This window comes from Aethalodelphis obliquidens, unplaced genomic scaffold (genome assembly GCF_003676395.1).
Source record: "Aethalodelphis obliquidens isolate GAN/ISIS:26980383/991018 unplaced genomic scaffold, ASM367639v1 scaffold4, whole genome shotgun sequence".
Taxonomy (NCBI): domain Eukaryota; kingdom Metazoa; phylum Chordata; class Mammalia; order Artiodactyla; family Delphinidae; genus Aethalodelphis; species Aethalodelphis obliquidens.
Window position 1 is genome coordinate 59,354,848 of NW_020837948.1, and position 144,179 is coordinate 59,499,026.

The 144,179-nt window shown below is 43.4% G+C and overlaps 1 non-coding gene across 1 annotated transcript; it reads right to left on the minus strand.

Moving 5' to 3' along the window:
- Nucleotides 1–16,909: 16,909 nt before the first annotated feature.
- TRNASTOP-UCA (transfer RNA opal suppressor (anticodon UCA)) lies at nt 16,910–16,982 on the minus strand. The gene has a single exon. It is a non-coding gene; the product is annotated as a tRNA-Sec (tRNA).
- Nucleotides 16,983–144,179: the final 127,197 nt, after the last annotated feature.

Here is a 144,179-nt window from a genome sequence, read left to right on the forward strand (position 1 = left end):
TGACAGCATCTGCTGTACCTTCCCTCTTCTGCTAGAAGCCAGGTCCATCAGAGCTCACATGACTGGTCTGGCTTGGGCGCATGACCAGTGCAGGGCCAATGCAAGTCCTTCCCTGATTTCTGTGCATGGAAAGATAGATGCTGCCTTTCCGCTATGGTTGCTGAGTGAGGCTGGGTCAGCCTAGAGTTGCCATTGAGGCCCCTTTTCTGGCCCCCTAGGAAGGCTTATTTGCAGGAGGAAAGAATGAGGCCAATAGACAAGAGGAAGAGATGGAAAACAAGAGAGAGAGAAGTCATATTATTTTCATTTGAACCTTTGGATCCAGCTTGACCTGAAGCTAGCTTCATTTCTGGACATCTTAAATATGAACCAGTACATTCCTTTTGTTTTCTTGCTTTCGCCAGTTTTTATCTGTAACCGAAAGAGTTTGGCCTAATATAGGAATGGCTTTTCTCTGCCATTTCCTCCCCCTGTAACACATGTGCACACAGGGGGTTTGGATATATCCCTGAACCGTATACCTGCTAGAAAGCTGAGCTCGCTGTCTCTGATGCCACCTGAGAGTGGCAAAGCAGTGTAGCCCAGACTGAAGACGGGGGTTGGGGGTGGTGGCACTGTGACAAAGAGTGTCCCAAGCAAGGAAAAGGATGCTCTGGAAAGGAGCCCAGCGCACACAAGCTTTCGTTCCAGCCCTTTTTACAGAGTACACGCTTGAGAGCCAAAGTGGAAAAAAATAATTAATTCCAATTGCCTAATTATGGAGAGAACAGAAGCTACACGGCCGGTTGGAGGGAACTCAGGAAGGGTAGGTGGGGGCCTTGAGTCAGGCAGAAGGGCAGGGCAAGGCAGGGCTGCGGGCGCTAATGTACTTTATCCACGGATGCACATTTGCAGGCTGTGGAGGTTCAGGGCAGAGCCGAGCACAGCCCATTCCCACAGCGTGGAATAGCTGAGAGGCCACCCGGGGCACAGCCCCTGGGCCTGGCTGGGTATTCGAGGGGCACAGCACAGAGCAAGTGCTCAGTCCCTGGGAGCTGGTGCTGTGCTTTTTGGTGGAGGACACCAGAGGGCAAGCAGCGGCAGGGAATACCAAGGGTACGACCAGCCTTTGCATGACCCTAGGCGGAGGCTGCCGGCACAGGTGAGTGTAGGGAGGGGTCAGGGAGCGCTGGTGTGCTGCAGCCAGTCCTTCCCAGCTCCCACGAGTCAAGGGCAACATTTTCAGGAATTTTGTGAGACAATTGTTAAACATGGCAATTATTGAAATGAAATCGTTTCGTTAATTAATGAATTTATTAAAAGCAATAGATACCCCAAACTCGTCATTTCCTAATTATTTTACTGCATCTTATTATTAGCTATGTTCTTGCGGTTATTGAATTCTTTTGTGCCTGCACGCGGGGATACTGTACAGCGGCGTGCCTCCGCTCATCTCTTCTTAACCCTGTGTTTCGTGGCGTCACATGGGTAGCTGAAAATCTGCCGGGATGAGAGTGCAAATTGCAAATGCTACAAATCAGGGCTTAACTTACTGTTTTGTAGACGCTTAGGCTTAAGGATGTGATGAAAAATGCCAACAAGGCAAATTAAACTTAAAAGTGTGTCATGGATGTAGCCACTGCATTGTGAATAGCATCAAACATTGACGGACTATTCTTCCAGCATTGGAAAGCTACAGTCCGATTCAGCAAAGAGATCACTCACGCACTGACCAGACGTGTTGTTTTACTTTCATCATACTCAACAGAAACAAAGATCTCAGTCAGCATTCGTGGAAGAACTATTCTTGTTTGTTCATTGCAAGCATTGAACAAATTGGTGATAATTGTAGGTTGACTACAGATATAAAAGTTCAGCAGAAAACAAAAACCAAAAAGCACTCTGTGAGAATGAACTGATTGCATGAATTTAGAGAACTGGAGTATTGTGTATTTTATTCTTCTTAAATTTTCTGCCACATAGTCTTTATACTGGGAAAATTTAGAATTAACTGATGTGCGTGTGCACATGCATACCTTCTTTCTGGAGAGACAGTTGCTAACTCTTTACCAGCACACCACTGGGGTTGGGACACCCTACCCTTCTCTATCTGGGCTGCCTGGAAAGCCAGAGAAGGAAAGGAGTTTGCTGGAAAAGGAGGCTCCATTTCTGCCCAGCATGAAATGAGCGTCTTTGTAGAATAGGAACATTGAGAGTATTTACAGCACATATGTGAAGACCACGATCGGTGAAAGAGCCCAGCAGATGCAGGACTAACTGCAGGGAAGGTTTGCCGACCATCCCACACACACCTTACATTTGCAGGCTCCCCATCCCCTGCGTTCTTCCTTTGTGCTTTTAATTCAAGTCACGTGTAACTTGAGAACTTACAAATTACAGAAGGTCTTTCAGACAAAGTTAGCATGTAAATATAAAATATAACATTAAATTCCCATCATTAATATTGAAGAGTAAGTCAATATTTGATCAAAATCGCCTTGGGGGATTTTGCCTTTCTGCCTGGTTTTATGCCTCGCAGACGTATTTAATTATTATTTAATTACCCGGTTAAATGCCACAGCTTACAAAGCAGGGATTATATTAATAATAACACGAGGTTTGTTTTAAACCAGCCCATCCATTAGATACAGCTGTTTTTGTTTGACCGTCTCACAGAGCACAGAATTTAGGCTATTCTTCTGCACCTGGTTTTGAATGAATTGATGCTATTTAAGCTCCACCCTCCCCCCCCCGCCCTTTTTAAAAGTCATCCTCCTGTATTTGTCATATTTTTCCAGTCTTTCAGCTATTCTCCACCCCACCTCTTCCCGCCCACACCCCACCCCAGCACCCCGGGAGTCTGATTTCCACGGTAAATCAAATACCTTAACAAAGGGCTGTGCCTGAAACACAGTAACAAAACCGAGATGCTGGGTCACAGCGGACAATCTTGTCTCAAAAGAAGGTGGGGTCCCACGTAGAGCAGTTTCCGAGCCAACCCCTTCCGACTGAATGGTTTGCTCCTTAATTGTCGCTATAAAGTTGCTATAGCAACCGTTCTCTCAGAAGGATTTGTTGGCACGTAGACGGACTTTATTTCTCTGACACTGGGAGAGGAGGAGAAAGACAAAGTCTAATGAGAGGACTGAGTGACATGAGATCACTCCCCTTTCAGCTTTACCACATTGGACTCACATTTGGGGTATTCTGAACATGGCCTTTTGTCAATGTGATGCGGAGTAGAGAAGGCGGGGAGGGAGCAGACCCGGGAGGGCCGTGGGGGGAAGGCTGGAGGAACAGCTGAAACGAGGTGGGCCACGCAAGCCTTTTGTCCTGCCCCATCTGTGTGCTGTGGTTTTGGGATGGAGCCAGAGCAACGCTACCTGTATTGTGCCTCTCGGAGCCAGACGGGTCCTGCCTCAAACACAAGGGCCTCACAGGCAGTGACAGGGCCATAACAGCCTGGCAAATCAACTGCTTGAACATTAGGCTTTATGAATATTGAGCAAAATTCTTCAAATAAATTATGAAAATGAATCTAAGGGAACAGACATCTGAATCCTATTGCAAGCCTAGGGCCACTGATTTGTAATGCTAAGCATGATAATAGTGGTATAAATGAGGGATGCGTTTCAAAATAACTGGTGACCTTGGAAAACTGGTTGCACTAAAAGGAGTCCTAATTAAACGATTGCTTATAAAGCACCCCAGTGCCTGGGATGTCCAGCCACAGAGCTGGACACACGTGAAACGTGTACCCAGGCAGTGACTTTTCAGATACTGAACATAAAAATCAAACTATGCAGCCTTGAAAAATTTTGATTTCCAAAGTATCACAGAGCATTTCAGGAAGTCAGTTGGCAATAAATATCAAAATTCTTGAAATTTTGAATAATTTTGACTCAGCAGTTCCACCTCTAGCACTTTGTCCCAAGGTAATAATTGCAGATACATAACATACAAAGTCTTCACAATGGGAAAGTCAATTGCAGCGTGTATAATCACTTACCCTTCTAAACGTGCAACCACAGGGAACTGGTGAAAATAAATTATGGTATATCCATGTGACAGAGTACCTTGTAGCCATTAAAAATGCTGAAGCATGTTTGATAAAATGGAAACAGCATTGATAATATTCTACTGAAGGAAAAAACAGGTTACAATGGAATACATATGGCCGATTCCATCTTTAAGATCATATATACATTTTAAAAAACTGTTGAGATACAATAAAATGTCGGTGGCTGTTAATTTCATGGAGTAGGATTAGAGGCAATTTTATTATTTTCTTTTTTAGGCTTACTTATATGCTTTGGCTTTCAGCAATGAATACATTTTCCTGCTGTCCTAAAACAAAGAAAATGTACTGTTTTTACATTTCTGTCCATTAATCACATGTATTTCTTAACCAAGTGATTTTAGGAGAGGGGAATTCTGGCCAGATGCTCCAGCCTCATGTGTCCTGATAAGCTCACATCCACTCTGGGAATTAATGGGACACAGATGTCCAGCTTCTCTTGAAAGCAGGGAGATGTGGTAGCAGCCCTCTACACCGGTTAAGTTTTGGTTCTGAGATCTATAGTTCAGGGACTCCCCTGTTTTCTGTGAGAAACAAATTGCTAGATGCAGACCCAAAAGACAGGGGCAGGGAGAAATGGAAATATTTCTACAAACATGGAAGAAAGTGTTATAAATGTAGTGTGATTATAAATAAGAAGATTGGTTTTATAGCTGACTCATAGAAAACATCCTCTTTATTTTATAGTCAAACCTAATATAATATAGAAAGAGCCCACTGAAACCTAGGAGGGCTTGATCTGGGGGCATGAGGACCACCTGAGGACAATCTCCCTTCCCCTCTTTCTGGGCATCCCGAGGAGTCAGGAAAGTTACAAAGGATGCCTGTCCTCTTCTTGCATATCTCTCCCACGCCATCATTGGCAATCAATCAATCAGTCCATCAGTCGGAGTTTGCACTAGCGCTGGGACCCTTTGGCCATTCCTGGCCACACTGAATTTTCCTGAGTCTCGTTACAAAGAACCATATTTTAAACTTGCCAGGCTTGCTCTCCACTGTGACAAATACATAGAATATAGAACACTTTAACAAATCAGATATTTCAGCACACACAAAAGGCAGTGCACGCACTGTATTTATTGTTATTTGAGTAAAAGGTCATATAATAGGTTTATCCTAACTTCCCACAATCCCTGACTAAGGAATATACTACATATTCAGTATTTTTAGTGGTTGCTATCGTTTGTTACATGTGCTTGTATTAACCTTCGCAGCACTTGCCTAAACCTATTACATTAATAGAGTTAAACATGAATTTGATTTCAGAAAAAGTCATCTATCCTTGGAAGGAGAGTATCATCACCTCCATGTAAACAATGTTCTCTGCAAACAATGCCCTTTATTTTGGCAACCTATCTCTCCTGCCATCTGCCTTGCAAAGCACTTGCCAGAGTTGCGATAACAATTGAGTTACAGAGGGAATTAGGTGTAATGGAGGGGAAGGAAATTGATTGCTTAATTTTTATTAACAGAAAGGGAGAAATTTGTGGTGCCCTGCTGTGAACCAAAGTGAAACAAAGAGAAAGATACAGAGAGATGACTCCAGGTGGCAGGAAAGTTCCTGAACAAACATTAACAATTGTATGAGGAGGCTGAGAAGAGGCCAGCAATGCTAGTGGAGCAGAGGAAGTGGTAGGAGAGCAAGGGGGCACAGCCCAGGGCTGAAGAGATATGGCTGGACCTGCCAAAAAAGGACACAGATGCTGAGAGACCACAGCTTCTACTGGAAAGGGTCATTTAATTCTCACTGCATTCTGCTTGTCTGCATGTCAAGATTGCACATCTTACAGCTTGAAGTTAGAGCCTGGGGTGTGTGCAGGTCTGTGTGCAGAATAAGTGACTTCCATTTCTTGCCCTGCCATCATCAAAAAGTCTACCAGTAATAAATGCTGGAGAGGGTGTGGAGAAAAGGGACCCCTCCTACACTATTGGTGGGAATGTAAATTGGTGCAGCCACTATGGAAAGCAGTCTAGAAGTTCCTTAAAAAACTGAAAATAGAGTTACCATATGATCCAGCAATCCCATTCCTGGGCATATATCCAGAAAAAGACGAAAACTCTAATTCCAAAAGATACATACACCCCAGTGTTCAGAGCGGCGCTATTTACAACAGCCAAGACATGGAAGCAACCTAAACATTCATTGACAGATGAATGAATAAGAATATGTGGTACATGTATACAATGGAAAACTATTCAGCCTTAAAAAAGAATGAAATATTGCCATTTGCAGCAACATGGATGACCTAGGGACTATCATACTAAGTAAATCAGACAGAGAAAGAGAAATACTATATGATGTCACTCATATGTGGAATTTAAAAAAATAGTACAAATGAATTTAGTTACAAAACGTTTTCACAGACGTGAAAATCAAACTTATGGCTACCAAAGAGGAAAGGGGAAGGGGAGGGATAAATCAGGAGTGTGGGATTGACAGATACATACCAGTATATGTAAAATAAATCAATAACAGCGATTTACTACATAGCACAGGGAACTATATTCAATATCTTGTAATAACCTATAATGGAAAAGAATCTGAAGCTGTACACCTGAAACATACACAATATTGTAAACCAACTATAGTTAAATCTTTTAAAAAAGAAAAACACACAACACACACACACACACACACACACACACACACACACACACACACACACACTAAAAGAACCCCAATTCTTGCCCTGAAAGCCTATAACACTTTGGACGATTCATGGGGGTCATTCAGACCCCACCAAGTCTAGCCTGCCTCCTCTGAGCAGTTAGGTTGCAGATGGTGGATTAGCACAAAGCTGTCTGAGCTGAGTTGTGTCCCCTTCTCGTCCTAGAGGGAGACCCACTCCACCTACCTGAGAAGTTAGTTTCCCTCCTTTCTTAGGGGCAGCTGCTGGGCCACTAACTTGCCGTACCTTCCTGGAACTAACTCTCCTCTGAGTATCTGTTTCACTTGTTTGGTCTGCGGGCTGTGGGCTGGCTATTGGGGGAGAGGAGTTCGGATGATAATATCATGGCATCATGGTAGGTAATGCATTCATGCACTTTATGCTGTACACACTGTCAGTTGCACACCAGATGCGGCAGCGTTCGGTTTCTCCTGTGAGAGAGGCTCAGGCTGGGGAGTGGAGAGGAGACCCTGGACACTGCATCCACATTGCATCTGGCCTCCAGGACACTCACCCCCCGAACCTCCCTCCTGGCCGGCGTCGTGATTCTGGGTAGCAAGTTCATGGGCTTTTTAACTGAGAACTCTAGTAAATGGATTCTCACAATTGTGAGCAGACAGGTTTGCTAAAGAAAAAGCCACAAGTCATAGTTTTGCATCCCTCAGAGAAAACAGGAAAGAAGGCACACAGCCACATGCTATACTAAGTAATGGGAGTAATTTTCATATGTTTAAATGATCATTTGGGGGGAATCTAACTGATAAAGTGAAACCCAGAATGCAGCAAGGTAGGTTATATTATCAGCCATAATATGGGTAGGAAGAAGGTAAATAAATTTGACACACCCATATGATAGACAAAAATGCTTCCTTTAAGTCTCGTTATAAAATGTGAAGATAATCACAATATAAAATTAAGTTATAAAGAGGATTTAAACTGCTCTTATACAATATGACACACCGTATAATGGACTGCATGAGAGAGAGGAGTGAAAACCAAGATGGCTTTAAGAGAGTTTATCAGGGTGTGAACAGAGACTAGTTGGATGGTGGGGTGGGTGTTTTTTTATTTTCCTCTTTATGCATTTCTCATGATCCAATTTTGTCAAAATGATCATATGTTAATAAGCATCAGAAAACAAATTTCTAATGTCATGAAGTCAAAGGAATTTTATACATTTTACCACTTTTGTGAAAATGTGTGGAGACCAGGGAAGAAAGGAAAAGTTAACTTATGAAATTGCAATAATTTAAAATACATAGGGCTTCTCTGGTGGCGCAGTGGTTGAGAGTCCGCCTGCCGATGCAGGGGACACGGGTTCGTGCTCCGGTCCGGGAGGATCCCACATGCCGAGGAGCGGCTGGGCCCGTGAGCCATGGCCGCTGAGCCTGCGCGTCCGGAGCCTGTGCTCCGCAATGGGAGAGGCCACAACAGTGAGAGGCCCGCGTACCGAAAAATAAATAAATAAATAAATAAAGTAAAATACGTATTTCTGCAGTGGCTGCACTAATTTACATTCCCACCAACAGTGCGCGAGGGTTTCCTGTTCTCCACAGCCACATCCACTGTGGAAACAGTGTGAAGGTTTCCCAAAAAACTAAAAAAAAAAACTAGTGGTTACTAGTTTTTTTACTGGGGACAGGAGGGGGAAGGGCAATTTAGGGGAGGGGAGAGCGGGAGGTGCAAGCTACTGGCTGCAAGATAGGCTACAAGGATGTATTGTCCAACACAGGGACTACAGACAATATTTTGTAATAACTTTAAATGGAGTGTAACCTTTAAAAATTGTATAAAAAATTTTAAAAATAAATTTTTAAAAATCTTACAAAATAAAATACATATTTCTGTTTCCAACAGTTGTGTACATGATTCAGAGAGTTATCGGGCACCCCAGAGCCTCAGTTTACAGTGCCCGTTCCCACACTCTGCTATTATCAGATTCTCTGGCTCCTGTTGGTTTCATCCTGCTTTTCTGAACACAGTCGGGTATGTAACTGGGTATCTTCCAAAGACTAACGACCTTTGGAACATGCTTTGTTTATGCAGTTCTTACTCAGAAGCTATGCCATAACTTCAAATATGTAGTTTAAAATGCTGGCCATTCCAGGTCACTGACAACCAAGCTTTCCCTGAAATGTTGAGTGCAGAGAACCACACTGAATTTGTGGTCACAGAGTTTCAACTCAAAATGTAATCTACAGATCATAAGATCCCCATCTTCCAACTGTGTCGTGACATTTGAGCGATCTGGGCCATTAATTATAATATTCCTAATTGTCTCAAAGAGTTTGGGTTGTAACATGGTCCTCCTGGTTCCCAAGAACCGGCAGGATTCTTGGCCACCAGAAGGCTCCCAGTGATATTTTTGGTAGCATCTCAGGGTATGAACTGACCCCCACATTCCTTCTTACCTAGGCTTGTTAACGCAGTTCTTGTCTGACATAAACTTGGCACTGACTTCACCCGCCAATCCCAAGCATCCAGGGAGCTGAACTGATGACAGGGGTGATCATTCAGGAATCCTAATTACTACTCAGCAACCAAGGGTGAGGCTTCACAGAATAGTTTTTCAAAATTAAGTCATGTAACTACTCATGATAGCCCCCAAATGGAAACCCCCATGTGCATCAGCTGAAGCATGGAGAAATAAACTACTGTATTCACACAATGGAATACTTGATAGCAATGAGGATGAATGATCCCCAATTTCATGCAAGGCTGTGGGCGAATCCCACAAATGTGAAGCTGAGCGGGAGAAATCAAACCTAAAGAAGAACATGCGTGTTAGTCTGCTATGTACTCGGAGCGTTCTTACAAAGTGCAAAAACAACCGAAACTGATCTATGGTGATAGAAGTCAGGAGAGTTGTTATCTTTGTGGATGGGGAGCAGACAGGGGTTTCTGGGATGTTACTGATGTTGTTTTGCAGGCTGGGTGCTGATTAGGACAAGAGTGTTCAGTTCGTTAACAAACAAAAGTCATCAAGCTGCGTACTTAGGATGTGGGCACTTTTGCATATATATATAATACTTTAATAAAAAGCTACTTGGGAAAATTCCCTGGTGGTCAAGTGGTGAGGACTCCGAGCTCTCGCTGCTGAGGGCCCTGGTTGGGAAACTAAGATGCCACAAGCTGTGTGGTGTGCCCTGCCCCACCCCCACCCCCCGCTAAAAACAACATAAAAGACTAGTCATAATGACAAAGCAGGAGGGAAAAAAACCCTAATTAAAAAAAAAAAAAAGAATTGCATTAAAAAAAAAAAAAGAGCTACTTGGAAAAAAAATACAAAGACCTATGGAAAAATCTAAAATTGAGAAAGCAAAGTCTAGACCAGAGGAGTTACAACAAATGCTGGTTAATTCTTTCATAGAGGTTGGTGCACTTGGCCCCAACTCTGCAGGGTTTTTCTTCAGTTCGTTGCAGGGGGGTGGGTGGGCATAGTGGATAATGGGGGACCCCTTTCCACAGAAGAGCAGCAGCTTCATTTGCAGGCTCCTTTTCTTCTCCAGCACTGAGGCAGGGTTTACCACCCCTCAAGTGACATCAAACAGGAGCTGGAGGACACTTCCAGAGGTGAGCGCCCATGTGAACCAACAAACACCACACACCCTGCGTAAAGACAGCGACCGTCCATAAAACAAGACTCTGTGTGGTCTCTCCAGGGCTGCAGGGGTCGACGGCTGGGTAAGAATCAGCCCCTGCCATCGGTACATTCCCTCCTGGTTTTGAGCCAGTTTTGCCACTTACAAGCTTTGTGGTCTTGAGAAAGACATTTCTCCAGTTGTCTAGTTTTCTCTTCTCTAAGATGGCGATAATAATAGGCCTGCTGGACACACAAGGTACTCGACAAACAAGATGCTCAAACAGTAGTATTCCTACTGCTATTACCATCCTTATTCCCTTTTCCCATCAGAAACAGATTTTTCCAGTCCGAATAGCCAAGTACTTGGCCTCACGGGGGAGCTGGCTGTTGGAAGGCCAGGGAAATTGGAGTCCACCCCACTTTGCAGGGGGCCGTGAGGGATAAAGAAATCTCTGCAGAATTACCCAGAGACTTCTCCCTCAGAATCTCAGAGCCCAGGGAAAGCAGCATTTGAGACAATGACCCCAGACTAACAAATCCCTTTCTGGAGCTTCTGCCTTACAGAGATATTCGTGAGCAACGGCAACACATTTCCACGTGCAGCTCCCAGAAACAAACCCTCGCATTGTCGGGGTACAAAAATCTGTGCCGGGGAGGGTAGAAGTGAGCCACTGACACTCTTGGAGAACAGTTGGGTGATTATACCACAGTTAGGTGTTCCCTAAGCCAGCTGTGTGTTTGCCTGAGAGGAAAATGGAGAGACGCCTGTGCTGAAAAGAGCCCTTGGAGCTGAATGCTGGGCCAGGCAGCCATGTCATGAGCTCACTGTCTTTGGCAACCATCAGACACGCAGCTCAAGGGCCGCAGCTGCCAGAAAGCTTTGCAGGAAGTAGCACCACCCACGGCATCTGGATGAAGCCAAGAGGGTCAGAGTGGGCCCAGGATGGGATGCTCAGCCTCGACGCAGCCAAGATACCCTCTGACTGCTCGCCTTGCACTTCCTTTGGGTCTAAAGATGCCCAGAGCAGTACTTGACTGTCACTTGCCGATGGGTCAAATCTGGCATAATGTTACTTAATTACAAAGAAAATACTAAAATTAAATTTTCTTCTAATTTAATAAGATTTTAGGGTCACCACAAGCGGCCATCTCCTCTGTCCAAAAACTTGAACCCTGGAGTGCTTGTGTTGGAAGGGAACATGGAGATTGTTCCGATCTGATCCTGCATGGTACAGACGTGGGAATGAGGGCTGGAAAGGTACCAATTCTTTGTACCCAGTCACAGAGCCGTGAGGGCAGAGGAGGGACTAAAAGCCAAAGCCGATGACTGGTCCAGTTTTTGCTCTCTGATCCCCACTGCTTCTTTCTCACTTAACAAACAAATTGCCTACAATGGAAACATCAGCTCTGAAGATGGCGGTGTGGGAAGACGTGGAGTTCGCATCTCCCCACGACTATGGTGCCTGCCGGACGCTGGTGTGGGACCTTGACTCCCAAGGAGATGGGAGGAACCCCCAAGCGAACTGGTAGGACATGGGGGCACTGAGGCAGGAGGAGAAGTGGAGGCTGGACAGGACTGGCACCCCTGAGGGGTGGCTGAGAAGGGGGAGGGGTTCCCACGCCTGGAGGGACCCTCAGGGGCTCAGATCAGGGTGGAACGTGCCCAGCATTTCCCCTGCCCAATTGGTTGGGGAAGTCTGCCAGGCTCTGGGGCCGGGTCCTACGCCCTCAGAGGCCCCCTCTGGGCCACCTTGGTCCTGGGGGCATAGGAAGGAGGCCAAGGGGAGAATAGGAGGGGCAGGTAGGAGGGGCCCTCCAGGACCAGAGGAGCAGGAGGGAGTGGGGGGGTAGGCCCCGCCCACTCGAGCCCAGAGGTGGGAGGCACCTGCTGGGCTCCCAGGTGGGGTTCCCTGCCTTCTGAGACCAGAGGTGGGAGGCACGCCTGGGCCCCTTCTGTTCTGTTGAGGCTAAGCCCCACCCCCCACACACCCCAGGGCCTTTTCCAGCCCTGTGGGTCCTAAGCATAGGCCCTGCCCACTGCCCAAACCTCACCCCTGCTTAGGCCCTGCCCTCCACAGCCAAGGCCTTTTCCAGCTTTTCCTTCTTTTTTTTTTTCTCCTCCTCTTCTTTACTATTGTGGTTCTGTTTTACCTTCCAGCTGTTGTTTCAGCTATATTTCTATATTCTTTCTAACATATCTGCTAGTTTCCTAGTCTCATTTTATTTCTTACTTTGTTATTGTTCTCCTTGGCTTGTGGGATCTTGGTTCACGAGCTGGGGGTTGGGCCGAAGCTCCTGTGGTGGGAGCTCCGAGTCCAAACCACTGGAATAACAGAGAACCTCAGACTGCAGGGAATATTCATCAGAGTGAGGCCTCCCAGAGGTGCTCATCTTGGCACCAAGATCAAGCTCTACTCAACAGCCTACAAACTCCAGTGTTGTAAGCCTCAGGCCAAAAAACCAGTAAGATAGGAACACAATCCCACTCATCAAAAAAAAAAATGAGGGGCCTCCCTGGTGGCGCAGTGGTTGAGAGTCCGCCTGCCGATGCAGGGGACACGGGTTCGTGCCCCGGTCCGGGAAGATCCCACATGCCGCGGAGCGGCTGGGCCCGTGAGCCGTGGCCGCTGAGCCTGAGCGTCCGGAGCCTGTGCTCCGCATCGGGAGAGGCCACAGCAGTGAGAGGCCCGCGTACCGCAAAAAAAAAAAAAAAAAAAAAAATGAGATGGCAAAAAAATATGTCACAGATGAAGGAGCAAGGTAAAAACCTACAAGACCAAATAAGTGAAGAGGAAATAGGCAACCGACCTGAAAAAGAATTCAGAGTAATGTCAGTAAAGATGATCCAGAATCTTGGAAATAGAATGGAGGCATGGATTGAGAAACTACAAGAAATGTTTAACAAAGATCTAGAAAAACTAAAGAACAAACAAAGAGAAATGAACAACACAATAATTGAAATGAAAAACACACTAGAAGGAACCAGTAACAGAATAACTGAAGCAGAAGAACGAATAAGTGAGCTGGAAGACAAAATGGTGGAAATAACTGCCAAGGAGCAAAATAAAGAAAAAAAGAATGAAAAGAATTGAAGACAATCTCAGAGCCCTCTGGGACAACACTACATGCACCAACATTCAAATTATAGGGGTCCCAGAAGAAGAAAAGAAAAAGAAAGGGTCTGAGAAAGTATTTGAAGAGATTATAGTGGAAAACTTCCCTAACATGAGAAAGGAAATAGTCATCCAAGTCCAGGAAGCACAGAGAGTCTCATACAGGATAAACCCTAGGAGAAACACACCAAGACACATATTAATCAAACTAACAAAAATTAAATTCAAAGAAAAAATATTAAAAGCAGCAAGGGAAAAACAAAAAATAACATACAAAGGAATCCCCATAAGGTTATCAGCTGATTTTTCAGCAGAAACTCTGCAGGCCAGAAGGGAGTGGCAGGGCATACTTAAAGTGATGAAAGAGAAAAACCTACAATCACCAAGATTACTCTACCCAGCAAGGATCTCACTCGGAGTCAACAGAGAAGTCAAAAGCTTTTCAGACAAGCAAATTCTAAGAGAATTCAGCACCACCAAACCAGCTTTACAACAAATGCTAAAGAAACTTCTCGAGGCAGGAAACACAAGAGAAGAAAAAGACCCACAAAAATGAACCGAAAACAATTAAGAAAATGGTAATAGGAACATACATATTGATAATAACCTTGAATGTAAATGGATTAAATGCTCCAACCAAAAGACACAGACTGGCTGAATGGATACAAAAACAAGACCCATATATAGGCTGTCTACAAGAGATCCACTTCAGACCTAGGGACACATACAGAATGAAAGTGAAGGGATGGAAAAAGATATTCCATGTAAATGGAATTCAAAAGAAAGTTGGAGTAGCAACACTCATATCAGATAAAATAGACTTCAAAATAGAGACTGTTTTTGCGGTACACGGGCCTCTCACTGTTGTGGCCTCTCCCGTTGCGGAGCACAGGCTCCGGACACGCAGGCTCAGTGGCCATGGCTCACGGGCCCAGCTGCTCCGCGGCATGTGGGATCTTCCCGGACCGGGGCATGAACCCGTGTCCCCTGCATCGGCAGGCGGACTTTCAACCACTGCGCCACCAGGGAAGCCCACAAAAACAGAAATATAGATCAGTGGTACAGGATAGAAAGCCCAGAGATAAACCCATGCACATATGGTTACCTAATTTATGACAAAGGAGGCAAGAACATACAATGGAGAAAAGACAGTCTCTTCAATAAATGGTGCTGGTGAAACTGGACAGCTACACATAAAAGAATGAAATTAGAACACTTCCTAACACCATACACAAAAATAAACTCAAAATGGATTAAAGACCTAAATGTAAGACCAGACACTATAAAACTCTTAGAGGAAAACATAGGAAAAACACTCTTTGACATAAACCACAGCAAGATCTTTTTTGACCCATCTCCTAGAGTAATGGAAATAAAAACAAAAATAAGCAAATGGGACCTAATGAAACTTAAAAGCTTTTGCGCAGCAAAGGAAACCATAAACAAGAGGAAAAGACAACCCTCAGAATGGGAGAAAATATTTACAAATGAAACAACGGACAGAGGATTAATATCCAAAGTATACAAACAGCTTGTGGAGCTCAATATCAAAAAACAAACAATCCAATAAAAAAATGGGCAGAAGACCTAAACAGACATTTCACCAAAGAAGACCTACAGATGGGCAAGAGGCACATGAAAAGCTGCTCAACATCACTAATTATTAGAGAAATGCAAGTCAAAACTACAATGAGGTATCACCTCACACTGTTCAGAATGGCCATCATCAAAACATCTACAAACAATAAATGCTGGAAAGGGTGTGGTGAAAAGGGGACCCTCGTGCATCGTTGGTGGGAATGTAAATTGATACAACCACTATGGAGAACAGTATGGAGGTTCCCTAAAAAACTAAAAATAGAACTACCATACGACCCAGCAATCCCACTACTGGGAATATACCCTGAGAAAACCATAACTCAAAAAGACACATGCACCCCAATGTTCATTGCAGCACTATTTACAATAGCCAGGACGTGGAAGCAACCTAAATGTCCAGTGACAGATGAATGGATAAAGAAGATGTGGCACATATACACAATGGAATATTAGCCATAAAAAGAAAAGAAATTGAGTTATTTGTAGTGACGTGTATGGACCTAGAGTCTGTCATGCAGAGTGAAGTAAGTCAGAAAGAGAAAAACAAATACCATATGCTAACACATATATATGGAATCTAAAAAAAACACACAAAAAAACGTTACTGATGAATCTAGTGGCAGGGCAGAAATAAAGACATAGACGTAGAGAATGGACTTGAGGACACGGAGGGGGAAAGGTAAGCTAGGACAAAGTGAGAGAGTGGCATGGACATATATACACTACCAAACGTAAAATAGATAGCTAGTGGGAAGCAGCAGCATAGCACAGGGAGGTCAGCTCTGTGCGTTGCGATGACCTAGAGGGGTAGCATAGGAAGGGTGGGAGGGAGGCTCAGGAGGGAGGTGATATGGGGATATACGTATGCATATGGTTGATTCACTTTGTTGTACAACAGAAACTGACACAGTACTGTGAAGCAATTATACTCCAATAAAGATCTATTTTAAAAAAATATTAAAAAGCACTTAGAACAATGCCAGGCCCAGAGAGAAATGCCTGATAGATGTTAGCAATTTATAGGAGCTCATTGACCAGGATGGACAGAAATCAATTACCTGCAGTGATTATTTTCTTCCACGCTACTCTATAATTTTTCGTTTTGTTTTGTTTTAATCTGTCTTAAAGCATACTAAAGTTTTTCATTTTTATACAGTTAAAAAAAAAAAGAAAACACCAGTTCTAGAGAAAAAAATCTTCAGTGTACATGAAGTCTCTAAGTGTGGTGGGCGCAGGAGAAACACAGCTGACTCAGCCACTCCCTTTCGGCCTGGTTGGGGCACATTATTTCACCTCCCGGTGCCTCTGCTGGAAAGCCAATATGCCCTTGAACCATAGAGGAATAACTCGAGGATTAAGAAGCTAGTGTGAAGGCCAATGAGAACCGCAGCGTGGTGTGTGGCTTGGTAAGTGAGCCAAGTCAACATCAGCCGGCACCGCTCGGAACACAAACCCTGATGAGATAACTTCCTTCTTCACCAGGAAGGTCCTCCCACCTGATGAAAAGCTATATATCCGTCTTGGAGACAGCATGGTCTACAAAAACGCTCTAGTACTTAGAACATTTGTAGTGACTCTGGACACATTTACGAAGAACTTTCTTTCTCCACTCCCACCCCACCCCCTTACTCGGAATAGCATGTCATATTTATTAAGCACTATTACGTGTCAGGCACTGCCCTCAGGGATTTACGTGCATTATCTCATCTAATCTGCCCAGCAGCCCTGTTAGGGAGGTAGTATTTTTATTGCCGTTGTACATATCACACAATGGAGGGTCAGAAAAGGATAAGCAACTTCCCAAGGTCATAGAGCTGCTAAGTGGTGGTACCTGAACATGAACTCAGGTTAAACCATGACTTTCTTTTCTTTTAAATCAAAATGAACATAACCACGAAGGGACTCGAACCCTCAATCTTCTGATCTGAAGTCAGACACCTTATCCATTAGGCCACATGGTCACAGCACATTAAGAGTTAGGTGCAGCCTCCTTGAAGGCGATGGTGCTGTTGACTCCAGCCAGAGAGGACAGGGTGCGTCCCAGATCCAACCAGGATTTTCCACTGCCTGCTGTCCTGTTCCCTGCCAGGACCTGCAGTGTGATAGAACAGAAGCACCACTGCATTCAACTCCTCGGCAGGGGGATGGCCACCAGGCAAAGCTTGAGGCCCCAATTCCAACAGCAGGGGGTTGCAAATGGCCTTCAGGCTTTTATATTTTAAAAAAGCTTAATGGGATATCAAGAGTGGAGATCAACTAAATAAAATCATGACAGAACCCGACGAAGTGGGAAGCTCAGGAGTTTTGAAATTCATATCCTGTTTAAAATCAATGTACCTTAAGCATATTTCATGGTATTAAAGTTATAGGACATAAAATTCAATCACTCTTGTGGACAACTGAATAAAATGAATACAAACGCAGCATAGTCCCTGGACAAACATTCCTCACATGGTGTGGTTCCTGTGGAAACAATAAAAATAATCCAGTTTAGTTATGCAGGGTTCACCTTCCCCTGCCTGTAATTAGTGCTGCTGCAATGAGAAAGCAGAGGAAGAAAACCAGATACACTTCCAACGTAGAACTACATCTAGTCCCCAGCGAGGACCAGGTCTCTCTATCTGCAGTTTCCAAATCCCATCTCTTATTACAGATATTTACCCTCCCTACTGAGGTCTCTCACAACTAACCATGCGATTCTTTTACCATTTTCATTCCATAGTCTAGTGCATGAAATAGGTGCTCAAAATATATTTGTTGATTGATCTGACCTGTTTTTGTTTATTTGTTTGTTAATTCATAAGAGAACTCTGTTCAGGAAGAACGGCTGAGGCCCAAAGCTGAAAACAAGAGACTCTAAGAACCCCTACATTCTAGTGAGAGATCTCAGATAGGTGGCCACTCCCTGCAGGTTTTACCCACAGCAAGCAGATGGAGCCCTGCTAACACCAGACAAGAATCCCTCCACAGCCCATATAAAGAGATCAGGAAGAGAGTTGCTGGAAACCTAAATTTGGCGGGGGTGGGGGTGTGAAACCGTGCAACTCAGATTGGGACTGGAACCCGGACAAAACCCAGGTTCTTGATGTCTTGTTGCAGAAAGAATTCAGTGAGAGACAAAGTGATAGGTAAGAAGTGGATTTGTTTAGAGAGAAACAAACTCCATAGACAGAGTGTGGGTCATCTCAGAAGGCGAGAGGCAACAGGGTACGGGGTTGTCAGTTTTTACAGGAGTGGGTAATTTCATAGGCTAATGAGTGGGAGGAGTATTCCAGCTATTTTGGGGAAGGGGTGGAGATTTCCAGGAATTGGGCCACCGCCCACTTTTTAGCCTTTTATGGTCGGCCTCACAACTGTCATGTCACCTGTGGGTGTGTCATTTGGCTGATATATTACAATCAGTGTATAATGAGGCTCAAGGTCTACTGGAAGTAGAATCTTCCGCCATCTCAACCTAGTTGGTTCTAACCAGCTTTTGTCATGTCCTATGTTTATGTCATTCTTTTAAAGGTTGTGCCCTGCCCCCTTCCCTCCTGTTTCAGGTGGGTATTTGACAGGGACATTATTTCCCTTTCTTATCCAAGTGGGGAATGGGGAAGCCCCAAAGGAATTATTTGTAAAGATTTTGGAGTACCTACAAGAAGGGGTGACTGGCATTTCATGTCCCAGATTGGACATGGGCTTAGCCAATGGGTTGAATGCCCTGCCCCTTTGCCATCATGAGCGTGATGGCAAAGTAGAAGCAAGGGGCATTGGTGGAGCTCTCTGCATTCCCACATGTGAAGTTTCTGGGGGTATTATGGACACACAGGAAGGGATTGGTCTCTGGTGGCCTTGGCCTGCAGCAGCTTGAAGCAGGATTTCAGTTCCCGGCCAGAGACTGAGGTCCAGCAGCGGCAGTGAAAGGGCTGAATTTTAGCCACCAGACCACCGGGGACCAATGACCAGTGACAAGGCCCTGGGTTGTCGGCTGTGTAGAAATGAATTTCCACATAGAGATGGAAGTGAAGCAAGTGAAGCAAGTAAAATGTTTATTAGGAGGAAAAAGAGTACGGTACGTGTGGATAGACACATAGGCGGGCTCAGAGAGAGAGAGTCGTGCCCTCGTGGTAGTTTGAATCACTTTTATGGGGCATTTCTTCTGGGATTCCTTTGACCAATCATCTTGCTTTGCCTGGTTCTGAGTCTGTATTTGGTTTATCTCAGGGTCCTCCCGTGTCACATGTGCATCTCTTAGCCGAGATGGATTCTAGTGAAGAGGCCTATGGGTAGTTAACATCACTTACTGTGGGGTGGCGCCCCCTCCCTCTTTGACGTCCAAGGAGCCTTTCTGTGCATGTGTAGTCGGGAAGGTCTCCTTGACTTGGAAAATGAGGAATATGTGGTCTTTTTATCTCTTATCTGGGCAGGGCCCAGCCTCCTCCATCATCCTGCTTTTATGGAGTTTCTACTATTATGGAGTTTCTGTCCGCAGAAGAGAAACTGTTCAGCTTGGGGCCCATCTATCTCCTGCCTCAGGACCTGGACCTGACCTGCGTTGCCAGCTTCTCCCCTAAGAGGGCTGTGTGCTGCCCAAGGTATTCTAGCAGCAACAGGTAGCTGGGCAGGCCGCTGTGTTGAGAGCAGGAGCTAGAGCTAGAGCTAGATGCGGTCAAGCTGGAGCTAGAGCTTTCACGTGATAGGAGGCCCCACAAGCTTCTGCTGAACTGCACGTGCAGCTCCACGACCAAGCGCGCCTCTGGGCACCGGCCATGGAGAGGATTGGTGATGACTCAGTTGTTCTGTTTCCACTTCAGCTGGCGTGTATTGCGATCCAGTTATGATGCTAGCCACCAGACACAGCATCAGACACCTCAGGTTTAAGGCCTTGGTCTCCAACAAGACTGTCCTGACTTCAGATACCAGCTGCATATGGGGTCCCCAAGCCACCTATAATTTTGACCAACTGGCTGCAAACTGGGCGTTTCCACAACCCCCTCAGTTCAGTACTTCACTAGAACGACTCACGGAACTCAAGGAAGGACTATACTTACGACTATAGTTTTACTATAAAGGATACACATAGTGCGAGGTCTGGGAGGAAACGCAGAACTTGTATGCCCTCTCCTCACAGAATCAGGACACATCACCCTACCAGCACATCAATGTGTTCACCAACCAGGAAGCTCCACTGAGCATTGGCGTCCAGAATTTCTACTGGGGCTTCATTGCATAGACATGACTGATTACATCACTGGCCCTGTGATTTAACTCAATGTCCAGCTCCTCTCGCCTCCCCAGAGGTCAGGGCAGCTGAGAGTTCTAACTCCCTAAGCACATTCTTGGTCTTTCTGGGGACCAGCCTCCACCCTGAAGCAATCTAGGAACCCACCAGAGTCGCCTCATTAGCATAACAAAGACATTCCTATCACTCAGGAAATTCCAAGGGGTTTTGTAGCTCTGTGCCAGGAACTAGGGACATTGGATATATTCCCCATTAAACAGTGACAGCCAGAGAAGCAGCCACAACGAAAAGGAGACATTTCATAAAACTCTATCCTCTTCCCTGCCCCCAAACCAGAACCAGAATCTATTCAAGGAAGGAGAGGGTAGTCTGTAAATAGAAGACCACACTCCTCTCTACTCCAAGCCTCTTAAGCCGCAAGGCGCCTAAGTCTGGACTGGCAAAGGGAAAGAGCTCTGAATCAGATAGACACTGAAATTTCACACTGAACCAAACTACATTTTAATAACCGAGAAGGACCTAAAAGTTATGAGATTTTTCTCAAGATACCATTAAGTGATGGGAAAGTAGGGTTTGACAGCATGTTTGAAAGCACGAGCTAGAAAAATAAAATTGCTTCATGTTTAAAGCACACTGAGCTTAACACTCATGTATAGCCCCTAGGAGAGCTAATATAAAAAAAGATGGAGGGCTTCCCTGGTGGCGCAGTGGCTGGGAGTCTGCCTGCCCGTTGCGGGGCGCGTGGATTCGTGCCCCGGTCCGGGAAGATCCCACATGCCGCGGAGCGGCTGGGCCCGTGAGCCGTGGTCGCTGGGCTTGCGCGTCTGGGGCCTGTGCTCCGTGGCGGGGGCGGCCACAGCAGTGGGAGGCCCGCATGCCGCAGGAAAATAAAAAAAGATGGAAAATATCAAGTGTTGGCAAGGCTGTGGAGCCACCAGAACTCTCATATACTTCTGAGGAGTGTAAACGCTTGCAACCACTTTGGAAAAATATTTGGCAACATCTATTAAAGTTAAGTAAAAGCATATGTATGACCCACTCAATGCTACCCGTAAGGATGTACCCAACAGAAATCCATTTGTTTGTTTATTAGAAGACATACTATCATGTTCATAGCAACACTATTCATAATAACCCCAAACTGCAGATTATCCAAATGGCCATCAACAGTAGAATGGATAGAAATAAGCTGTGGAATGTTTACAAATGGAATACTATACAGCAATGAGAATAAATAATCCCAAACTACATGCAACAGTGTGGATGCATCTCACAAACACAATATTGGTATAGAGATCAGTCTTGGAAGATAGAAATAATGCCTCCCTTTGGAGCAAGAGGAAGATTTGTTTGTAGCCCGCTCCAGTGATCCAGATTTCCTAAGCTCAAGATCCTTTTCCTACAAGACAACCCACTGCGTGTGCAGGTGTAGCCTGGCCCTTGGCCTGTCACCCCCATGGGACTTGGGGCTCAGGGAACTGACACAAGAAAATGACGATATTCTAGCTCTAGCTATTGCTGTAAGTAATAAAATGTCCTATGTCTGATCCAGGATTCTCCGTGTCCTCTGCCAGCTTCCATGAAATCAGCTGGCTAGCTTGATAGCTTGTAAATAGGGTACAATCCTCCCAGTTCCTGATCTCCTCATGCTTCCATGTGCACACATTTGAAAGATAATACCCCTGAGGGTACATCTATGAGTTTAATCTATAGACAATACTGGGGGGAGTACCTATGGAGCTGCAAAAACTCCACTTATCAGCCTTCTCTCTTCTGACCTAGGTATACCCATGCATTTTCAATTTTCTTTGTGCATCGATTCCTTAAATATTTTGTAGTGTCATTTGCTTTCATCAGATCACCCCCAGGTGAGGTTTCACAGGCAAGCTACTGTTCACCCCACTGTCCCTGTCACACGGCTGAAATTTACTGGTTTCAGTCTCCTCTAATTTATCAGACTTAAGCTGTATTGAACCTTTCCCTTCCCTGTACAAGTTCCCCTTTTTCTGCTCTCTGCAGAAAGGCTCACTGGGTCCTTTCCCCATTTAGACTTCTTGTTTGGATGACATTTACTGAGCTTTTGTAGGCTGCCACTTAATCCTCCCGTGCAGCTGACCCCACGTCGCTGGTGTCTTCCTGATCAATTTTAACATTCAGTCATGTGTTGGTATTTCCTTATGAAGCTGTCACAAGAACAGAGCCATCATCACGTTTCACATGATAGCTAGTGTGAGATTGTACCAATACAAAGTAGTTGATGTTTTCCCCAAATCCCTGACCCTTATTTTGTTGATGACCCTTTTTTTCTACACTGTTTCCTAACAGCAATGTTTCAGATGATTTTTAAGGTGTCTTGCTGGTTACTGAGGTTTTCTCCATATAATTTTTTCTGTTCCGACTATAATTCTATTCTTGAATTTCCCAGTATGCAAGAAAGGCAACAATAGCAGCATGGTGTCTTCGTTTCCTCTCAATAAAAATGAGTCATTAATTTAATTATATTTCACATAAACCGGCCTAACGCTTCTGAAACAGTTTGCGGTTGAACATTTTCTTTGGCTGAGACAGATAAACACAATTCTTTCCTTTGACAGCATTTTCCAATAAAAGATAAAGACTTAATATAATTGCTGTGTTTTAGACATGAGTTACACCGCGCATGTGCTCAAGAAATATATACTTAAACAAAATTATAAACCATATGAGACTTCTAGAGAAGATAAGACCCTTCCTCTTACCTAACATCTCAGTAGCATCTCACTTATATCCGTTTCACGACCACTACACGTTTGGAATTCTCCCTTTAGGACGTGAGCTTAATTAGCTGGTGGGCTCGAGAGACCTGGCTGTAGTTCATGGTGGGGCTCAGGCAAGCTGAGTCTGAGCTGAACTCTGGAGTCCTGCAGTTGGTGGACTAATTTATACTCAAGGGTAAAAATTAAGTCTAGTTCTTGGTAGCTAGCCAGAGTATTGCACAGAGCTAAAGCTGGGGATGCAGATTGCTGAGCTGAAATACGCTTCATGTGTTCTTCCTCTTCACGCTGTGAGATGGAAGTTGCTTCCGGGGCCTCTCACCTGCATATTTGTCTCTATTGCACTTATCACGTGACTTTTTTGGCAAAATGTACGTTCATGAAAACAAGGATAAGTGATTATTGAGTTTGCAGTCCAAATTAATGGATACTTATTTCTCCGCTCAATCACGTGTCAAAATTCTATCAATATTCTATGCATCTCATTTCTCTATAAGGTTCATCTTTAACCAAAATTGATAGTAATTAGCTTTCACTATAACATCACAGTACATCAGTTCCCATGTCAACACACTGCATCTCAAAGTAACCAAGCATCCATCCTGAGAGAAGAGTAAAAGAATCTTCTCTCATGTTTCTCTTAGTCTTTCTTGTGTCCAAGTTTCTGGTGTCCAACATCTTCTGCAATTTTCTTTTTTCTCCATTTGCACTTGAGTTCCAGGAGGGCCCTGCAAGGTGTCTTTGTTGGAAAGTCCTAAGGACACCAAAGAGCATCATTAAAGTCAGGCTCTGTCCACTATAAAACTCTTAGAGGAAAACATAGGCAGAACACTCTACGACATAAATCACAGCAAGATCCTTTTTGACCCACCTCCTAGAGAAATGGAAATAAAAACAAAAATAAACAAATGGGACCTAATGAAACTTCAAAGCTTTTGCAAAGCAAAGGAAAACATAAACAAGACAAAAAGACAACACTCAGAATGGGAGAAAATATTTGCAAATGAAGCAACTGACAACGGATTAATCTCCAAAATATACAAGCAGCTCATGCAGCTCAATATCAAAGAAACAAACAACCCAATCCAAAAATGGGCAGAAGACCTAAACAGACATTTCTCCAAAGAAGACATACAGATGGCCAAGAAGCACATGAACAGATGCTCAACATCATTAATCATTAGAGAAATGCAAATCAAAACTACAATGAGGTATCGCCTCCCACCGGTCACAATGGCTATCATCAAAAAATCTACAAACAGTAAATGCTGGAGAGGGTGTGGAGAAAAGGGAACCCTCCTACACTGTTGGTAGGAATGTAAATTGATACAGCCACTATGGAGAACAGTATGGAGGTTCCTTAAAAAACTAAAAATAGAACTACCATATGACCCAGCAATCCCACTACTGGGCATATACCCTGAGAAAACCATAATTCAAAAAGAGTCATATACCACAGTGCTCATTGCAGCACTATTTACAATAGCCAGGACATGGAAGCAACCTAAGTGTCCATCAACAGATGAATGGATAAAGATGTGGCACATATATATAATGGAATATTACTCAGCCATAAAAAGAAATGAAATTGAGTTATTTGTAGTGAGGTGGATGGGCCTAGAGACTGTCATACAGAGTGAAGTAAATCAGAAAGAGAAAAACAAATACCGAATGCTAACACATATATATGGAATCTAAAAAAAAAAAAAAAAAGGTTCTGAAGAACCTAGGGGCAGGACAGGAATAAAGACGCAGACGTAGAGAATGGACTTGAGCACATGGGAAGGGGGAAGGGTAAGCTGGGACGAAGTGAGAGAGTGGCATAGACATATATACACTACCAAATGTAAACTAGATAGCTAGCGGAAAGCAGCTGCATAGCACAGGGGGATCAGCTCAGTGCTTTGTGACCACCTAGAGGGGTGGGATAGGGAGGGTAGGAGGGAGATGCAAGAGGGAGGAGATATGGGGATATATGTATATGTATAGCTGATTCACTTTGTTATAAAGCAGAAACTAACACACCATTGTAAAGCAATTTTACTCCAACAAAGATGTTAAAAAAATAAAGTTAAAAAAGAAAAGTCAGGCTCTGTCAGCCTATCATGAGGAAGCAGAGTCACATGCACCAGCATGATGCTATAATGTCCCTGTCATGGTCCCTGACACCATTACAGCTGTGCTTTGTTATCTGACTCCTCAGCTGGTAGTTTAACTGTTGGAACCTCTGTCTTATGTAGATTCTTCTTTAACTCTGGACAACTACAGTAACTACTGAGATAGACTGGAAGAGCTGACATCCCTGAAATATGCCCAGCTCACACATCACAGATTGGTAACAACAAAGAACAAGTTTGCATATCTGGGTGGAACAAAGTGTTTTTAACATAACAAAAGAATTATCTTATTTCTCCATTAGGGGACAAGATACCTACCAAAAATATTCCCACTAAATGGATTTAAATCATTTGAAAGAAAATGAAAGGGCATCCAAATGGTGACTTGAGTGCTACCCATGATATGTTCCTGAAAAGTATTTTCAGGAACAGAAAAAAAAAAGTAAAACAATGAGTATTGTTAAGTCAACAGATATGCTGTGAATAAGTAGGAAAATTTTTGACTAGTCATGAGAAAGTATATCACTAAGTGGAAGATCATGTACTAACAAGGGTTGCAGAGTGAGGGTTTCATTTTCCATCCCCAGAGATATTGAGAAATAGCTGATGAACTAATTTAAATGCCATAGCTCAGGAATTCTATCTGGCCTGGAATACATAGTCAATAAATATTTCTTGAATAAATCTGGAGTGGGGAAGCAAACAGATGTCATCAATTACAATAGCAAATCACAACTACCTATCTCCTTAGGGACTCACTTCTACACCAAATTTCTTGCCCTGCCCCCGGGATTCTCATCAAGAAGGGACAACAGGGCTTTCCTGGTGGTGCAGTGGTTGAGAATCTGCCTGCCAATGCAGGGGATACGGGTTCGAGCCCTGTTCTGGGAAGATCCCACATGCCGCAGAGCCACTGGGCCCGTGAGCCATAACTACTGAGCCTGCACGTCTGGAGCCTGTGCTCCACAACAAGAGAGGCCGCGACAGTGAGAGGCCCGTGCACCGCGATGAAGAGTGGCCCCCTCTTGCCACAACTAGAGAAAGCCCTCGCACAGAAACGAAGACCCAACACAGCCAAAATTAAATAAATTAATTAAAAAAAAAAAAAAAAAAGAAGGGACAACAAGGTCTGCCCCTCAGCTGAGTTTTGCACAATGGAGAGAAGAGGCAATTCCAAAGAATTGTTTGAAGAGCAATAGTGGTAAGATTTGAACACAAAAAAGATCGAGAAGAATCACAAGCAAAGGAGATAACTGTATCCTCTCATGGCAGGGCTGACAGTTAGTCTTGTCTGCATCAGTTTTAGTTGGACAGAAAGGAGTTTGGGACTGAATGCTGACTCTTGTCATGCCAGGAAGGTGAATCTTGGCAAACTCTGGGCATCGACTTTCTGTTTTTACCTCCAGATTCTATTGAAATCAAGTGTCAGCTTGACCTAAGTTCTGTAAGTCATAACCCCGGAGTTGTGTCATCCTTCTATTATGTGGACTGATTCTAGGATGTAATTAGTGGCTGCCTTATGAGTTATAACTGGACATATTGCATAGGTTTAGCCATTTTACTCAAATCAAGGTTATGAAGCAAGTATAAATGACACCTCTCTGCTTACAAGTGTGTTTTTAGTTATTTACTCATAATGATGATGGGTTTGCATAGTGATTCAGGTACACTTTGTAACCACTTCTTTCCTTATAATAAGCAATTTGCTTAGGCAAGGTGGTTGGCTTGATTTACGGACATTGTCTGTGGTCATAATATGTAACTGGTCCATGCCATTCTTGCCCCATTATCTTGCCCTCCTCAGGACAATGTCTAAATCAATTAAAAACTTGGACCAAAAGAATCAATTGTTATCTTGTGTTTACCGTAGATTCCAGGCAATAATTAAATAACCCAGTGGAATATGTAGCTCTTAATTCTCAGTGGCTGAGGCTAGAACTCGGAGAAATAATTGTCATAGTTAATGCCATAGTTCAATTTTGGTTTCAAGGGCCATCTCTTTTATTGGCTGAATCGACCTAAAGTACTGACCAGAGATATGACTCCCTGTGGTTCTCCTGCCCCTTCCATGGAGGGTCTACGAACAGTAAACTGGGAGATCTGGGATTGAGGGTCAGTAAAGGAAAGAACCTGCATTTGAGAATTATTCAAAATAACCTTGAATAAGTTGATATTTAAAGAGCATAGAGCAGAAGTGCTCTGTATCTTTTTAAGAAGGATGCAGTTTTCAGGGGCTGGTGCATTCTACTTCTATTCTTCAGTTTGGTTCACATTCAAAGCCTAGAAGGACCAGGTGATGTGGCTGCTTGAAGCAGCTCAGGAGAGACTGTGGCAAACTGGAGAACTCGCTTTCTGAGGAGGCAGCCTGGCTTCAGCTCCTGACGATGCGGCCAGGGGGCAATCAAGGTCCCTGGCATCAGATTTTCTACTTGTCCAGAGAAACAAGGAATCTTGACTTTTTGATCCCATCAGCAGATTATTTCAATGCTGGCAAATAATTCAAAAACATTTTGAATGCCCTCCGGGCTAAATAATTCATGAGTGCAGAATAGATTCAGCCATGGGCCATGAGCTTGCGACCTCCACCTTGACACATCCTTGGAATTTCTGCTGATGGCCACATTTCAGTCTTTGTTTTTCAGAGTTGCTACAATGTCGCTATTGAGCATGAAAAAAGTGAAATCTATTGTTGCCATGGGAGCCTCAGCATTTTCAATGATGGGTAGAGATGATTTGTATTTAAACACTGCTAGCTAATATGGAATTCTACGAGTTAAAAATGTAACAGATTACTATTTTTTAGGAAAAGCAAGCAATTCTGTTTTAATCTTATCCAGCCCAGGATTGGGCTTAGAAACATTTATGATTTAATAAAGTCAGAAACCCTATCTGTAAGCATTTCCCCTTTAATTTTAAGCCCTGTGTACCTCTAAAGGAAATGCAGTTATATCCATTTCTGGTTCATTTACATTAAATCAGTAAAATGTTGCTTCATATAATCCTTTTGATGTCTAAGATGCTTTTGGAAGTCGTTCAAAGAATGTTCTAATCCTTTTTCCCCTGTAGTCACATTTTTGACCAAAATAAACAAGTTCAAGCACCAGAGGATTCTACTTCTAGGCTAGAACCCAAACCCTGCAGATTCTGTAAATTCTACATGGAGAAAAATGAATGAGTCTCTCCCTAATTATCACTATCGTCACTTATTCCATCCCATAGCAATGATGAAATAAACTCATCAAGCAAAGAATTCCCATTTTACAGTTGCAAGACATAAAACCTATCCATTTTCAGTATGACTCTGAACTGAGGTCAAACCCTTAGATTCTTAAAATAACATGAACTTGGTCATGATGCTCAAAGTTACTGCTTGGTGTTCCTCTGAATGCAGACGTAACAAGGGCTGAAAAGCTGTACCATATGGGAAAGGAATATGCATTTATGAGATGATTCTTTGTGCAGAGAGGACATTGCATTGTTTTACATGCACATTCAAACAGACAGAATTGATCTTCTGTGAAAGACGGAGCTATCCCCACATTACCAAGAGCTGTCACTTAAAATAAATTTTGATTAATATCATTTGCAAATCGAATACTGACTTGGTTTCTTTCCTTCCAACAGGAAATGCAGATCTGTAGGGATACAGGCAGAGAACATATGTAATCTCTTGGGAATGGACCATGATGAAATGACCCAAAACATGATTATTCCTTGCTACTTCCCGAAATCTGTTCCTCAAATCCCCAAACTCACAGTTCCCTGAATTTATGGTTCACAAAAGTGTTCAAGGGTTTTCAGACCACTAGCCCAGCTCCACAGAAAGTGCGGAAGGGAGGGATTTCAAAGATGTGCACGAATGGGTCAGCCAAGGTTCATTCCTTGAAATCTTCCAGATATTTATTAGGAGTTCATGGGAAGGGATGTTCATTTCTATCGACAAAGGATGGATTGCCCAAAATGTAAAGTGCAGGTACTTTTAAGTCTGTAGCCAGACTGAGATAAGCCTGCCTGTTGATGCCGGCTTGTTCAAAAGTACAATGTCTAATTTACCCAGAGGCCACCAAGCAGAGCAGGAGGGGGAGTGGGAGGCCTGCCAGGAGATTTTAAATAAAAGACACTTTCCCAGGCTAGAGCAGCAAGGATCAGTTGAGCCCAGAGTCTCCAACAGGAAAGCTATCCTGACCCACTCGAAGCTAACCTAAGAGTGAGGGGCTACTCTGAGCACAACGCCCAGCTCTGCATCAAAGGGGGAGGTCCACCCAAGGGCATCTTGTGAAATAATCCTGTGTACCTTCACACAACCAGACTTGTTTCTTTGGGTTTTTTTTTTTCCTTCTTCTTCGTCTCTGTTTGTCATTAATTTTTAAAAAAATTTTTTTTCACTTTTTTTTATTGTAGTATAATTGTTTTACAATATTGTGTTAGTTTCTACTGTACATTGAAGTGAATCAGTTATATGTATACATATATCCCCTCCCTCTTGAACCACCACCCCCCATCCTACCCATCTAGGTCATTACAGAGCACCGAGCTGAGCTCCCTGTGCAGGTTCCCACTAATGGTCTATTTTAGACATGATAGTGTATGTCTAATCTCCCAATTCGCCCCACCCTCCCCTTCCCCACCGTGTCCACACATCCATTCTCTACGTCTGCATTTCTATTCCTGCCCTGCAAATAGGTTCATCAGTACCATTTTTCTAGATTCCACATATATGCATTAATATATGATATTTGTTTTTCTCTTTCTGACGTACTTCACTCTGTATGACAGACTCTAGGTCTATCCACCTCATTATAAATAGCTCAATTTCGTAGTAATATTCCATTGTATATATGTGCCACATCTTCTTTATCCATTCATCCGATGATGGGCACTTAGGTTGTCTCCATCACCGGGCTATCGTAAATAGAGCTGCAATGAACATTTTGGTACATGACTCTTTTTGAATTATGGTTTTCTCAAGGTATATGCCAAGTAGTGGGATTGCTGGGTCATAATGGTAGTTCTATTTTTAGTTTTTCAAGGAACCTCCATACTGTTCTCCATAGTGGTTGTATCAGTTTACATTCCCACCAACAGTGCAAGAGGGTTCCCTTTTCTCTGCACCCTCTCCAGCGTTTATTGTTTGTAGATATTTTGATGATGGCCACTCTGAGCTGTCTGAGGTGATACCACATGGTAGTTTTGATTTTCATTTCTCTAATAATTAGTGATGTTGAGCATCTTTTCATGTGCCTCTTGGCCATCTCTATGTCTTCTTTGGTGAAAAGTCTGTTTAGGTCTTCTGCCCATTTTTTGACTGGGTTGTTTGTGTTTTTGTTATTGAGCTGCATGAGCTGTTTGTATATTTTGTCTGCCTAGAAAGACTCAATCAGAAAATTAGCAAATGTTTATTTACTGTTGTGTGTGTACACCATGATGCTGGGTATGAGGGCTCTAGGGGGCAGCCTGACTGGTGGTGCTTTCTTCCTTCTCCCTTCCACCCCCAGTCCTGGAGCATATATGTCTCTCCATAGGTAGCAAAAGGCAAAAGAAAAATGAAACAACAACAAAAACAAATGTGTGCTCTTTTCTTTTCCAGACTCTCTCATTTGTGGCCCTTCCCCAAGTCAGTCAGAGGTATACACATTTCTTGGGGAAGAATTTTAATTGTTCTAAGAAGAAAAAAAGAGACAGAAATATTTGATGTTTATCTTTTAAATTTCCCAAGTAGGATCTTTTCCCCTTCTTATTAAGTTGAGGTATAACATGCCTACAGTAAGTGCACTCATCTCAAGAACACAGTTCAGTGGATTTTTGCAAATGTATATATGCATGTAACCACCACCCAGATCAAGACATAAACATTCCCACACACTCCAGAGGCTCCCTTGGCCCTTTCCTAGTCAGCACCCACCCACTCTCAAGAGTTGACCTCCATACTAACTTCTATCACCATAGAACTGTTTGCCTGTTCCTGAACTTCATATAAATGCAATCTGAGAGAATACACTCTTTTTTGGTGGCTTCTTTCACTCAACATAATGTCTTTGAGATTTGTCTATGTTGTTTAATAGAGCAGTAGTTCATTCTTTTTTATTGCTGAGTTATATATATAGTTCATTTCTTCTTCACTTATATTAACTTATTAAAATGTTGTTTTACATACCCGTTTGATGTCTTGTGATATATATATCATATATAACTATATCATATATATCACATTTACTTATCCATTCTATTGTTGATGATATTTGAGTTATTTCTGGTTTCTGACTATTATGAATAAAACTTCTAAGAACTTTCTTGTGAATGTTTTGCTTGGATGTAAACACCTACTTCTCTTGGGCATATATCTAGGAAAGCAATGTATGGTTAGCTTAACTAGACATTGACAAGGAGTTTCCAAAGTGATTGCATCATTTTATACTCCCAGCAACAATGTATGAGAGTGCCACTTGCTCACAATCTTGTCAACACTTGGTTTTGTCAAGTTTTAAAAAATTTTTATTCCAGTAAGTGTGTAATGGTATTTCACTGTGGTTTTAATTTGTACTATCCTGATGACTAATAATATTGAAGACTTTTCCACATGGCTATTGGCCCTTTATACATTCTCTTTTTCATAGTACCTGCTCAAGTCTCTCTCTCTGTGTATATTTAAATTTAGTTATCTTTCTTTTTCTTATTGATTCATAGGAATTCTTTACATATTATGGATGTCAATCTTTTGTCAGACATATGTATTTCACATATCTTCTTCCAGTCTGTGGCTTACCTTTACACTCTTTTACTGGTGCCTTTTGAAGAACTCTAATTTTTTTAGCTTTTTCTTTCATGGTTAGCCCATTTTGTGTCCTGACTTCTAAGAATTGTGGCCTCTGCCAAGGTCATGAAGATACTCTTCTAAGTTTTCTTTTAGGGTATTTATTAATTTATTTCACACTTAAGGCTATTGTCAATCCTGAATTAATATTTTAGTGTGAGGTAAGGTCAAGGTTAATTTTTTCACATAGATGTCTAATTGTTCCAACATGACTGATGAAAAAGGTCATCTTTTCCTCATTGAATCGTGCCTCTCTCATAAATCAAGTGACTGTATATGTGTGTGTCTGTTTTTGGAAATATTTTTAGAGGGAAGTATTTGATGTGCAGGATTTGACTTCCAAAGTAAGCTCTTGCAGCCCATGCCAGAAACAATTGTCTTGAAAGCCAACATTTTATGTTAGAGCAGGTTTGATCCAGAGAGGAAAAGCCCTTGGGAACTGAAAGGAAATCGGCACTGTGTTAACTTGGAGTTGGAGGGAAGAGAGAGCGAGAGAGAGAGAGACCCTAGCTAATGACCCCTATCCATGAGGCTCACATTGGACCAGGGTTGGGAGGAGGGAGGAGAATGGGATGCGGCACGTGTTCTTGAAGGCTGGGACGTGGACCGAGGCACCTACAAGGGGAGGAAAGAATCGGCATGTAGAAACATCAGCACAAATGGCACAGAGATCAGGTGCTTGTTTCCAGATCGCCATTCCAGGGACTATGACCCACCATCAGGGCTGAGAAGCCACATGAGTGATGCACAGTGTGAGGGCTTTCCCCTGACCTCGGCTTGCGAATCACCCGAAGTATTTATCATCTAACACAAGTGACAACATCCCAAAGCCCAATATCTTCTGAGACTCAGATGGACTTCCTCCTTTATATGGGCCCAATTGTCTAAAAGCAATACCCTCAAAGAGCATCTGTTGGGGTTTTAATGCCATTAAGATGGTGACAAGGAAAAACTTTCAGCTCTTTTATGTGGGTGGGGCTAGACAATGTGACACCTGTCTGCATTAAACATAACTAGTTTCCTCAACCTGAAGAAGAGGATCATCCCCATCATTAGGCATTTTACAAGTCAGTGGGAGGAGTACTGTATAGTATTTATAGATACCCAACAATATCCTTGCCCTTCTAATATTGTTCCCTTATTACAGAGCTGGAAGCCTAGAAACTACACTTCCCAGACTCCTTTGCCAGTAGAGTTCTTCTTCAGATGCAGCCAGTGAAAGGCACTGATATGAGATTTCCATAGCAGAAGAGAATCAGGCACTACTTCCCTCTGGAAGCTGTAGGCAGACTATGGAAAGTGGTGAGTGAGGTTTGCAGCGGCTTCCCAGCGAGTTCTTGTGATTTGCCTGTTTTCTAAAGAGCCTGCTAGAAATTCTCTGTGATCTCCTAAAAGCAGCAGAGGATCTCCGTGACTTTCACACCTTAAGCTCTTCTAATAGTTTTATAAGCACATAGTTCCTACTATTAAATCCCTTCCTGCTAAAATATTTAGAATGATTTTCTGACCAAACCCTGACTGATTCAGGAGGGCACCTTCTTAGAAAAGTTTCTTTAAATAGTAAGTGGATCCAATCCATTATTCAACTTGTAACAAATTTTATACATTTGAGGAGGACAGCTTTTGGGTGAAGGGCTGTACCTCGGTTTGTCTACTTGTCTTTTTCTTGGTGGTCGTTTCTTCATCACACCTAATTTCATTTCACCTGTTCTAGTACCAAGTCCTTACTCAGCAAATATTGATTGAACAGATCAATAAAAATTGAGGTGGCTTGAGGGACTTCCCTGGCGGTCCAGTGGTTAAGACTTTGCCTTCCAATGCAGGGGGTACAGGTTCGATCCCTTGCCAGGGAGCTAAGATCCCACATGCCTCACAGTCAAAAAAACAAAACATAAAACAGAAGCAATATTGTAACAAATTCAATAAAGACTTTAAAAATGGTCCACATCAAAAAAAAAGTCTTAAAAAAAATGAAGCAGCTTGATATAGTAGAAAGAGTATGAAATTTGGAGTCAAATGGCCCTAAATTTAAGTTTCAACCCTGTACTTATAAACTCTGTGATCTTAGACAAGCTATTAAAACTCTCTGAGCTTCCTCTATGAGTATAACAAAAACCTCTGCTTTGTCTGTTTCACAGGATTTAGTGAAATAGTGAATGTCCTGCCTTAAAATTGTAAAGTGTTTAACAAATGTTTGCTACTATTAATAAACACCTCTCTTAGAAATGATAGAATTTCAATCGTGATATGGGTCACTGCTGTGGAGTGAACATCTTTTCAGCAAGCAAATTGCAATAGGTAGCATTTATTATAGGTCAAGTGCTCTCCTAAATTCTTTACATATATTAATTCATTTAATTCCCTTAATCATTCTAAAAGTACCATTGTTATCCCCTTCTAATAGATGAGGAAACTGAGGCATAGAGAGGTTAAGTGATTTGCCCAATTTTCACACAGCTTGTAAAATGGTGGAGACAGGATTTGAACCCAGAAAGCCTGGTGACAGAGTCTGTGCTTTCAGCCACTAAGAGAAATTTGGAAGTTGGGAGAATAATATAAAAAGAAAAGTTAAGATAGTTCAGCTGCCCCCTAATATGTTCCATTCTACAAGAAGACAAAGAGCCAGCCAGTGTCAGCTGTCAGTCCACATTCCCGCTCTTGACACTGGCCTGGAAAGAGACCATGGAAACAGGCTGTAAGCAGTGGCAGCTGCAGCCTCCCCCTTGGGAGTAACTAGGTGGGAGAAGCAAGGCATGGCCTGGAGAAGATCAGGAAGCACAGAATGTGCTCAGACTTCAACAGAATGTGCTCAGGCCCAGTCAGCTACAGTACCAGGCATACGGCAGGCTGTGAGGAAAACCCCAGGGTGGACAGGGCAGCAGCTGTGCTTGTGACATCATCTGCATTCTTAGTGCCCATCTGCACTTGGCCATGCTGGCTGGAAACACTGCATCACATTCAGGAGAGGTACCACACCCACCTCCTGCTCCCCTGGGATGCTGGGAATGTGGGAGCAATGGCTTTAGGCCACTGACCTTATTCTGAAACGGCAGCTGGTGCTGGACTCCTTGCACACTCATCATCTCAGCCAATGGAGATGGTGGCTGCCTTCCTTCATGCTTTCTCCTGCAGCCACCATGCATGTCTGCTGCCCATTCAGCTTGGTTCCTTCCCTCAGAAGAGAAATGAGAGAAATGGAAACACTTCCAGCTCAGGGCTAGGGGAAAAACCAACTTTTTAAAAAAGGCTCCAGTTTTTTGAAAAATATTTAAAGCCTCCCAATCCTTTGAAAAGTTTTCATAGAGTAACTGAACTTACAACATAGAACGATTGACTAAAATGGACAAGTCCGGAAACAGACATAGTTTGGGAAAAAAGAAATGAGTGGATTTGGTTTTAGACCTTGTGTTTTAGATGAAGGGGGAAAGGACTAGGTGTGGCTCTGGAGAGTTGCACATCCAGCGTTCAACAGAGATCAGAGTTGGAGATGGAAATCAAAGCATCATTTTCGTATGGGCGATAGTTGAAACCAAAGGCAAATATAAAATCTGAAGGCCAAGACTGTAGCTTAGCTGGCAAAACCAAAGAATCAAAGACAAAGTCTGGGTAGCTCTTTTCCTGACTCCTTAAGCATTCTAGAAAAGCTCTCTTTAGGGGGAATGAGTGGGACGTAGGTGGTGCTCAAAGACTTCGACCTAAAATGTTTTAGCCTCTCACTATTTATTTTTCCACAGTTCTCTTGGAACTGCTCTCTAAATACAGAGTTGGGAAATCAGAGTAAACTTGGAATTAAGAGCTTTAGAAAAATACACAGAGAAGTATTATATTATTACGTTACATATTGTATTATTCAGTCTCTGGGCTGTGGGATTATTTGTACTAAGTAAATAATCTCACATGCAAGTGCTTGTCATTTCTCATCATTTTCAGCTTCAAAAATTATTATCTCAGTGGAAAATATACACCTTAATTTTTCAAAATTTTATCCCAACACTCTTGGGTTTTTCTATTAGTGCTCCCAGGTTAGAAGTTTATAAGTAGATAAACTTCTGAAGTGCATGACCTCCCTGATATAGACTACTTGAAGAAAATGCTAAAATGAATTCATAAATAACAAGGGTCCTGGCTAGCTAAAATCTGAGATTACTAAATATTTATTCAATTGTGGAATGTGCTAGGTATCGCCCCACCTTCTTTTGCCCTCAGCCTACCCACTCCACCCCCCCAAGTCTATTTGTACCAACTGATTAACATGAGGGTGACTTGCTGCCTGAATGGTGTCTCCCCGGGGATTCGGAAGTGTGTGGACATATTTGGAGGGGTTAGATGGTGGGAGATGGGTGGGGAGCAGAGAGAAAAGCAGATTCCTCAAGGGAGAATTTACTATTTGGAATAAAAGGAGAAATATGGCCCAGCCAGCCGGACCCAACAGCAGGGTCTGCCTGCCGTTTACAGTACTGTTTCTCCTTCCAGAAACAGTAGATGTTTCTGGAACATGCAGCATGGTGTCTGGGTGTGAAATCCTCCCATCCCTGATGTCCCGGTGGCATTTGTCCATTCCCTGAAGAACAGGAGCTGAGTGCGTAAACTGACAGGTGTTGCAATAAACATTGTAATAATCCGAGGCCCAAGCAACCATGCTGTGGGACCCCCATCGGAAGGGGACATACAGAGAGTGAATGTTTTCCTTTCTAATTTACAGGAGAGTGAAGCTGTCACGGTCCAGTGCTGACTGATAGCGCTGGTGGTGGCCGGGGTGAATTAGCTGAACCTTGGCCAGACAGAAGTCCTTTGGAAAGGGTCCAGGTCAAAGGCAGGAATGTGGTTTTGGGAAGCAGGGTCCACAGGTGCCCACAGCTGCAAACAACACAGGCCAAGGCAGGATGCCGGAGGTCAGAGCAGAGGATGGCAGGGGCCCTTGGAGGCCGGGCAAGGAGAGCAGAGGCAGTGAGAGCAGTGTCCCTAAGCTGATTCACAGATGGATGTAAGCACTCTCTGTGAATTCCGTACATACGTGGGGGGACCATGGAAGGTACTATATGAACAATGGGAGTTCAGGGTTTCCAAGACGTGGGCAGTAGCAGTCATATCATTTCATTGGAATCCATAGGCTGGCTGGTACGCTGAGGATGTTTGAGATACAAATGAAATGTGTGGATCCTGGGACAGTGGAAAAGCAGCTGCTTTCTTATTCCAGCTATATATACAAATATATGTAGGTTAGTAAAGCACGGCCTGCTGGAATAGGTATGATGCATGTACAAGTAATTTTAAATTACTTAAGTATTAATGGATGCTTTTAAGATGCTCAAGCACAGTCTGTTCTCAGGCATTTGAACATTTAAACCCACTCCTTGCCTCCCTCTAATCTTATTTACCCTGTTAACTTGCTGAGCAAATATTCTCTAGCTAATGTCATGTTTGGAAGTGCCCCTGGCTTACATAACCGTGGGGACTCCAGCTCTGCTCTAGGGTAAATACCAGACACCTGGAGCCCAGAGGAACAAAGCCATCTGGCCCCATGGAGATCACAGTTTCTTAAAAGGGACAGAATGTCTATGTGACAGAGACTAGCAAGGAACTTGGTTAAATGAGGACACGGCCCATGTTAGGAAGGAATGAGACCATCCTGAACATCCAAGAGACTTTAATCTGTTGGTCTCAACCATGACCACACATCAGACCACACATATGTCTGGTCTCATGACAGGAGCCCTGTGGCAATCCTGCTAGGTCAGCTGCAAAGTTACAATGCTTCCTTCCTCTGCAAGGTGAACATGTAGCCTTAGTAACCTGCCATCAGGTGCACATGGTACTTCAAGCTGGGACAATTCTATGCCCACTAGATGACTTACACATGGTAGAAGAAGGGGAGTGAAAGAAATCATGACTCTATTCATCTTACTCGATGTAATGATAATTCTGCCATGCTGATTACTTTGTAACATCTCTGTTCATTAAAAGAGGAAGTGCCTCTCTGTGCCAAATGGGAAGGGAAGGGCTGTAACTTGGTGTCATCTCTATCAGTCATCCTCGTTATTGGTAATGCCAGCTGGCCATCTTGTAGAGAGAGAAATTGTTCTGAGGTTGTGTCCATGGAGCATGACCTTAGATGACCTATTTCTCTGAGAACCTCAGAGGAGGATCCTTCCAGAGCAACTTGGACCTTTGAAATTTTTCAAGACAAGCTGTCTTACCAGCAGAAGACTGAGTAATTTTACCTAATGATGTCTTGAGGAGACATGCAATTTAAGAGTTTGTTGAAAATCCGTTCAGCCTGATCCCTGTTTCTTAGAATTCTGAATCTTTTCACTTGCTACCTAATAAGAACCTGTTAGTTAATCTGGGGTCTGGCAAGGAGCAGGGTACGCCTCCTGATTTTTGACCAGGGGTTCCTTTATTTTATTTTATTTTTCAATTAGTTTAATTAATTTATTTTTGGCTGCATTGGGTCTTCATTGCTGCGCGCGGGCTTTCTCTAGCTGCGGCGAGCGGGGGTTACTCTTCCTTGTGGTGCGGGGGCTTCTCATTGTGGTGGCTTCTCTTGTTGCAGAGCACGGGCTCTAGAGCGCATGGGCTTCAGTAGCTGTGGCACGCGGGCTTAGTTGCTCCACAGCGTGTGGGATCTTCCCGGACCAGGGCTTGAACCCGTGTCCCTGCCTTGGCAGGCGGATTCTTAACCACTGAGCCACCAGGGAAGTCCCCAGGGGTTCCTTTAAAACAGGGTCCCACCCTTGTTCCAGTAAGTCTGGAATACGTGTTGCCTTAAGATGTGCAGGAGCTGTTAAAGAGTCAATACACTGTGTTTTCGATTTGAAAGTGCCTGAAGGACTTCGTGTTAAATACTATGTTAGTCTGTCACCTGCATATCTAGTTTAACCCCCAAACAACCCCATTTTACCAGCTAAAAAATTGAGACTTAGAGTACTGTGCAACCTGCTCAAGGCCATACAACCGTAAGGCGTTTAGCTGGGAGTCGAACCTAGGAGGCTGTGCCTCTCCCGAGGACAAGCCGTAACCACCTTAACGGCCTTCCTCAGCGGCATCAGCTCACCAGCCCGCCCTCCTCCCGTTGCACCTGCTGTGTACTGAGCGGTGACTGCTGTTTCAAACACGGAGCTGGGCATTCCAAAAACACTCGCCCTTTTCATTCTTAGAGAGATCGTCAGGGGGGAATACTAGTCCCATGTTAAAGGAGAGCAAAGTAAAGCAAAGCTACATCCCACTCCCCAGGTGGGAACAGGGGGCTGCCACAAAAAGCCCTCCCCTGCTAGGAAGAGTGATTTGCCCAAGGCTGTACAGAATCATTGGTCTCCGCAGACCAATCAGAAAAAGGCGTCTGTCTTGGCAGACCAATCAGAAAACGGTCCCTCCTCCTGAGGCGAACACCAGATTGCCCAATCTACTTATAAAGCAGATTGCCCTCTCTAATGTAGGTGGGCCTCACTCAATCAGCTGAAGACCTGAATAGAACAAAAAAACTCCTCCCACCTGACTGCTGAGCTGGAACACTGGTCTTTTCCTGCCTTTGGACTCAATCTGAAAAATCGGTTCTTCTTAAGTCTGGAGACTGCTGGCTTTGGGATGGGAACTTACCCCATTTGTCCTCCTAGTTCATAGGCCTTGGGACTCATACTGGAACGTGTACCATCGGCTCTCCTGGGTCTCCAGTTTGTGGACTGCAGATCTTGGGATTTCTCGGCCTCCATAATCACGTGAACCAATTCCTTGTTTTGTACGTATATTGGTTGTATTTCTCCGAGGAAATCTAATACTATATCTGTAGCTATATCTTTATCTATATCCTCTCCCCTGTCTTCTAAAGAAAATTCTGGCTTTGTTCATAGAGATTCTTATCTATTGTACCCTTCAGGGAGCATGATTCTCATCAAGGCTGGTTCTTTTGGCCTTTTATGACACAGAATTAAGAGTAACTGGGGAGAAATAGAAAAGGCCTGAGAGTTGAGACTGGTGGAGGAGTTGAAGGGCATTTGCATCAAGAAAAGGAGGAAACAGGTATATAAGTTTTGCTTGTTTTCTTTGTTTTTAAATATTATTGTGTTCTATTATTTCTTTCATGGTGTTCAAGAAATTCTTTTACAGAACTTGAGTACTTTTTGGCGGCTGAACTGTGCTTTATAGGCTGCAACTCTGTGTTAAGACTAATACATTGGGGTCATGGCTTTATAAAAAACTCCTATGAATACCCTCCAACTAAATAATCCACGCATTCTCTATTTTTCCAATAAGTTATTTCTTTAGCCCTCAAGGAAGCGTAAAGTGCAAGCAGTAATTTCCAATCCCTCTTTCCATGAAAGGAAAGAAAGAAGGAGAGAGGGAGAAGGGAGAGAGAAAGAGAAATGAAACTGTGAAGTTTTTGACTTCCCTTAATCCCTGAAACAAGATAGCAGCACAGCCAACACAGTAAACCTAGGTTCTGGAAAAGAATTAAGCTGGAACTACCTAAAGCATCCATTGTATGTAATCAATCAGTTTATCTCCTACGTGTAGAGTTTAGTACTAGTCATGTAGCATCCTTGGGAGCATTGAGAAAATGGTCACACAAATCATTTTTTTTGTCTGTGGTTCAGATGAGAAATACTGTTTGAGAAAGGCTAGCTCAGAGTTTCCGGCAGTGGCACAATTAACAACTTGGGCCAAATAATTCTTTATGTGGGGGTGTTCTGTGCATTGTGGGACGTGTTGCAGCATCCCTGGCCTCTGTCCACTAGATGCCAGTAGCATCCCCTGCCCCCTCTCACACACACCCCAGTCATAACAACTAAAAAATGTCTATAGATGTTGCCAAATGTCCCCAGGTGACAAAATCACCCCCAGTTGAGAACTACTGTTTTAGATCCTTGTTACTCAATGTATAGCAACATGGGCATCACTTGGAAGCTTGGTGAAATTGCAGAATCTCAGGGCCCACCTAGACCTTCTGAATGATTCTCTGTGTTTTAAGAAGGTCCCCATGTGATGTATATGCATACCAAGGTCTGAGATGTGCTCTCCACCTTGCTGTGGCCAGCTTCATCAGAGCACTACTGAGCATCTCTTATGAGTGAGACATCATATCTTGCCCTGGGAATAAACTGATCAATAAAGTAGATATAATCCCAGGTCTCATTGACCACCCAGTCTATACCTGTTCAGCTAAGTGTATTATACAATTATTCTCATCTATGTCTACACAATCGAATAATATATAGCCAAAAATCATGATGAAGATCTATTTTTCTTTACATTGACATTCCTAATGTATCCTGCTAAGTAGAAAAGCAAGTTGCAAAGTAGTGTATACTATACAGTATGATCTCAGTTTTGCAGACACAAATTAATTTAAATGACATGCACATAAAGATCCCATTAGAATATATAAGCAAGAAAAATGTCAGCATCTCTTGGGAAAAGAGATTATGGGTGGTTTTTATTTTCCTTCCTTAAAATATTTTCAGCATTTTTTGGAATTTGGGCAGGGAGCACATATTAGTTTTATAATTAGAAAAGACAAGAGTCTTTTTCAGTTTGCACAAGAAGACCGTAACAACTACATCTGCTGAGCCTCACCATCTGTCCTTGCCATCAAAAGGTCCAAGATTCATCAAATGTGTCTACACTACCACTCTTCTGGCTGAAATTCATCCTTTCATTCCCCCAGAGACCGGGATGAGTACAAAGGGTAGACAGGATTCTAATTCCAGTTCCTGTGTTGGAGGCTCTTATCATCTCAAGGGGGTGGGGATGGGAGGTGCTATAAAGCTAAGCCTTAGGGCTAGAGCCGAGGTGGGGCAGGGACCAGCTCACTAATCCCATTTCCTCTTCCTCCTTCGCGGCTCTTCCTGATTCAGTCTGGCCTTATGACTAAACAAACGTGAGCAGAAGTGGTATGTGACACTCCAGGCCTGGCCCTCAAACACCTCCAGATGTGCTTTGCCCTGTTTCTTTCTCTTTGTGCTGGGTTATTACAGATGGGCCACGTGAGACAGATGGCAGAGCCACCCTGGGTCCCTGGGTCCCATATTGAAGCAGACCAGCCTGCTAATGGGGAACATATTTTGAACTTGACATAAGCAAGAAATAATAAACCTTGATCACATTTGAGCCATTAGCATGTGGGGGTTATTTGTTCTAGAATCTTTTGTTTGTTTGTTTGTTTGTTTTTGTTTGTTTTTTTGCGGTACGCGGGCCTCTCACTGTTGTGGCTTCTCCCATTGCGGGGCACAGGCTCCGGACGCGCAGGCTCAGCGGCCATGGCTCACGGGCCCAGCCGCTCCGCGGCATGTGGGATCTTCCCAGACCGGGGCACGAACCTGTGTCTGCTGCATCGGCAGGTGGACCCTCAACCACTGCGCCACCAGGGAAGCCCCTGTTCCAGAATCTTTACGATAGATTTTGGATGAAGTACTGTTGATGTGCATAATTAATAGAGGAGCAATAGCCCTCGGAAGAGGACAAGTTTGAATAAACTGGATTGTGTTGACATGAGTCTCACATCTAGGTTCATGGGAGCACATTGGCACAGATGACATAAATGGCTGAGGCTGGATGTTTGGGCCCTGCCTGACAACTAACTGACAAAGAGTGAATGAGAAAGTCATCTGTTCCCTCTAGGAAGATGCTCTGGAGTAGGAATCTGAGTTCACTGGCCACTAAGCAGAGTGATGATCCTGTTGTCACAGCAGCAAGTTGTGGGTGAGGGGCTATCAAGGAAGTCCATTAGAAACCTGGGTCTTCCTACTTGAACATTAATAGCTCATCCATTTGAAATTGCATTAGGTTAAAACTTGGCACCAGGCCTGTCAGCCCAGATGTGAAATTTCATTGTCAAACAGACCAAAAAATGTTGAAAAGGTTCTGGGACCCTCAGGTTGTTGTGGTTTAAGTGTTCTTTCGTTGAAAAATTAGGCCGATAGATAGAAGCTTCTGTAAAATTTGTAAAGAGTTACTACTTTAAAAAAAGTAGGGTTTCCCTGGTGGCGCAGTGGTTGAGAGTCCGCCTGCTGATGCAGGGGACACGGGTTCGTGCCCCAGTCCGGGAAGATCCCACATGCGGCGGAACGGTTGGGCCCGTGAGCCATGGCCGCTGAGCCTGCGCGTCCAGAGCCTGTGCTCTGCAACGGGAGAGGCCAGAACAGTAAGAGGCCCGCGTACCGAAAAAAAAAAAAAAAAAAAAGTATATGACTCTGTGTATACTTTCAAGAGCCTTTGAAATAACAAAGGAAAACAAATGTGCTTATTAATAAACTGTCTGGGTGGGCATGTATATGTTCTTTTTCTGTCTCCACTAAAATGAAAACTTGGTGTTGAATAACAAGCCTTGATCCACAAATAATTTCTCTGTTTTTCATGGTTTTCTTTCTTGGCACTAGGCACAGTCTGAATGATGTCTTCTTGTTTTTTAATTAATTAATTAATTTAATTTTGGCAGCCTTGGGTCTTCGTTGCTGTGTGCGGGCTTTCTGTAGTTGCAGCAAGCGGGGGCTACTCTTCATTGAGGTGGGCAGGCTTCTCATGGCAGTGGCTTCTCTTGTTGCGGAGCATGGGCTCTAGGCATGCAGGCTTCAGTAGTTGTAGCACACGGGCTCAGTTGTTGTGGCTCTCGGGCTCTAGAGCACAGTCTCAGTGGTTGTGGTGCGCGTGCTTAGTTGCTCCGCAGCATGTGGGATCTTCCCGGACCAGGGCTCGAACCCGTGTCCCCTGCATTGGCAGGCAGATTCTTAACCATGTGCCACCAGGGAAGTTCCTAGATGATGTCTTGACAACACCTGCATTTGGAGGAGAAAAATGGCTGTTGTTAAAAGAGGAGATAACTTCTGAGCAATGCTGTGCCCAGGGGCTGAAATTCAGCATCATAAGATATTATGTTAACTAAAAGCCAGGATGAACCAGAGAAGCTGAAACTTTAGACTAAAGGGCTACTTTGTCAGAACCAGAGAACACTGAGGCCACCTAATACCTTCAATAACTTAACATCCTAAAAATGAGGCACAGGGTGGGCAAGGACAATGTCACAAGGGGAAGCGAGAAGAATGGCATTAAAATCCGGCAAACTATCAGAAGAGAGAACATTAGTAAATTATAAATCCCTCTGGAGCGCAAGCAGAGACAAAGCATAGCTACTCCAGGAGACCAACACACAGACCCCTGGAAGTCCACTGCAGACCACACCAGGGAGGCCTGGACCACACCAGAGGACCAGTGGCCTGGTGGGTAACTCTGGGAGCACAGAGGCAACACCCTCTGTGGCCACAGCTCCTTTTACTGCCTGAAAGATACGATGATACTTAAAACCCTTTCTGGGAGTCTGTAGGGTTTAATAAGTTCCTGTGCATAGGCACTGAGCAGCTTAGAAAAAAGACTGGAATTATATTATTCCTGGCTGAGAATGTTCCCTTTAAAATACCTTGTAATTACAGTGCCACTCTTGTAGACATAGACCACTGTGAGGTCCTAAACTGTATCATAAACTTATTCCTACCTAATAAATCTCCTCTCTTGGCATTTCCCTCCCTAAAGGGTTTGCTTTTAGCCCAAAGCCTTCTGGGCCCTGGCCTAACCAACGTTAGTCGGAATCTCAGAAGGCTAAAACTGGAGGAAAACCAATAGAGCTTCAAGTCTAACCACTTTGTGTCACAGGGGAGGAGCTGAGCTTCTGCGGAATGACATTACACGGATTTTGAGCTGCAAGTAACACACACCAGGTCACCAGAATGACCGACGCCCAGAGTCTCAGCCATTTTCCAGTGCTTTCCAGCCCGGCTCCTTACAAGCATTGGTGTTCCGTGAGCTGTGCCTGCCACATACGGACGTATCCATATGTGGACATTTTTCCAACCTCAGTCTCTCTCTCTCCCTCTCTCTCTGTCTTGTGTGTCCATACACATAGTGTTAATGAGCTGCATCTCTTCTGTTGCAAGTCCTTTGTGTGTGTGTACTTGTGGGTATATGCTTACATTCTAGCGTCTGCTAATATATGTCGGGATGCGAATCCAAGATGATACATCACTTAGCAAAATCATACTACTTGGTTACTCTAAGTTAATAGATCAATGATTCATGGGTTTCCACAAAGAACGCGTGTCTTCCTGGTACTCTGCCACCTGAACGTGTGCGAGGGTCTCTGACTCTAGGCTTCCTCTGCCAGGATGTGGGCTCATAGGGAGAGAGTGTTTGGCTGTACATACAGGAGGGACTTTGTGAGACTCAGGACATGGGAGGGCTATTTCATGGTCAGGTCACATGACGATTGGCTGTGGGGTCATTCTCCTGATCTCTTCGCAGAAGCCAGCTCAGGGCTGGAAGCTTTGGGAGAACTGAGATTCAACATCCTTATTTGCCCAAAAGGCACCATTAACAGCAGCCCCAGTGTGATGCCCTCGACAGCTTCTTGAACAGTAGAGGTTGACCACACAACACCGCAGCAGAAAGTAAGAGCTGTGGGTGGCTCAGGGTGGCTGCCGACCGACCCACAGGTGGGTTTGAGAACTACCTAAACTAACCTTTGAAAATTTCAAGAGGTGTTTGTGCATGCATGGTGGAGGTAGAGTAAATGGAGTGGTAGGTGGGGGGCTTTATTTAAGGAAAGAGATGCTGGAGAGGCTGCAGACTGGGGCAAAAACAAGGGCTTTGGGTCACTGATGTTAACCGAAGCTCACTGGTGGTCCCTGCCTGGCCTGGTGAAGCCTGGGACACACAAGGAACACAAAATTAACACTTTTATAAGAAAATCAGTTTCTCCTATTAGCACAAAATAGTATTCCAGGGACTGAAAGTGCTGTAGTTTATCCCTCCAGGTCCAGCTTATAGTAGAGTGACCTGAGCTCCAGGAAAACTTGGTCCAACTGACGCATGCAAAAGGAATATTTTGGTGTAAGGGAAAACCATGTAGGTTTGAATCCTGGCTCTTCTTGCTGTGTGATTTGGGCCAAATTCCTTAACCTATCTGATCCTCAACTTACCATCTGTTAAATAGGAATAATAATACCAAACTCACAGGATTTTTGAAGGGGGGGAATCATTCATTTATATAATCAAGAAATATTTACTGAGACCAACTATGTGTCAGGCACTAGAGAGATAACAATGAATAAAAAGCCAGTTCCTTCACTTATGGAGTTTATAACTTATCACCTGGTAGAACATATGAAATAACGTAAAAAACCCCCCACATAAACACCATATTTTGGAATAAAAGGTACTGAATAGACACTTTTATCACTAGTTTCCTTTGCTAGTATTTCCATTAGGGCTTTCACGTCTGCAGGTAGAAGCTCCCGAATGGCATGGAATTGTCTTTACTTCGTGCACTGCTGAATAGTACATAGTAGGCAACCGAGAAATATTTGCTGAGTGAACAAGTCCAATCATTCCTCATAGCTCTTTTCTTTTCATTTTTTTTTTTTTTTTTTTTTGCGGTATGCGGGCCTCTCACTGTTGTGGCCTCTCCTGTTGCAGAGCACAGGCTCCGGACGCGCAGGCTCAGTGGCCATGGTTCACGGGCCCAGCCACTCCGCGGCATGTGGGATCTTCCCGGACCGGGGCACGAACCCGTGTCCCCTGCATCGGCAGGCGGACTCTCAACCACTGCGCCATCAGGGAAGCCCCCTCATAGCTCTTAACAAGCTTTCTAACTCCTGCACAAGAAACATGTCTTGGACTGCAAACGCCCATATTTCCCCATGTGCTGCACAGGGCCGATTTGTTAAAATGATATTTGCCTTGGAAATATTTTCTGTAAAACATCTGTAATACACATATACTTATTTACATATTCACACTGAACCTTCCATTTTAGTCACTGTTCACTTATATTTTCCCTGTGCTCTGAGGACCAGAGCAAGTTCGGCCACCAGGCAGAGCCCCCAGCTCAGCCTTCTCCCTACTCTCGGCAGTGGGCACACGCCCTCGTCCTTGTGCTCCTTGGTTGAGAGTGTCCTGTAATGCACGTTGTCTGCTCCACTGTGATCTCTCTTCCAGACATTCATCTTGTGATCTGGGGGAACAGTTTTTGGCCCCAGAGGGCTGACAGGAGATTCACAAGTGCTGGAGCCATAGGTGCCCAGTGGAAGCACGGGGCTTTCTACTGGATGGTAAAATGTGAGTTTCATGGAAGCCCAAGGGGCCTTCAAGGCAGTGGTGGTAAAAGTGGAAAGAAAGAGCAGAAGTTTGTGGGGGTCTGGTAGGCATCCTTAGACATCTGCAAGGGAAATAGCCCAGGAGCTGGGAGGTCTGACAGGCCATGGTAGACCCAGGAACTTCAGAGGTCATGGCCAGAGGCATGCCGTGCACTAAAGAGATTTGAAGCATGGAAGAGCCATTTCTAATGATGAGAAAGGATCTCCCAGTAGGGATGATGTTCAAATGCGCAATGTAGTGTGGGTTCCCTAATGCTCCCACCTCCTGGAATGTAACCATTATGGGGGTACAGGGAGGTGAGAAATGACTCAAGCTGGCTTCAAGCAGGAAAGAATTCATTCAACAATATTTCCAAAAGCCCAAGGTTAAGCAGGCAGCAGACCTCAACATAAACTAGAACCTGCCATTCAAAAGCCATAAGGAATCTGACTCTTCTATCTCCTCCTCCTAGTGAGTTCACGTTCTTTTCTTTTTATACCCTGGCTTTCTCTGCTTCTGTGGATAGCACCACTGAAAACATAACCAGTAATGGTGTCTACCCACCTGGAAAAAACTAATTCTTTCCTCACTTCGTTCCATATTCCTAAGAAGAGATGATCCTATTGACCTAGTCTGGGCCTGGTATCTACTCTTGTGGGCAGGAGTTGACTTGTATCCTACAAACATGGCCACCAAGAGCCACGGTGGGGGATGGGTGGGGAGTAGGGGGAGGGGGGAAGCAGTTCCCCAAAAGGGCTGGGGGTGGAATAGGGGTGACTTGCTGGACACATAACCCAGTAGGTTTCTATCACAGTTCCTGATTTAGGACGTGGTCTATAAATGTACCAACTAGTAGTTTGAAATTGGGCTGTAGGTCCTTAGTTGGATTCAGGATGAAGGAGATTGGAATTGGTCTCAGGGTTGGAGACTCGGGTTCTTGTTTCTGCTTTATGGTCTAAGGCAAGTTCCCTTCTCTAGATATGTTTCTTTTTCTGAAAAACAGAGAAATTTCATTAGGCTGGTTCTACATAAGTAGTCAAAATATGTTCAAATATTTTATATTCGAATGTTAAACATGTTAAATTCTAATGTTTATCACCCATTGACAATAAGACTGCTTGGGTTAAACTTAATTAGAATGGTCGTTACCTTTTACCAGAGTTAGAGCAACTGATTTCTCAGATGAGAAGTTCTGACGGGGTGATATTAATGTGTGTGAAAACTAAAAGATAGGGAGAGTGAATTCATTACTAATTCATAAATGTAGTTTTGTTGCCCATCTCCTTCAAAATAGAATCCGTTCAGGGGTGAATAATAATAATAATAATGATAAAAGTTACAATTTTTCTAGCTAATTATAGCTTTTTCTGTTTGCCAGACTCTGTGCTAAGACTTCATTTGATATTTCATTTAGTTGTCACAATAATACAAGGTAGATACTATTTTCGGTCCTCATTTTACAGATAAAGAAACAGCTCTGGCTTAAAGAGGTCATCCAGTAAGAACAAAGCAGAGCCGACATTCAAGCCCATTTCTTCTGCAAAAGACTGAAAACTATTCCATTAGCTACCTCTGTCCCTTAGATTAAAACTAAATAAAATGTGGTGGAATTAATAAATTATAAAATGATACAATATGGTGTATGTATCATAGATATCACGTATGTTCCCTTTCAACTCTGATATTCTGTACTTCATTGCATGTGTCAGAAAGATATAGGTGCAAATGAATGTTTAAGCTTTTAAATAGAACCTATCCTTTTGTCTGAAAGGCAAGACAGCGTTTCACTCACAGCCAGGCGTGTGCGGGATACTTTGCAACACAGGCTCAACTACATCAGGGCTCACAGTTAAGTTTTTATTGGCCTGAGTAGCATGATTTGAGCCTTGATGTTTTACTGCTCGGGCCGTGTGGTTTGGGAGGTGCTGCTGTGGGTTGTGTGAGTTTGTGACTGCTCACATGTGCACACGTGTGTGTGCATGGCTGGGTGTTTTCCAGAGTGGAACAAGAAGGATTAACTTTCAGCGTTTGGCTCCCCCTAACCTATAGCATATGGGCACTGGCTTTAAGTTCGCATAAAGCTAATCCCTGGAGACTTGTTAAATAATTTATCCTCAACTTTGGAAGGGCAAAGGAATAAGGTGACTAAGAAAAATGGAAAGCCACATGATAATGTGCCGTTGATGGAGTGGGGTTGCCTTTCACTGAGGTCCATGGCGGGCGTGTAGGTGGCTGGATTTGGAGGGGGTCGGAGTAGGGGAATGTGTTAGATCTGGGCTGGGGAGCCCTTGGAGCAGACAGCTCCTGACTTTATCCCCAGCAGCTGTGGCAGAGAAAGTGAGAAAAGCCTCCATTCTCTATTCAGGGAATGGCCCCAAGTTTAAAACATACTGAGCCATGCTAATTTTAAGGCCTCCCAATAGAACCATTTTATTTCATCCAGCTGTGGGACCTGACTTTTGGCTAGAAAGGAGGGCCAGAGGGAAAGGGAGGCCAGGGCTGGAAACACGAATCCACAGGACCTCTGTCAGTACCTGTTTTTAAGTTTGGGGTTGGGAGCTGGAGCAAAGTCACGTGGATGATTGAACATAGACCACCACTTCCTGCTGAATTTAAATGACCGCCTTTCCTGTCCCCACTGCCAGCAGCTGGAGAAGTAAAAGTCCTTCAGGCCTTGATCATGAAGTTCTCGTGCCCTCATTCCCTTTCAATAAAGATGCCATGAGCATAGCTCACTCCTCAAATACTCATCCATTCAATGAAACACCTTCAAGGAGGCTGGGCTAGTCAGAATCTGTGGTTGCAAACAACAGAAACTATTTCTGACTAACTTAAGCAGAAAAGGAATTTACTGGAAGGAGATTGGATAACTTGCAAAACTGATGAGAAGGCCACATGCAGAACTAGGCTGGGGTGATATACAGGTTCCAAGGGAGGTCAGATGCTAGATACACAGCCAAGGTGGTGTCACAGAAGGGTCTGATGTCACTGCAGCCTTGTGTTGCTGGTAGTGCCAGAATTCATCTTTAAGTACCCCACATTTCTCTGTGTCACTAGCTTCAGGTCCCAAGGCCAGGGCAGTTGCATCCAACTCCATATGCCAGTGGCCAGGCTGCTGAGAGAGGAACTATCTGACCTGCTTCTGCTCTGAGATGACAGGTGAGCCCTGCCTCCAACAAATCTTTTGGGATTCGGGTGCTGGGAAGGCAAACTTGCCAGGGGTTTACAACAGAGCTTTCTCTAAAATTGAGAACTTCCTCTTCCCAGAGAGGGATAAAGAACGAGGAGTCCCTAATAGCATAACAAGCCCAAAGATTGGTATAGATGGCTGGCCTTTTGTACTTTGCAGGAGGCTTAGGTTTCTCTGACCTGGATTCAAAGGAGAATCGGTTTTGAGGTTGCTTGTCCAGGCAAGTTAACATAAAGACCTTTTGGCACAGGCAGGTATGGGCCCTGTTGCTATGACATCCTTTGAAGGAAAGAAGGGAACAGAGTTGGAGAAGTTACGTGCCTATAAAATGTTGGTCCCTCTTTACAAGGAGCCCGAGTGATTTCATCCTATGATGAAAATCAAAAGCAAGTATTTGTTTTGTTAAGCCCCTCACTGGACATGGCATGTGTTAGGCTGAAAATTTAAAGACAGAGCCCAGGGTCTGTTTGGTGTCTTTACTCAACAAAATTCCATGGCAGGCAAGACAGGCCCCACGGCCAATCCTTCCGCTACCTGGGGGGAGTATTTCCCAGCTGTTTGTCTGCTTCCTCTGTTACTATTTGATGGGAAGCCCTGAGGATATGGAGGAAGGAAAACTGCTCTAGGAATTGAAGACTCCACCTTAAGTGACCAATGTGATCCTGGGTCTATCACCAGACCTTTCTGGTCCTTGGTTTAAGAGGTGGGAGGAGATGCAAATCAAAACCACAATGAGGTATCACCTCACACAGGTCAGAATGGCCATCATCAGAAAATCTACAAACAACAATGCTGGAAAGGGTGTGGAGAAAAGGGAACCCTCTTGCACTGTTGGTGGGAATGTAGATGGATACAGCTACTGTGGAGAACAGTATGGAGGTTCCTTAAAAAACTAAAAATAGAACTACCATATGACCCAGCAATCCCACTACTGGGCATATACCCTGAGAAAACCATAATTCAAGGACACATGCACCCCAATGTTCATTGCAGCACTATTTACAATAGCCAGGACATGGAAGCAACCTAAATGCCCATCGACAGATGAATGGATAAAGAAGATGTGGTACATATACACAATGGAATATTACTCAGCCATGAAAAGGAATGAAATTGGGTCATTTGTAGAGATGTGGATGGATCTAGAGACTGTCGTACAGAGTGAAGTAAGTCAGAAAGAAAAACAAATATCGTATATTAACGCATATATGTGGAATCTAGAAAAATGGTACAGATGAACTGGTTTGCAAGGCAGAAATAGAGACACAGATGTAGAGAACAAACGTATGGACACCAAGGGGGGAAAGCGTGGGTGGGGGAGTGGGATGAATTGGGAGATGGGGATTGACATGTGTACACTAATATGTATAAAACAGATAACTAAAAAAAAAAAAAAAAAAAAAAGAGGTGGGAGGAGAGAGAAACCCCTCCAGTCTTAAAATTAACCAAAGGACTGTGGATTTAAAATACAAAGTGGATTCTGTAATGGCTAAGACACTTTGGTAGCCCTAAAGGGAATGAGGAGAAAACGTAAACTCTGAGAGCACTGCCTTTTGAGGCCCATAGTTTCCCATCTCCAGAATAAAGATGGATTTGTTCTCAATTGCTGAAGCATGTCTGACATGGCAAGTGCCCCAGTGCCACTCACCTGAGGCTAATTAATTTTGCAGGGGCATTTCTTCTCCAGCTGAAGAATTCACGTGGGGTAAGATGGTTCTTACACAATAAGCATGCCAAGTGTGGCCCCGATTTCATACCAAGGTGAAAATCCCCCGGGGGAAGTCTAAGACGAGCTCATTGAGACAAGTGGGTTTCCTGGGTGACTATGTACAAGGTGAAGGTGAAGTCAGCCCAGCTCAGATGTCAGTCCGATGGGCAGTGAGCAGTGAACAAGGGTTCTTCTTCCTCCCCACCCACTCCCCACCCACCACTACCACTGCCACCACCACCAAGCCTCCCAAAGTCAGTCCATCTGCTTGTTCAGGAAGACACCTGGGATTGACTGAATGGATGTAATTCAATCAAGAACATTCCCTGCCACTTTATGTCAAGCAACGCGACCAAAGAGCTGGATGTTGGACTCAAGTGTTTTAATTTTTGTGACCTACAGCAAGAGACAATTTCTCTGAGTTCTCTCCCAGTCTTCCATACAATAAGAGAGTGGCAGAAAGACTTAACACTTGAACACACAATGTGTTTTGCAGAGCCTGTCCTTGGAGGCACTCGAGGCCATGGCAGAGATCCTTCCCAGGGCAGGAGATGGGGGCTCTTGTCCGCCCTTGCCCTGCCCTGTTTGGGGGCAACTCGGAGAGGCAGGGCTGGGAAGGCAGGGGTAGTTTCACGCTGGTGCTGGTCTCTGGAGACATTCTCCTCAGCCAGGGTTCATGCTGAGCCCTGCTGGCAGTGATGCCTGTCTACCCTATATTCACAGATCTTTTGGACCAGTTCTTATAATTGCGCCATCCCTTGAACTCTGAAGAAACTCGTAGTTGTCCATCCTGACTTCTGATTTGAAGAGGAGGGCCACTGACCACTCAGGTGGTTCTCTTTCTCTCTTCTCATGTCAGCCGTTAGCCAGATTTTACTTGTGTAAAAGTATCTGTGGGAGTTCTGTTTAGACTATGTATTCCGAATACCCCTCCTACTATAAAATACCTTAAAATGCTGGGAAAATATAACAAACAAGAAAGTTAAGGAAACCCCAAGGGGCCAAAAATGAAGAAGGGAGCCAGAACCCAGAGTGGGAAGCAAGTTCCGAGTCAGGCTGTGCTGAGGGTCTTATAGGATTTTGGTGCCCTTGGGTCTTATCGACTGTGCAGGGGACAGGGTCTGAGCCAGCTACGCAGGTGGAACTGAGACTCCTGTCAAAATCTGGGACTTCTAAAGTCAAAGTGTAGATTAAGGGGGGGAAATGGTGTATTGGCAAAGGGAAATGACAAGGAGACGTGCATGCCTTGATATGGGTTTTGAGTGGTGAGAAAAAATAGATTTCCTGGAAAATCTACAGCCTTGCGCTTGTCATTCTGTGGGTCTGTGGTTTGAATGTGCACCACCTACATGGTTGAGAACACCCCAAGTAGAGAAGTTAAAGGTTTTCCAAATGAGAAGCTCTCATTTGGGACATTTGGTTGGAACCAATGCAAATCCTCTTCAGACAAGGAAATCTCCCCTGGGCCTTAGAAGATTCTCACAAAAGAAAAAAACCAGAATTAATGTAAGTGGAAGCAAGGGACCTAGAATGTCATCTAGCCTGGCCTGTGAGCCACCCTTCCCTTGCCACGTGCCACGCTGCCCCACCCCACCTTCACTCCAGAGTGCCCTTGGTGTTTGGGAAATAATCATTCCCTACAGTTTTTTGAGAAAACCAACTTATTGCTGTTTCATAGGTGGCAAGATTTAAGCACAGGACCACTTGTCTTTAGTTAAGACCTCATTTCTAAGGAGGTTCAAACTAGTTCTTATGGTTACTTGACAGTTCAGTGGTCTGATTTAGAGCTGGGCTCCAAAGTCAGGTAGATCTCATTTGAATTCAGGCCCACCATGGGTCACATGACCCTCTAAGCCTCAGAGAAATGAGGGTAATAACAGCATCTACTTTCTACTATCATGAAGAGTTTTAAATAAGACAATGCATGCCACGTGTTTCAAATAATTTCCTGACACATAGCAAATACAATATTCACGAAATATTAAGGTATCATTATCTCGTAATTGTTTATTATTGTAATTTTCTTCATTTTTTAATTTTTACTCTGAGGCTAAAGAGCTAGTATTATGAAAGTCTGTATATGAGTACATGGACTTGCTTTACACAGAGTGACCAGAATCATACTTTTCTTTGCTCAAGCTTCGTCTGGATAATATCTTATATGCAACTAACGCTATATAGTCTATAAATCCCCTTTTACAGCCATTATTCCATTTTGCTCCATTATTCCCTTGGCAGGATGGGATGAATTGAATCCATTCTGCTGTTGAGGCAAAACAGATTTAGAGAGACCAAATGTCCAGCCCTGTTAATAAATGATAGAGCAGGCATTTCTCCTGTCTTTTAAGTCTCAGTCCAGTGACCTTTGCAATATGGCAGCCTGGTTAATTCATAGACAAGCGACCTTACTGAGCTCCTCCTGGGAGCTACAGCTAGGGGCTGGGGATACCCCACCACTCAGGATGCAGTCCACACCGTCGAGGAGCTTACTGCGTCATAAGAGGGTCATACAAGAAACAGGCAGTGGGACAAGTGCTAGGGCTAAGGAGGAGGCCCTTTGGGGGTGTGTGGGAGGGTACACCTAACCCAGAACTGGGAGCACCAGAATAGTCTTCCCAAGGCCCAGAGCCCTCACGCTGACCTTGGCCAAACTTCAGCTGTAGCCCCTCCCCCATCTCTCTCTCCCAAAACACCACAGCCCCAAACTGACCTCTTCATTCCCCCAACACCATCCCGCCCCCACTGATTTTAATCAGGAAAGGGAATTCATTGTTCTGATTTCAGCAAGTCACAAAGGCCAGTGACTCTCCTGGAGGGTGCTGACCTGAGCAGGGATGAGTTGCTGTCTGGCTCTCTAAAAGTTGAAATGAGGGGTGGACTGGAGTGGGGAGAGGAGAGAATTTTGAGAGGCAGAATTGAGTGGGGGTAGGGGAGCAGAACTATGCCCACCCTCCCTTCCTTATTCTCACACCAGACTCTCCAGGCAGCCTAAGGAGCTGTGGGGTCAGATTGGGATCTGCTCCCCTATGGAAAAGGAGGATGCTGAAAAACTTTCAAAATAAATGGGATTCATGTTGAACGCCTTCTTTCTTCCCTCTCTGAATCCTGTCCTGTCTCCCAACACCCCATCCCACCCACCACACATAAGTGGAGATTATCTTGCAGGCAGACAGAGGTGAGCTAGGGCCTCCTAGGGAACTAGAGATGCTAAGAGGGTGAGGGAGGGGGGAGGTGAAGAGAGAGGAGTGGGGGCCCATTCCTGTCCCCACCCAGCCCAGCCGCCTCCAGCAAACCCCAGGACCACTCTCCTTTCCAGCTTCTGCCAACTTCCAGCTCCTCCCAGAGCTTACCTCCGGGAGAACTAGGTAAGTATCCACACATTTTAGCCATTTGCTTTGCAATTTGGAGGTGTAAAACGATATATACTGCAGTTTCATTAAGGTGTAATTTTTGAGTAAATATTTTTAATAAAACCCTTTAAATCTATTTCAGTGTTTGGATTTAAATCATCCCTTAAAACCAAATATACATGATGAATTATAGTCACAAGTCCCTCAATTTTCCATAAGCTTAGTGCCTCTAGTTACAGGGTTTTAAGTTACAGAACATTTTTAGCACAGCTTGGAGCTGGAACGCAATTTCATTTCATAGCTTGAGAAAACTTTCATAGAGTAATTACTCTTCAACTAAACCTATGGAATAAATGAACGTTAGAAAAGCAGGGAGAGTTTTGTAAAGCAGGTGTGGTGAGGCAGGGGAAGAGGGAGGTTAAGTCTAAATAAGATGCAGACATTTCTGGGGATATCTGATAAACAAACAGTCAAACTGCTGGGAGAGACGGTCTTAGCCACCTCTGGCTGCTATAACAGAACACCATAGATGGAGAGGGTTAAAAAACAGACATTGATTTCTCACAGTTTTGGAGGCTGGGAAGTCCAAGATCAAGGTGCAGCAGATCCAGTGCCTAGTGAATGCCCTGTTTCTGGTTTTCAGATGGCCCGTTTTCTCCTGGTGTCCTTACTTGGTGAGGAGCAGAGAGAACGATCAAGCTCTGGACTCTTTTTTTCTAAGGGCACTAATCCCATTCATAGGGGCTTCACCCTCCTGACCAAATCACCTCCCGTAGGCCCCACCCCCTAACACCATCACATTGGGGGGTAGCATTTCAATACAGGAATTCATGGGGGACACAAGCATTCAGTCCACAGCACAGACCATGGGAGACCAAGTCTCCTGAGAGAGAGAAGTCTTGAGGAAAGAGCAGGGTCCAGCCAGTGAGCCCTAAAGCATAGCCTCAGCCATGGGGAGGGAAGAGTGATTTTGTGCACATGGAGCCCATCATCTAGTTTTGCTCCTGGGGCAACACCATTGGACTCAATGTGGGGCTCAGTGGAGAGCAGCGTGGGCAGCAAATAAGAATGAAGTCTCTGGAAAATGGAGAGGCTCAGGCAGTCCTGCTGTGATAATGCTGAACTGAGTGTGATTCAGAGTGGACAGTAAGAGGAAATGTGGTGTGTCACGGGGCCGTGCATGTGGTGCCCAGGGCGTGACCTGGCAGAGGGACAAGGTGGTGTCCAGTGGGAGATGCAGCTTAGGAACAATACCCATTGACAGACCCAAATACTGGAGGGGCATTTAACAGGGCCTGGGTCCTTCGTGGACAAGAGGGATCAAGAGGGGGTGGGCTTGGTGTAGGTTTCTTCATGTATCCTCAGGCTTGGGAGACTTGAATTACACAGGTTACTGTTACTCTGAACTCCAAGCTCCCGTGTCTAGTGCCCTCTCCCCGTGTCTTCTCTCTCTGTGTCCAAGGGCTGTCGCTCAAGCCAACTTTATTTCTCAGAATCGCACACACAGGCAAAGCCTGCGTACAGATCATAAACTTATTCAAACTGAGAGCTCTTTGAGGTTAAGGATCGTGAATTAACAATGCCCTGAAGAAGGGGGACAGATCACACCTGCACAGGGCCTTGCAGTGGTTTTCAACCCCCTGTTATACATTTCTCATTTGGTCTACATAACAGGCAGGTGACGTAAGCACTGAGTTAGAGAGCTTGACGGGAAACCAAACACAAGTACAGCCGCACATTGAAAATCTCTTTGTTCAGGGGGCTGAGGCCCTCACTAACAACTACCAGCTTCTTAGCAAAGCAAGGTCTAGCTCCTCTTGTGAGCCAGGCCGATGTGGTTATTTGAGATCTTATCAGTTCTGCAAGGGAAAGAAGTGAAATTCACGTGGCCTTATGGAAAGGATCAAGTATTTGGTCTTCTACCTGGAGATTCGATTTTCCTTCACAGGGGGATGGACATAATGAGCTCATGTAAGGAACCAGTTCCTACTGACTCAGGTTATTTTGAATTGTATTTGTGAGGTTTGTTTTAAGATGTGTCTACCTGTCACAGTGACATATGCCAGTGCGTACGCGCTGAAGCAGCCCTTTTAAGAACTCCCCTCCCCCCTAAAAACAAGGGCCTGGAAACTTTGTAGTTAACCTCTGACCTTACAGATGAAGGCACTGGTCACTGTGTGCATCTAGCCCCGAGCCCTGACTTTAATAGGGATGGCAGAAAACCCAGAAGAATATTATTGTTTAGCCCTCAGAAGCCTCAGGAGTCCTCTGGGTCTAAACCTCCTACTTCTGAATTAAATGGGGGTGGACTTCATGTTTTCTAATGTCTCTTTCTCACATATTAATTCTGTCATCCAATGGGGCTGGGTCTTTACCAGGAGATTTCTGAGGAAAAGTCCCTTTGGGCAAAGAAGGAGATGCTGAAAATTTCAGGAAGCCAGAGTTTCATCCACCCATCTGTGGCAGTCACAGAATTCCTCCTTCTGTTGCAGTCACATTCAGTAAATGTCTTTGTATGTCATGGGGACCCATTTTGTGGTTTTGGAGCTCTGTTAGTGACTTCAGCTCACAGACTTGGTTGCATTCATTCATTCACTCAGTACACATTTCTTTGAGTAACTCTGTTCAGGCACACCGTCTACTACTAACTAGATACTAATATTTAATGGGTATCGTTAAGTGGCAGCTGCTATGTTAAACATTTTACCCATGTCCTCCCATAGTCCTCCCAACAGCCTAGGACGCAGTTACTATTAATATCCTTTATTTATTTTTATTATTATTATTATTTTTTGTGTTACGCGGGCCTCTCACTGTTGTGGCCTCTCCCATCTCAGAGCACAGGCTCCAGACACGCAGGCCCAGCGACCATGGCTCACGGGCCCAGCCGCTCCGCGGCATGCGGGATCTTCCCGGACCGGGGCACGAACCCGCGTCCCCTGCATCAGCAGGGGGACTCTCAACCACTGCGCCACCAGGGAAGCCCCAATATCCTTTTGTTATAGGCGAGAAGATGGAGGCTGAGGGAAGTTAAGAGAAGCAGGTATCCCACATTAGACAGTCTGACTCCAGAGACCAAGATCTTGTCCTTGATACTACATTGCCTCCGGGAAACTCAGAGGTGAGTCAAGCATGGTTTGTGCCCTCATGAGCTCATAGTTTGGAAGAGGAAGCGGAACTGTAAAATAAGCACAATGAAAAAGAAATGTTATCCTAAAGGAATGTGCTCTGAAAATAGTGTGAGAAGATGGAGCCTCTCAGCCTGCCTGGTCTAGAGGATGGACATCAGATAGATCACTGGTGAGTTGGAGGAAAAGAGCATCCAAGCTGAGATACAAACTTCAATCACCCTCAAGCTTTCTGAAACTGAAAAAGAATAAAATAAAATAAAGCTGAAATCGTCGTTAACCAGCTCATCTCTCTTGTGGAACAGGTCAGCCCTCGCTGGTCAGACAGACATAAGGCATGCGAGGAACTTATACATGAGAGAAACCTTGCCTGCAGAGAGTTAAAGTATCAGATGTAAGGAATTTTTTTTTAACTTTTTATTTTATATTGGAGTAGAGTTGATTAACAATGTTGTGTTAGTTTCAGGTGTACAGCAAAGTGATTCAGTTATACATATACATGTATCTATTCTTTTTCAAATTCTTTTCCCATTTAGGTTGTTACATAATATTCTATTGAGCAGAGTTCCCTGTGCTATACAGTAGGCTCCTGCCGCCTATCCATTTCAAACATAGCAGTGTGTACATGTCAATCCCAAATCCCCCAACCATCCCTCCCCCCTACCCTTTCCCTCTGGTAACCACAAGTTCGTGGTTAGAGTCTCAGTCTGTTTGGCCTGCTGTAACAAAATGCCACAGGTGGAATGGCTTATAAACAACAGAAATTTATTTCTTAGAGTTCTGGAGGCTGGGAAGTCAAGGTCAAGGTGCTGACAGCTTGGGTGTCTGATGAAGGCCTTCTTCCTATTTCAGAGATGGCCATCTTTTTGCTATAATCTCATACGGCGGAAGGGGCAAAGGAGCTTTCTGGAGTCTCTTATATAAGGGCACTAATCCCTTTCAAGAGGGCCTCTGCCCTCATGACCTAATCTTTCACCAAAGGCCTCACCTCCTAATAGCAACACATGTGGCCTTTGGATTTCAACATATGATTTTGGGGGGACACAGTCAATCTATAACAATAAAAATATGCAAGGTCCACGTGGCTCTAGCTCCCTTGCAGGGCAAACCTCTCTGAAATTATTAACATAGATAAATAAGGGACACTCTAACTAGGAAGACTGATCATCTGTGTTTGATGATCTTAGACAACGAGAGATTCAGAACTAAAGATTGGTGCTGCCCCTCTTGGCACTGTTCAGGAAAGAGTATGCCCTTTTATACCAAAGTGTCTCCCAACATTTGGCTGTCAATTCCTGATGGCCACGTTCAACATTTCCATGGTAAAACAAGCTCCCCTATTTCTGATCCCATAACTTTGCTTCCCCACGATCTTGTCTGTAAGGAGAGTGCTTTCAATCATTTGATCCTTCCCTTCAGAATAGGGCAGGACAATATCCCTGTACACATGGAGAGAAATTACTGCAGATAAGGGGAGAGGGTCAGGAAACCAGGATTATGGTTATATTCTTTACTTTGGTTAAAAAAAAAAACTACAGGGTTTTTTTTCTTCCGGTGGGGAAATTTTTTGTTTGTTTTATTAGTGCTGGTTATTGAATAGTGCTGTTAAAGAAGTGAATTTCTCGAGAAAGATGCCGAGTTCATTTCATTGAATCTGTATTGAGCACTCAATGTACCAGGCACTGTATGAGGCCCTAGGCCTTCCCTGGTGCCCTGGAGGAACATGTAGTCCAGAGGGAAAAGAAACATGAAATAGATCATTTCAGAACAATAGGAGAGATTTAAAATATAGCAGGTAATTCTGATATCCACCCTGGGTTAAAAACCTCTCTAGAAACGAAGTTACAGGAGAAGGATAGCACCCAGAGCAGTTTCCATGTTCTCCTTGTGTGCTGTGAAACAGGTGGCTTTGGAGCTAATGTCTGAACAAAAAGGGTGAACTTTATGTAACTAATACCTCAATAAGTCTGAATTAAACAAAAAGTTAATATATAAAAAAATAAAAGAGAGAGCGCTTTGGCCAGCCAATTTGTATACCTACTTGGACTTGACAATAATATTTCTCAGTGTAAAATGGTAAGTTTCTAGCTTCAGTGTAAAATAATAAATTAGCCTCCTACATCAGCTAGGTGAGAAAATTGAGGCTCAGAGAGGCACTCCAAATTCTCAAGAACTCTCTTGGTAATCCTTCTTAAATTATCATCCTCAAAGTAAGCCATCACCACAGGCAGGGTACCCCCTGGACTGTATGGGCCCTTATCTTTATAAACCATTTGATTAAAAAACATTATAAAATATTATATTACAAAAAAAATTACAAAAATATATTCTGAAAAAGAATACATATAACTGAATCACTTTTCTGTACACCTAAAACTAACACAACATTGTAAATCAACTATACTTCAATAAATATATATGTATACATATATAATGTATATGTATATTACAAAATTCATGGGCTCATGTGAGGTACACTGATTTATCAATGGAGATTTGGAACAACAGAAAACAATCCTTATGCATTTGCTGATTGTTTAATATGCACACATGAAGCTTCCCCATAGTGTCCAGGCACCAGCTCTTCCTGTTCAAGCCCAGGAACTAAACTATCTCTTTGTGTTCTTTACTCTCAAATGCACTATTTCTGGCTAATTTCATATCTGTCACCACAAGAAAAATGTAACCATGCTGTTATTACATACGATGTCATAGCTCTTCGGAAACTGTTTGTACTGAAACAACTTAGTTCTGCCTGCCTCTGCCATCCCCAGTACTGCTGATTTAAGGCCAGTGTCATCTTCATTCATGACACCGCCTCCCTCGTTCTGCTGTTTGTGAATATTGGCTTCCAGTGGCACTCTCAAATTTGTTACTGGGCTTCATTGATGATGACCACAAATGCAAGTTGTGCCCAGAGTATGTAGGAATGCATGAGCAATAATTTATTTTCTGGTCATGCTAAATTTACCATTTAGAATTTTATAGCAACAACAGAGAACAGCACATATTCCAAGCATACCTTCTCCTGAACGCTTTAGGCCATGAACAATGCCTTTACGGATTGTGGTCTCTTTCAATGCTGACTGCACTCCTGACTTCCACACGTTTCCATCAGTAGAGACGATGGACGCGTGGCCTGGGCAGCTAGAAGAATGGTCCCATTCACACAAAGAATATCCACCATTTATCTGGCAGGGATTAAGACCCACCTGGGAGGACATGAGGTCATTCACTGGAAAGGTATGTTGACATCATGGAGCAAAGGCCTTGAAAGCCCTTATGGACACAGGTGTGAGCATCCTGGGGAACCACGTAATATGTGGCACAGAGGGTGGGGTGACTGCCCTGTGTGGTAGTCGGGAGCTTGCTGCCACCCCTGCACCTTCGGGTGCTACAGCCAGAGGCAGCACCATGGTTAGAACTCCGATGGGTGAGAGCAGAAGCATGAGCCCAACACACAGCTACAGGAGAGGATTGATGATGGACCTTTGGTTGCCCAGAGCCCTGAATTCAACCTCTGCCAAACATGAATTAGAGCCCAACGTCAGTATGTCAGGACTGTCCCAACAGCCTGATCCCATGGAAGGAATAACAGGCTGACCAGAGGGAGGAATCTGCTCAACAGGCCACCCTGGTAAGGGTTAGTGTTATGAACTACGTATGAATTTGTGTCCTCAAACTCATATGCTGACATTCTAACCACCGCCCCCCACTGCCCACCGTGTGATGATATTGGGAGGTGGGCCTTTGGCAGGTGATTAGGTCATGAGGGTGGAGCCCTCATGAATGGGATTAGTGCCTTTATAAAAAGAGACACAAGAGCTTGCTCTCACGCTGTCCTCTCCACCATGTGAGGATATAAGACGGCCATCTGCAAACCAGGAAGAGTGCTCTCACCAGACACCATATCAGCTGCTGCCTTGATCTTGGGACTTTCTACCTTCCATAACTGTGAGAAATAAGTTTCTGTTGTTTAAGCTACACCATCTATGGTAGTTTTTTATTGCAGCCTGACTGACTGAGGCAGTTATGTTACATAACTGCAAACCTTGAGAATCTTAAAAGATCTTGGTTCTTGAATGTATTGAAGTAACCTCTGTCTTGGAGTCAAGAGCCCTGATTTTTTTCATGTTACTCTTTATTTTGATATCATTTTAAATTTACGGAAAAGTTACCAAAATAATACATAGATTCTCTACGCCCTTTATACAGATTCACCGATTTGCATTTTGCCTCATTTGTTTTATCATTCTAACACCTATCTGTCTATAATATATATTATATAATGTATACATAGATGTACTTTTTATATCTGTACATACATGCATTTTTCCCCTAAACTATTTGAAAGTAAATGGAGACATTATGCCCCTAAAGACTTTAGTGTATATTCCTAAGAAGAAAGACATTCTCTCACACACTGTGCAATTGCCAAAATCTTTTAAAAAAATTGATGTTAATAGAATACAATTACCTAAGCCATAGAAGTTTTGTCAATTCCCTCAACACTGTCCTTCTTCACCTTGATATTTGTAAGAGTTCAGGCTAGTTAATTTCCAGGGTGTCCCTCACTTTAGGTTTGTCTGATCTTTCCTTATGATTAGATTCTGGTGATGCAGCCTTGGTAGGAGTTCCACAGAAGTGATGTTGTGTTCTTCTCAGTACATCAAATCAGAAGAGACATGTCCGTTTATCTCAGTATTGGTGATGTTAATTTTTGTCACTTGGTTATTGGTACTCCCTAGGTTTCTCCATTATAAAGTTAATTTTTCCCCTTTGTAATTAAGATGTAATTTATGGTAAAATCCTTTTAGACTATGTAGATGACTTGTTTCTCATCAAGACTTTCACTCTCTAATTTTAGCATCCATTGATAACTTTATAAATCAATCATTTCTTCTGGATTTACAAGTTGTCATTCTAGTTAAAGAGAACTTTTCAATACAGAATCGGGATTTTCATTTTATTCATTGGGTTATAATGTACTATGATCCCTCATTTTGATGTTCAAATTGTCCCAGATTTAGGACACATGAATTTTAATAACATTTTTGACTCTAAGAAGCTATGTGAACTGGGGCAACTCATTGTGCTTTTTGAGTCCAATTTCCCATTTTGAATTACAGGGGAGCTACACTAGAAAACCTTTCATTTCTTTCTCTTTGTGTAGGTCTAAAGAACTAAGATACACAATTGTCCTCTTCCTTTTCTAAAGGCCTTTTTTTCATGGTTGTTTCTGTTTTGAGAATTTTTTTTACTCAACTTACACTTAAAAATCATTCAAATAGTCATAACAGTGGTCAACAAGTCAAAAGAAACACATTAATAGTTAGTTCATTTATTTCTTAGCATGGGGAGAAGAAAGAGTGGAGTGTGGCCTTTTGTATCAAAAAAGATGGAATAAATTGAAGACCTGTGACCCTCAGCAGGAAATCTTTGCTGCTTCCTCTAACACTGGCAGCTCTTCTCAGATGGGGCATTGTTCTTGGAACTAATGGCCGGGAGAAGAAACGATTCTCACCTACCTCTTTATCTTCCCTCACTTCCCCCATCATCTCCCCACCCACTGAGATGCCTAACACCTAAAGCCCTAGCTGATCTTTTTCCCTTTCATCATTTTATGACCTGGGTAGGTCTGCTTTTATTAAAGAGAATCGGCAGGGTGATTTGGAGATGAAGAATTGCACGTGAGGTCCATTTTGTGTTCTCCAATGATTCTATCACAGGCAAGCTGGCCTAAGGTTTCTGTTCACAAGCACAGGCATTACTGTGTGGTTAGAGTGTCGTGTTTTGTGTGTGTGTGTGTGTGTGCGTGCGTGCGTGCGTGCGTGCAAGCATGCCCTTATACATACTCTGCAAGAAACACCAATTAATAATGTTAATTTTCATCTCTGCCTTAAAAAATTTAGATACTGTGGAATGTACATTGCTATTTAATTGAGTTATAATTTTATTCTTTCTTTGCCATGCTGAGGAAACCATTAGGAACTTTTTTGAATTAGAACTAAGGCCAAGGGAACAAAAGTAACAAAAATGAAGAGCATTTATATGATCCTTTCAAAAAGCTTTCCTTTGGTCATGTATGATCAAGGGTTTCTGGCAGTTTTGCATTCTCACTCTTCTAGCTTGCGCCCAGATCTAGGTCAATGGTGGAGCAGACTACAGGGAAAGTGTTTGTTCTTTGTTTGTTTTAAATATTCCTATCAACTTCCTAGAATAATATTAATCTCATTGTCAAAACAGCTCTTATCTCGTCTTTCCAAAGACTCTGATTTGGGGAGGGGAAGAGGGAGAGATTATTTTTAGACCTTTACAATATTTCCAGCCAAAAATAAGCCCAGTACAAACTTCCCTTCAACCAGATTCCCCATTGTTTGAAACTTCAGACTTTTTCTGTTTGCTAACATCCCCAGACAGCCTCTTCTTTGAGGAATTCCACGGAGAGACCGATGTTCACCTAAATATCGGTCGTACACAAGAGTTTGGACTAACCCTACTACGAATCAGAAATCAAACAATATCTTAAAAGGTGAAGAAAAGGGCAAACACATAGCTTTTATTCTGTTCACTCAGCAGTCTGCAGAGGCCTTTCTGAATGCAGAAGCTTCTAGAGTCTAATGACTCTGAGGAAATGAGTTATTCTTGTTATCAATTGGGGACAGTTGCCATTCATGCTAGAGAAGAAAGCAGATCTATTGCTGGCCATGAAATTAAATTTTCCAGGTAGCAGCAAGTAATTGATACTGTGGGGTGACCTCTGCCCTCGGCAGCCAACTTCAATCTGCAGAGACGGCAATAGAGCCAGCTACCCTGTTTGACCCCCAAGAGCCGAGCTTGAAAAACAAGACGCCCAAGTAACTTCGATTTCTTCCTCATAAATGCTCCCCGTGTTCGTTATCTTTGTTCTCGGCAGCCTTTGTTCTCCTTCACATTTCCCTGATGGTCTTATACTTTTTTATGAAATTGTTAATTCACCCACCCGAGCCACTAAATGTGAATCAGATTTATCAACTTACTCTGTGGTTCAGGTTTTTGCTGTTGTCTTTTCTTGGTTTTGGTTTTTTCTTTTGGACACATGAATTTTTCTGGGTTTTCAGATCCTACATTTAAAACTGTATCATCAGAGAGATTCCTGAAAAGTTGAAAAAGTGAAGTCCAGATAATCCACATCATCATGTTTTTAAACTATTCATTTAGATATTCAAAGTTAGTTGGTTTCTCCCGGATTGTGGCAGAGCGTCTATCACCAAGAGTGAGTTTAAGATGAGTACTGGATATAGTTAAGTAACAGGTTAGGGTAGGAAAGGCAACCAACAGGAAAGAAATTGAGTGCCTATCTTTTGGAATTGCTCAACAATTAGATCATTTTGGAAACTCACTCCATAACCTATTGCTAGTCTTGAAATTTTTGACATTGGGTATGCAATAGCTCCCAAATTAGGATTATTTGGTTCAAAGCTCCAGGCCTTTTAAAACCCCTTAGGTAAGGAAAGTGGACCCAAAGTCCTAATGTAGCAATTTGGGGCATAAATTATGTAAGTGCAAAGAGCAGACCAGAAGATCACAACTCCTTGAGCTAATTTAGATTTTAATCAGACTTTTCATTCCAACTTTAATTAAAGGGTTTGACTTAGAAAAATGGCTATAAGAAAAACTGACTGCCAGGACAGCAAAAGAGAAAAATTAATTGGGAAAAAATGTACCCTGACTGCTATGAAGGTTCATGGCATATGTTAGGAAAGGGAGCAGAAGAATTCTTTAATGGGCTATTATAACATATAGTAGTGGTTTTCTCTCTAGACATATAGAAAAATTGTGTGTTGTGGTTTTCTCCTTCTATGCTGACATAAGTAAAAATAACAGAAAATTCCCCCCAACTTTTTTTTTTCAATTTAAAATCTAATGATACCCTCTAACTATCAGGTTGTAGCTTATCATTAACGTCTTCTGCCTGGCTTGGTCCAGTTCATTTCTACAGCAAAGAATCAATAAGCTAATATTTGTTGACTCTCTCCTGGGCCAGGAAGATTCCTGAAGAAATTTGGAACGTGGTTGCTGCTCTCGGAAAGTTTGTAATTTTATTGAAGAAAGAGATGGGGATAAGCCTAAGACGATCAGGTCTCCAGCTTAGAAATTGGATGGCGCACCTCTGATGATTATAGAAGTTGAGATAAGGGAGGATCTGTCTGGTTATAGCAACTCCACTAGCATCTATGAAGGTGGGAGATTGAAAAATAGACAGGCTTTGGACAGAGGCAGGGGTGTCCTGAGTTACTTCAAGGCAGGGGACCATTTAGCAGGCTGAGGAACCAAACCTGAGCAAATGGAGAGTTTGTTTGCGGGGGGTGGGCGACCAGGAGTTAAGCTGACCCGGACCTTGAACACCAGGCAAAGGCATTTACATCAGAGATGATGTACCTAACATTTATTAAGGGCTATTACAGTCTCTCTGGGCTTTGTGCATTTATATTATTCCTGTGCTACACTATCTTTTTTTCTATAGGCTCTGGAGATCTAGGGGTGAAAGGATGCAGTTTTTAGGAAGAGCAGCCTGGTGGTTTATGCAGATTCCATTGTCAGAGGAGACTGGCAGCGGGGCGACTAAGAGGCCACTGTCCCGTCCAGGGGTGAGGTGGGCCTATCTGGGCTGAGACGGATGCAACAGTGATGGATGCAAAAAGGAGAACTCGTACCACCTTCATTCAGCAAACGTTATTGAACAAATTCTGTGGGCAGTCCTGGAGATAAAGTCAGTCAGATTTAGTGGGGGGTGGAGGAAACTTATGGTTACATTGTATCCAGCAACCAAGAACACTGCGGTCAGTACTTTAGGAAGCAGGGGTGCAGGCTCTATTCCATCTGGCATGGGACAGCACAGGTTGACATGGCAGGCATGGGCACAAGTGGCAAGAAAGGTGTCACCCAGAAGATGGCATTTTGCTGGGTTTGGAAGGATAAGTCAAATTTTGCCAGGCAGAGAAAAAAGAAAACAAAAAAGCAGAGGATCAAAATTAATTGGAGGGCTTCCCTGTGGCACAGTGGTTAAGAATCCACCTGCCAATGCAGGGGACACGGGCTCAAGCCCTGCTCCAGGAAGATCCCACATGCCGCAGAGCAACTAAGCCCATGCGCCACAACTACTGAGCCTGCCCTCTAGAGCCCACAAGCCACAACTACTGAGCCCGCGCGCCTAGAGCCCGTGCTCCTCAGCAAGAGAAGCCACCACAGTGAGAAGCCCTTGCACCGCAATGAAGAGTAGCCCTGCTCGCTGCAACTAGAGAAAGACTGCGCACAGCAACGAAGACTCAATGCAGCCAAAAATAATAAATTTATTAAATAAATTAATTTAAAAAAATTAATTGGAAAGTTAGGCCAGCAAATTAAAAAATGACCTAAAGAGCTGCCACCATCTTCTTTAGTTTTATACATCGCATCTCTGGGGTTTTCTGAAGGGAAACAAAAAGAAGGCATCACGTGCTTTGGCAAACACCAAAACATTTGAGATAAAGAGGCAGAATGCCTGTGGTTGTGGGGCAGGGTTTAAGTGCTCATGCTTTACTGGGAAGGACAGTCACAGGGAAGCAAGAGTGATGGAAAGGCAGGGAGGGAAGGCTGGGAGGCTGAGTCCAGGACGTGCATTCCTGTGTCACAACGAACCAACAAGAAACACAGCCAGTGGCCAGGCAGGTGCAGGATGCCTCCAGACAAGCTGTATGAAACTCAGAACAATGCCTTAGAGGGAGGAACAGAGAGAAGGTCCTGCCAATGACTCCTTTCCTCCTTCCCTTTCCCATTTATCAAAATGAAGGCCGTGGGAGTTAACCCCCTATTTTTCTGGGTTGGGTCCCCTGGCCTCTTCAGGCAGCAGACCTCTTTCGGGGAAGCAGACCCTCTAACTTACGGCGGTGGCATTTATGGGATCAAAAGAGGGGGAAGAGGTGAAGCCAACACAGGGCTCTGTGAGCCCTGCATGGAGTCTTTCCCCCCAGCTGCCAGTCCAGGAGCTGAGGGCCCAGGGGACAGGGGACTCTGATGAGGCCCATAGGATGTGTTCTATACTAGATGTATTATTACCACACAGATATATCATAATAATTGTGGTCATGGGGCTTCTCTGGTGGCGCAGTGATTGAGAGTCTGCCTGCCAATGCAGGGGACACGGGTTCGTGCCCCGGTCCGGGAAGATCCCACATGCCGCGGAGCAGCTGGGCCCGTGAGCCATAGCCGCTGAGCCTGCCCGTCCGGAGCCTGTGCTCCGCAATGGAAGAGGCCACAACAGTTAGAGGCCTGCGTACCGCAAAAAATAATAATAATAATTGCGGTCAGTCTTTCCCTTATACCAAGAAATTTCCAGACCCATTTCTTCTTTGACTTCTCCATTCTGTATCCTTACTCTGCCCATTTATTTAGATCTTCTACAAGGGCAACACAAGACAAGAGGAAGCAAAACCCATGTCATTTAGTGCTGTCACTTAGAAGCTCACTGACAAAACTGCTTAAGCAAGATACAGATGCTTGAGAAGAGGACAGATGGCATTAAGGTTAGGGATGGGGGAGAAGTAGTTTCCAGACCGTGTTTGCTTAAGCTTGGTTTTCAGCAACACCTTTGCTTTCTTTTAAATGGGGGGCTTTGGGACCGAGTGTGTCCCTTTGCTTGAAACTTGATCCTCTTCTCAGGGAAGGAGCAGGGAGAGGAGGTGACAATGGCCAGACACGTAGGCACTGAGAGACACAAATGTTTCCAGTCTCTGTCACTGGGAAGCCACGCAGAAGGCTGCCAGGAGATGTGTAGAACTGGAATATTAACTAGCTCCCTCACAGCCTGTTCTGATATATTCATAAACTGGATGACGACTTTAGGACCAACATTTGACAACAAAGGAGACGACAACCAGAAAACAATGCTTTGAGTTCATACACATAAATGGTACAGATGGCCACGCTCACAGGCCTTCTCTGGAAGGTTGCTCTTCAATTTGGAAATGATATTACCAGCAACTGAGCAGAAGCTTCGGGTCCATCTGAACTGTGGCTCTGCCGGTCCACTCCTCGTTCACCTGTGTCCTGCTGACTGTATCATTCACTGGAGGCCTGCAGATGCTCCACTTTTAAGTTAACTCAGGCTGTCGGCTCATTCAAACGAATTCTCCTGATGCTTCACAAAGAATGAAAAGGAAAAGATTAGCCATACCTGAAGCTACAAATGAGAAGCCTGAGTGGGTGGAAGGAGCCCACCCATTATCTTCCCCTTTTGTCTGTCTGAGGCCGCTGGTTTTCAAGCTGTCCAGTGTAACTAATTAGCAGAGAGAATTCTGAAGGTATCTTCTTGCCACGCTCATAATGAAACAACCAATTTATTTTTTTGTGTAAACAGATTTGCTATCATGTAAAATTTTTATCTGATATTTACACTCCCCCCCCCCCCCCCCCCCCCCCCCCCCACCTTCCGCCATCCTCACACTACCTCTACCGTTTGGGCTATGACCCTGGATCATTTTTTTTTTTTCCTGGATCACTTTTAAATTGGCTTACTTTGATGAAAGTAAATAGCTATTTTAGACTTGTCTAAGCAGTAGCATTGTGAAATGACAATTTGGGTATGCTTTGTGTGTGTGTGCATATATCATTTTTACAGTGTATAATCTCATACCATGCAAATTTTTTAGGGCCTTGGAGAATAATAAAACATGGATGTGGCACTCCTTAATGAGAGCACTGAAACAATAAAACAGAAAGAAAAACAGTATTGGAGACCTTTGACCTTCCTGGAAATGTGTGGGAGTATAAACGGATTTGTTTACTTGTTTTTGAGAGGGAAACACTGTGGTATTTACCACCTGCTTTGAATCTTTCACCTGTCTGTGTGCTTATGGAGAAGCGCTCTCCATAAATCAATATCCATATTCACATTTATTCATCTTTTTATCTGTATTTTTCCTAGTAAACCTATAAATAACCAACCAAAAAATGTTACTCGTGTACTATATAAAATCATCCTATGTTCTACAGTTTGTAAAAAAAAAAAAAAGGTTCATGAATTTAGTTGGTTAATTGGAAGGGCGTAGGGGAGAGCATTTTGATGTGGGACTTCAAACAGGTTGCTGTCACTAAATTCCCAACCTTACTGCTCCTCACGCCCTGGAGAGCCAATCACTGAACCTGGTGCCCTGGGAATATTGTGCATACTCATCTGATCAACTTGGGTAGACATAGCAGGACCTGGTCTCAGACCTCCGTCCATTTTTCTTTGTAGGGAAGTTGGCCCCATTGGACTTCCTCGAGAAACTGTCATGCAGAAAATCTGGATTCATGTCAGGTGGGGAGACAGTTCCTTAAACACCAGAGAGTTCATGGAAATACAGTCGGCCCTCCATATCCATGGGTTCCACATTTGTGGCCACAAGCCGTCTCTCCCTCCTCCCACCTCCCCCATAGTCAGAGAGATGGAAACGCCACTCTGGGCAGGTGTGGCCAAGAAGGGAGACCCTCTCCCCTTACCTCCCAGTCAAGGCATAGAGTATCTCACTGAGCGGGAAAAGACACCAGCATTTCTCACCTCCTTCAGCTCTGATTTGCAGAGAATAAATTTCTGGCAGTGCAGCCAAGAGGTTGCTCCCTTCCTTCCCTCAAGCCCCAACTAGGAGAGGTCCTACCTCAGACATGGAAGGTCCAGAATACTGGCGCTCCAATTGCCCCCACCTCAGCTTGTTCTACCGGTGGAGATCCCATGCTGGGAGAAACACACGGAGAAGACCATAGGCCACTGCCCCTGCCCAGCATCCTGCTCATAAGGCAAGAATGTCACCCTCTTCCCAGCTCTAGAGCAGTGGCTCAGAGATTTCTCCAGGGAATAAGGCAGACCGCGAGAACAGAGAGTTGCGAACCTCTTCCTAAGGGAGCTAACTTTATTTGAAACCGACTGTGGGGAAGTTCAAGACCAAGGATGCTCTCGAAAACAACTGATATTTTGGTGGTAAGCAATTTAGAGGCAGCTGGTAGCTCTCTCAGAAAAACAAACTAAACTGTAAGCTAGCTGGTTCATCAGAGAGAGCAAGGGAAAGAGGTAGCTAAGAAAAGCCCTCCTGGGGTCAGAACAAACCTCAAAGCCTGCCCCTGCAAAGGTGCTGGATTTAACAGGATCAGACCGAAGAGAAATTCATGCCCTAGACATTGTCAAAAACACTAGTGCAGGGCTTCCCTGGTGGCGCAGTGGTTGAGAGTCCGCCTGCCGATGCAGGGGACACGGGTTCGTGCCCCGGTCCGGGAAGATCCCACATGCCGCGGAGCGGCTGGGCCCGTGAGCCATGGCCGCTGAGCCTGCCCGTCCGGAGCCTGTGCTCCGCAACGGGAGAGGCCACAACAGTGAGAGGCCCGCGTACCGCCAAAAAACCAAAACCAAAACAAAACAAAAAACACTAGTGCAATCAGCCAGCAATTACAGGAAACTATCAGGTGGGTGGGATACTAAGCCAGACACCTTAACAGATAAACCGAGGGAAAAAACAGAGCCCTGCTTAGGTGCTTGTCATCCTAGGGCGGTTGTGTGTATGACAAAGTCTCCACCCTCTGAGAGGTGACATCATAAGTTTCATACTATGGAGGAAATAGACATCCCTGCAAGGGGTCAGGCAAATAAACAGACAACATCCAAAACAAGCCCCAGAGAGGGGCAGGAGGTCAGTATCCCAGTGGAGTTATTTTACATCTCCTGAAAATGTCCAGTTTTCAACAAAAAATTATGAGACATGGAAGGAAACAAGAAAGTATGACCCACACCCAGGGAATGAAGAAAGGAACAGAAACTGCCTGTGAGAGAGCACAGATATTGGATTTAACAGACAAAGACTTCAAAACAAAGGAAACCAGGCTAAAAAGGGAGGTGTGGTAACGGTGTCTCATCGATAGAGAATATTAATAAATTATTTGGAATTCTTTTACAATGGAGCTTCGCCTTTTCTCCCCGATTATTTAATCATTTCTTTGAATCAGTGTGAACACATGGGTATTTAGTTTATTCTATGCTTTGGGTTATAATTCAATACTCCTACACTTTGCTGCGCAAATTATTCCAGCTTTGTCCATTGGAAGCTCTTTCAGTTGACGTACCCCCATGAAGGTAGCGTTTGATGGGTTTTGTTTGTTTTTGTTTATTTGTTTGTTTTAGCCTTTCTTTACTTCCTGGCACTAGAAGATGCTCCAGGTTCATCTTATATATTTCCTGCCCAGCACTAGAATCAGTCATTTTTCCAAGGAACTCTGGTTTCTTTTATTGGAGAATGGTGTTGGAAACCTCATTCTGGGTGCTAGGTTTCTTTGCAGAGAAATGAAGATGTTCTAAAGTTGGTTGTGGTGATGGTTACACAGTTTTGTGAATATACTAAAAAGCATTGAACGGTACACTTTAAATGGGTGAATTGTACGGTACGCGAATCTCAGTAGAGCTCTCATTAAAAAGAGGGAAAAAAAGAAAATTAGTCTGGGGGATTACTCTTTCACAAGCAAAAGAGAACTATATAGACAAAAACCGTGCATAATAAATTCTTTTCCAGCTAGAATCCAGCATGTGTCCCCAGGGTGCCACATGAGGAATTACTGCCTGCAAATAAAATGTCTTAAAAACTTGTGGGCACTTTTTAAAGAAAATGAGACCATCGCAAATCATTCAAATGACCTCTTTCCTAGGGCCTTGGGGAGTATTACATGTGGCATTGTTTAATTAGAGCTCTGAAACAATAGGATGGAAAGAACCACAGCTTCAAAAACTCCTACATTCCTGGAAATGCTACAGAGTTTAAACTAGTTTGTCTTTAATGAGAAACATCGCAGTGGCTTCTAGGCAGCTGCCATGAACTTTTAACGCATCCTGGCTGGTAAGAAGCCCCCCTCCACCCACCGTACTCAAAACAAAGACCTGGGGCCATATTATCCTCTAAAGCTGTCAGAAAGCATAAGCTTAAACAGGTGTGAGAGCAGCTTGTTTCCTGAATGCACTCGGAAGCCCAAGGCTCCCTTCTCCCATGTGTGGGGCATGATTTATTGCTATGGAAAAGAGTGGGAGAAAGAGGAGATGAGAATTCAGACCCAAGCGGTTAGAGGGCCACCTCTAGTGTTTATTATCACAGTTCCCAGAGAGGCCCTGCTGACCTCCTTTCTTGCCCTCACTTTATAATTTGTTCAAAAGCCAAGGCATGCTCTTGACTGTATGGACATATGTGTAGACGTAAGCACAAATGTGTACAAGGAGTTAGATAAGGACATAGGTACTTACATGTATGTATATACATGTGAGAGACTGAAATGGAATGTGACGGGTCAGGGTGCCTCTCTGGAGTGAGACTTATTGGGTCCCAAGTCTGGCTCAGTCATGTACCAACAGAGGGCCATGAGTGTGCTACATCTGTGCCTCAGTTTCTTCATCTGTAAATGGGAAGAAAATAATATCTACCTCTGTGATCACCGTGATGATTCAATGAGATACTGTATAGAGCTTGGCATACAGCACAGGCATGGCATTGTGTATGTCTACTTATCATTCATCGGTGATACAATCAGCGTCCAATTTGAAATGCACACACTATGTCCAAAGAAAAACACTTCCAGCTGAGATGCTTTTTAGTTTCTTTAGAATACTTCCTCTACTTTGTGACCTTATTTTCTTTGCAGTTCTGTAAAAAAGTACTTATTCTGATTACAAAAGTCTTTCATGTTCAGTAGGGACGCTTAGAAATAAAAGGACTAAAGAGAAGCTAAAAATCACCATTATTTTCTGTCAGCAATAAAAATTCATATTTTGACATTTTCCTTCCTTTATTTTTTCTATGCTCTTTAACCTGCCTGAGATCACATTATTTATACAGCTTTTTTGTCCCTTTTATTTATTATTTTTTAAATTAATTTTTATTGGAGTATAGTTGCTGTACAATGTTGTGTTAGTTTCTACAAAAGATTTTTTTTACTTTTGACGGTGTGGCATGTGGGAATCTTAGTTCCCTGACCAGGGATCAAACCCAAGCCACTTGCATTGGAAGCAGCATCTTAACCACTGGATCGCAAGGGAAGTTGTTCCTTTTATATTAAGCATTATAAACTCATCTATATTATCAAAATTATTTCTAAACTTCTCATTAAATGTGGCATATTGACCACAAGTGTTTCTCTCCTCTCTCTTCTAAAACCCACTTTGAAAGTAAAAGAATTTTTAAAATATGCAATCATAGGGACAAAGAAAATGAGAGGTGAGAGCAAATAAAAGACTATGACAACAGAGTGAAGTAAGTCAGAAAGAGAAAAACAAATACCGTGTGCTAACACATATATATGGAATCTAAAAAAAAAAAGAAAAGTGGTTCTGAAGAACCTAGGGGCAGGACAGGAATAAAGATGTAGACATAGAGAATGGACTTGAGGACACGGGGAGGGGGAAGGGTGAGCTGGGACAAAGTGAGAGAGTGGCATGGACATATATACACTACCAAATGTAAAATAGATAGCTAGTGGGAAGCAACCGCATAGCACAAGAAGATCATCTCTATGCTTTGTGACCACCTAGAGGGGTGGGATAGGGAGGGTGGGAGGGAGACACAAGAGGGAGGGGATATGGGGATATATGTATATGTACAGCTGATTCACTTTGTTATAAAGCAGAAACTAACACACCATTGTAAAGCAATTATATTCCAATAAAGATGTTTAAAAAAAATTAAAAGACTGAAAAAATTTTGGAAGATGGCAGATAGAGAAGCAATGTAATAAATTTTTAGAACAGAGGGGGCTACAGTTCCAAGGCCTGCAGTGGTCAATAGCCCAAGAAGGTCTCTTCACCCTGCAGAACTCAGGCAGGCCTAGGACTTGATGGCAACAGGTACCACTGAAGGGTAGAGTGAAATGCAGAGCTGGAAACAGGAGGACTGATTGAAGTCTTAACGTGGAGCTGCTGGATTCTCTGCCCTGCCTCTCTGCCCCTTCTCTCCACTCCCACAGGAAATCTGACATTTAGTCTCTGGATAAATTGAGCCAGAGAGAATCTGGATTCAGGGATACCAGACACAGCAGGGGTGGAAGAGAAGCATGCACATCATTTCAGGAGAATTGCTGCAATTCTGCGTTTGAACTGTAAGAACTCCCTGGCTCTCTTCTCCTTCTGCTTCACAAAATTTGACAACCAGGGGCTTCCCTGGTGGAGCAGTGGTTGGGAGTCCGCCTGTCGATGCAGGGGACGTGGGTTCGTGCCCCGGTCCGGGAAGATCCCACATGCTGTGGAGCGGCTGGGACTGTGAGCCATGGCCGCTGAGCCTGCACGTCCGGAGCCTGTGCTCCGCAGCGGGAGAGACCACAGCAGTGGGAAGCTCGCGTACCGTAAAAATAAAAAAAGTAAAAAAAAAAAAAAAATTTGACAACCAGACGTGTACCCCTAGACAAAAGAATGGAGGAGTCTTTCCTGCAAAAAAACAAAACGAAAAAAACAACACATGCCTTGGGAGAAATGAACTTCAGACAATGGTATTTGAGGGTCCCTGAACAAAAAAGCTGGCTTGCTACCACAATCACCTTCAGGAGCAACATGTTTTACCTGCACACACAGAGCTTCCAATAAGTTTTCTGGTGTCTCACACTTAAAAATAAACAGAAAACTAAAGATCATCACACAACAAGGAAATCCTCTGTGGAGGAGGCTGCTAATGTTCTCTTTTCCTCAGCACCCATCTCATAACATTGTCCAGCCCCTTGTGACTCATGGGGCCATATGATGGTTCTTCCCATGTGTGCAGAGAGGTTGATGTCAACTCCAGGCCTAGGAGTATAAAAACAGATCTGCTTTCTCCAGAGCAAGAAGGTATGGTATCTGCAAATACAGCAGGAAATAAGGGAAAGGAACAATCAAAGAACAGGGGCTTTAGAAATTAGAAATATGAGAGCTAAAATTAGAAATATTAGAAATTCAATAGAAGGATTATACAAGGAATTATTATGGACTGAATGTTTCTGCCCCAAATTTATATACTGAAGCTCTAACCCCCAATGTGATGGTGTTAGGAGGTGGGGCCTTTGGGAGGTAATTATATTCAGATAAGGGCCTGAGGATGGAGCCCCCATGATGGGATTAGTGCCCTTATAAGAAGAGGAAGAGACACCAGAGTTTCCTCCTTCTGCCATGTGAAGATACAGTGACAAGGCAGCCACCTGCAAGGCAGGGAAGGGACTTTGCCAGGCAACCAAATCAGCCAGCACCTTGATCTTGGATTTCCTAGCCTCTAGAACTATGAGAAATAAAGTTCTATTGTTTAAGCCAACAGTATATGGTATCTTGTTATGGTTGTCCCAGCTGACTAAGACAAGAATCTCCCAGAAAGTCAAAGGCAAATAAATAGAAGAGAAAATTAGAACACCAATCCAAGAGGGCCAATGCTTAATTAGTTGCACTTCTGGAAATAGTAGGAAAACAGAGGGGAGAAAATGTTCAAAGAAGCAATAAAAAAATGAGTGTCCAGATTTAAGGGGATCATCAAAATCTCAACACAATGTAAGCAAAACACCCACAACCAAAGAACATCCTTATGAAAGCTGAGAACACTAGAGATAAAAAGAAAATATTAAAAGTTTCTATGGAGGGGAGAAATTGTAGGAATCATATTCATATGACCAATATCACAAGATCAGTATCTGAAGACAGAATATACTGAAGAAGGACTTCAAAACTCTGAGAGAAAATTATTTCCTATCTAGAATTAATTATATAATTGAGTGAGAATAAAATAGACATTTTCAGACATGCAAGGTCTCAAAATATTTACCTCCCAGTCACCCTTTCTTAGGAAACTACTAGAGGTTGTTCTCCACCAAAATGAGGGAGTACATCAAGAGAAAGGAAACGTGGCATCCAGGGAACTTAGAGACACAGCACAAGAACCTACAGAGGGGAAGTCCCCCATTGACACTGCCCATCAGGTGAGGAGGGCACTGGGTACAGATCAGAGTGAGGTAGGAGTAGGTGGGCCCCTGGGCCGAGCAGCTGAAGTTTGTCAAATGGAGTAATTGGAGCCTTGTTTTCCCTGACACTCCAAGGACAAAGTTAATGGCAGGAGCTGAGCTCTGCTGGAATGAAGAGATAAGAGGACCACATCTATCACTCCTGAGGCCAGGGAAACCTCCCTGACTGCACATGTGCAGAAAGGCTCCTGGAGGGTCAAAAAGGGAGGGGGCACCACCCCATAATAGGTGCTGTCAAACCTCCCACAGGTGTCTGCACTGGAATCCATCTTGGCAAAAAGTTGCCCATGCATATTGGGGAGGGTCCTCAGGCAGGTCAGATGTGGGAGAAGAAGTGAGATAATTGGCCAAAGGTAAACAAAGACCTGGAAGAACTGCCCTATATAAATGATTTAACCGCCTCCTTACTGCTCTCCTCCTCATTAGGGAGAACCCCACACCCTTACTCTCCAGGAGTATATTTCTGCCTTGCCTCTATCTTAAATAAATAAACTACTTCTCTGTGTGCTTTCCCACTTGTTGTGCTTGTCTCTAATAATAAACTTTGTACCTGTTTTTACAGGTTTTGCCTCTTTGAGAAATTCATTTTTCAAATGGGGTAAGAGCCAACCATGCTTCTAGCTTATAGCCTCTGGTGGACTAGAGGCTAGGATTCCTGGTGTTCATCCCAGCTGCCCAGGTTCAATTCCTGGGCAGGGAACTAAGATCTCTCTCTAAGCCACTGCTCACTGCTGTCTCTCTGAGATCAAGAGCAGATGGAAGAAGGACAAGGGACTGAGTGAGGAGGTCTCCCAGGGGAAAAATGACCCCAAAGGTTTGGGGGTTTGGAAAATAAAATGACATTTGAAAGATATGTTGGAGTTTTATAACACAATATTGTAAAGCAACTATACTCCAATAAAAATTTTTAAAATAAGATATGTTGGAGTTTTAATTTTTAAAATATAATATAAATAGGCACATAGAAAACTAAGCAAAAGAAAGGCAATGTAATAAGCAAAAGATAAATATTGTAAGATTTCACTTATATGTGGAATCTAAAAACAAACAAAAAAACAAAACAGAAACAGGTTCATAGATACAGAGAACAAACTGGTGGTCACCAAGAGAGGAGGGGGTGGGGGGATGGGTGAAATAGGTGAAGGAGATGAAGAAGTACAAACTTCCAGTTATAAAATAAATAAGTCATGGCAATATACAGAATAGGGAAGATAGTCAATAATATCGTAGTAACTTTAAATGGTGACAGAGGGTAACTAGACTGATTGTGGTGATCATCTTGCAATGTATATAAATGTTGTATCACTATGTTGTACACCTGAAACTAACATAACGTTGTATGTCAATGACACTTCAATTTAAAATAAATGAACAGGGCTTCCCTGGCGGCGCAGTGGTTGAGAGTCTGCCTGCCGATGCAGGGGACACAGGTTCGTGCCCCGGTCCGGGAAGATCCCACATGCCGCAGAGCGGCTGGGCCCGTGAGCCATGGCCGCTGAGCCTGCGCGTCCGGAGCCTGTGCTCCACAACGGGAGAGGCCACAACAGTGAGAGGCCCGTGTACCGCAAAAAAAAAAAAAGAGGCTTGTTCTCAAAACACGCGTAGCTGAATGAGAGTGCATAGGAGACTGACACAACTGGGAGAATTGGACTTTATTTCCATGTAAAGTGCAGTGATTATTAAAGGATAAATAATAAAAATGTGCTAATCTGAAGCTTACATGTACATCATTAAAACTCAAGAGTAACCCTCAACAATTGTTTAGTGCTTAGACCAACAAAATATATTTTTCAGGGAGAAGTGTTTTATCACTAATGTTTAGAATTGCTGGCATATGTTGGTAATAAAAAGCAGACTGACTTATAGTTAGTTTTATTACTGTTTTTAAATTATCTGCAGACAATGAACTGCCCGCTTATTGCTTGTACCCAGGACAGCCACTCCTTCCTGCTACCCTGGGTCACCACTGCCACCAGCCCTTTAGGAAAGTTCCAGTAGTTCCATATCCTTGTCAACAGTTGGCATCATGTCTTTTAAAATTTTACACATTCTAGTGGGTGTATAGTATCTCATTGTGGTTTTAATCTTCATTTCCCTGTGATTCATGATATTAAAACCTTTTTCGTGTACCTGTTGGTAGTGTATATGTCTTCGTGAAGATTCTGTTGAGTTTTTGTTGGAACTGTTTAGCCTTTTATTCTTGAGTTATAAGAGGTCTTTACATATTCTGGATTCAAGTCCTTTGTCAGATATATGTTTTGCAAATACTTTCTCCCAGACTGTGCCTTTTCTATTCATTTTCTTCACATTATCTCTAAATAATTTTACTGCTATCTGTAGTAATTTTTCTGTTTTCATTTTGTATTTGGCATACTTGCATATTTTTTTCTTGATCATTTATTCTAGAAGTCAATCAATACTAGGAATACTTTTTTTTCCAGCTGCGCCACACAGCATGTGGGATCTTAGTTCCCCAACCAGGGATTGAACCCACACCCTCTGCAGTGGAAGCACGGAGTAGTAACCACTAGACCGCCAGGGAAGTCCAGGAATACTTTCAAAGAAACAACATTTAGCTTGGTTAATCTCTATTCCTCATTTGTGAGTGTGTTAAGTGTATACAAGAGTTATTTTATTCATTTCTGAATTTATTATTTCCTTCCTTCTTGTTTCTTTGAATGCTCTGTTACTCTTTCTCTAACTTGTGAGTTAAACCCTTGGCTAACTTTTGCTTTTATTAAACATTTCATTTCCTGATAAATATACTTAAAGCCACATGTACCTCAGACCTGCTTCATCTGAGTCCCTTTAAACTCTTAGAAACAAGCAGCATTGTTAGAAGGCAGTTTTTTAAATAGGGAAATGCACCAAATTTGGGGATTTGGATAAAGAGGGAGAGAATAAATGTTCTTTCATTAACTGCTCTTCCCAGTAGGGTTTTTGCTGCCCTGATATCACTGGGATGCCAGTGGCCTGAGCTATAGGGCCTGTTTCTACAGCCCTGGGGCCGGTAAGGACGATCCTGAGACCACACAGGAAAACAGAGCTTTGTCTCTCCAATCTGTCCTCTCCCAGGTGCCTCTGGTGGCCCTGTGTCCTGCCTGCAGCCACCACCACCTCCTCAGGCCCTCCACTCCCAACACACACACACACACACACACACACACACACACAGAGGTTTCACTCTCCCTAAAGATTTCTCGCTTTTTTTTTTTTCTTTCTGGAACTAACCAGAAATCCCTGCTTTCTTCTTATTCCACTAACTTCTCTAGGGTTGATACTAGAAGATGCAGCCACAGGTCATGGTAACCCACTGTGGGTACACTGGATCCAGAAATATTCTTCATTTTCAACATTTTCTTAGCTATTCATTATGCATTACACCTGTAGTTTACTTTAAAAATAATTTTGCCTGTTTTTTTTTCCCCAAAAACCCCTCTGGGATTTTAATCATGATTGTCTCAGAACTATAAATTAATCTGTGAGGAATTAACGTGTTCATAACAAGCAACACTGCCATTATAGCCATCTAGTGCGAGACTTTGGAAATTCAAGCGTTATTTTATGTCTCTCAATAAAATTGCATTATTTTATTCATTTAGGTGTCACACATTTCTTGTTAAGGTTTTCTAACTGTGTGATATCTTTTACTGCTATGGTGGGTGGGATACTTTTCCATTTTATTTTGTAGCATTATTGTCGATCTACAGAAAAGTCTCTTGATGTTCGTAGACATGTTAGCTATTCATGGCTCTACTATCCTCTCCTCTCAATTCTAATAATTAGGGAGAAATGGGTTTTAAAATTTCCTCTCAAAAGCAAATAAAAATTATAACACACTTTCTTTTCATAATAAAGAGAGGGAAAGCTCATATGTGTATTTACTTGGGGCTTTGTCCTTTTCTCTGAGAGTGTTAAGTGTCATTATACTTAATACCTTTTTCCCATCTTAAACGTACTATATGGTGGAGACTATAGAGGACACATTTATAAGATTATTTAGATCGAGAGGGACCATCCCACTCCATGACTCCACTGTTTATATTTTTGTTTGAACACACACACACAGACCCCTGCATAAAAGGAGACTGGGTTATATCTGGAAAGTGTTCACTACATAACTATATGTGTCCACTAGCCTGGTAGACAGCAGCCAGACAGAATGAATTAGCACTTTCACAGTCATTAGTGGACATCCACAGAGCAGAGAAAAATCTGAGTCACCCAGACGACTCAGATGAGTACGACCCCATCTGGGGTCAATCAAGCAGACGCTGTGCTTTGTTTCAGCTCTCACACAGAGATGAGCAGAGGATGGAGAGGTAGGGGACAGTGCAGCATGGGGAAAAAAAGCTCCGGCCCTGGGGTCAGTTGAAGGGGGTTTGAATCCCAGCTCCGCAGTTAGTAGTGGGGGCTTAGGCGTGTCATGTCACACTCTGAACCTCATTTTCTCTTTTGTAAAACAAAGAAAATAGAATCCACCAGATGAGTTGCTCTTGGAAGTTAAGACTATAATCTGTTTGAGGCGGGGGTGGGGATGTATATTTTCCTTAGGAGCAATGGTTCAGTATTTGCTAATTGAATTGGCTTGATTTGGACTTTATAAAAATGGTAACATACTATATGCAATCTTGTAAACCTTATTTTTTCTCTGCTTTACTCAATATTTGTGAGATTCTGCATCATGTGTGTAGTTCTAATTGATGCATTTTCACTGCTGTGTGGTACTCTGCTATCACTATCTGTTCTTAAATTTGCCTATTGATGATCTTTTGGATTGTTTAGATAATTTTTGCTCTTACAGTGTGCTATGACCACTTGTAGATGTGCTAGAAATTACCTAGAGGATATGTCCAGGACTAGAATTCCTGGGTGAGTCAATTAAACCCAATCATTTTCCAGGGTCATGGGACCGGCGCCGACACTCCAGAGCCTAGAAGCAATCCTTTCATCCAGGCTTGTGTCAGTGCTCGATGTCAAACTTCTCAATTGTTTGCCAATCTGGTGGGTATAAAATAGGTTCTCATTTGGGTTTAATTTGTATTTCCTGCCTACTTCTGAAATTGAGCATTTTTTCCTGTATATATCCATTATTTGTGTTTCCTTTGCCATAAGATGTCCATTTCTGAGATTTACCTAGTTTTTCGATTTGATTATTTATTTATGTTGTTGTTGTTGATTTCATACCTGTATTCTTGATACTAAACACTTGCTGGTCTATATGTTGGAAATCTCTTCTCCAAGTTTGGATCTTATCTCTTTGCTTTCTTTATGGTTTCATTTGATAAACGGAAATGGTCACCTTTCATTTTACTATTCTTTATCTCTATGGTCCTAGCAGTTTCTCCCCATTCTGCCTTTTCTGTGTAACTACAGTACAGAAGTGACAATACAGACCAATGTTTCCACCTGTACAGTACCCCCCAGGAAAAAGCTGGAAGATAGCCCTCCATGGGGAGACTGTCACACTCCTCTTGGTCAGAGGGAAGAAAACCTTACTTGGCCCCAACTTACCAGAACAACAGAAAAATGTATTTTATGCCAAAAAATTTCAAATCAGATTAGCAAACCCAGCTGTCTAGCTACCTTTAATAAGCCCCAAGCCATCCTGCATTAATGACCTAATTCAGCTCCGACTGTCTTTCTCCTTTAGTCTGCCCCCCCCACTCCTCTTTGCCTGTGTGCCCACCCCATCAAATCCTTTTCTTTACCGATGAGGAATAAATCTGTCGAACGTGGCTCTTTTCACTTTTTTAAGTCCTTTATCATTGTTATGCCCATATGCCTGACACCATTAAGTTTCCCAGTCCTGAGAAAAAGAGCAGTATTCTTTATCACACTTAGGTAGCCCTTATATCCAGTTCTTCTGTGTGTTAAAAGAGGAAATCAGATTATTTTTCCACCTACTTGGCTTAAGGGTTTCCTAGAATTTATAAGCAAGTTGCCCCAAAAGAGAATGAAAAGGAGCTGGGGAGGCAGGCAGGACAGAGGGAAGGATCCCTCAAAAAGAAAACAAGAAAAGCCCCTTACTTGTTCTGACCCCCTTCTCCTCCTCTCAGCGCGGCTTGCTAAGGCAATGGGAGAGCCTCCTGTTAAGTCCACTCCTTGCCTGGGATACCTCTGTGGTTCCTGTCCACGCAGAAGTGTGCAGACGAGTGTCTGAGTTAACCTGAGAAGGGCCCTCACGATTCCTGGACTTCAGTCGTTTGGAAAGAGTTTTGCACAGAGCACTAAGGATGCTGAGAAAAAAAAAAAGTTACAAAAAAACTAGTTCACCTTCTCCAAGAAAACCCACCATCTGAGAGGGCACGTCTCTTCTGACTGGTCGGTGAGCTTGCCGTTTTAGAGGCACGGCCCTTGTTTTCCAGAAGAAGAGACCATCCCCATTCCTCTGATGGCCTCTCTCTTTGGAAACTTTTATTTATGGTCTGATGTGTTGAAACAATAAACATGGGCACCAGCATCTGGGGCTGGGGGAGGCCGGGAGAGGCGTTTCCCAGCTTTGTGTGAGACGTGAAAATGAGGCGGCAGCTTTAGCAGACCAATTCCGGGCCCTTTTCGTCCTGCCAGAGTGCAAGTACCAGCTGAGGCCCGGCACCTTGGTTTATTGTGTGAAGACAGGAAAGAGATCTCTCAATTATCTTCAAATTAACTGCCTCTTGCCATTATCTGTTCCCCGAGGACCAATCAGAGCCTGCGCTTGAAAAAGCTGGGCGTCAGCCTCCCACTTCCTCCACGCTCCGGGATCCCTTCCCACCCACCCCCTCCCGGACACGCGCCCAGCCAAAGTCATCTGTGGCTGCCATTTCTCATGACAAACCTGAATGCTTTAATTAGGAAGCATCTGCGTGTCCACTCTTCCCAAACACCATATGGTACTCAGTATGAGATAGGTTTCATTTTCATGAAGGCAAAGCCTGAGGAAAGGGCAGTGTTCTGAATAGCAATTGTTGTTCCCACATTGGGTGAAGAATTAATCTGCGGCGCTTCAAAAGGGGAAACAGCGTTTGGAAGAAGGGAAGGCTTTTTCTCTACGTGGCAAAACCTGGAGGAAAAGATATCTCATGTTAGGACACAGCAGAAATCTACTTTCAAGGCTCAGAAATTGAAAACCCTTTACACGTATATTCCAAGAATCTGCTAAACAGTCTAAAGACTTCAGATAAAAGATGTCCTATACTAACGTTTCAACATCTCTTATGTGATGAATCTAGAAAATCTGGGACCCAGTCTGAGAGTGCTAAAGAGGCAGCCACTTACCCAGCAGTCTGCTTGTCCTGACCAGGTTCTCCAAGGGTGTCCTGCGTGGTGGGGAAAAGCAACTACTTTGCTTCTCTGACAGCCATAGACTGACTTGGAAAACATGGCCCAGCAGGATATGGTCTTTGGGTTTATTTTCCTTTCAAATATTGTGTCCTTGAAATAACAAATCTAAGCTTTCCTAAGTTCACGTTTCTCTAAAATTCAAGAGCTAACACGAGGCCACACTTCGAGATCTTTGCTCCAGTGAGAAACAGGGGGAGATACAGGCCAAATTCCAACATGGGCCTTTTCCTGCCTTTATGCAAATCTCTCAACATGCAAATGATGAAATAATTAAACCATTCTGGTGTTTCAATAAGCCGTTTGTATTTTCTCCCCTGTGCAGTCAGCTCCCATTCTTTTGTTGGAGGCTACAGGAAAGGGTTAGCAAAATCCCTCTGGAGGGTGAGCAATTGGACTGGGAAGGGCTATAATTACTCATTTTCGTTTTAAAATAAATAAAGCAGTGGACGCTATGGAGTGAATGCCATCCCCCGCTTCCTCAGTGAGGGGACTGGTTTCTTTCTTCCTCGTCACCAGGGCCCTTGTTCCTCACGCCAGCACAGGTGTCAGTCACCTCAGTTCCCTCTTAGACTCGACTACATAATTATGAGCTACCACATGTGGCTTCTGAGACACAACTTTAATTATCCAAACTCAGAGCACACAACAGACTCTGAATTGACTGAACAAAAGCCTATTAGAAGGCGATCCCCTGTGGTCACATTGTAATTATTGTCAGGGGCATGGCGGCTGTGGAATTATCTCGGCAATATCTCCCTAACCTTCTATGTCAGAGTCATGTGAATGATGATTTGTGCCATAATCTCATTTCCTTTTAATGGTGTGACAGTGAAAATAAAGGAGGGGCTGCCTGGCTTGGGCTCGAAACTCAATTCAAAAGGCTACCGCAGATGTGCAAACACAGCACATCCAGCCATTAGTGCCACGAGAGCATCTGTCTTTACACCAGGCGAGCCTGGAGCTGGGAACCGAGGGGCTTTGCCGGTCACAGAGCAGCCACCCAGGCACTCAGCAAGAGCAGCAGAAGGCCCCTGTAAAGGGAAATAAACAGGAACCACCCAGCAATGTGGTTCAGTGTGTCTTTGCCAAAGAAGATGTTCAGAGAAACTTAAAGAGGTACTTCACGGCAGTGGAAGGTCTTGAAATACAGAACATTACTGTGATGCTCACGAGCCTTCTTTGCTCTCACTAAGGACTCTTTGCCCCCAGGAGATGCTCACATTTTATCCTTGGGACTCCATGAGCAGTACATGTCGCAACTCAGCATGTATCTTTCACTTCTTAAAAATGTGAAGTCGACTGTTCAGCTTCTGTTCAGAAATCCCAGGTCAGCTTAATCACACAGCTTTTAATGTAACATATAAAGAAAAGGCATTATGTTCAAAACCTACTACTGTTTTAATTGCTTATTTAACAAAACTGCGTCAACGGTTTTCTCTGCGTGTTATTGGCAGGGCAGATAGAGTGATTTAATCAGAGCATGGACTCCTACATTACAAACATAGGAGAATTCTGATTTGTCATCACAGAACTTAGAGACAAATTATATCATCATATTATCACAAATTTTTTTTCTTTCCTGCACTTCCACCTTTTTCCTTAGGACTATCATGTTTTTGGAAGATGTGCTTAAACAAACCTCACAGCCCCCATGAGAAGCCAGCTTCTCCTCATGATTTGTCTGTGATCGATCACTTCCAAATTAGCAAACCCAGGCATCCAAGACCCGTATGATGAGGACCCAGTGTGTGAATCTTGTTTATTTTCCCTTCCTGACCTGCACATGCCATGTAAGCTATCCAAACTTAACTCCTCAAAATGTTCATGACTTTCTACCTGGCCATGTCTGTTCACTCTGTTCTCTCAGGCTGGAATGTCCTCCCTCATTTCCCATCCCATCCCTGCTTATGACATCCTATCCATCCTCCCGGACAATCGCAAGTACTACTTAACTTCTGCTTACATTCCCAGGACTTGCCATTTGCACCTAAACCTAAACAGTGCTTTCTTTTAGCAGGCTCACCTCTGATGGTCCTTACCTCATCCCACCACGCGTCATGATCATTTGTGTGCTCGCCCCTCTCTGCCTCCTTCCAGAATGTAATCTCCCTAAGGGCAGTGATCAGGAATCACTCATCTATGAACTCATGTATTCATTCATTCAACCGTCTACCCATTCAACAGTTATTTGTTTATTATTGATTCAATAACACTATTGAGCATCTACCAGACACTGAGGGACGTTTTAGGTATTGAGGATCTAAGGATAAGAGAGATTAAATAAGACACAGTTCTCTCCATCCCTATCATCAGGGAACTTTGAGTCTAATAGAGAAACATCCTGTGTATCAGTGTTCCCATAGGAGTGGCCCTCAGAGCACACCTAGAACAGAGCCAAATACATGGCATGTACTCAAACTATATTGGTTGAATTTGTTCTTTTTTCTACTGAAGTATAGTTGATTTACAATGTTGTATTAGTTTCAGGTGCACCGTAAAGTGGTTCAGTTGTACATTATATATGTATGTATACGTTCTTTTTCAGATTCTTTTCCCCATAGGTTATTACAAGGTATTGAATATAGTTCCCTATGCTATACAGTAGGTCCTTGTTGTTTAGCTATTTTATATATAGTAGTGTGTATCTGTTAATCCCAAATTCATAATTTATCCCTCTCCCCCTTCCCCTTTGGTAACCATAAGTTTATTTTATATGTCTGTGAGTCTGTTTCTGTTCTGTAAATAAGTTCTTTGGATCATTTTTTTAGATGCCACATATAAGTGTTATCATACGCTATTTGTCTTTCTCTTTCTGACTTCAGTTAGTATGATAATCTCTAGGTCCATTCATGTTGCTGCAAAGGGCATTATTTCAATTTTTTATGGCTGAGTAATATTCCATTGTATATATGCACCACATCTTCTTTATCCATTCATCTGTTGATGGACACTTAGGTTGCTTCCATGTCTTGGCTATTGCAAAAGTGCTGCTATAAACATTCGGGTGCATGTATCTTTTCTAATTAGAGTTTCATCTTTTTATATTGGTTGAATTTACAGTCAGTAGTAAACTGAGTAAGCCCAATTCCCCCGAATTCACTTTAGAGTAATAATAGCTTTACCTAAGGGCGCAAAGATGTGTTATCTATGACGATTCCTAAACGATACATCTTTAGAGATATATAGCTCCCTTTCAATAATCCAGAAAGGAAAGGACTGATTTTCCTCATGCATAAAGACTTCAGAGATACTTTCTGAAAGCATATGAGTTAGCACAGACTAGGGGGATGGGGGTGGCAAGAAGGAGAGAGGGGAAGGTGTAATAATTTCTCCTTGAACACTTGGGTCCTCTCCCTCTTTCAGCGGGCAGTTGAGTGTCTGTTAGTTCCAGGTGATGCAACATGGAAAGTGTCATAGAGCTTTGTCCTCTAATGTGAACACTAACCACTGCCGTAAAATCCGAGAAGGCTTCTTGAAGAAAGTCGCCTTGATCTGACTTGAATGATGCAAGTTCATGTGCATGTCCCTACTGGGAAGCTGAGTCATCCTCATTTCTATCCATCTTCTCTCCAAAATAGTTTTGTTTTGTTTTTTTTAATTAAGATCAAAAGGTGCTTTGATATTTCATTTTCTACACAATTCTTCCTGCTGAGATTTTTTTAAAAGTCAATGCAAAACCTGCAGTTTAACTAATGGTAAAGTGTCAGTGTTGATTTTTTAGTTTGGACAAGTGCACCGTGGTTATGTAAGCAGAAATTAGGTGAGGGGATACGGGAATTCTCTGTACTATCTTTGCAACTTTTCGGTAAATCTAAAATTATTCCCAAATAAAAATATATTTCAACAACTGATGAAAGAAAAATTGATATTCTAAGGCAAGTCAAGGAAAATTTGAACATAAACATTTTTCTCTGACCTTTGGCTTCCTCTCTCCTCTCTGCTGTGCATTGTGTATCTGCGTTATGCATCGACCAAACCCCCCTCCTCTGCCCCCGCTCAAACCTGCTCAACCATAAAGAGCAATTCTCCTAGCGTCAACAAGATAACTCCTTAGGAGATAACCTTTCTGCTTAATCTTGTATGGGACCATGATGACCCACGTTTTGTATGTGTAAACCTCGATTGTGTACACTGTCAATAATACGTCATTTAATGTACATATGATGTACACTTAATGTCTGTCTCAAAATCTTAAATAATTGTGCTTTGACCTCTAACAGGCAGAACAGTTCTCGGAGCTGAGAGGCTATTCTGGGTTATAATCCTCAATTTGGCTCCAATAAAATTTTCCATTTCTTTCTTAGATCAACTGATTAATTTTTTTGTCGACACAGTAAACAAACAAACAAAACACACCTTCCCTAAAGCAGTCACTAATAAACAGGAATATCATTTGGAAGCAGAAGCAAAATGCTCACCCTTGCCCGTCTCCATCTCTGTTTATGCTCTCATACATCCTCTTCTCAAACTGACACAAAGATGCAGATCACGGATCCGCTGGCCCCCATCTGTAACCTCTTGAGCTCTTGAACTCTGCATGCAATTATAGGTCAAAGTCTTCTTGACTGGATTGGACAAGGTGGACCAAGTGACATTTTTCCTTGAGGCGCTAATGGTGACATAGGCTATCCCTGGGGTTCTGACCACGGCTCCGTCATTAGCCAGCTACCATTGTTTTGTAAATCTAATGAATGGTTCCATAGGAAATAACAGAGTAAAGACTTATTAAAGGTGAAGGCTTCATCCATTAAAATGCTCTTTGTCCTTAATGAAGGTCACTGGAAGACTGATTGTAGGAGGAAATCTTGCTTTATGCTCAGCCATACGTCTTAATCACCCCGTCGAGCAAGTCGTCAGACTGGATTTGCGTCTGCTTTTATTCTTTAAAAACTGTTGGCGAGGGGATTACTGAAACAATCTTGATACGTTTTGCTGTTAGAGAACTGTGTGTGACATACAGCATTCTCCAAATTATGTGAGTTTGTTTTCGGAGGTAAGATATTTTCAAGTATGTATTTTTCCTTTAATCTCTAATCTAACTAAAACTTTGAGATTTCCAATCTCCAATATAGTAACCACTAGTCACATGTGGTTATTGATCATTTAAAATGTGGCTGGGATGAATTGAGATGGGCTGTAAGTATAAAATGTACACACAAGATTTCAAAAACTTTGTACAAAAATAACTCTTGGAAAATTTTTATATTAATGACATGTTGAAATGGTGATTTTTTTTAAAGTAATGTACTTTTTTTTTTAACTTTTGGATCCCTTTCTTTATTTTTCTTTATTTTTAACATCTTTATTGGGGTATAATTGCTTTACAATGGTGTGTTAGTTTCTGCTTTATAACAAAGTGAATCAGTTATACATATACATATGTTCCCATATGTCTTCCCTCTTGCATCTCCCTCCCTCCCACCCTCCCTATCCCACCCCTCCAGGCTGTCACAAAGCACCGAGCCAATATCCCTGTGCCATGCAGCTGCTTCCCACTAGCTATCTACCTAAATACATTTGTTAGTGTGTATATGTCTATGACTCTCTCTCGCCCTGTCACAGCTCACCCTTCCCCCTCCCCATAACCTCAAGTAGTAATGTACTTTTTGGAGCAGTTTTAGGTTTACAGGAAATTTGAGAGGAAACTACAGAGTTCCCATTAATCCCCTCACCACCACCATCCTGCCCCTACCCAGACTTAGTTTCCCCTACAATTACCATCTTGCGTTAGTGCAATACATTTCTTACAATTGATGAGCCAGTATTGATACATTGTTATCAACTAAAGTCCACAGTTTACATTAGGATCCACTCTTTGAGTTTGATATTCTATGGGTTTTGGCAAGTGTGTAATGACATGTATCCACTGGTCATACAGAACAGTTAAACTATTCTAAAAATCCTCTGTTGTCCATCTATTCATCCCTCCCTCCTCCTGAATCCGTGATCCTTTTGCTGTACCCATGGTTTTGCCTTTTCCAGAATGTCATATAGTTGGAATCATATAGGACACAGCCTTTCAGATTGGCTTCATTCACTTGGCAATATGCATTTAAGTTTCCTCCATGGTTTTCTTTTTTGTGGCCTGATAACTCATTTCTTTTTATCACCAAATAATATTCCACTGTATGGATGTACCACAGTTTGTATATCCACACCTATTGAAGAGTATCTTAGTTGCTTCCAAGTTTTAGCAGTTAAGAACAAAGATGCTGTAAACATTCATATGCAGGTTTTTGTGTGGACGTAAGTTTTCAACTCATTTGGGTAAATACTGAGGAGCACAGTTACTGGATTGTATGGTATGAAAGTGTTTATTTTGTAAGAAACTGCCCAACTGCCTTCCAAAGTGGCTCTACTATTTTGCATTCTCACCAGCAATGAATGAGAGTTTTGCATCCTCCCCAGCACTGGTGTTTTCAATGATTGGGATTTTAGCCATTTTAATAAGTATGTAGCAGTATCTCACTGTTGTAATTTGTAGTGCCCTGATGACATATAATGTGGAGTATCTTTTCATTTGCTGATTTTCCATCTGTATGGCTTCTTTGGTGATATTTTATTTTTATTTTAATTTGTAATTTTGAGTTAAATAAAATGTTTTATTAAGTTTTATTTCAACTTTTTTTTTTTTTTTTTTTGTGGTACGCGGGCCTCTCGCTGTTGTGGCCTCTCCCGTTGCAGAGCACAGGCTCCAGACGTGCAGGCTCAGCGGCCATGGCTCACGGGCCCAGCTGCTCCGCGGCATGTGGGATCTTCCTGGACCAGGGCACAAACCCGTGTCCCCTGCATCAGCAGGCGGACTCTCAACCGCTGCGCCACCAGGGAAGCCCTCAACTTTTTCTTTTTCCTTTTTTATGTGGCCAGCAGAAAGTTTGAAATTGCATATGCAGCTCACATTACATTCCTATCAGATAGTGCTGCCTTAGAGGATCAAAACAATATGTTCAGTGACTGCCTGAGCATAGCTTCTCTTCAAATATACAGTATATATACATTTTTTAAATTGAAATATAGTTGTACAATATTATGTTAGTTTCAGGTGTACTACATAGTGACTTCACATTTGCATACATTATGAAATGATCATGATAAGTCTGGTAACCATCTGTCCCCACCTAAAGTTATGAAAATATTATTGACTATATTACTTACACTGTATATTACATCCCTGAGGCTTATTTTATAACCAGAAGTTGGTACCTCTTAATCCCCTTCACCTAATTTACCCCATACCCACCCCCCTGGCAACCACCCGTTTGTTCCATATATCTATGAGTCTGTTTTCGTTTTGTTTTGTTTTTTAGATTCCACATATAAGTGAAATCAAACAGTGATCGTCTTTCTCTGACTTATTTCACTTAGGATAATACTCTCTAGACCCATCCACGTTGTCACAAATGGCAAGATTTCTTTTTCTTTTTTTTTTCTTTTTGGCTGAATAATAATCCATTATATATGACCATCTTCTTTATTCATTCACCTATCGATGGACACTAAGGCTGCTTCCATGTCCTGGCTGTTGCAAATAATGCTGCAGTGAACATAGGGGTGCACATATATATTCTCTAATTAGTGTTTTTGTTTTCAAAAAGCATATTCCATTTCAATACCCAGAAGTGGAATTGCTAGATCATATGGTAGTTCTATTTTTAATTTGGGGGGAACCGCCATACTGTTTTCCCTAGTGGTTGCACCAATTTACATTCCCACCAACCGTGCACCAGGGTTCCCTTTTCTCCACATCCTTACCAACACTTGTTATTTATTATCTATTTGATGATGGCCATTCTGACAGGTGTGAGGTGGTAGCTCATTGTAGTTTTGATTTGCATTTCCCTGATGATTAGTGATGGTGAGGATCTTTTTTTGTGTCTGTTGGCTACCTGTATGTCTTCTTTGGAAAACTATAGTAGGCAGAATAATGACTTCTATTCAGGGCCTCTGCCCATTTTTAAAATCTAGTTGTTTGTTTTTTTGAGGTTGAGTTCTATGAGTTCTTCATATATTTTGGATATTAACCTTACTGGATATATCATTTGCAAATATCTTCTCCCACTCAGTAGGCTGCCTTTTTGTTTGGTTGATGGTTTCCTTCACTGTGCAAAAGCTTTTTAGTTTGATGTAACCCCATCTGTTTATTTTTGCTTTTGTTTCCCTTGCCAGAGGAGACAGATCCAGAAAGAGATTGCTAAGACTGACGTCAAAGAGTATACTGCCTACGTTTTCCTCTGGGATTTTTATGGTTTCAGGTCTTTCACTTAAGTCTTTAATCCATTTGGAGTTTATTTTTGTACATGGTGTGAGAATGTAGTCTAGTTTGATGGACCTAGAGTTAAACCCAGGCAGTGTCATTGTGTAGTCAGAGGGAGGTAACCTCAAGCAATTTAAAAACTGGCTCGGTATGGGTGGAGATACCATGCTCAGTCTGCGGGGAAAGTGCAGAAAGGGTAAAACTGGCTGTCCTGTCTCCTTCCAACAAGAGCACTGGTACCTAGAAACAAAAGGCCATGTTCCAGGCTTTTCATTTACTAGTTAATTCTGGGAAGATTGTCAGATGGACACTAAGTTATTTTAATGTAGGTAACAATCTGTCCTGTACATCCAGATGTTGTTGGCATGCCCTGGTGAGACCCCTGAATATGGCAGCCCCATGCTCTGTGGTGAGAACAGGTGGGGCCTCCACCCATGCTTGAGCACACAGTACCAATCAGCCAGGTCAACCAGGTGCGCTCAAACCCTCATCAACCATCCTGACAGGGGAGCGCCATTATGCCATTGTTCTTTAGGGAACGTTATGACTTTCCTTTCCTTGCAGCCGTAGGTTGAGGCTTCCACAGTACCTGACACCTTGGAGGAACATTGGGGAAAAGCCAATGATCACAGACACATGGCATGACAGAAATGCTCCCCCTTTTCTTATTTTAAGGAGCTATAGGCAAAAGGAGTTTCTACTTCAGCCACCTACCGTAAGAAGACATTAACACAGTGGTTGGTTGGATCATCTAAACTGTAAAAATGGTTTCTGCTTGCTCTCAGGCTATAGTGTGAAATGGTCTCCTAGATGATTCTGGGCCTCCAGGAACTTGGCTTGTCATTCTCAACAGCATCTTTTGAAAATTTCTTTCTCCAGTTAGCAATTACATTTTATACTGTGCATCTTTTGTGAGATATTTTCTTTTCATAGTTGAATCCTACTAATCGTGGAACACACACAAAAAATCTTGTTTGTCATAAGATCTGAAATAAGAAAGCAAGGCATATGTCCCGAACTTTTAAAAATGTGCTTGTATGTGGCATTTACACAATATTATTTTCCTGTCTTACCTAACGTTTCAATGTGTATTTTCTGAAGAGTGTATAGTTCTAGGTCTCATGGGAGTAAAGGTGAGTTTGGGGAATACATAACACAAAGTACTACATCTGACTTGTCTGGGACAGTCAGTTCTTTCAGGAAGCGTTGCTAGGTGTAGATGTTTGCATCTCTCTGATTTTAGACTTGTCTAATTTTAAATTGAAAGCGCTTTGGACATCAACCATGACTAATTGTATGTTTCAAAGAGTGCTTAGCGCATGGTTGGTGCTCAGTAAATGTTAAATAATTGAAATTGTTAACAATAATTACATTTGTAAGCACAGTGAACAGGACTGTTCCCAAATATGTTTCAGTGGAGAGCCCAGTGTGTTGTTGGCAGGCAAACAACAAACAATTATGGAATGATAATAACACCAAATGGTCCTCTTCTTTTTTCTAGAAAAAAAATGGGGAATATAGTGGCACTCGAACTAATTTTAAGGTCTATAGTAGGCAGAATAATGGCTTCTCAAAATGTCCATGCCCTAATCCCTGGAACCTGTAAATAAGTTAAATGGCAAAGGAGTGGATCTCCAGGTTTACTAAGGCCACTGTCTAGTAGGGAGCGTAGACAGTATTTTGTCCAGTAAAATGTAAATTTTTTCTTCTTCAAAGTTCCCTTTACTGCTGTTCTAATAGCTTTAATAATATTTAATTTTTTTTTTTTTCTTTTTTTTGCCGTATGCGGGCCTCGCACTGTCATGGCCTCTCCCGTTGCGGAGCACAGGCTCCGGACGCGCAGGCTCAGCGGCCATGGCTCACGGGCCTAGCCGCTCCACGGCATGTGGGATCTTCCCGGACCAGGGCACGAACCCGTGTCCCCTGCATCGGCAGGCGGACTCTCAACCACTGTGCCACCAGGGAAGCCCTAATAATATTTTTTAAAGAAAGAAAAAACTATTTTTATAAACAAACATGTAAACCAGTGATTTTTTTCATACAGCTACATGTTGTTCAAGGGCTATGTGATCACATACAGTTCTGAGACTTTTTTTACCCCCAGATCCTCAATTTCTTACTGTACTTTTTCCTAAAATTAATCTGGTCTGAGACTAACATGCCTATGTTCCCAAAAGCCTTTCTCTGGTTTTTAAAGAAGAAAGGCAATGATATCCTTGGGAATGACTGCATTTCAATGATTCTAAGAGACACAATTTTTTTTCACATTTTAATACCTCTGAAATTAGGGTGCATCTTACAATGATGGTAGGTCATAGCTTGGTAGCACTTTTTCTTTCTTAGCCGCACATAATATAACACAGCATATAAATATGATGAGTAATAGCTTGCAATCAATGCACATATTCGTATTCTATAATATATGATATTTAAACTGAAAATAGACATTTTAGATGTCAACTTGAAAATGTGTGGGGATACATAGTTTCTCAAAACTCTGCAACAATGTGAGCAAAAAACATTTGTGGACCGTGGATGCAGCCCATTTTCTGCTGAAGTTCAGTGTTTTCATCACAGAACAGAGAGAATTGCTTAAACTAGTCAAGGAAGGGGCTGGCACTGGAGGGTGGTAGTGTGAGAATCGAGCTGTCAGGAATTCAAGCCCAGAGTGTAGGCTGGTCTCAGGAACCGGAAAACTCATTTTCCTAGGCTTTGCACCATTTCTTATGGGCCATGTAGTTTCTCCTCTCTGATTTTGTCTCATGTCTGCCCCCGCTTTTCTGCTTCTCTTAGCAGAAAAGCTTTTTCTTATCTACCCATCAGGGCTCAGATAATGGCCTCAGACCTGAATCTATACAACCTTTCAGCTCAGCAACCCACAGCTCACTGGCTCAATTGCTCACAGGTCCCAAACCAAGGAGAGGGTTCTGATTTGTCCAACTCACATAAGACGTTCACTCCTGATCCAAACAACTGTGACTTGGAATACAAACATCACTGGGGGCAGAAGGGGTAGTGGGTGGTGGCAGTCCCCAAGGATGGGGGCTGTAAGTAAGCAGGCAGCCACAAACATGTCTACTAGAGTCAGCAATAATAATAACAAACACTTAACAGAGTTCTTACAGTTGCCAGGAACCCTGCTAATCGCTTCAAATACATGAACTCCCTTAATCCTCAGTGCAATGCTAGGAGGTGGGTTTTGTTATCCACATTTTACAGATGAGGAAACTGAAGCACAGAGAGCTTAAGGGAATTGCCCAAGGTCACAAGTTTGATAAGTGGCAGAGCCTGGCTTCAAACTCTTTGAACTAAACTGCCTCAGCAATTTTCTCTCTTTGTATCTGGACTTGCTTGTGGCCCTAAGCGTGGACTATTCTGTAACCAGGAAGTAGTAACTTACAGGGAAATGGTAGCAACTGACATATATCGCATAACAAAACACCACTGGATATCTTGGGAATTAGGAGGCAAGGAAAGAGGACCTAGCATTTTTAATACGTACTTCATTTCAGGCAGTTTGTATACATTGTGATACTTTATGCACGCTATAATCCAAAGAAATAAGGACTAAAATCCCATTTTACTTTTGGAGAAACGGAGTCCAGAGGATTGAGTAACTTGCCCCAGGTTTCACCACCACGAGGGAGCGGAGCCAGAGTCCTGTCCCAGGCCTGACACCTGGGCCTGTGGCGTTTTCTCTGCCTCCTGTCAGGCTATTGTCAAAACAAACCAGGTGACATACAAGGTAGAGAGTAAATCAGGCAATCATACAACAAACCAAAACAAGAATCAAATTTCTCAAAGCAAAGTCATTGTTCAAAATTCACTTACAGATATGGATTTGATTAATCTGATGAAGCATATTGGCTATCTCCTTTTGCCTGTACAAGCATTAATCTAGCTGTCCTCTGACTCTCTATTACAGTTATTGAAGTTTCGACTGAAACAAGGAAAAAGCCCTGGCCAATTCTTCACCTAAGATACAACTTCATGATAAAGTTGATTTTTGCTCTGCCCTTCCTTGTAGCTAATTCTTTGCTTGTTGACTTAAGATGAATTTCCAAGGTTTCATAGTATAAGAAGAATTTTAACTCTTCTAAGGCACACTGTAAAGGCAGGGACAGATTTTTAGAAAGTCGATTGGTTAAGGCTGGTATGCTCTAGGAGGTTGGCAAATGACAGATAGAGCCTGTTAGGCTCTTCTCGGCACCAAGAAACCATCTTGTCAGAGTCGGTCCGGTAGTGACAGCAGAAATAACATGTCACCCTTGAGTGGAAGAGCACAAACCATTTCAGTTCAGAGCCCTCAAAGCATTTCTTAAGTTTTCCTTACCTGCTGGGTTTTTTATTTGTTCAATCTTGCATTCACCCAACTCAACTGCTCAACTGCCATTAAGAAGGAGCTGTCTCACCAATAAAGGCAGGCTGGGGATTTAAACACTGGGTTTCAATGTAAACTCAGAAAGTGACTGGGTCCATTTGTTAGAAAGAGCCAAAGGAGAGGCAGCTCCTGACCAGCTGGGCTTTCTCTGAACCAACAGCCTTAATGGAACCGCCTGAAAGCAGGGAGGCAGTTGATGTGTACCCGGGCTTACTGTGTGCCAGACACCATGCGAGGGTCTTTATCTATGTCATCCCAGCAAGTGTCCCCCTCACAGCAACCCTTTACGGGAGGCCTTATTAAGCCACGTGTTCCTGATGAGGAAACAGAGGCTGAGAAGGTAAATGAACTGCTGGGGGTGACACAGATAGAAGTGACCTAGCAAGGAGTCAAATCCAGGCCTGAACAGCTCCCCAGACCACATTCCGCCACTTCACCATGAGACTCCCTACAGATACTACCCTAATGGGCTGCACAGAGTAAGAAGCAACAAAGAATCATTAGCTAGGCCTTCCTAGAAGAACCTGCTCATAAGTGTTAAATTGTATTTCGTTAGCTGAGCTGCAGCTCACTTCTTGTCCCCTGCTTCCAGGCCTAGAGTCACAGACCCATCTGGAACACAGCTGCCAGAGCATTCCTCCCCAGATGCCATTGTCATTGTGTTACTCCCCTACTAAGACCCCATCACCTATATGATAATGTTCTAGAGCCTTCCCCTGCGCAGGAGAGGAAGGAGACTGAGAGGGCTTGAGAGAGAATCATGGAGAGGACAAGGCTCTGTGGGAGGTCAAGAAGGGTCAGGTCAAAGGTACAGGAGGGCAAATCACCTGACAAAGGAGAAGGGAACTTCCTTCCTCTGAGATACAAGGAAAGATGAGACAACAAATTCCAAGTCGACTCAGAGGCGGAGTGTTCTTAAAAGGGAATCTCAGACAAGAGATAATCTGCAATGAAACCTTTTAAAAAGATCCTCCACAGACATAGATCTTTGAGTGTCTGCCAAGAATCATAAAAGGAAATCTGGCTCAGGAGATGAAAGTAACATTGTGTAACAAGGAGAAAACTCGGCCTGCTGGGCTCCTGTGCTGCAAAAACACTCATTCTCAAGCACGGTTCCTGAGGGGGACCCGGGCTACACCACTCAGATCTCCCCGTGAGAGAAGGCCTGTTGTCCCAGCTTCTGGGCATCTGTCAGTGGACAGCCTTCAGCTGGTGGCCCCTTCAGGGGAAGTCTCACTGCAATGAACCATCTCCATCCAGATCATGCCCCTTCCCAGGCAGCCCCTACCTAGTAGCCTAGTCATTATGGAATGTGAAGACCTGACCATCTGGCTCAACTCAGGACAACCTGGAAGGCCACCCTAGCTCAACAGCTCCCCGTGGCGATGGCCAAGGCTCTCACTGGCCCTGCATCACATCTTCCTTCTCTATCCCCACCTGCTGCAGGCTCCTCCCAACCACAGGTGTGGAAGTCAAGGACACCCCTTAATAAATATCCTGCCCGCTACATACAACCTTGGGTCTGCTTCTGCAGCAATCCAACCTGCAGCAGAACTGCTATGAGCAAGGAGCCAAGAGCACACTAGAAAACTGGTGTCCCTTGGGCCTTATCCCAAGTCCATTCGGACTGTCACAGAGCAGCACAAAATCTCTCACCTTGGGGCTTGGACAACTGCTTGAGCAGGTCTGTTGGTCGGCTGCATTATTATCAAAATAGCTTCCCACGCTACAATGTTCTTATTTTCAAAGAACTCACGGTGATTTCTTCTTATTGGTAAGACTTCTTGAGGTTAGGCAGTTTCATCTTTACTATCCACATATTCACTCAAATTAAGACTTATTAAACACCTATCCAGGCACTGTACTAGGGGATGAAAAAGTGAAAAAAAGTCCCAGGCCTTACAGGACTCCCAGGTGGGTAGAGGACAAGGCATTTGAAACAATGTGAATAGGGCTTCAGTGGAGGCACAACACAGTCTTTTTCCAGTCGAAAGGAGGGTGTGATTGGAGTCTCAAGACGGCAGAAAGAGGGGTGGCTAGAACACATGGAGATCGTGGCCTTTATCACAGGCAATCAACCATAGTGGAGAACGCTGACCCTGAACCCAGACTAAGTGGGTTTGAATCCTGCCTTTGTCACATTCTAGTTCTCAGTAGGCAAGTTACTTAACTTCTCTTGGTCTCAGTTTCCTCTTCTGTAAAATGGTGGTTGTATTAGTCAGCTCAGACTGCCATAACGAAATACCACAGACCAGGTGGTTTAGATGGGAGTTTATTTCTCACAATTCTGGAGGCTGAGAAGTCCAAGATCAAGGTAGTGGCTGATTTGTTTCCCTGGCAAGAGCACTTTTCCTAGCTTGCAGTTGGCCACCTACCCTCCATGCCGTCACCTGCAACAGAGAGGAAGCAAGCTCTCTGGTGTCTCTTCTTATAAGGATACTAATCCCATCATGAGGACCCCACCCTCTTGACCTCCTGAAACCCATTACTTCCTGAAGCCTCCATCTCCAAATACCAAGACATTGTGGGGTTAGGGGGGCCTCAGGATATGAATTTGGGAGGCACACAAATCAGTCCATAGCAGTGGTACAAAGAACGCTTTCCTCATAGGGTTTGATGAAGATGAAATGAACCAATAAATGTCAGGTGCCTGCACCCGTGATTGCCACTTATTAATTAAGCTCTCTTTTCAGGTGCTAGCTGTTTTTATTATCAGAGTCACAGAAACGGAATCAAAAACTGGGACATGTCAAATGCATCAAGACTTTCCTTGCTGGAGCTCAGTGCCTTTGGGCACATTGTCTCTCAAAGGAAGAGAGAAAATGAGCTTATTCTTAGGAACTAGGAACAGGCCTATTTTCATGCAAATATTGGCTTGGAGAGCCCTTTTGCAATCAATTATTACTAAGGTAAAAATCTCCAACCTCTCTATGTTCTTTGCTTTCATACCTCTCTCTTCTTTCCTTTGTGATCAAATGCCTAACAGTCTTGGAAACATGTCCACTTAGGGGATTACTCCTGTTAAAGAGTGTTTAGCTCTTAATCCCACAGGTCACAAGCAGGTTGAAATATAAGACATCATAGAAAAAGAAGAATTTAGTAGGGTTAAGCTAGAGGTGAGAGGTGAAAAGGGGTGAAATGGAATCCCAAGGAACCCCACCTTGATGAAAATACCAGTTAGAGATCGACAATGGATAATTTTTCAGCCCGACTTTCAGTAGCTCTGGAATTGGGTTCAAAAATAATAGTTTTTATTTGGCTTCGAAGGCTTTTTTTACGTCCATAGGGCTTCAAATATATTTTCTACTGGAGACAGGTTGGGTTGTTGGATGAAGTTTTGCATTCGGGAGATGTGGTTAAGAGATTCAGGAGATCCCGAGTTAAGTAAACAAAAGGAGATCTCAAAACAGTTTAGGCTGAGAGAAATGTGTCCTTCATCTTTTCTGGAATTTTTGTTTTAAGTCTCATTCCTACAGGACTGCTGAGTTCACTGACAGTTATTGACAACTTGGTTATTTTGATTGTTGCCATCTCGGTCATTTCCACTGTTATTAGACTGTAATGTTGACAGCCCAAATCCTTAGATCCCCGGCCGGCCCTTTAGATCTTGCAACTGTTTGGTCCACCTCCTTGGAAGAATGGAGAAAGACTGTTATAATTAGAATGAAGGATGATGGAAAAATTTGAACATACACTGTCAAGGGTGAGGGGGAAACAGATGCCCTCATTCATTTCTTTAAAATAACAGCTTTATTGAGATATAATTCACATAAGATTCATTCTTTTACAGGGTACAATTAAGTGGATTTTAATATATTGTGCAACTAGCACCACTATCTAAATTCAGAACATTTTCATCAACCCAAAAAGAAACCTTGTACCCATGAGCAGTCACTTCGTATTGTCCCCTCCCCCCAGCCCCTGGCAACCAGCCATCCACTTTCTATCTCTGTAGATTTGCCTATTCTGGACATTTCGCTATAAATGGACTTATATAATATGTGACCTTTTGGTTACCTGCTTCTTTTACTTAACATAATATTTTCAAACTCTCATACATTCTTGATAAGGTGCAAATTAGCTCAATGTTTGGATAAAAATGTGTCACTATCAACCAAAATTTTAAATGCATATACTCTGATTCAGAAATTTTATGTCCAAGAATTAATCCCTCAGAAACGTTCCCACATAAAGGCAGCTGTGCAAAGACATTGGTTGAAGCGTTAACAAAGGTTAAGGAAAAAAAAATCTAAAGTCTATCAGTTAGGGATCTGACTGAATACATTACAGTCCAATCCTACAGTGGAGTGATGTGCAGACATTCACAGAACGAGTAGGTCCTATATGGAATGGTGTGGAATGATCTCTAGAAGCTATTGATGATAAGTGAACATAAGGGAACATAGCAAGACAGAGAACAGTGTGTAAAGTCGACTTTCACCTGTGTAAAAAAAGTGTGCACATATATTTATGTGTGTGTACGTATGTACATGTGTGTATGTATATATATGTATGTGTGTGTATATATATACACACACACACATACAGGGAGAGTGAGAGAGAGAGGATGGGGAGGGAGGAGGGAGGGAAAAGACAAAGCTCCTTCTTTGGAGCTCAGGAGGACGAGGAGGAAAATATCTCTCGTAGGATGTCTAAAAACGACAAACAGTGGTTGTCTCCAGGGAAGGGACATGGGAAAAGGGGTCTAGAGGACAGTGGGGGGAACAGAGGGAGACTTACTCCTTATTGTATACCTTTTAGTGTTGTTTGACTTTTATTTATATCCTTAAAAATTAAAATGGACATGATGTCGATAGAGTTTATGAAGTCACTCCGTGGGCATATTAGGACTTGAGCCTCTGCCCAGCTGGGACCGACCGACACCCCAGGGGGAGAGGACCAGTGTTAGTGAAGCAGAAAGATCAGTGGTTTGAAGCTCAGCGATTTCTGTTCTAATCTTCCCAGAGGCCTGGTGTCACCTGCACAGCACTTTCACCTGCCATGTAAAGCAGACACATGCCCTTTGATGTCAAAGACTGCCTGGGAGGAGAACTTCAGAGCTGCTCCACGAATCCCCCATTCCCACTCCCCAGATGGTCTCTCTCCCTAATGCTCCTGACCTCGTCGTGCCTTTGGGGAGCGGTTCTGAGTCTGTATTTACACCACTGAACTTTGAAGGGGGCTGTCAGCATTGGGTCTGTGATGCAGGCCATTATCTTAATCCTCCTTTGACCTTTGGTGGAAGCACTGCCATTTCCTGTCCTATTTCCTCAGCCTCTCCGGCATCTACTGAAACACTGACCCCACGCGGGAGAGAAGATATAGTCAAGTTCTCTGCCTCAATACTGTTGCTTCCTGCAAAGTCAAAATCACTTCCAAGTTTGACTCCAGTCAGAGCTCATTGTCTCCCACTAGTGTTGGAATGAAAGTCAAAGAAAGTGAAAGACAGATTGTGTACCTTTTATTTTTAGAAGGGGTGTTTAATTATGGAAGGCATGAGTCATATTTCAATACTGTTAATAATGGCTTTATTTATTTATTTATTTATATCCAATAAGAAGTGAGAAATCCTGTATCCTTAGCTGAAATCTGATATAATTCCTCCCCAGCTGTACAAAAGTCTCTCTGTTGCTAGCTAGAATAAAAATGTCAATGCATATCATGTATTAAAATTCCCCTGTATTTACCTGACACCTTTTAAGATATCTCTCCAAATTGCCTCAGTAGCCTCTCACATCAAAGACTGGTGAGAATGTGTTTTCCTTCCTGTTTGTGCAATGCCTATTCAGAAGGGTGGTAATTAAAAGCAAATCATAATTTTTAAACCTTAAGGGAAGCTATTGCATGTAGTGTTGCTGGAAACAGTCAAGTTACTGGAATGTTAGCTAACATCTACATAAACTGCAATTAGTAATGAAACGCCAACTCCAGCAAGCTTTAAAACAAAACCTCCCCTAAAAAAAAAAGCATCATGTAAGTAACAGTCGCATTCACATATGTGTATGAAATATCCTCTCTCTGAACTGTGCAGCTCTCTGTGTTGCCAGTACTCCAGCGCTCTGACTGCTCATATGCAGGCCCTGAGAAGATGGGCGCCTTGTCCCTGCAGCAGTGGTGCACCCCACGTGTGCCAAACTGGATGCAGCCTTCAGTCTGCAATGCCAGCGGCAGCTTAGCCTGGAGAGATCAACAGAGGATGTTTCTCAGTGCCTCTGCATTCCTCAGCAATACACTTGACCTTGAAAGCTACATGGAATGAAAGGAAACCCACTAAAGCTAGCTTCGTGGGTGTCTTTCGATTAATATCCTGTTCAGAGATCCCACCCACGAAACATCAAATCCTTCTTTCCTTTCCAACTGCCACTGCCCTAGAGAGTGGTGGTCTTATTTCTGGCCGCACATTGTAGTCACTTGGAAGGGGTCGGGGGTTAGGGGAGCAGAGGTTAAAACATACCCCATGCCAGAGACTCTAAATTAATTAGTCTGTGTTGTGCCTTGGAATTAGTATTTTTTAATACCTCCCTAGGTGATTCTGAAGTACTGCCAGGGTCTGGAAACCACTGGAGCCCAGCCCAGCCCTTTCTCATTTTCTTACTCGGATTATGGCAAAGGCCTCCTCAAAGCCATCAGGCTTTTGCACCTGAGTTGTCTTACTTTGTTACAGTAGCTGACTTATTTCTTTTACGAATTCACGTTTCCTGAAGCACAATGAGAAAATAAAGATGGGCGTGATGAAAAAAATAACAACTATGATCAGAAATAACATTCAACATTTTGTTGTCTTTTTTCCCAGATTTTTCTTGTGTACATGTATATAAAATATATATTTACAAAAATGAGCTCCTGCTACGATAGTTCTCCATAATCTTCAATTCTTCTTTAGTGATCTATTGTGGGCAGATTTCACTGACAGTGAATATGGAACCATATCTTTCCTCTTGGTCACATGGCACATGGCTGGGCCGTTGTATTTTTAACCAATCCTTTATTTTAGGGTGGAACATTTTCATTGTTTCCTTGCTGGGGTTTTTTGGTCATTGTTTGTTTTAGGTTTTGTTTTGTTTTTACTATTATAAGCTACATTGGAATGAATCATTTGGAACAAAGATTTTTGTGAATGAATCTGTTTACTTAAGATGTATTTCTAAAAGTAAATTTGCTGAGTCAGTGTATCCATTCATTGTAACACATTGCAAATTGCTCTTCCAAACCACCTGAAAGCCACTAGTACTTTAAAGTGCCTGTTTCTCTAGTCCTTCGGCTAACACTGGTCACTACCTTCTTAAAAAAACCTTTGGTCAATCTGGTAAATGAAGAATGTCATCGAATATGTTTCGGTTGCTAGTGCACTTGAATATTTTTTATCTGTTTTATTGGACATTTGAATTTCTTCTTTTGCCCATTTTCTAGGAGGTGTTCTTTGTCTTACTTATTGTGTAAGAGCCATTTGTATGTTCAGGATTTTAAGGCTATTAAATTTTCCCGAGTTTGTCCTTTTTAACTTTTTTAAAGTTTTTTTTTTTTTAACTTTTGTCCTTTTAATAGTGATTTGGTGGTATACAATTTTTAAATCTTTACCTATTCAAATCTTTTTCTGTATTTTTTTTTTTTTTTTTTTTTGCGGTACACGGGCCTCTCACTGTTGTGGCCTCTCCCATTGCGGAGCACAGGCTCCGGACGCGCAGGCTCAGCGGCCATGGCTCACGGGCCCAGCCGCTCCACGGCATGTGGGATCTTCCCAGACCTGGGCACGAACCCGCATTCCCTGCATCGGCAGGCAGACTCTCAACCACTGCGCCAGCAGGGAAGCCCCTTTCTGTATGGTTTTAACTTTTCCATATCATACACTGACAAAGCTTTCCCCCAAGTTAAAATTATATAAATATTTACCTGTATCTTTTTCTAGTACTTTCATGGTTTTGTTTTTTAAATAATGAAATCTTTGTGACTATCTTCGAAAGCACAAATCAGATCATTCCACTTTCCTCCTTAAATCCTTCCCTGCCTCCCCATTGCCTATAGGATTAAGTTCAAGTTCCTTCATGCCCCTCACATTACCTGGTCACCCTTTAACTACTATGTCCTTTCCATACTTGTTCATAGGGTTCCTTTTTTCTAGAATACACTCTAGGAGTCCCCTTCTCCCTCTATAGATAGGTGACCAAGACTGTTTTGATCATCCCAGCACCCAATACAACCTCAGGAAGAAAACAGATGTTCAGTAACTATTTGTTGAAAGAATGAATAAAATGTTACTTTCTCTGGGAAGACTCTTCCCACGCCCCTGGGTAGAATCTGTTCTTCTATTGTGTTCCTAAAACATGCCTTTCTGGCCACTGTTCCATTATATCACACCATATTTTGTCATTATATTGTATTATAAGTCATCAGACCCACATCTATCTATCGATCCAGTCCAACTCACATCTTATCCCTTGCTCCTCAACAGGAGTGGGACATGCAGTAGGTACTGCATATATGCCGTTGGAATTCAGATAAATGGCTTCTGATGAGATCTCCCTGCTGGAAGTTCTGCCTTTGGTGTGCCCAGATGTGTCCTTGTATTTAGAGGTGAAGACCCTGACAGTCTCTAAAAAGACAAACTAAGTTATTAGGTGACAATATATGCTCCCAGATAAAAGCTATAGGGGGGTCAAAATAGTGCACCATGAAAACAGTGCCTCAGAGTAATGGCGAAGCATGGTAGTAATGGCTTCGGGCACCCCGTCTTGAGCACCATGCATTCATGCCAGTAAGGATCAGAGCATCATGGCTGGCCCCAGAGCCCTTCCCTAAGTGGATTCAGAACAAAAGAAAACAACTCTGCAATGGGTGAGGAATGGTAAGGTAACCATCTAAATTTTCTCTAAGAATGTTGTACCTGAAGAATTAATATACTTCAATAGATGATGAGAGCTGAGTTACTCATATGCTATTCCCCTTGGCTGCCTTTAACTTAGAAGTTTAATATGGTTATTTACTGTCCTTCTACATAAAATGCTTTTTAATTTTAACAGCTTTATTAGATGCCTCCCTTTCATTACAAGCCACCACGAATCCTTTAGACAGTTAGCGGAGTCCTCATTATAAATAATAATAAAAACACTTTCCTCTGCCTCAGTTTCCTCTGCACAGAGGGCTCCATGCGTGAACCACAAAAATGGAGGCTTTTTACCAAGAAATAGCACTGAAGACCTTTAAGAAAGTTATCTTACAAACTGGTCCCACTTTGTAGCTTGGGACAAGAATTGGGATTTTCTCTGGATGACATCCATGATCATAATCTCTGACATTAAACTGACCTTGGGCATGTCATTTTACCACTGCAAGGTTCAGTTTTCTTATCTGCAAAGCAGCAATGCGGGTGGGTCTATATGATCTCAAGGTTCTTTCCTAACCCGGAGCTGTATCTAATCATCTTTTCCAGGAAGATAGGAACAAAGAGACCACCCCGGCAGAGAAGAGAGAGCCCTCTCGCCTTCTGTCTGGCTCCGTAACCCTACCTTCTGGCAGTCACCCTGCTACAGATAAGGGGTAGGGGAGTAAATTCCCAGCCCAGCCACACAAACACACAAGGACCGCTGAGGGCACCTGCATTGTGCCAACCACATGGCTTCCCTCGACAAAGGAGCCCGGCTCTAAGCCAGCTAAGTGTCTGCTGACTGGATAGACACTGTGCTGGGCCACTTTTTCACGACACTGTGCTTTCACTATATGCCTTAGAGGCTGCTAGCAATGGGATAATTTGGTGCTTCTACAAAGGAAAGCCTTTCTTCCTTTGCTTTTCAACTGCATCTTGGGTTTTAATTGCTAGATGTGGGGCTTTAAAGCAGAATTGTTTTGGAGCTGGGAGCCCATTTACACTTACTCAAAGGGACTGGGGACCCAGGCTGGACCCTACCAAAAACAACTTTCTATTCCTAAAGGACATCGCATACCCTCCAGCCTTCACCAGTTCCTGGTGCCCCCAAGTCCACCAAAGAGCCAAAAAAGAGTGAGCTGGCAGGACTGGGACCACCCCTCCTGGATTCCCCTGGCAAAGCCTGGACCTGGACCAAGGAAAGGTTGTTGAGCGAGCAGAGCGGCCTCTCTCTCCTCCACACCTGGCCGAGCCATAAACCCCCAGTGAGGGGGAATGGAGGTAAGCATTCCAGTGACTGCCCGGCTCACCTTGCAGCTTCCGGATGAGTCATGATACACGGCACAGACCTCACATCCTACATTCCGAGACTAGCTCCAGGGACCAGCTCACCCTAGCAGGCTGTACTCGGGACAAAGGACGGAGCCCAACCGGTGCCCAAGCAGACATGACACAATAGGGCAGCAGTTAGCCTCATGGGTAAAGGTACCGCTGCAGCCCTAGACTGCCTGGTTTTGTAGCCTGGTTACGTGAACGTAGGTAAATTGCTTAACCTCTCCCAGTCACAGTTTCCTCATCAGAAAAACACAGCTGCTCTGTGACAATTAAATGAGTAAATACAGAGTGTGGAATACAGTCCTGGCACAGAATAAACCCTCTAAAGGTTAGTTACTTTACAGACATCAAATAAGCCTCTATCGCCCTTTGTCCCCCTAGATGAAGCTCATAGAATAATTCACACTAATGTTCATGTTTAACCCTTTGAATTTTTGTTCTCCTTCCAAGACTTCCTTTGGTGGTGTTCATTTTGATGGTTTCTACTAGACTATAATGCTGACAATAGGTGGAGGTGGGAGGGCAGGTAGTGGGGTGAGGGGGGAGAGGTAACAGCTATTAACTCCTTAAGAGATATCTCCAAAAGAACATATGAATATGGAACAATGATTAGATTTTACTCATAAAACACATGTAATACTGCCTCATATCCTTTTTGCATCAAGGCAGGGTAGACAAGTCATCAGGCTTGAGAGTGAACTCGTTACCGGAAAATGCAGACTCTTAGGCTAGGGGGGTTTTGTTTGCTCTGTTTTGCATATATCTGACCCAACTCTTGTGTTATTTCAAACGATGGGAAATTTACATGTGCTTGTACATTGAATAACATCAATATACAAAACCAAAGCATTTTTTTCCCCTGGGGGAAACATTATCTCCCAAAGCAGGTCCATTTATGGTCCCGACTCAATTTTTTTTTTTAATGAAGAAATTTGGATAAACTTGGTGATTCAGAAGGGTTGACTACTACACATAACCCAGTTATGCTTAACTAGTTCTTGAACCATAAATGCATGAACTTTGATTTGTAAGTCTCCTCCTCTGTAGCTAACCGTGTTTAGCGATGTTAGGAGGGCTGAGTAAAGTGCCACACTAATGAAGAGGAAAGGCTTTTATAAGGAGCTACTAATTCGTCAGTTAACCACTGTAGAGCTCTCCATCACATTCAGTCTGGTAGATCCGTGTCCATCACACTTTCTACACCTACGAGCTGCACTGCCCCACAGATGCATGTGGGTGTTGAGTGCTAGAGGTGTAGCTAGCGTTACCAAAAAACAGAAATTTTAATTTGATTTCATTTTAACGAGTTTATATTCAAATAGCCCATGTGGTTAGTGGCTACCGTATTGCACAGTGCAGATATAAGAACATTTCCACTCAAATCTCCACAGTGACATAAAAGCCTGCAACTAATCCTTGATGATCTCAAAGTCAAAAACTGCAAATACTATAAGTTAATATTCCTGCCACAAATCTTTATCAGATTTTTTAACAGGCAGTGAGCTTATCACCCAAGATACTCAGTCTTCAGCCTCTGCTTCAGGACCACAAAAGTATTAGGGAAAGAGATAAACTTAGAGAATTCTTCTTTCATTTTCAAGTGCCTACAATTCTCAGATGTTAGACTGATTTCCTCCAATGACCGGTTTTTAGATCAAAGTGTCCAAAAATGAATAGGCAAATACATTGTCAGTGATTTCAATTCAGGATGAAGCTGCAACGGAATCTCATTACTCTGAATGACATGGAAGAATCCTTTACACATTGGCCATTCCATATCTTGCTCTTTTTGGCTGTAAGCTCTGCGAATCCCATTAACAGATTTTCCTTCGGTAGCCTGAACAATCCATGAGTGACTCACGGTTTGGAACACTTTGCTGCTGAACTACTTTGAAGGGTGGAAGATGGGAGTGTAGCAAGAATGGGCCGAGAAGGGGAGGAATGGCTAATATGTGCCTCGTTGGCAACTTTTCATTTCAGTAGTTTAAAAAGCAATTAAGGAAAGGAATGAGGGTCCTGACTAGATAGAATTCAATTCCCCCCTTTTAATGGATTCAGAACATGAGGAAACAAGGGTAATCCACCATTGCATTACTGCTATCACTGGAGTTTGTACTTCAGAGAGCATTCGTTCCCTTCACCAAGAGGACACAGACCTCTGTGTGCTGATTTGGGGGTCAAAAACTACCAGAAAAAGATGAACAAAGAGAATTGGAAGCAGCACCTCTCAGAGCAGCGATGAAAATGTCTGCTCTTTATTCCGTGGGTCTTTTCTTCTTGTGTGTCCAGACACCTGTCGTGGACTGAGATGCTGTGGGTGGCCCTACCTGTAGGATTTCCAAGCTCATCTGACTCTAGATAAACCTTGGTGTTTTTCAAGGAAGGGCCAGCTTAGGTGCTGGACCGAACAGTGAATAATTGCTTTCTGACTAATTAATGAGCCAGGGTCCTTTGATGTTATAAGGGTGTGGATGGAGCTTAGCGTGGTTGCTTCGTGAGGAATCCTGCATCATCGACGGATGTGGCAAACCACTCGGGAAGTACTTACAAAGAGGTGAACCATCCGTAATGAGATGGTTTTGTAGCTGAGGTTATGAGTCATTGATGTGCATGCCAGGTAGAGGCCGGGCCTCAGTGACACAAAGAAGGTGTTTATAAGCATGGGTTTTAGGATAATTCCCCCAAATCATAGCAACCACTTATTGAGCACAGGGTGTGCTTTCCACAGATTATCTCTAATCCTCACCATGACCACTTCTGATGGGTACCATCATTTTCCCTTTTTCCCAGATGAAGGAATCCAGGCCCAGAGAGGATAAAAACCTCACCCAAGATGACACAGATAAAAAGTGATTGAGCCAAGATTAGAACTCTGGTCTTTCTGGCCCCAGAGCCTGTGCTTCTTCTGTTTCTCTAAGACAGGTTGCAGATGGCTGCCTGTCTCAGTTCTGTTTCCCAGTACGATAAGTCCAAGGGCAAGAGGAGGAACTTCAAGGGTATATTGTCTTCCTGGTTTTAGAGCCGGCGCAGAAAGGAAGGGGAACTAAAGGCCAAAGCCCGGGCATCCTTGGCTGCAGTGAGTAGTCAGGGTGCCCCCCTAATACTTAATCCTCTGAAGGAAGTCAGCTGGGGTCCTCGTTAGCTGGGTATGTCCTTGGCAAACCCACTATGCAACCACTGTATGCAAGTACTTTCTGTCTCACTTTGGCCTTATCAAAGTTTCTGGTGAGTATCCACAAAAAATTACAAATACAAGCATTTTACCTCAGCAATTCTACTTTTAGCAATTTAACTGACAGATGTGCTTGTGTATGTGCTAAAGGATGAATGTACAAGTTACTCCTTGCAGCATTTTCTAATAGCGAAAAATAAGGAACAACCAAATTTTCATCAGTGGGGCACTGGTTCCGTAAATGACAGGACGTCCATATAATGGAAGACAATACGACTGTGAAAGAGATTGAGGAAGCTCCTGTAAAATGATATGGAAAGATCTCTAGGAAGGAGAGTTCATTGAAAAAAGGATGAAACAGTGTTTTTAATATGCTAACTTTTGTGTGAAAGTAGAAAGAAGAACAGAATCTCCTATTTCCTCTTAGGACATAAGGAGACCCTGGAAGAATGTATAAGAAGCCAACACCAGCAGGCACCTGTGGGGCTGGGGAGGAAGAACTCAGCAGATGAGGGACCAGGATGGTAGGAAGAGTTTTATCCTTTCTGGGTTTTCATACATGTGAATGTTAATTGTAATCAAGAAATAAATCAAAAGAGAAAAGTGGCACATCCTATACTATAAGATGCACTCTCTCTCAGGACGTATTTACAGCAGGGCTGTGCTCTTTTCTCTAGTAAAGAGAAATACCGGACTCAGAAATACCAGGCAGATGGCCAGGGTCCAAATGCTGACTTTCCCACTTCCTAACTGGGTTAAGTTTTCTGAACCTCCGTTTTCTCTCAAAATAAAAAAGGGAGGAAATGACAATGTCACTGTGTTGATAGCAGACCAAGATAATGTGTAAAAGTGCAAAGTTCACCCTAAAATGGTCCCAATACAGAGTAGCTGTTAACCATCTAATGCAGTGAACCCTGAGAGCCTGGGCCTTGTTGAATGTCATGAACCCAACCTCCAGAGCATACCCATTCCTCCTCTTCTGGCTTTGAATTTCACCTTCTCTAAGAAGTCTCACTAGAATGGACCTGCAGACACTTAGCAGCGCTTCTCCTGTACCTCCTATCCTAATGATGCAACCAGCCTTACCATCTTACCGCCAGGTGAACCCATTGTCACCTGGTCACATGAGTGATCCTGGTAGTAAAGCAAATCAATATCTGATGGTAAGTCCTGGGAGGCCGGGTTTTTACCTAATGCGGATGTCTCGAACTCATCTGCTGTAAATGATGTTGGTGACAAGGGCACATCTTCCGGGAGAAAAAGCCAGTAGTTGGCAATTACTGAAATGGATGTCAAGCACCTGCAAATTGCTGTCCAGGTCTCGGCTTTCCTGACCGTGAGATGGTAAATGGAAAAGAACTTCTTCAAGACTGCATTTGAATTTAGGAAGCTGAAATTCCCAGGCTCAGCGGCCCATTCTGACAGTCACTTCTGGCCCTCTCTCCCCCCTAAGCGCTGTGGCACGACATCGTCGGGGTGCTATGCTCCTGCAGCACGGCCCGCTGTGCGCTTTACCGTGGCTTTTGTCCTCGATAGGAACACATTCCAGGAAGGACTACCACCTGCCTTTCAACACACACTGAGCAGTTAAGCTGACTCTCTGTCCACTCTCCTAAATCTAGAAAGTGCCTGTCTCTCCCCTGCAAGGCAAGAAGGGTCACCATCTTCCGGCAGCTAAAGCTCCCATCTTTCCACTCCTTTTTGCCTTGCCCTTTCCCTCCCAACGCTGAGAGGAGTTTTGTTCAAGGATGATTTGAACAAAACAATATATCAGGCCTGGTTATCGCCCACCGCCCACCAAAGAACCTGAGCACCAGATTCAAACCTGTCCCCTGTCTCTCAAGAAGTGACAGAGAACTGGACGATTTCTCCTTTCCAGTCACCACTGCTTTGCCTCTTCTCCCTCCGCTTCCCTCCTCTCCTGTTACATCCCTCGGACCCTGAAACCTAGGACACCTGAGACCCCACTGCTCATCACTTATGGAGCTGGGCCTGGTGTTCCTCCATCGTGCTTGTTCACTTTCAAGCCTGACTGACCACCCCTGACACCTCTAGCACTTGCCTTTTGTAGGCACTCAAGCACAGCCGCTAGAAGAAGCATAGTTTAAAAGACGATCGTGGAAGCCCTGCGTTTTCAACTCTGATGACACATTTGTAGGCCACTCAATTCTAAACAATAAAGGCTTCTCCGGTTCATACACCTGATGAAGACCAAAAATTTGATTATTTTCAATCCTTAATCATTGCTGACGTTTACTGAATGAGTATTAAGTGCCAAGCACTCTTTGAAGTACTGGTCTCAGGTCAAGTTCCCTAGAGGAGCCTGAGATGGGGCTTCCTGGGCCCGCCAGGGAGAACTTTTATCGAGGAGAAACCAGTAGAGGAGTGAGAGAAGAAGGGCAGGGCAGGGAGAGAAGCCGGGCAAAGTGTGTTTTCTAGAGAAGTCTAGCCTCAGCCCGATTCCAGGGGAGATCCAGATGGCGAGTTGTACCTGACTGTTGATCCCTTCCAGAAGCAACGGTGCTGGCTCTTCTATCCCTGGACCAGAAGGTCATTGGCTCTGAGCCACCCTCAGTGGGGTTGGGTGGGGAGAGCACCTAACAAATGTGGCCAGCAAGACAGTTCCCATCAGCCAAGGGCAAGTCTCTTGGGGAGGTGCAGGTGTGAGCAGCCCAGACCTGCAACAGGTGGGATGCGTGTGGGTACCTGGATAAGGGGTCTGTGTGGAGTAGGAACGGTATCTGTTATCACTTTACAGATATCAAATGATTTAATCTCCACACCATTGGAGGTAGGTTACTATTATTATTGATACCATCCATATTTTACAGAAGAGGAATCTGAGACACAGAGAGCAGTAAATTGGTGAAGTCCACACAGAACCATGATTTAAACCAAGATGGTCTGCCTTGAACACCTGTGCCTAGCCTCCATACGGAGCTGCTCTTTACATGGGAAGATCTGAAGCAGCATAAATGGGCAAATCCTTTTCCTTACATAGTCACTGAGTCACTTAGGTTAGCAGTCTCCCCCACTCAGGTAAAATGACTATGACATTTTACGAAGACATAATAAATAGTTTTTCATTACCGCAACGCGTAAAGATTGACTAAGACCAACACTTCGGAAAATAAAAGAAAAACTTGTTGGCAAGGCTATTGCAGCCAAACGTACATCTCTCATGCAATGATGTATATTTCTTACTCCATTTCTAACTTTAAAGCACAGCTCATTATATTTCACTAACTATATTTCCCATACTTTTCATCCATATCTTATTTTTAAAGGTCAAAACAAAAATTATAGACAGTAGGAAACAAACTCCTATATGTGTTATAACAAAGTTTTAAAAATATGGCTTCGAGCAGAAGTTCACATCGCACTTGCTGTGTTTATAATCATGTTTGGCTATTTTCTTTCTCCTGACATCTTCAATTTAACATGAAAGATGAGACAGCGTTACAATTTCCAGTGCTAGGGTTGTGTAAATGGTATGAAACAGAACTAGATGTTCAAGAAAGTGTTTGAAGAGCAGAGATTAATGTAGTTCTGTGAAGGGTGCAGAACAGGGCTCTGTTGCTCAAACTAATGACATGCCCCTAAAAAAAGCATTAGCACCTGGAGCAAGGCCAAGGTGAGGAGGCCACACCCTCTAGGCAAACAAAAGGGGAAAACACCTTTGACAATATCCTTTCGCCCAACAACTCCTGGCTCGTCTCATAATTAATAATGCCGCAATACTATCTGCAAATAATACAAACTCTAGGAAACAGACACATTTCATCCCTTTCTCCTGCTACTAGTTAAAGGCTCCTAGTGCAGAGGGCTTTGCACGCTGTCTGTTTAGCATTATTCTTCGAGATCTAGACAGTCTCTCTGGGAACCCCAGCCCATGTGTTTCCTGCAGTGTCTTGACTGAGCTCAGCAAAGCCTAGGATTTCACAAGGTGTTAGGTAGTAAGATCTACCGTGACAGTGTGGACTTCCCCTCGAGGGACCTATTAGTAGGTCAGAATACCTAGCAGACCTTCCTAAAAATGGTCCCAGAGGGGCCAAGGAGGTTAACCCAGAGTCCCTGTAGCTGTGAGGGACCAGCTGAAATAAATCAACTGAAAGCTCCCATGGGCCCTTAGTTTAGATAAGCAAAAGCTAGGAAGGGAAGGAGAGAAATGAGGTCTCTGTTCTGACTCTCAGAGGGAAAGAAGGAAGGTTGTTAATTAAATTTGGGAGCCCAGGTGAGGGAAAAGACTCCATGATTTGGCTAACAGGGAGGAAATAAATTTGTTGGAAAATGAGAATACTGAAACTCTCATTTAACCTTTGGTCCTTTCTGAATGCTTGAAAGTGGAGAGGTTGGTCTTGGGAAAAAGCAGACAGCTCTGGATTTGAGATTCCCAGGGCCGCGTTGGTGCCACCATGCTCTTTGTTTCAATAAAAGGAGAGTCTTGCTTGGAGCCCATCCAAGGCTGTCTCATTGCCAGAACACCTAGAGGACCTTGTTATAAAGTGGTCCTTTGTCCCAGGGCTTTCCCTCCCACCCTCTCATCTCCTCCCAGACCCTGCGGCATCAATCATCTCCTCTTGTTTTACCTCTTTAATCTTTCCCTTTCCACTGGCTCCTTCCACTTGGCCTACACACTTGCTGCGGTCCCCTAGATCCTAAAACAACAACAAAACCTGCCCATGAACTTGTTTACCTCTCAAGTTACTGTCCCATTTTCTTCCTGTCACCACTCAACTCCCGCTTCCTCTACTTCCTCACCTCCTAGTTATTCCTCGACTCTCTGCAGCCTGATCCTGCCCCACCTTGGACAGCGCACTCTTGAGGTTCCCAATCCACACATGCAAAGGCCTCTTTCCTCTCTAGCAGTTAACACTGTGAGCCACTCCCTTCCTAAAATCTTCCTCATCGTCTTTCAGTGCTTTCACTGACGGCAACAACTACCTCCCCAATGCCTCCCAGACCACAGCTTCCGAGTGTTTTTTGCTAGCTCTTCTTCGCCAACCACTTTAGACATTCGCTAAGGTTCTGTTGCTTACACCCCTCTCTCCATGTGTTCTCCCTGCATGAAGATCTACTTTCCCAGTTTCTACAGTCTTCTATACGTGATGCACTCAGATATAAATGCTCAGACCCAGCCTCTCTACCGAACCCAGCATTGCATTGCAAACTACTAGATAACGTGTAGGCGCTTCAAATTCAAGAGGTACAAACCAAAGTCATTATCTTCCTTGGTAAATCCTTCTTCTTCCTAAAACCCCTAAGTCTTCTGCTGGCATTGGTACTCTGGCTGCATTCCTTAGGACCATCTTTGACTTGTTTCTCTCCCTCATCAACCGCATGCAACTTAATTTCACAACTCCGATGATATTCCCTCCACTTTGTCTTTCATGGAGGAATCCTTCTTTCTGTCCCCACTGGCCTACTTTAGACTTCCAGATGGCCTCCTTTCACTTAGAGAATTTTAGAAGTCAGCCAGCCAACTGGTTTTCTCATCACTTCCTCTAATTTGTCTCTCGCACAGACGTAAAGCATCAGGTCATTGAGTTGGTGACGTCATTCCCATCCTCAAAAACATTTGGCAGCCCCCCTGTTATTCACAGAATAAGTCCAACCTCCTTAGCCTGAGCACCCAGGTCTTCTAGAAACCAGTGTCCAACACCTCCTCCTGTTACCCTTCCTTCTCCAACACAAACACCCTGGTATTTTTTCAGCTTGCTGCAGGTACTCTGCATTTTCCCTGACTTTTTAGTATTTTTTCTGCTTAAATACTACTTCCTCCATGAAGTCACCCCAGATAGCAACTCCCCCCCTCCAGAAAAAATAATTCATGACTCTCTTGCTCCGCTCTAATCCACCCCGTCATTTTTGACTTCTATTATAATAGTGCTCCTCAAAGGATCCGCATCACCTGGGACTTTGTGAGGAACGTAATGTAAATTCATGGGCCTGATCCCTAACCTACTGAGTTAGAATCAGTGGGGACGGAGTCCAGGATTTGTCTTAGCAAGCTTGGCAGATGACTGTGAGACAGGCTAGTTCAAGCACAACTGTGTTAGAACCCATGCCCTAGTGCCAATATTATGTGTTTGCATGTGTCTCCCCACATAGACTATGACCTTCCTGAGGGCAGGGCTTGTCATAATGCTGGGCTCATCTTGTAAGCAAAGGAGTTTAATGCAAGCTTGTTGAGTAGCCACTGGTTGTATCTTGGTGTGGCCTGGAGTACCGCTTAAGTACAGTGATTCTGTGAAGAATTTTGCTGCACATCAGTAAAAAAATCGACTGTCCAGTTGCAACGTATATATTGTATTTGTCTGTCTTTGTTTGCTGGATTTGATATCAGTGGTGGGAAAAGAGGAGAATGTGTCATTTAATATAAATGTTCCCAAAGAGTTTCTTGCCCAGCCATTGACTTCACCTTGGCTTCCTACTGCTGAGGAAGAAAGTGAGTGCTATCAGACACTGATTATCTACCAGGCACCATGCAAGTTGTTTAATCCTCCCAACAACCTATGTAATACATACTATGATTATCTCCATCTGAATGATGAGCAAATAAAGGCTAAGGTAGGTCATGATCAGCTAGGAGCTCAGCTAGGGGGTCTGAGGCTGTAAGTTCCACTCTGAGCTATTACAATAAACCCCCTCTATGGCTTCACGCCTGCTAACTAGAACTGGGCTTTTCATGGAAGCCACAGGATTCTCCACTGGGTCTCCTGAGATCTGAGTTGGGAAATCCTTTGATTTCCCAACCCAGTTGTGAAACCAGGTTTTACTCTGTCTCCATGTGCCCTGGCTTTGCTTCCACTCTTCTCAAGCACTGAAAACTCTAAGGCTACAACAGCATTTTTCTTGCCAGTTTTTACTAGACTCAAGGTCAAGGCAATTATCACCTGGGCAGAGCCTCCCTCCCCTCTTCAGACAGCAGTGAGAAGAGATGCTCATGAAACCCATCACAACCTGCCCGGGAGCGCTCTGAGTCAGCAGCCCTGTGAGCCACGGAACCCTATGAGTTGGAGCTGGCAGTAGGGCCATTGGTTTTTATGGAAATGTACTAGGTACTCCCAGGGTATTGTTAATTAGCTTTTAAGGCCCTGGAAATCTCCAGCTGGGGCATGGGATGGTTATTCACAGTTATCCCCTGGCTAGAGGGAGATTGATTTTGGACAAATCCTGTGGTCTGGAAGGCTCTGCTTGCTGAAGCATATGCCACAAACACCCAGGATGCACCCCTGTCTAGAGCTCTGGGTCTGGTTTCAGAGACTTGGACTTGAGAGCTGAGTAAAAAGAAAGGTCAGACTCACAGTCCCCGCCCCCCCCAGCATCCCGCCCACCTCCATGGGCTTTTCTCAGGCACAGGTTTACCAGAGGACCTGGGGAAAGACATGTGTTGGAGCTTGGAACTCAGCAAGCTGGCTTCGACCCTGCACAGGTTCTCTTTTTTTGTGGGTGCAGGGGAGGCGGCAGGGGGAATGACTTGACTTCGGCGCCTACTCCCATTCAGCATCTAGAAAGAAAAGCTCAGCTATCTGCCTGGTAAGCCAGCTTGTGAGCACTTTGACCACAGTGTTTAAAGTTAACCCCAAACACCAGCTGTCTTCTTTCTTCATGCATTCATTCAACCACCCTTGAGCACCCTTTAGCACCTACATTTACATCAGGTGTTGTAAGTCAGCTGGGGCTGAGTTATGAAGAAGACACCACAGCCCCTTCCCTCACAGAAGTCGCAACCTAAGAGGGTACGTGTATTACGTATCTAGTGGCTCCCTAGTCTCTTGGGGTCATCCCCTGCAGGTAACCCCTTGACTCACAATCCCCAGAAGAAGTAGGAAGGAAAACTCAGGCTTCACCCCACTCCCCACTCCCCCTCTCCACTCCTCCCCCACCCTCCCCTCCCCCTCCCCCACCCCTCCCCTACTCCTCCCCCTCCCCCACCCCTCCCCCTACTCCTCCCCCATCTCCCCTACTCCCGCCCACCCATCACCCCGCACAAGGAGGCTCAGGTGCAGACTCCCAGCGCCTGGCCCCTCTGGCTCCTCCCTCGTGAGCCCTTCCGGCGCAGCCGTAACCTCACTCAGCTGCTCAGCTCTTCCTGAAGCCCTCCCTCAGCCTCAGCTAGGAGAATTCTGTATTTTTCCCCAGCCCTCCTGAGAGCCCTGCTCTACCTGCATTAGAGCCCTCCTTGTTCTTTCTAGATAGCTGCAGAGAAAAATATCTCCTCCACAAATGCGGTTGCCCACCCCAGATTCCAGTCTTGCCCACAAGTTACAGACTGGAAAGTTCAACACTGATGGGGGTCAGCCACATTCTTATTCTGAAACTCCCCCCAGAGGTACTTTAAGAACCGGAGAAACAAGAGAATCCCATCTACCTCCCCCTTACTTTGTCATCTCCCAACTGTGGAAAAACGAGAGACACAGAGAAGAAATGGTGGGCAGCCAGGGTTGGGGGGAACAGTGGACCTCAGGCCAAAGAAGACCCCTGGCACGTCCTCTCAGAACGTGCTCCTCTCACTGCTTCTGACGACCCTCTGCGTGAGGAGACAGGTCAGTGAGGTGAACCCCAGAGGGAAGGGGACCTGGGAGCAGTGGCGGGGCAGAAGGGGATCCATAGGGGAGTGTGTGCCGAGGGCGCCCCTGCTGGCCTCCTCCAGCACTGCAGAGACCCTGCATACCTAGTGTGAGGCCTCCTCTAGGGACACACAACCTGCAGTGCTGTTTCTGCCCCCTTTCAAGGTGGGTACGAGGTTTCAGGCTGAGGAGGGGACCGGTGGACCCCAACTGTTATAGTCCCCGAGGTAATTAGCCGTGCATGGCAGCAGAGAGCTAAGTGGTAAGCTCTTCCAAACCGGCAAGCTTGGATCTTCACGATGAGAAGGAGAGTCCCTTAGAAATACCCGAGGTGATGTGGGAGATGGTAAGGGAAAAATGGGGTGCCGACAGCTGTGGGACCCAAGGAGCAAATAAGATGTGAATAGAAACAAGAGTGATTACCTCTCAACAGTGAGGGGCGGGGATCGGCAGGTGGGAGTCAATATCCCCACATGCCGCTGCTTCTCTTTCCTAGAATAGAGCAGATGGATATGCAGAGTCATCTTCGCTGTCTGCCCTTTACTCTTAGGCTAGTTATAAATTGCCTAGAGTTTGGTTTCACTTCAAATAAGTACAGCAGAACTACTTTAAACTATATCAAGTTATTACAGATAAAGACATCCAGTTATTTCCTCCCCTCCCTGTAATATGACATCACCCTCTCCGTTGTGCTGATTTTTCTGTTTAACCTTCCCTCCCCAGATGCATCTCCACCTTCATCCCCCGACTCTGAGCTGGGTGCAGGGGAGTGATCCCTGTGTACTGCCTCACTGGGGCCCCATTGCCTCTGGCTTCCAGTCGGTGGGTCCATGGGAAGCATCAGCGGGAGACTGGAGGGCAGGAGAGAGATCAAAGTATTTCTTCCTGTGCTCCATTCTCTTCAGCAGCGTCTTTCGGGTGCCTCCACACTTCTCGAAATAGAGCTCCTACTGGGCAGCCCCTCTTCTGGGCTCCAACCCTCAACATGGTTGGGGAACATGGTTCCTAAGACTTGGAGGATAACGGGTTCCTGGGGGCCTCAACCTCCCTTACCGGTTCCCTTCACTCTGCACGCACCTCTGTAAATAGCCCTTACCATCTTTTATCTACAAAATCTCAGCCGGGTGTGCCTCCTGGTTCTTGCCAGGATCCTTTCTGATACTCCCATATGCTGTGCAAATGCCCTTCTGCTCCAACACCAGTGCCATCCAGTGGTTAATCTAGCTTTTTTGTAGGCATTTGAGAGGGGTTTTGAGGGCTTAAATTTGTAAATATGGAGAAGCTGACTAGATTTCCAGTGTGGTATCTTCATTGGCTATTGGGAGAAGAGACTAGAAAATATAATGGGGAGGGGGGACCAAAAGGTCTTCTGTGTAAAAATAATAATAATTTACTTTTTTCCCCTTTTTTCCATGAAGGCTTCATGTGCTGGGCACTGCGTTAGGTCCTGGGATGAAAAGACACCCAAGACACAATCTCTGCCCTCAAGTTGCTCACAGCTTAGGCGGGGGAGAAAGAAGCATAAAGAAATAATTATAATAGCATGTACTGTGGGCCATGCCGGAGCCATGCACAGGTCTGAGACAAATACAGAAGATGACATCTAACCAGAGGATTAGGAAAGGGTCCCAGACGAGGTGACCTTGAATCTGAACCTTACTAGTGAGTAGGAATTAGTTAGGAGACGGACGCATGGAGGGGAAACTTCTAAACAAGGATATTCCGGGCAGAGCTGGCGGGATTACCATGTGCTTTCACACTCATCCTTACCTCAAGATTTGGACCCTACCTCAAGACTCTCACACTGCAATTGTGAATGTTGGAATCACTTGGGAAGCATTTATGACTTACTGGTGCCTGGGCACCCCTAGATTTACCCTGAAGCAGTAAAGTTAACCTTCAGGGACACTCACTTGCACAGACCCCTCTGGAGGCCCTGGGAGGAGAGGGACCCTGCAACGTGTTCACAAGGTCACATTTTTATAACATTTTCAAAAGTAAGGTACTGTTTTGTTCTTCTTCTTGACAGGGTCCCCTCAAACTATATGCTCTTCTGAACCTACGAACCTAGATCAAGGCCCGACCCAATCCAATTCAATCAGAATCTCTGGGCAGCGGCATGCCTTAAAACTGCCCAAGTGAATTTAACGTTGGGACAGTGTTGAAACATGGTATATTTTCAGAACTGGAAGAGATCTTAGCGTTCTCAGTAAAACTCCCTAACTTTAAAACTGAAGTAACCCTAAGCCCGGAGGGGTTGAAGGTCCCACAGCCGCTCATCATTGAAGAGCAGAGTCCAAACCTAATTCCCGAGCTCCAAATCCATGCCCCTCCTGCTTAGATATCTGGAAACAAGCGCTAGGTACCAAGACACATGTGCTGGCCCTCCCTTCCTTCAAAATCTGGGCCCCAGGGCTCTGGGTCGGTTGGCATCTCGTGGCGCCTGCTGATACACGGAGGCCCAGCGTGACAAGCAGAGGGGGTGAGGGCAGCAGGCCTAGGGCTTGGGGAGGTCCCTTAAAGGCTGGAATCCACAGGGAACGCCTTTAGCTCATCTGCTTCAAGGTCAGAGAGAGGAGGTGCAAAACTGTAGCTGCTGGAGCCAGAGCATCTTGCGAGAGGCCTTTCTGGAGCCCGTTTCCACCACACTCACAGCCTATGCAATGATCACCTGGGCAGAACCTCCCTTTTCAAACAATTCTGTATGGTGGGAAGCCCAGGAAACCCACTAACATGTGCTCAGGGGCACTGAGTAAAGCAGAAGGTTTTCCCCCAGGTCTGTAAGGTCGTTTATTTCCTAACAGTGCACATCCCAAGGTATTCATAATTAGTCTTTAAATTAGACTTCAAAATGCCTCTTCAGAAGTACTCTTGTACATTCAAAAATCAGCAGGGATATGGAAAGGATGAGACAGTTTGGGGAAACTAGGATAACTTCACTTTGCTGGGAAGTCTATGAGCCCCTGGGACATCCTCAGCTTGGGGACGACAGGAGAGACGGAACTTCAGCTCTGTGTGGCGCAGCAGGTGGCAAGAGGCTTTGACCTTCACAAGGAGGCTGTGTTGCAAAAGCCTGTGTATTGAGGCAGGAGGTGGCGAAGTTCTGAGCTGCTGCAAAGGAGGCAGAATCGCATCAGGAGAAAGGAGGAGAAGAAATGCACTAGCCAGCACACACAAGATGAAAAGCATTTCCCACCATCAGGATGTTGGACAATGTCTCTTGAATGCTAATTTACTTTTTACAAGATTTAATGGGTACTATCACGACGCCGTTAATGAGACATAGATGTCTCGTAATTACGCTTGTGAGTGCCTGGGACTTCTGCTGCCTCCCACCCGCCACTCCCGTGGGCCCCCTTCCTGCTCCTGCCATGTGGCTGATTCAGGCAGTGCTGGGGTGCCTGGGTCCAGGCATGATCAGCTGGTCAAGGCTTCAAGCCTGGATCTCTCAGCTCCCACAGCTTCAGACCTGTAGTCAGGAGACAAGATGCTTGTGTACATGGGGAAAGAGAAGTTGCTTCCTTGAAGAGACGCTTATAGGAATCTGCTATCCAGTGAAAAGTCGATTTAAATGTTGAGGAAGAAACGATCTCGGCCATGGAATGTCAGTCGGCCTCCTACCACAGGTGGCTGATTTGGTGGTATGGGTTTACAGAATTTGCTAGTGAACCAAACGTTGGAATCCAAATAGGATGGATTTGAAGAGAAATATTGAGTACCTTAGCTTCAGAAAATTATGGTCATCTGTGCTCCTTTGGTGTGGGAATACATCAGTCCCTGATGCATCTAAATCATGCGTTTCCATTGTTTCTGTTCCTGTATCTTAACTGACAAAATGTATGTATACACTTCCATAAGACGAACAGTTTCAGGCCATAAGAAACATCTTATATAGGCAGGGGAGAGAGAGAACTTTACGGGGAATGCCCAGAGGACCATGCAGGCAGCATACACTTGGACGAACCTCCATGAAGCAGATGAGTTCAGAGGACAGGAGATTCGTGCCCTTCTTTTCAGGGGCTAATAAAGGAAGAGAATGAAATGGATTTAGGGAACTATGATCAGCTTGAAGTTACTTTTTCACTTTTAAGTTTGTCATTCTGACTTTCTGTTTAAGAAAGGTGTTTACAAATACATGCATTAACTTCTAGCGTATTTCCAAAATTAATCACAATAATCTCTTATTTCTCTTCCTGCTGTTGTAACAGAAGTCAATCAATGTAAACTGTGTCAAGCAGAATCAATATCTATGTTTTTTTTAATTTTTAAAATTTTATTTATTTATTTTTGGCTGTGTTGGGTCTTCGTTGCTGCACGCAGGCTTTCTCTAGTTGCGGCGATCAGGGGCTACTCTTCGCTGCGGTGCACGGGCTTCTCATTGCGGTGGCTTCTCTTGTTGTTGAGCACGGGCTCTAGGCATGCGGGCTTCAGTAGTTGTGGCATGCAGGCTCAGTAGTTGCAGCTCACGGACTCTAGAGCACAGGCTCAGTAGTTGTGGCGCACGGGCTTAGTTGCTCCACGCCATGTGGGATCGTCCCGGGCCAGGGCTTGAAACCATGTCCCCTGCGTTGGCAGGCGGATTCTTAACCACTGTGCCACCAGGGAAGTCCCAATATTTATGTTTTTGATTCCATAAGAAGGAAATGCAATGTGCCATACAATGTTTTGGGTATTATGGGGTCTCAGTCATTCAATGTAGAACATTCAAATTTCAAAGCATATGATGTCTTGAATAATGACTAGCGTCTACTGAACATCTTTCATGTGCCAGGCCCTCTAATGAGTATAATCTCTTTTAATCTTCACCATAACTTCACTAGCTAGGTACTATTATTAGCCTTTACCACAGACACACACATGCTTTACAGACGAGGAAACTAAGAGGTTAAGAAAACCACCACTGTCAGAGCCAGACTTTGAACCAAGGCTCCCAGTTCCCAAAAGTGATAAGATGAACCCTTTAGCCCATGGTACTTATGGAGATACACTGCCCCAATCTCTCTTCAAGGAGAAGCGTGCTGCCTAGCTGGAGGAGTGTGGTCTAGCCTCCAGCTTCAGCAAGTCCAGGGGCTACCTCAGTTGCATTGAGACCCCCTCCCCCGAGGTCACCATCCTTCCTGGGGAGGCATAAAGGCCAGCCATTTTGAGCCAATGCTGAATGACTCTGATGGGCGCTACTTACCCCAAACTGACCAAGACCTTGTCAGGTTCCTAGACACTTTAGTGTCTAATACATAGGAGATACTCAATTACTGTTTGAGGAATAAATGGATGGATGGATAGATGAATGTATGCATGGATGAATGCTCAATGACCATATTCTTTTTTTTTAATAAGACTGTATTTTATGAAATGTTGGTACCAATAAGTGAGTTACAACATGAAATACATTAGAATAAATTTCTGCATAGTCTATACAGACAGACGAAATATATCAATAAAAATGGGCACAAAGCAAGGAACAACATAAATCTGAATGAATTTCTATACAGGGAGTCACAGCACATGTAGCTAAACAAACATTCCACTAGACACTAGAACAAAATACAGGAGCAGATTACTGCATTGGAAGGAATGTCAATATCATAGTTATTTGGGCAGTTAAATCAAGTAGTTCACAGAAAATTAGTATACGGAAGGCAACAAACGAATTGAATTCCAACAGAAATCATACGATATCCCCATAACAATGAGCAGAAACACGACCAAAAGGCATCATAGAGGTTTACTTTTTATCTTCAGAACCTACGAAGCCTTCTCCTTTAACTCCCACCAAACCCAAACCCTCTGCCACTGCTTCATCCTGACGGGTCTCTTCATCATTAGGTGTCACTACACTAAAAATGAAGCCAACATGCTTCAACAGATCAGTAAATCCACATTTTTAGACTGATTTCACCATTATCTATTGCTCTGTAACAGTGTGTTTACTATCAACACAATGCTTCTCTTCTTGTTTTCATGTCTTTGTAATTTTCTTGGTTGTCGCAAGATCTGAACAGCACCTGGCAACCCTATTATGGTCTTTTGTCTCTAAGTCTTAAAACATTAAGCCTGACTCTAATGTTAGAGAAAAGCTTGTATTGCTTTTGAGCCATGAGTTATTTTAAAAAAGAGAAAAGTATAATGTGAAATAGAAATTATTACAGGAATAATATAAACTATACACCCATCAATTTGGGGACTTATGACATAATTTTTTAAGGTAACTCCTAAAGGGTGCTGCACCCTACCAGTAGGAGAGAATCATAATTGCTATTGCTTGGTCATCCATTACATTCCTTGCTTCCTAGTTTTGAACATTTTATTGGTAGCACTCAGTTCAACATGGGATGATTTTTAGATAACTCTTTCAGTGGGAAAAATACATAGCATATTTTAACTATGATCATTTAAATCATCTATGCACATATACATCATTTAAACCTCAGAAAACTATGTTTCCAATAGTAGACTAGTAGCCTGAGCATTGCTCTAACTTATTTCAGTGCTTCTTAAAATGTGGTCCATGGAACACCTGCATCAGAATCCTTTAGGTGCTTTGTTTAAAATGCAGATTCATAGTCTCTGTCCCTTGTTTTCCCCCAAAGTCTACTGAATTAGATTCTCATTTTTAACAAGGTCCCTATGTGATCCTGGGCCCAGCAAAGTTTGCCAGCCAGGGCATTTCACCTCGGAGTTAGTCGATGACCATTTTCAAGTATTTAATGTTTTCATTCCCTGAGCCTAATTGAAGCTGGAGAAAGAATCCTTTAGGTAAATTCACTTAAAATATAAATGACAAAGAAAACTTCACTTGAATTTTATGTTAAAAATAAAATTTAAATTCTTAAAATAATTTCTTTTATTAAAAAATTTAGAATATGTTTAAGTAGGCACTATTTTTTTGAAATAGTATTGGGAGATGAAATTTCTCAAAACACTGACAACATCTATGAGGACGTTGCAATTTCAGGTTGGACTGTTGTGCCTCAAGTAAAAAAAAATACTTTTGAAAAAAATAATCAAGATTTTATCGTTTTTCACTAGGGTCTCTGTTATATTTTGATATGTAACTCTTTGTTCATTTTCCTTCTTTAGTTGCTGACTGACTAAACTCTCTCCCATCTTTATTTGTCCATGGCTGTGTGTGTGTTGCGGATAGTAGCACAACATCACTTCCAGCAATGTCATCAAATCTAACATCCTTTGCTGGATATTGAGTTTCACTCTGCCTTTTATTTACACTGAATTTTTATTTTGAACAATAGGCAATAAGTGGCCCAGCAATGATATTGATTCAAAGGGCATGAATCAATCCAATGATTTACTGGTAAATCTTGAACAACCAGTTCTCAGAAAAACAAAGAGCTCTGATTTAGAGTGTTTTCCAATTGCCTAGTACAGATACTGCACCATGGTCAATTCCAAGTGACCCATGTGATGTCACTGAATGAGGAGTTGAGAAGACACGTGTACACTGCTTCTGAGAGCCTGTAGGAGCCAGCTCCAGCACCCCACTGAATAAATACCAGGGTTAAGCAGAAAGTGAGGTTTGAGTGGTCACCAATTTTTTAATTGGTTAGCTTTTAGTGGATATTTCCATGCTGTGATGACATTTATCTTCCTAGTAAACCTATTGTAAACCTAGTAAACGTATTGTAATATAACCTACAGGATTCAATAATTAAGAATCTCATGTACGTCATATAAAGCTCCCTAGAGTTGCCCTCAGATAGTAAATAAAATCTTAATATTTCCTAATATCTCCAGAGCAGACCCTGATTCATTGTCCCTTCTCTATATCTTGGTGAGTTCTCTTTTTCCCAAAAATAATACTCCCCCCAAACCCACTACCACTCTTACATCCAGGGGTTGAATAGCAGGCCCTTCACACCTTTTTAGGAGTATTCTTCAGAAACATCATGAGGCCTGAAACTAAGCCTAGATTCTTCTGTATTTCTTCCACCTCCCCAAAAGCACAGGAGCTCCCTTGCAAATTATTAAGGACTGAATTTTTACCCACCCCATCCCGCCTAGTTCATACGTTGAAGTCCCAATACCCAACGTGGCTTTGTTTTGAGCTAGGACGTTTAAAGAGGTAATTTTGGTTAAATGAGGTCATAAGTGTGGAGTCTTAATCCAATATGACTAATGTCCTCATAAGAAGAGGAAGTGTCACCAGGGAGGCACACACACAGAGAAAAGGCCACTTGAGGACACAGCAAGAAGGCAGCCATCTGCAAGCCAGGAAGAGAGGTCTCACCAGAAACCAATCCTGCCAGCACCTTGATGTTGCTTGACTTCCAGACTCCAGAACGGTAAGAAAATAAATGTCTGTTGTTTAAGCCACCCAATCTGTGGTATTTTGTTGTGGCAGCCCTAGCCGTCTAATACACAAATGAATTGCCGGAACAACCTTGAACATCTAGTTCTTCATGGTAAGTGCACAAATTAATAATGGCCCTGGGATATGTGCGAACATGTTTGCATGCATAAATTTACGTATGACTCTTTTTAATTTGGTACCCAGGTTATTTATTTAAAGATGGTTGAGCAGGTTGATCTTGGACAATCTGTAGATAATTACAACTTGACCTGCCAGATGAAACGTAACTGTCAGTTTCATTCAAAAAATTTATTCATTTGGAGATTGCCATGATTAAAATAACACATTCTTGCACATGCTTGTATGAGACCAGTGTAATCAAAGACATGTAGGGCATTAAAAAGAACTTTCGAAGTTTGCTGAGTTAAACCTGGAGTTTCAGATAACACTTTCTCACTTACCTTTGATCTATTACCTGCTGCTGAAGCAAGATGATAAGGGAAATCAACTAAATTATGAACTTTTTTTCATGAAATGGGCCAAAGAGGAGCAAAACTTTATTATAAATAGGGAGTATTATTCAGCCTATGTAGACATTACAGACCGGGCTGACTGATCTCAGACCTGACCAACACAGCTCTATTGGCCAACCACCACCTCCCCCTACCCCCGCCCGGAGTCATTTCTACAAGGTTGACAGTAATTCCAGATCTCTGGGTACCACCTGCAAACACACAAGGCAGCTCACTGTTGAAGGAGCTGTGAACAGAGTTTGGTTCTTAGAGCTTGCTTACACTTCTGTTTGCTGCTAACAAAGATCTGGTTAATGTTCTGGGTTAGGGAAAAGGCTCTCTCTGGCTTTCAAAGCACCTTGGCTTAGCTTCTCCATCCTACTCCACCCAGCCTCTTGTTCCACAGCCTCTGTGCACACAGAGCAACTTTCTGGAACAGGAATCTGAAGTGTTTGGCCTCTCTGCCCTTGGTGTTGACTCAGATCCTGTGAGTGGTCCTTGAAACTAATGAAAATAAGATAAAGATCATGAACAGTCAAACCCACCGAAGAGGAAATGCAAGGGGCTAATATAGAAAGTACAGTATATTTCAGTAGTGATTAAAAGAATGGTATGTGACAACATAATATATGCCACTTACCAAATTGACGCATTTTGAATAAAAGAATGGCCATTGAAGGTACATAAACTTGGTTCAACTGCTTTGCCACTTATAGTCTGATGTTACTGGAGAGCGATTTGGCAATATGTATGCAAAAAATGTATAAATGACAAAAAAATCTGTAAATATGAATGTACTTTCTGCTTCCAGCCAAGATGAAGTAAAAGGTACCAGGTTTACTCTCCTGCCTGAAATGACCAAAGAGAATTAGAAAAAACTAGACAAAAAATATATTAAACAGTGGTTTTCAAGATACTCCCTGTAAGACAGAAAACAAATGGGGTGAGCCCTATAAAATTGCTTCATCTTACTCCCTAGTGAGTTCCCAGACCATGGAGCAGGGAGAGTATTCCCTGGTGGATCCCAGAAGGTTCCCTGAGTTGAGGAGAGGGGGCTGAGAATCTGGGGAGACCAAGGCAGCTAGAGTTCTTAGAACAAAGTACTGGGGAGGAAAGAGCTTCACAGAGAGCTCTGCTGAGTCTCCCTTACAGTGATCAGCACATGCCACATGTGAAAAACTACCCATGGACGGGCAAAGACCAGTTAACAGGATTACAGGCAACAGTGCCCAGCACTCACACAGGGCTGGATGCAGGGCATGTTCCTATAGGCAGACTGGAAAACCTCGCAGTTCATTAGACAGATACACGGAAGGATCTTGCTTCAGTGGTGGGGAATAAGCCCTAGACAAAGTACAACTCCAGTCTTGCCTAACAAATCTTAAAAGCAAGACTAAAAAAGATACTAAAATGGACCAAACTATTTCTGATCAACTTAACTGCATTCCAGAACAAAGCTCATGAATATTGATAGGGATAAAAAAATATCCAGTACCCAACTAAGTAAAATTCACAATGTCTGGAATATAATAAAAAAAAAGTAGCTGTCATACAAAGAAGCAGGAAATCATGACCTATAATGAGGTGGGTAATCAATCAAAACTGAATGAGAGGGCTTCTCTGGTGGCGCAGTGGTTGAGAGTCCGCCTGCCGATGCAGGGGATGCGGGTTCGTGCCCCGGTCCGGGAAGATCCCACATGCCGCGGAGCGGCTGGGCCCGTGAGCCATGGCCGCTGAGCCTGCTCATCCGGAGCCTGTGCTCCGCAATGGGAGAGGCCACAACAGTGAGAGGCCCGCGTACCGCAAAAAAAAAAAAAAAAAAACTGAATGAGAACTGACAGATATGTTAGCATTATCAGGCAAAAACATGAAAGTTATCATAACTGTATTCCATATGTTCAAAAATTAAGACACTGGAGATTTTTATTTTTCTTTTCAGCTTTGAAAAGAAAAATTGAGGTATTGAAAGATTTTTAAAAGAAACTTCTAAAGATGAAACTTATGTGAAGTGAAAAAAACACTTAATGGTATTAATGACAGATTAGACATTGCAGAAGAAAAAATCGGTGAATTTGAAGATATAGCAATAGAAACTATCTAAAGAAAATAACTTTTTAAAAAATGAACAAAGCATCAGTGAGGTGTAGGACTTCAAGTAACCTGATACAGTTATAATCAGAGTCCCCCAAGGGGGGAGGGCAGAAAAAAAAGGTTTGAAGAAATAATGACCAAAATTTTACCAAAGATTATAAACCCCAAATACCAAGAAGCTTGACAGACCTCAAGCCCAAGAGTTAAGTGAGCACAAGTATTCAAAACTAGTGATAAAGAGAAAAATCTTCAAAACGGCAAGAGAAAAAGGACATGTTTATAGAACAACAAAAATAAAGATGACATCAGTTTTCTCATAGCAAAACAGAATAGTGGAGCAACATCTTTTAGATACTAAAAGAAACAAAACTGTCAACCTCAAATTCTATATTGAGGGAAAATATCTTTGAAAAGCCAAGTCAAGATACATGCTTTTTCAGACATACAAAATCTGAAAGAATTCATCACCATTAAATCTCCATCAAAAGAAATATTAAAGGATGTCAATCAGAGAAAAGGAAAATGATATCAGATACGGCTCTACACAAAGGAAACAAGAGAACCAGAAATGGTAACTGCATGGGTAAATATATAAGATGATTTTCTTATTAATAAAGTATGTTTAAATGATAATTCACAGTTTAAACAAAAATAGTAACAATGAAGTGTTGGGTTGTAGCAGATGTACAAGTTAAGTTGTATGACACTAATACCACAAAAGTTGAGAGAGAGGAAATGAAAGTATTCTAGTGTAAGATTCTTGAACTACATGTGAAATCATCTAATATCACCTGAAGTCACATAATATCACTTATACTACATGTGAAGTCACTTAATACAACTATATACTACCAACTAGAGTGTGGTAAGTTATAGATGTATACTATATGCCCGAAGCAACCACTTAAATAACAAAAGGTTTTAATTACTAAGCCAGAGGAGATAAAATAGCATCATTAAAAATATTTCATTAATCTAAAATAAGACATAACAAAGAGGAAAGGGAGAACCAAGAACAGATGAGACAATACAAAATACTGCTGAGATAAATTAAAGATCTAAATAAATGGAGAGAGCTATCACACTCATGAGTCATAAGATTTAATATTAACATGTCAATACTCCCCACATTGAACTGAAGATTCAACACAATCCCAATTAAATCCCAGCACTGTTTTTGTAAAAATTAACAAACTGATTCTCAAATTCACATAGAAACATAAAGGACCTAGAATAGTCTAAACAACCTTGAAAAAGAATAACAAACTTAGAGGACTTACACTACCCATTTCAAGCCTTATTATGAGGGTGACTAATCATCACAGTGTCAGATTGGGATCTGAAGGAAAAATGATCAAGGGGGCAGAACAGAGTTAAGAAATAGACACCCACATAACAAGACAAGTGATTTTTGACAAAGATGCAAAGGCAATTCAGTGGAGAAAGGATAGTATTTTCAATAAATGCAATGGAACAATTAGATATCCATATGCGAAAAAAAATGAACTTTCATCCATACTTCATTGAAATATTTATTCAAAATATCCAAAATTCAACCCAAAATAGATCACAGGGGGAGCTAAAGGTAGTTAAAGCCAGGAGGTCTTCAGTCATTAATTTGCCTGCGTTAATTTGCATTAGGATCGGAGTTGTTGGGAGAAGCTGGTTTTAAGCACACTGGCCTCCCTCAAAGAGACAGGAATGTAGAACCTAAAAAGCATGGCTGGAGAGGGAGGGTTTGTATTCCCTACTGAGCAGGCCATATGGAGGCCTGGGGAGGCTACAGGGTCTCTGGACACCATGAATATTTTGCAGACTCAAGGTCCCAGGAGACAGCACGCTGGACAAGGAAGCCAGGCTCCTCTCCCAGAGGCTCCTGCTGGGGTGACCACGTGCCTCTCTCAAGGCTCTGTGATCAGGGGACGTCACAGAGCAAAACAGGAGACGGCGGGACCCTGAGCTACCCCAGGTACCCCAGAAATGATTGGGGGAGAGATTGAGGCAGCACTGGAGATCCCGCAGGCTTCGGCTGGCAGGGATGAGCCAATAAATATGCCCATTTTTAAGAGTCTTCATATGAACCCTTAAGTTGGTGAGACGTGGAGACATTTGGGTGACAAGGGTACCATAGAAAATACTCTGGAAGAAAATAGATTAATATCATCAGTTTTCATCTTTGGCTGCTGGAGTTCCAGGTGATTTTTATTTTCTTCTTTATAATTTCTGTGCTGTCTGAAAGTTTTACAATAAACATGTGTTACTTTTATAGTTATAAAAAAGCAATAAAGCTATTTAGTAAAACTCTCCAAAGCAAAATTCTAAATTAAAAAAGGATGATATGATCCCATTTTAATAAACTACAAACTCAATATAAACGTATAGAAAAGAAGGATGGGTGGAAAAACACCAAAATATTCATGGAACGATAATTTGAGTGGTAGAATTGTGAGGGTTTATTTTTTTCTCACTTTGCTCCAATGAGTGTTTGTCACTTTTATAATCAGAAAGATTATTAAATGATGATTATTTTTTAAATCTAGTGAATAGAAATGAAGGCTGGCTGGACATGCAACTGTATAAGTCTATTCAGCTCCCTGGGCTCTCTCTTTTTCACCTTATAAAGTGAGGACAGGTTGGACTAGATGGATTTTAAAGCCCTTTTCACCATAAGAATTAATCTATCTTAAATTCTTGGAGATTACATGTGAAGAACTTTGGTACTCTTATGTTAAAGCTTAAAAATAAAAATAACTAGTAGGAGAGGTTTTTAATTTCTCCAAAAGCTTTCCCCTCCTCAGATTGTCTACTGAGCTGGGCATTCTGCCCTAGATTTCCGTCTTTGAAACAGAGTCCCTTATTGCTTCAGATGAGATTAATTCTGAAGCTCAGGATTGCTAGACCTTCATGTTTATTTATAAGCTCCTTATTGAGGCACATAACTCGTACTTGCTCGAAAACTGATGTAAAATTTTCCATGCCATACTGCCCATAAATTATCCAAATACCAAGTTCCCAGACTGATTTTCTTCCTTCACTCCCCCTTTAAATCATCATATTAATCACTCCAACATTTTCCTTCATTGAGGATGTTGATGAATAGGAAGTAAATTACCTGTCAATCACATAGTCACCAAAGTATGTAAGATTATTCCAGACTTCTTAAAAAGTAGCTATCCAGCACTGCCCACTAGAAATACCAGGAGTCTGATTTCTATTGAGTTAGAGCAATAGATATGCTGGGTTCTCCCTGGAAAGTATAACACTCGAGGAATCACATTGGTACACATGCCTTTGATTTTATCAGTTGCCATTATTACTACGGTTTGCTGAGGAGCAGTGATGCATAGCTCGTTGTGGGCTCACATTTTAGATCACTTACCATGGAAATAACTGGGCCCAGGATATACTTTTCCTCTGTTGGTGTCTCTTCCTTAAAGGCATTGGTTCACAAACTCAAGACTGAAATGAAGATCTAGAGCAACTGTAGTATAAAATCTGATGTGTCCCGATTTCTCTTATAGCTGATGACCTCCTTTGGAGGGACACATTTTTATTACCTTCCCAATATGGGTGCCCTAGAGGCTAGTGGGATGTACCACTCACTGATGTGTGCGGTGGATAGCACCATGGTTCTAAGTGTGAGCTTTAGAATCACATAGATCTGGATTAAATCCTGGCTCTGCCACTTATTAGCTATCATTGGCAGACAGTTCTTGGGGCTTCTGTTTGCTCAACTGTAAAATGGAAGGAATAATTTACCTACCCCATTGGGTTATTAATGAGGATTAAAAGAGATAAGACACTGTAGACCCCTGAGGAGAGTGTGTAGAGCACAGATAATAGCCAATAAATTTTAGCAGATATGATTAGAAGATGAAGACCATGGCTACTGCATAAGTTCACAGTGAATTGCAATTTTCTTTTCCCTGTTCCTTAGAGGCAATCTGACTTCCCCAGGCAGCCACTCCAGTATTTTGTGTCTATTTAGTTTCTTTTTTCCCAGGTAGGCCATTTTTTTTTTACCTACTGTGTTTTCTGCTATCATTTGGACAAAGATTTCACATGTTCCTTTGTGTTGTATTCTTACTGCCTGCTTACCGTCTCTGTGTTGGGACCTTCTGGGACACAGGCTGCAGTGATGAGTGAATGACTGCGTGATCTCGCTTAACACAATAAACCCTAAAGGCAACTCTCTCACTTCCAAACGTTGTAAGGCTACTTTTTAAAAAAGGACAGTAAAAGAAAGAAAAAATAGTCCATTTCACTTGTGCTGGTGACAGGGAAAAAAATCTGAGCTCCTTCACGGCTGAAAAGAAAACCACAATGATGACCACTTGCATTTTTCTAGCCAAAGTGCTTTGCAAAAATTATTTTATTTTTGTGGAAAACCAAGTAGATGGGCAGAGGTACAGTACTTTAAACTTGTTTTATCTACTAGGAGATTAAGGCATAAAGGAGGGTGAAGCAACATGCTGTCTGCTGCAGCTGCTCAGTAATTCCAAAAGCAGTAGTTCATGGGACCATGAATCACTTTCTCAGTGAATATCCTCCTCTCCTTTGGGGACACCAGAGGCTTCCATTTGCAGTTTACTGGAGCCACTCTGATTATTTAATGGCTAACATTATTGAGCCCTTATTACATAAGCAGATGGTGTTCTGCATTTTTTACATGTATTAACTCATTCAATCCTTCAGCAACTCTATGGGATAAGGACAATAATTACTCCCATACTAACATCAGAATAATGCGGTACTTGTCCGAGGCCACACAACTGGTATGTAGTAAAGCACCATGGTCAAGAGCCTGAGATTGGCAGAGTCGACCTTGAGGGGCAGCTCTCTGGACCTGTTGCTTCTCTCTTCGCACATTCATCTTTCCATCCATGCTCCTCTGCTGTGTGAACAGTAAGCATGGCACCCTTCCAAAGGCAGCCAAGTCAGGGTCCACGAGTTGACTAACACTTCCTTAAATAAAGAGAGATGTAGGGGCTTCCCTGGTGGCACAGTGGTTGAGAGTCTGCCTACCGATGCAGGGGACACGGGTTCGTGCCCCAGTCCGCGAGGATCCCATATGCCGCGGAGCGGCTGGGCCCATGAGCCATGGCCGCTGAGCCTGCGCGTCCGGAGCCTGTGCTCCGCAACAGGAGAGGCCACAGCAGTGAGGGGCCTGCGTACCACAAAAAATAAATAAATAAATAGAGAGATGTAAAGAAAGGAGAGTTTGGGACATTGGCCCAAACCTCAGTTTTGTTTTTCAAACTTCTACCATTTCTTATCCTCAGTCATGAGTGATGAGAAGAAGAAAGGAGCAGCGTGAATAATGCTATGGTCAACCCAAACAGTGAACGAAACAAACATCTGTTCAACCCCAAGCAAACTGCACTTTGCACCATGCCTCACAAGCTGGACTCTCCTAACTTTTCCAGCCTTAGAATGTCCTCGGTCCCCATTCATCAAAAGGATGTGTTGGATGTCTTACATCTGCACAGAAATCACCCTAAGTCTGTGACTGTCCCATCACTAAGAGGAGGCCAGCCAAATGATGAACTCACTGGTTCATGCTGGGAGTAGGGGGAGAAAGAAACTGGGAGGCTCCTTTGTCTTCAGGCCAAGCAAAGGGCTCACTGTAGCCTCAACTCTTTTTTTTAAGCAGGAGAAAAAAATAGGTTGGTGGGATGGGGTCCAAGTAGCTGAGGAGAACGTCACCATCAGGAAGTTGACGGTCCATCCAGATCACCCGGGCCCCTGAGGCTTTCCACATGAGCCTGCGGCTGTGTAAACCTTATGACACCACGCGGGAGTATGCCTCGTGTGGGACATAAAGGACATGGGAAGAATAAAATGAAGCAAAGAGACTGGCTTCCAAGTTTGCTGAGGATCTGGTTTCCTCGGGGACGTCATTCAAGCATGCACTCTGCTCTGTCAAACAGATGGGCTGCTTACATTGCTCCTTTCCCATAAGGATTCTAAATCCACGTTAGGACATGAGGAAGAGAAGACAAATAAGGGGGAAAAAATTTCCAGTACCTAAATAAAGTTGTTGGGTATTAGGTGTATCCCACCTCTGCAGAAACAGAATATAGTTTGCCCTGCAAGCGTCCCGGACTCCAACCCAGTCCAGAAGACCAACCACCCCGAGAGGTCATGAGGGGCTCATAGAGGCAGAGGGGCAACTGGTACGAGGTGGTCACAGCTAGCACAACGGCTGGGCAGAGAGAAGATCCAGGGCTGTGCCTGGCCTCTGGGGGGTCCTTAGTGTCGCTCACACACATTGCATCCCCTATCATCTACCCCACAGTTTTGACATCATTCCTATGCTCATGGATTATTAGGTATTCTCCTGGCATTTATTCCTTCCACTCGGACTAAGATCCTAACGTGTAAGCGGAAAATTCATAAGACAAGAAAACACAATTAATTTAAAAAAAATTGTAAAATGTCAAGAATCAGAAATTCAAAATAAAAACCACAGTGAAATATTTTTCACTTCCAAAATTAGCAAAGAGTTTTAAAGGGTAATACCCAGTTTTGGCAAGAGTGTTATGAAAGGAAGCCTCTGTTGATGATGACGATCTTGCACATGAGCGAGCCTGGTACCTAGTTAGTGCTAAATAAAGAGTTGTTGAATGAATGAGAAGAACTGCCTTCCAGTTCAACTTGGACTTAGGCTGGCCCACCCTCGCTTGTGACGGTTTTCCCCTGCAGAACATCAAAGTCACCAGAAAGCCTCCGACAGACAGCTATTTTATGAGGTCCTATCTGCCCTAGAATAGTTTCTTTATCATTCTGAGAAACAGCCCCAGGGTAAATGACCATATCTCCCTCCACACTGAAGATTCTCCTCGGCCCTGGTGGAAAATGTGATGAGTTTTGCAATGGACTTGAAGTGTGATTCATGTCCTTTGTAAGTAATCTGTTAAGAGGGCATTCAGCAGTATAAACTGTTCTTTGCAGGAAGGCTCAGCTAGTGGTGTGTTGGTTTAATGCAAACCTCCTTGGTTCTATAAATACCTAGGGAAGCCACAGAATTGGTAGTGGGCTACCCCTATTTGTTCATCCTGTGAGGTCTTCAACTGGTGGTGAGCTGACTCTCCCTTAATGGAGTCTTCAGAATACATTTTGGGTCAGAAAGAGATAAAGGAAGCACAGGGTTCTAGAACCATTAGGACTTAACTCACTCTTACTGCAGATGAGAAAACTGAGGCTCAGAGAGGTGAAATAAATGCCCAAAGATAAGCTGCCACAACTGGAACCCCGAGAAACTCATTCCCAATCTTGGGCTTTTCCCACGTGAACAGTGTGGGTCACAAAATATTTCACGGAGCACCAGGTCTAAAAGATTTTCTAGGAGAGGAAAGCAGAAGGGGGTTTTATGATGAGGTAAGTTCTTGAAGCAGTGTATACACTATACTCTCTCCAGCCAAGCCCCATACCCCAGCCCCACTTTTGCCTGGAGGTTCACAGGGCACCTCAGAATTTAAAAGGCTCTGAGAAACCATGCAGCAAGGAAAGCTTTTTTTTTTTTTTTGCGGTACGTGGGCCTCTCACTGTTGTGGCCTCTCCCGTTGCGGAGCACAGGCTCCGGACGCGCAGGCTCAGCGGCCATGGCTCATGGGCCCAACCGCTCCGCGGCATGTGGGATCTTCCCGGACCGGGGCACGAACCCGTGTCCCCTGCATCGGCAGGCGGATTCTCAACCACTGCGCCACCAGGGAAGCCCAAGGAAAGCTTTTAAGGTTGTTTAAATCATATTTTCCAAGCTTGTTTGACCACAGAATTGCTATTACATTCAATGACATTCTGGCAAAGAAAGATTTAAGGTTGTTTAAATCATATCTTCCAAGTCTGTATGAGCACAGAATCTCTATTACATTCAATGACAATTCCATAGAACGTGTATTCCTCAGAGCACACTTTCAGAAATGCTCGGCTCTAAATCCCACAAGTCTTTCCTTGCCTGAAACTGGCCTCAAAAAGGTGATGAAAATGACTACTGGGCCAAAGATGAGACTCCGAAATAAATATCTATTGCTTGCCCAGGAAACCTCCTGGTCTGAAACATTGGGAGGGACTAGCAGGTTCCCGCCCCCCCCATCTTCATTCCTAAGTCCTAATCCTTCAGAAAGACTGTGAACTGGCCCATTTCTTGCCCGTATGAAATCTGAATTTTACCAGCATTGTAGTTATGCCATCTCCAAAGCGCCTGATGTACCCTGTGCCCAGCCTGGGTAGGGTGGTGGTTGTGGTGTGTTTACTCCACAATCCCAGCCCAGGAAGGTGGACCCTTTTAGTCAATTACCACTTCATTGTTTTTTACCAATGCTTCCTCTTCAAATAGAGCACGTTTTTGCATTTTCTGCTTTATGGAACTTTTTCCTTAGCTTTAACTGTCATAGGAATAATTAAATAACTTTCTGAGCTCTCTTTATTGGCATTAACTATTGTGGGAAAAAAGTCGAAACTCCCAAAATGATGTCTTCCAATAGCAGAGAACCAGAGGACTCGCTCTAGGTGACTTGTTGCAGAGCTCCAAATGTACCTTCTGAAATATTGGCCTCTCCTAGACTTTCTCAATTCTTTTTTTTTTTGCAGTACGCGGGCCTCTCCCTGTTGTGGCCTCTCCCGTTGCGGAGCACAGGCTCCGGACGCGCAGGCTCAGCGGCCATGGCTCACGGGCCCAGCCGCTCCGCGGCATGTGGGATCTTCCCGGACTGGGGCACGAACCCGCATCCCCTGCATAAGCAGGCGGACTCTCAACTACTGCGCCACCAGGGAAGCCCCTCAATTCATTTTTAAGATTCCAGAAAGCATTTAGCTCTCTTTGTGTTGTTAAGAAGCACCAGATCAGGTAAGGTTCGTTCATTCTTTCTGACATAATCACTTCCCATGCTGGAAGGTCCCCTGATGGGTCCTCCTCAAGCTACCTTGGAGGTTCTTGCAGCCTGTTCCTTCCTCTGCTATTTGACCACCTTGAACAATTCTGAAAAGGATACTAATTCAGAACTGAGCATGATCATAAACTGAGCAATTGAGTTTCTTTGAGAATCTTGTTCCTGCCTCAGAGAAACACACCCAGGGCTCTCGGCTGAAACACCAGCAAAGAGAGATGGGGTGGCAGCTGGGGGTGGGCACAGCTTGCGCATCTGAAAGGGCTCAGTGGATCCTGTCAGGGGAACTGAACTACAACATGTGAACAGAAGCTTAGCTTAGGGAGGTGGAGGGCAGGTAGGGGCAGCGGGGTATGTGATTTCTGTCCCAAGCACATTTTCCAAAAGTGGTTCCCTCTCCTACATATTTTAAGGTGAGGTATAGACATGCAGTTAATAAGATATGAACTTTTGTGAATTATGTGAGTAAATCACCCGTGGACAAATATGGGGACAGAGAAACGGAAAAATGTGGAGCCTTTGTCACGGGCTCTCTCCCCCATCAACCACAGGGACAAAGTCCCTCATGCTCCAGCCGCCTCAGACAGGTTCCCCAGGCGTTAAAACGAGCGAAGCCTCTGTGTGCAAAAGCCTGAAGGGATTTTATGGTTTTTGCTTGACCACTAGGGATGGAAATGTCTCTTTTGCGTTAAATGAGCACTTCAGTCTAAAGTCTCAGGAGAAAGGCCCCGCTGTTAAAGCTTTCAGGCCCATTTCTGATAGAGACTAAACTATGTGGAACCCTGACATAATCTGGGAGTAGATCTAGACAATTCTACACTCCACTTTGGGCACCTGAGAAAAAAGGAAAAGATGATAGATTTGAATGGAAAAGGAAGAGACATCGAGTGATTTACAAAGAAAGATTAAAGCAGTTAGACGATAGTTTGGCCAAGACATGTCTAAGATTACAGGGCAAGGTTAAAAAGTCCATAAATATTTGTATCATAAAAAAGTTTCTGTCTCACGGGTACACATACGCACACACACACGCATGCACACACTCATGCACGCACACACACACCAACACCCCACGGATGGGGTTAAATGCCTTTCCTTTTAGGAGTTTAAAATAGGCTGGTGGAAGATTTACTGCACACCTGGAAGGGTCTAGTGGCTTCTCTCAGGGGAACTGAACTAGAAGTTTAGCTTGGGGGAGGCAGAGGGGAATTCAGGGAGTGATTTCTCTCCCAAGCACATTATCTGAAAGTGGTGTTCTCTTTTGCGGGCAGGTGTGATGGCAAGGAGTGCAGTGTAGGTGAATTTTGGGGTTTATGATCAGCTCTCATTCCTGTAATTGATGCTTTTGGTGCAGTAAGACATGGAGGAAGAAAACCTGAGATAATAAATTGTTGTCATTGCTGTGTGCAATGATTGACTACCATTGTTGCCGGCCATGGTGAAGCCAGAACACTTGATTTGCAGTTCATTGTTTCATTTGAGATTTGCCAAACAGTACAAAAAGGGCTTCAGGTAACTTCGTTGTGTGCTCACCTTAGAATACAGTGACTGCCTGCCATTCTTGCTCATAGTTCTATATTACTCAGAAAATCATGTAACATTCCAAGTTATTCTCCCAAGGTGCATGAACTCTCTGGACACAGAGTTTGATAAGGAAAGATGAGCCCTGCAAGGTTGTCCAAACAGAAGACAAGTTATTCACAGGCATGTCCTAAAGATGTGGCAGGATGAAATTAGAGATGATCCACAAAGCCAGTAGATTGGAGCTGAGTCAGACAAGGACTAAACAAAGCACCATGGCTCCCAACTCCATGTTTTGTCACACATCTTTTTGCAGTGTTGCCCACTAAATAGTAAGATGTTTATTTCATAAGTAATAGACATTCACAGTGGGGGAAATGAGAAAACCCATTTCAGTTTTGATATACCAGCATTATAGTTACCACTTTTCACCACCACCTGTATCCATGCCCTTTGCAAAGAATTTGCAGATCCTTCCACTAGAAACGAAGTCTATTTCCCTCCCCTATTGGCTTCGGCTTGGCCCTGTGGGCAGAACAGACAGTGTACCAACTCCACATCAAAGGCTGAAGAGAGAGCAAGTGTTTCCACTGGCTCCCTTGCCCTTCTGACATTGCCCTGGTTGGTCCGCAGTCCAAGGAAGATGAGACACGTAGAGTAGGCTGGACCCAGCTTGAAGCCACAGCCAGCCAAGCTGAGCTCCACCTGGATCAGCTGACCAAAGACACATGGCGGTGAGTGAAGAAAAAGCCATCATTATCCTCGGGCACTGAATTTGGAGGTGGTTTGTTACACACCATTATTGTGGCAAAAGCTAAGTGCTACAAGTGTAAATAGGAAATTTAAAAAAATACCCATAACCCATTATCCAGAGGTAACCAATATTTGGTGTGTATTTCTTTCCTAGTATTTATTCATGTATATGTGTGTTTGTCCTATGTGTATGCTAACTTTTATAAAGCTATATATAGAGTACATACTGCTTTGAAACTTTTCCCCCCACTTAATTGGAAATTTTTTTCCAAATCAATAAATATATTTTAGAGCATATTTTGATGACCCTATAGTGTTCTACAATATTGATGTAGCATATATATTTTAAAATTTTAGTTCCTGAATTTGGGTAGTAGCTAGATATGTTTTCTTTATAAAAAAGACAATAGTACATAGATTCAAATGTAAATCCTCCTTTAAACACACACGCTCCCCAATAGATATCCCTCCACTCCCCAGAGACAATCACTGTTAAAAGTTTGATTTGTCTTCGTTTAGACCTTTGTCCATGCATTCAATGCATGTACCAATATACCTACACACACATAGGATGTGAAAAGTGAATGGTATTATAATGGTTTTATGATTTGCAGCTTTTCTCATTCACTAAAAAACTCACTCTTCTTTTAGAGATTACTGCACGTCAGTCATGTAGGTTTACCTCATGATGTTTAATTGCTGAAAAATATACCACAGTGAGGACGTGCTACGATTTACCGACATACTCCATCATTGGTAGACATGTGAATCATATCCAAGTTTTTGGGCTGTTCAGTGAACATCCTTCTTCCTGCCTCTTGGGTACATACGCAAGTGTTTCTCCTGAATCAGTACCTTGAGGGTAGCGGACCCTACAAAAGCTACCCTACTTTTAGCAGACGCTGTCAAAGTGCTCTCCGAAAGGCTGTGTAATTCACTCTCCACCAACAGCGTGCCAGAGGATGCATGAACACCAACACCAGCCAAGTCATCTGCAATTACTTCCAGCTAACTCTTCAGCTTGTCTCAGAATCTCCGCTTCCTAATCTTTAAAATGCCTATGATAATTCTTTCCTGATCGTTATTAAAGGAAATTATTCAAAGGAAAGAACTTACCGCTATGGGCAATAGCATTGCGCTTATCTTATCGTGACGTGCTAGGCTTTCTCCATGTGGACCTTTACTTCGTCAGCCCAGCCCACTCTCCTTCTCACACTCACACATTTCCCTAGGCCTCCACATCCTTCACACCTTTCAAAACCCAAATTCTCCCTATCTTTCAAGGTTTATTGCAGGTCCCTCTTTCATCACACGGTTTACTGGCAACTCTGCTGAACTCCCACACGTGTCCTTGCTGTGCCGCTTTTTTTTTTTTACTTTTCTTAGAATTACCAGCCATTTAATAATTGTGTTAAAATCGATGCTATTTATTGATTCTTAACTCTGTAGGAACCATTGTGCCACATGCTTTGTAGACGTTACCTCATTTGTCATCACTCTGCTATTATTATTCTCAGCTTACAAAAGAAATTCCAGAGGCTCCAAGAGTTTAAAGATCTACTCAAGGCCACTCATCAGTGGTCAAGCAGAGATTCAAAGCCACATATGTAGGCTGCAAATCCTGCCATCAGCCACTGGAAGGTGGTCCTTACCCTCTCAAGTTCCTGACGGCAGGGGCAGAATCCTTCCTCTCTTTGCATTGTTTTCACAACATAACACAATGCACTGCACATGGAGGCTACTCAGTTACTGTGTTGACTGATCGAAGTTTCTCCCCTTCTAGGCCCCATTCCAGGCATGAACAATCACTCCTTCCTGCTGTGGCATATCCCATCATAGAAGTCCGAGGGAGAGAGCTAAGGTCTTGTTAAGTACACACTCTGCACCCAGCCCTTAGGCAAGAGCTATCTGGGCTACATCAGAAATAGATTACACAGCACTTTGGCTTAAGGAACTCCTACTCCATATTTGAAGAATCAGATGTAAACAATTGGAACAAATTGTTAGGACTCAAAACGCCTACCTCGAAAACAAAGACCTGAGTTAAATCAACATGACATTGCAACAAGCCATTGGGAAGAGAAAAATCGGCATCAGTTGAGAGCACATGAAATGGCCTTTGAGAAATGGGTGAAAGGAGGTCGGTGGGAGGACATTGCCCAGGTGAGGAACAGGCGGAATGAGGTCATGGGTCCAGAGGTCCAACTCCTCCTCCTCTCCCCTGCCCTGGGCTTCCCTGTTCCTCTATTTCCCTCCCTACAAAGTGGGAATAATGATATAGCACAAAACTTGCACTTAAAAAAAATAATAAAAATGATTAGGCCATGCCTATAAAGCACTTTGAACTCTCTTACAGAAGGGAAGTGACTATAAAAAGGAAACATTATTAGTATGAATGTGGGACAACCCTTTTTGCAAAAATCAGAGCAAGTCTCCTTTCATAATTAATTTCTGTCCTAGAAAGCAGTGGCCTTACAGATTCCTGCATCGAGAAACTTCTCTATCTCTAGATTTCAGACAAAGGCATTAGAATGAAAATAACAATTCCTCCTGGAAAATAGAAAGAGTCAAAAATGGTCAGGCCCCACTGGTATCTGAATGGGTCAAAGATTTCATGTACAGGGAACAACTTGAACAAGCCAGGTGATAAAGGTGTTTATGAGCTAGTGATTCCATTGGAAGCCTGAAACGTGGCCAGTCTAGCCTTGGGCTGAAATTACCAAATCTCATACTTAAGCCCATTAGAACATGCTTGCACAAAACTGTTAGGCGATGCTGGTTGGTTGTGTCCAAAAA